Source organism: Tachypleus tridentatus, chromosome 9 (assembly GCF_004210375.1).
Source record: "Tachypleus tridentatus isolate NWPU-2018 chromosome 9, ASM421037v1, whole genome shotgun sequence".
NCBI classification, from domain to species: domain Eukaryota; kingdom Metazoa; phylum Arthropoda; class Merostomata; order Xiphosura; family Limulidae; genus Tachypleus; species Tachypleus tridentatus.
In genome coordinates, this window is record NC_134833.1 from 81,786,793 (window position 1) to 81,903,667 (window position 116,875).

General features: G+C 33.5%; 3 protein-coding genes across 6 annotated transcripts; all 3 read left to right on the forward strand.

Annotated features, from left to right (window-relative positions):
- The first annotated feature begins 20,284 nt into the window (after window positions 1-20,284).
- Window positions 20,285-52,187, forward strand: LOC143227408 (uncharacterized). The gene is made up of 3 exons (XM_076458861.1): window positions 20,285-20,402; window positions 32,124-33,758; window positions 50,673-52,187. The coding sequence occupies exons 2-3, from the start codon at window positions 32,544-32,546 to the stop codon at window positions 51,498-51,500; spliced, it is 2,043 nt and encodes a 680-aa protein (XP_076314976.1). The 5' UTR covers window positions 20,285-20,402; window positions 32,124-32,543; the 3' UTR covers window positions 51,501-52,187.
- Window positions 40,699-52,187, forward strand: LOC143225614 (general transcription factor II-I repeat domain-containing protein 2B-like). Of its 2 annotated transcripts, none has more exons than XM_076455368.1 (3): window positions 40,699-42,703; window positions 43,782-43,997; window positions 50,134-52,187. In XM_076455368.1, exon 1 carries the CDS (start codon window positions 40,879-40,881, stop codon window positions 42,274-42,276), a length of 1,398 nt encoding a protein of 465 aa, XP_076311483.1. In that variant the 5' UTR covers window positions 40,699-40,878; the 3' UTR covers window positions 42,277-42,703; window positions 43,782-43,997; window positions 50,134-52,187. The 2 variants fall into 2 exon arrangements, with proteins under 2 accessions (XP_076311483.1, XP_076311484.1); XM_076455369.1 differs by lacking the exon at window positions 50,134-52,187 and adding an exon at window positions 47,459-50,079.
- A 22,876-nt stretch (window positions 52,188-75,063) lies between these two features.
- Window positions 75,064-110,605, forward strand: LOC143225615 (mitochondrial 2-oxodicarboxylate carrier). 3 transcript variants are annotated; one of them, XM_076455371.1, is made up of 10 exons: window positions 75,107-75,218; window positions 76,912-77,020; window positions 79,408-79,540; window positions 80,712-80,778; window positions 88,451-88,513; window positions 94,307-94,414; window positions 97,538-97,702; window positions 106,036-106,217; window positions 107,311-107,363; window positions 109,685-110,605. In XM_076455371.1, the coding sequence occupies exons 3-10, from the start codon at window positions 79,425-79,427 to the stop codon at window positions 109,750-109,752; spliced, it is 822 nt and encodes a 273-aa protein (XP_076311486.1). In that variant the 5' UTR covers window positions 75,107-75,218; window positions 76,912-77,020; window positions 79,408-79,424; the 3' UTR covers window positions 109,753-110,605. The 3 variants fall into 3 exon arrangements, with proteins under 3 accessions (XP_076311485.1, XP_076311486.1, XP_076311487.1); XM_076455370.1 differs by lacking the exon at window positions 76,912-77,020 and having other exon boundaries at window positions 75,064-75,218; XM_076455372.1 differs by lacking the exons at window positions 75,107-75,218; window positions 76,912-77,020 and adding an exon at window positions 75,230-75,320.
- The last annotated feature ends 6,270 nt before the right edge of the window (window positions 110,606-116,875 follow it).

Below are 116,875 nucleotides of genomic sequence, written 5' to 3' on the forward strand. Positions count from 1 at the left end.
TTTAGAATTTAAAAAACAGAGTAATCCCTTGTATTTAATGGCACCAGAAAACAAAGGAATATGGAACACCAGGTTTATTAAGAAAAAGGCCAGATACAAATTGTACCCTAGCCATTGTAATCAAACAGTGGCGTTTCGTAACAGGTGAGAATCAACGACTACAAAAACCAGTGATAAAAACCATTCGCCCTAGATAACAGCAAACGACATAATCAAAACGGATCTCTCAGTATACACATTCGACAAATCATGCATACACGAGTTGCTTCCATGACATCGCTGTTCAATCATTGCATACCTCAAGTAGCTTTAGAATGAAATTAATATTCATGCTATTCCATGTAGTGACAACAGCCAAGATGCCAGAGGCAACACCTATGATTTACATGCAATCAGACTTTTGAAATGAGTAGTAAAAACCATCGTTCTGATAACGAAAATTAGGCAGAGAGAGAGAGGTATGATTTGTGTATGACAACGTTATAACAAAATTACTTGCAATAGAAACTACGATGTGGTAATATTGTCAAGATACACAGTCATCATATAAAGTACTGTCAGAAGCGAATGCTTGTATTGTAATGAGACTGTGAGGCTCCAAAATTATTTTTATATAACGTGTTTAATCTCTGCAACACGACACAATCCCCAACCTAAAAATGTCTGTAAGGAAACCATGGGTTTTTATATTGTAATTTAATCTGCTAATATTTTTTTTTTTCCGTGCCAAGCTGGTACAGAGGCAAGTCTATCGATTTACAACGCTACATTCAGGGGTTCGATTTCTCTCGGTGGATTCAGCAGATAGTACAATGTGGCTTTGCTGTGAGAAAAACACTTTTTCTTAAGCTATACTTACTTAGTGATAATACGAAAGACAGAATGACTATCATGCAAATATTTGCAGTTGATCTGGCTAAGTGGTATAAAATGAAGGTGATAGATGGCGCGTTTACTGCATGAAACCATTCTTCTGTACCAGTTTGTTTTTTGTTTTTTAATTTCGCACAATGCTACTCGAGGGCTATCTGTACTCGCCGTCCCTAATTTAGAAATGTAAGACTGGAGGGAAGGCAGCTAATCATCACGACTCATTTAAGCTAGAAATTACATTTATAGTAACAATTGGTGCAAAATTAAAGTGATAATCTTACTACATCTTTCCCTACATGCTTGTTTATTTTGGATTAGTAATGGAATTTTGTATATATTGTTTGAGAAATACGCACCACTTGTAATCAAAAGAACGTGTTCGTTATTACGTGTAACCGTAGCATATTTTATTTCAGAATTTCATTAGTGTATATTTGAATCATGAGACTTACAGCGCGACACTGAATATTAAAATATTACATTTTGTATGTGTTCTCCTTACAACAACGTCTCATCGGGCTATTTGCTGTGTCTAACAAGGGGAATCGAACCCCTGATTTTAATACTGTAAATCCGTAGACCTACCGCTGTCCCCGAGGTGGGCTTACAATTTGTAAATAGAAGTCGTATATGTATTTATTGTAAAAATTATATGTAGTAAAGGTTAAAAACAAAATTCCTGATAACCATTCTAACCTACGTAATAATACTTACAAAACAGTGTTTTCATAATTCGGTTTCTTTAATGGTTTTTCTTTGAATACACAGCAATTCTGTTAAAATTTTAAAAGTCTTCGGTTGAGGATAACATGATAAGTTCGCAACAACATACATGAGCACACAAACACGAAAAACAGAATTCTTTTGAAATGTCGTCCTATTTACCTAAGCGTTTGCTGGCTATTTCATTTTTGTTTGTTCATGATAAATACTGTGTCTGAATCGTCTATAAAAGAATGAAAAACGTTTATTAAAAAATAATATTCTTATAATTACCAATAGATGCCGCTATTTTGCAAATTTGTTTGCAGCCAAAGATCGTTTGTTTCAGAAAGATATTTATTATATTATTTTTAAGTATTGTTGTAGAAAGAAACTTTTACCAAAATATTGTAACTCCATATCTGAAAACGTGTAATAAATGATTTTGTTCCGTTACTAAAATTAATGAAATTAGATTCATGAAAACATTGCTGCTTTATAATATAAAATAGTGTTTGCAATTCTTAGTTCAGCAAATACCGATGAAACATTTTATATACAGCTAATTCTAGAAAATAAATAAGTTAATTAAACTATTTCAAACACCAACGTATGAAACATATAAAATCATGCTGGAAAGTAGGTTGAAAGCACGATATGAATAACAATAGTTTCGTAATTTAATAACCAGTAAAATTATTTTTTTTCTTTGTGTTTAGATACATGTGAATATCATAGTTACAAGTTACAATGAAATCCAACTACAACACTAGTAAGTGTTTGTAATGGTAGTGGATATATTATCCATCAGGTAGTGCATTAAGATTCTGTTCTGATACACTGTCACTGATCTACCTTGAGAATACTAATAACGATATATTGAAACACTACCTCTAGATATTTGCGATAGGCAGTAATTTGACAGAAAATTGCAATTCATGCTTCTCAACAGTTCACGACCTGCATTTCACAGGTTAAGAAGGAACATTAATGTACGTGTCCAATCTTGTTAACTTCTGTTTAACTGATGAAAGCATGTGTTATGCCCTCCCTTTGGACGCTTATGTACAGTAAACTTGATTTGTGATTAACGGCTGGAAGCCTTGAACGTTACGTCCGCTAAAGTATTTGTTAATTATCTTAATCTGCAGTTAACTGGTACAGACTACATCCTCTTCTTGGATGCTTATGTACAGAAATCATGATTTAATGATCAAAATCCTTCCAGATGACGTCCACAGGAGGTATGTTTGAGTCACCTCAATCTGTGGTTAAATGATGGCAGTATGTCATTATTATACTTCTGATAAAAAGAAAGCTAACGTTATGAGTTGACAGTTCATTTTGTTTTAAAAGAACCTGTATAACAATGTTGACAGATAAAATTATAAACACAATTTGATGATTTAACTAAAAGAATCTGAAAAAATATGTAAGTGATAATTAATTTAAAAAATACACCTCAACTGTATTTCAGAATGTATCCTGCAAAGTATTATGCATAATAGATGTTCTGATATTCATAATATATTTATCAATCAAATTAGATATAAAGTATTCGATCAATGCCATGTATTGGAAAAACGTTCTGCATCAGAATTTTTATATTGTTACATTATTTGTCCCTCGTTAGGACAGTGGTAAGTCTTCATATTTACAACGCTAAAATCAAGGGTTCTATTCCCCGCGGGGGGACACAGCAGATAACCCGATGTGGCTTTGCTATAAGAAAAAACACACACGTTAAATTATTTATACAATAATTCATAGGTACCTGAAATTTTATACGCACAATGAGATAAGATTTTAGTCAAATATATATGTAAAAACGGCTGGTGTGAGTTGAGAAAAATTTTATGTAGAGGAGCGAACAACCTTCTTCGATCATCGTCAGGTTAACAAAGAAAGAAAGAAGTAACTGACACGTGAATCAGAAAAAAAATCGTTTCTTTGGTGGGCAGTTTACTTGAATGGAAAACAAATGTTTCGGGGTTGGGTAATCCAATTTACTTGCTTGAGAAACAAGTTCATTCAGAGGGTGGGTAATCTACTTGCATCAGATTCGTTCCAAGAATGAGTGGTCTACAAGGTTACTTCAAATACAGTTGGTATAGAGCTTGTATAAACTAAGCCAGTAAACTTTTTTCTCTTTTATGGTATAGTTTACATTTGGAAGTAGCATTACTGCTATGAATCAGTGTATCCAAAAGTGAGGCCTTTTTTTTAGTTGATTAGTGTTCAGTAATGAATTTGATACTCTTACGCTTATTGTTTAAGTACTAGAGAAAATACTAAACACGATCAAAGTTTATAAAAATGAAGCTTTTATCTTTTTACCTACTTTAGTATAGCAGAATAAAGGAGCTTTCTAACTTTTATTTTTCATGATAACATAGAAAAAAGATGGGCCAAAGAGAGAGTTAGTCTAGGATACATAGCTATCTGTTCACTTTGTAATTAAACACAAAACTACACATTGGGCTATCTGTGCTTTGCTCACCAGGGATATCGAAGCCCATTTTCTAGCATTATAAGTCCGCAAACAAACCGCTGTTTCACTGGATGGGGTTGCCTATTTAGTCTAATCAAAGATAGTCATAAAGCAGAAAATATAATTCCTTGATTGCAAACTTCATCAGTGTTTAAAATATAGATTTAGAAATTCTCAGAACATCAAAGTTATCGCTAAAATTGAAATTCAGCGTTTAACTGTATAGAGTCTTCTGAAGGTATATATTCGTATACAAATACTCAGTGTTACCTGTGAAACCGATTATACAAAAATAATTCTATTCAATATCAATGTTGGGCAGAGTCTATTGTGAGATCCTGGGTTCAAGGTACTGCTAAACCCACTACGTACTTTCAAGTGTGAGGGCAGTATAATAGTGATAATATATTTGTTTCGTTATTCGGTCCAAATAACCGAGAAAATTTCAAATATTGTAGCAGCACATAACGTGCTGCTCAAGTTGAAAATTCCACTTCACTGTTTGGACCAAAACAAAAATATCGAAGTATCAGGTCATCCCATAAGTAATGTCGTTTTTTTTGTAATAGAATAAGTTTAAATGCATATTTCTTGGGTAAATGATGTTATTTTCAAAGTCATATGGGATGACTTGATAGCATCAAGTGTAAACCAGTTCTTTTCTTCATTAGTTTTTGTTTTATTTATTTTAGCCCCAATTATAACGAAGGTGCCAGAGAAGCACGTAAGGCATTTAATGTTTAACGAGTTCAAAAGAGGTAAAAATGCTGCCGAAGCTATTTGAAGCATTCAAGAGCTGTACGGCAATGACATTCTGAATGTAAAGAAATCTCAAAGATGGTTCAATAGGTTTAGAACTGGTGACTGCAGTCTGACGGATGCAGCTCACACTGGACGCCCTGTTGAGTTTGATAATGACCTGCTTTTAGCAACACTTGAAGAGGATTGTGCTGTAACTGTTGAAAAATTAACCCAGAAATTCAGTTCATCTCTTTCCACTGTCCATCGATATTTACAAGAACTTGGTAGTTTTAAAGTTGGGAAAATGAGCAACATCTGAGTTGTTAGCTGATAATCTGAGAAAACGAGTAGACATCTGCATACTTTTCACTCTCGTGAACTTCAAGTTTCCTTTTTGAATCGCCTAGTGATTGGAGATGAGAAATAGATACTCTATTAAAATATTAAGCGCCGTCGACAGTGGGTTAGTGCAGGAGAACCAGCTACACCACAGCCAAAAGCGAACCTGCACCCTAGGAAGGTTTTGTTTAGTGGCTGGTGAGATAAAGGTGGGGTAATACATTTTGAGTTGTTACAACCAAACCAGACAACCACTGCTGAGAGATACTGTCAACAACTGGATCGACTAAACACTGCACTAAACAAAAAAAAAAAAAAAAAGAGACCTACTTTAGTGAATCGGAAAGAAGTTGTTTTCCACCATGACAATGCACGTCCTCAGGTTGCTAGGATCACTTCCAGAAAAACTGAAGAGCTTGACTGGTAGAAACTTCTCCATCTCTCTTATTTTCCTGATCTTCCTCCTTCAGATTACAATATTTTCAGAAGCTTGGAGTATCATCTGAATGAAAACCAGTTTACTTCTATAGATGAGTTAAAAAATAACATTTATACCATTTTTGTCTCACAACCATCTGATTTGTATAAGCGTGATATTGAAAACCTTTTAAGATGTTGCCAGACTGCTATTGAAAGTGATATAAAATGCATAAGTGATTAAGGTTGTTATTTGAATTCTTTTTTCTCCTTTTAAATCTTAGTGTTACAAACAACATTACTTATTGGATGACCTGTTATTTTATGAGGTATCTATTATTATAAAAGGAAGTGTTAAAATTACGCTTAACTACAAGCGTTTTTTTTTTCTTTCTTTCTTAGCTAATTAGTTAGTTCTTATAAATAGATAAATTCTACAATATTTAGACAATGATTTTACATATTTATTATGGTTTCTCTGAATGTAATTAACCTTTCCTCAGCCTATGTAAACAATCGAGTTCATAATTGACAATGTTTATGAATATTTAAATTAGAAACGAAATAAATTTCATAAACTTTAGTTGAAGATCAAGAAACATGAAGCTGATTTAATTCAACAGATTCAACTTGTTTAATTTAATCCAGATTTTAAGCCATTTTACAGAAGCTTATGATACTTTGTAGTAAAGAATATTCTACTATGCACAATCAATCTATGATATTGTTTTTATATGCTTTCGTTTTATTTCTGACATGTACAGAAGGTAGAGATTACCTTATTAATTTGTAGGAGCTATGGCGTGTCTAGATCCTTTATATAAGTTCTTCTCAGCTCTTCAGCCATCCTTAGCCTAAGCAACATTTCTTATTTAAATCACAGCTGCTGACGCATTTCCTCTCTCTATCTCTGACATTGCAAAAGCTGAGTTGTCACAAGAGTCATTTTTGGCCTTCAGATTCATTGAACAATGAAACACTGAGAAAGGAAACAATAAGCGGTACCTTTGGTAATACCTCTCAACAAGTCAATATAAAGGCTCGTGTAATGTGCCTGTCGCAGATTATTAGTATTGTAACGATCTCCCCCCCCTCAAATAAAATTAGTAATTTACACACAAACCTACCTAGCATCAACACCTAGCACGTGCATGTATTGCATGATATCCGCACTATATATTAATCCAAGTATCAAATCAATATAGCTGTCATCCTTAGATGATTCTATGTCGTCTAAACGATCTAGTCAAGTACGAATAGTTTGTTCATTGAAATAAGATAAACAAGTCTAAATCTATAAACTATTTATAGAAGATAGAGCATCACATTGCTGAAAAGGCATCACTGCGAAACTAAAAAAACCATCAGTGGTTAAGACAGTCTCGATTAATTCAATTCAATTTTATTAATGTATAACAGAAGGCTAATTAAAAATTTCTCCTCTTGACAGATATTTATTGATAAAATTCACCCAAGATCTTATAGTTTCCTCTTTCTTGCTTTTAAAGATGCAAATTACAAATATTTACGAACCAGCATGTGTTAATGTAGCATGGTTCCTTCACAGAGTAGTTTCTAAATATTATTCTTAATTGACATGCTTTTGAGAAATATGCTTGATTAGACAAATATCTTCTGCGTCAGTGAGATGCTCAGGATCAAATGTTCTATCTTAACTACTGTATGTTGTTGCAAACTTGTCCATCTTCCTATTTAATATTACCATCAGATCATTTCTCTTACATTAGGATAATTCTGCTTCACTATCTGTATGATTAGACAGTTCTTTCATCGCTAATAATTACAAGTATTGCAGTACTATCAAGTCTTTGCTCATATATACTCTTTATATCTACAGCTCTCTCTTCTGAGAATAAAGTGACCATAACTTAAGGTTCACAAACCGTTGCTATTGCCCCTGATAATAAACCTTTATCAAGAAAGACGATCCATTCGTCTTCTCATCCCATTCAATGCCTAAGATGCCCCCTGTAGTTCTCAAGACGTCTAAGATTATTTTTCCTTTACTGATAAATAATATTATTATTGTATTTTAGAATGATGATTGACTGAAAAGTGTGTAGTGTATGACATGATCCAGTATTAATCCCAATTATTATTGTATTTTAGAATGATGATTGACTGAAAAGTGTGTAGTGTATGACATGATCCAGTATTAATCCCAATTCCCTAGTGTGAAGTAAAATATAAACATACTTCAACGAATTTTTTCTCGTGTTCGTTTTCCTGGATCAGTAACGTCAACACAAGCGTCATTATAAATGCTGGTCCTGCTTTGATAATGATCACACTTAGTTTGAATACGAGAAGTTTATTACAACAGGTATCAGTATTGTCTTCTCACTATTACATTTTTTAAACTATTCCACTGAAAACATAAAATTTCATGTTAATCCGGTTCTACTTTTTCATTACATCATAAACTGCAGATAAAAAAGTCACCAAACCTTAACTGTCATTTTCCGTTACAAAGGTGACCCGAGTGATGTCCTTCTTTAGTCACAATCACAGCTCTTCTGACGAGATCCAGTTCGTTGAATTTAATCTCTACTTCTGTTATCACTAATCACCTTCTAATGAAACCTTTTAACTAATTTGTTCTTTTCTTATGACGAACTGGCGACACATGCCACGGCTCTCGAATATATTTTGTCTCATTAGTTCTCTCTTACCTAAACTATCTTCATCATCTTGCTCTCGTTTTATATCTATAACTTACTTTTTATATGGTTCCGCTAAGCCTACTTATTTCAGCTATTACTTCAATCACGTTATTAAGTAATCCAGAGTAACAACTTTTACAATTTGATTGCAACTTTTTTTATTATTTCTCATAATTCTTCATATCCCTGAACCGCAACATTCTTTGATAAATGAATTACACCCCCTGAAAGTAAAATAGCGCTACTTGCTACTGAGCTAATTCTGGGTTACTGCACATTATATGTGTAATTCTCTATACGTGCGTTACCTTATCTCATATAGTTATGGTCATGCAACCAATAATTGAAATTTTCTGAAAATAAGTATTAATCTCAGCCTCACTTCTTAGTCAAACAGTCAAAAATATTTTTATCTTGCATGTGATATAATTTTAACGCATCTCAAATTCGTGGTTGTACCACTAAATATGTGTATATATGATGTTCTGAAGGTGTTCCTTGTTTTACTACAGACCAGATTTGTGGTTATGCCTCCAACTCATGATTACTAACCTAAATAGGGGCTTACTTTACCTAACCCATATTAGCGGTAAAGAATCAAAATGTATGGTATTCTGAATGGGATTCATTTTATCTCAGCTCAGAGATAAATTTATAAACTACAGTGATATTTCAATTTCATGGCATTAAATAACTTCTTCTATTAACAATAAACATCTGAACTTAATCAACATTTGATTGTACACATTTGTAGTTTAGCTGAAAATAAACTCTTAATATTTCCTCTAAAGCATATTATTACATTTTATTGTGAATTAAAAAAATTCATGTTACAACATTGAACACCGAAAGTTGGTGAAGAAATAGAAAGTCATGCTTTTAATGTATAAATAGCTTTTCACGACTGAGATTTGATTATCATTGTCTCATCCAACTGATGACTCCTGGTTCTGGATAAAATGATTTACGAAGAGTGGCTTATGAAAAACAAAAAATCCTAAATCCTATTGTTACACACTTTTACTTTATAATCCGTAATGGTGAAATCACTAGGAATGAATTCCTGGCGAGGCGTGATTTTATCACAAATATCTTATTGGTTCTCTGTTACCACTCTAACATTACTATTGTTGAATCACAGGTGCTATGTTCTCATGTTAATGTACATGTTTTTATCCTTTTAAACCTTAACATAAATAAGCCAAATAGTTTATCCCTACATTAATGCCCTTTATTAAATTTACTATTTTCTAACCTTGTACACATGTTTGTTTTATTAAAAGATACATTACCAGTAAATGTTAGGTTTCATTTCATGTTCATGCAGTTTGTCAAAATGAAAATTATAAACTAATGAAACTATATCCTATTTTGAATAAATCATTACAATGTATTGTACTATAAGACTTTGTTTTAGACAAAGAGGCCCCGGCGTGGCCATGTGGGTTAAGGCGTTCGGCTTGTAATTTAAGGGTCGGGGGTTTGAATCCTTGTCGCACCAAACATGTTTGCCTTTTCAGCCGTGGGAGCATTATTATTCGTTGGTAAAAAAGAGTTGGCGGTGGGTGGTGATGACTAGCTGCCTTCTCTCTTGTCTTACATTGTTAAATTAGGGATGGCTAGCGCAGATAGCCCTCGTGTAGCTTTGCGCAAAATTAAAAAAACTAGTGGCTTTATTAGAAAAAATATTCCAACTTATTACAATTTTTGCAAAATCTACGTAACTCTGATATCATACTATTTTACAATTAATACAAAGGCAAGCTACTATTGGAGGAGAAAAGATATTACGTTATTTTTGAAGGAAAACTTAGTATCTATAAAATATTTATATCAAATGAACATATAGAAACGTTGATTTATTGCACTGTTTTTCTTATAAAATATTTCGATTTTACGAAAACATGACTGTGGTGTTATCTTTATACACATATAGGCATTTACAGAAACTGAATAAAATAGAAACTGTTTTCAAACTGTAGTTAAAACGATTTAGGATCTCCATGAGCACAGAGAACTACATCTATTAAATGTGGCAACGCACCTCTGAAGTTTTGAATAATTTATTTCTTAAAATGTTTTTAAATATTTTATGATACTGATTCAGTAGTACCGTTGTAGCAGCCTTCTTTCGTTAGCGGGTTTTTTGAACTCATTTGATGAAAATAAGTAAATGTACAGTCCACATATCAATCTTGTATTAGTTCAGTCCTTCCTTAACATTTCTATAAGCTTGGATAGTCGTACACCGCTATAAACTTTTAAGATTATGTTACAAAAGCATTCGCAACAATACTAGAATTAAAGTAAAATCAATTTATTTGTACAAAGTATCTCAATACGTATGCTAGCAAACTCGCTCCATGTACTTTCATGGCCAGGTAGTTAGGATGTTCGACTCCAAGTCTGCATTTCGAGGGTTCGAATCCTCATTCCACAGCCGTGGGGGTGTTATAATATGTCAGTCAATCCCGTTATTCATTGATGAAAGAGTAGCCCAAGAGATGGCAGTGACGACTAGCTGCCTTCCCTCTAGTCTTACACTGTTAAATTAGGGACAGCTAACTCAGATAGTTCTCGTGTAGCTTTGCGTGAAATTCCAAACAAACCAAACCAACACAAGTAAAACACCTGTTATAATCTACCTGGAATATACAGCGCAAACTCGCGTCTTACAAGAACAGAAACACATATAACTGATAGATATCTTTGGAAAAACAGTGTTTAGTAAGCACTTCATTCAGATTTTTAATATAAATAAAGACAGTATACAGAAGGTTGGAAGAATATCATTAATAAATCACAGAAACGTAAGTTTTGTTTCCTATTTTTATTAATTTTATGAAAAGTAAGTTATCAGAAACGTGGGGAAACTGTGTCTCGATGGTCAAGTAAATGTTCGTAATGGCTTCAGAGATTCATAGTTTGTGTGAGTTCTGTCATTGGAAACTCATGTTAAAAGAAAAGACTACTACAGTGCAATTAAACATGTTTTACGTATACAATTCAACGTTTAATTATCATCACTTTCAACATAGAATTCTTTATGTAAGAGCTAGAAAGAATATACCTCTATATACATGTGTATATAAACTACTGTCTTCTGATATTTTATGCTTCGAGGAGTAATACAACGTTAATTACTTTCCCCTTATTTTCTGTGTTTTATTGAAAATTTAAACAATTAAATGTTTCGTATTTTCAACCTTAACAACTCTATGTTATATATGAAAAAACACGGCTGGTATGGGTGGAGAAAGCACTATGTAGCAGAGCGAACAAAGTTTCGACCTTCTTTGGTTCCCGACATCAGCAGAAAAATAACCAGCATTTGGCAAAAACTAGTAACAAAATATGGCATTCCAGTTAATATCAAATTTATTCAAAAACCAGGCACAGAACTAAGGTCTATACTATTTAAAAACTAAACTGACAAACACAACACCAACATTATTTATAAAATACAATGTGATAACTGCCACGACTTCTGTATTGGAGAAACAAGTAGAAAAATGGAAACCAGATTTAAAAACATAAGTTACCTTTACACGTTTTCGAACACTGCAAGTCAAATAAACACAACATAACTACAGAAAACACTCAAATACTAAATAAAGAAACAAACATAAACAAACGCAAAATTAAAGAAGCCTTACTTATACAACAACTCAATCTCAAAATAAGCCCATACAAAGGAACACCTTTATACCTATATCAATAAATATGATCTAACATCTAAACACGCCCTCTACATTCCTACGCTCAATTACACAACCGCCTTCAAACATGTGGTCAGCTATCGGTCAGTTATCTCTTTCTTCCTTTGTGAACCTGACGATAACCGAAGAAGGTAGAAACGTTGTTCGCTCCTCTACATAGTGCTTTCTCTAACCATACCAGCTGTTTTTTTACATACATAATTTGCTATACAAGTGGGTTTTCTCATCATCACGGATTAACTCTGTATGTATGTGTTACGTGGACCAAACAACCAAATCAAATATCACTAATGTTTGGACTTACCCGTCTTTAATTTAGAATTACTAACCAGAGTGAGATGGAGACAGGAACGCTAATGAGTAGCATCCACTCTGTAGTGCCTAGTCGAACAAATAGGATTTTTACAATAAAAAAACAGCTCTCATATGAGTCCAGTTTTAACCAGATTTTACATTGAATATACTACATCTTCAAAAGAACAGTGTACATTATACGAATTGTTTTCAATCCTAAAGGCTTAGGTATTACGTGCACTTTTCTTTGATTTGATAACAAAATATCACTTAATTATTAAGAGGTACGTGTATTTTACTCATCAATGGAAGATTATTCTCGTGTATCTCGAATTTCAGAGAATGTTTTTTTAATTTTAAAAAACGGAAATGTTGCTTCTGTGCTAACCACAGTTTCGCACATTATTTTTCTGTAATTTTCTGAAAACAACATTTCTCTGTAAATCATAATGAAACATTATTTCATTGTATAGCACAACTTTACACGTTAGTTGTTCTTAAAACACAACATAGTGCCAGATGGTTAAGGCACTCGACTCTTAAATAGGAGTCGTGGGTTCGAATTCCCGTCACACCAAACACGCTCGCCCTTTCAGCCGTAGGAACGTTATGAAATGACGGCCAATCCCACAATTCGTTGGTAGAAAGGCAGAATAGTGCCCTCTGCAAAACTAGGTATGGCTAGCGCAGATGGCTCTCATGTAGCTTTCCGCAAAATTCAAAAACAAACACAACATAGTAAATTATTTCTCCGTAAACCACAACAAAGCTTTTTTTTTTCTCTGTAATCTCCAACATGAAATATTGTTTCTTTTCAAAATCAGTTATTTGGAAATGTTATTTCACTAAAAGAAATTAAAGAATTAAGAACGAGTATATTTTCTAACATAAAAAATGAATAAAAACGAAGACAAACGTCGCGGAAATATTAAACTTATTATGCTTACAAAAATTATTCTTGAATTATTTTAAAGTAATGGGACACAGTCACAACTGGTACATAAGAATAATTTTATAATTTTAAAATGTGTTTTGAAATAAGATCTAATTTACGAAATAACAAATACTTAAAGTTTGTTTGAATTTTGCGCAAAACTACTCGAGGACTAACTGCGCTAGCCGTCCCTAATTTAGCAGTGTAAGACTAGAGTGAAGGCAGCTAATCTTCACCACTCACCGCCAACTCTTGGGCTACTCTTTTACTAACGAATAGTGGGATTGACTGTCACAGTATAACGCCCCCACGGCTTAAAAGGCGAGCATGTTTGGTACGACGGGGATTCTAACTCACGACCCTCATATTACGAGTCGAATGCCTTTACCCACCTGGCCATTCCGGGCCAGTATTTAAAGAAACAGAAGCAATTTGAAGTTGAGTATTATTCTACTCTACATTCGGAGGGTCTGTATGCATATATAATGCAAATTACGCAAAAAAATATATAATAGATAAAAACACAAGCCCAGTACTAAAGACATGAATGATGTAGTTGTTAAACTAGTCAGTTCTTTTTCTTCTTGTTTTCGAACATCTCAGTTTTTCTAAATATACAGGTTATGAAATACTACAAGTATTATGAACAAAATACTGCTCCATTATCTAGTCTTAGTCGTTTCTTGTTTTTGGTATCTAATGTATTACGCATGTGTTTAATTATCATGTTCATGACATTTATTAATAATAAGTGAGCAGAGCACAAATAACTCAATGTGTACTTTTGTGCTTAACTACAAACCAAACACTATCTTCCATATGCTTACAGCTACAGTAAACGTGTACACTTATGTATGAGACAACGTTCATCAGATAAGTCAATAATTATTTTCCAGCAATATTTCGTATACTTCAGGGACGTAAGTTTCAGAACATCACAGAAATGTGATTAAAACATTGCAAAAGGTAAACTTGAGGTTCGTTATTATGCAAGGCATTAGAACTTGAAACAACTACTATCAATAACTCGAATTAAAGTATTCCATAACTTATATTTACCGCGTAGACTATTTACATTAAAATTTGTTTTATTTTTTTATAATTTCGCGCAAAGCTACACGAGCAACATTATCAGTAATGTACGTGAGTTTGGGGAAGCAGATAACCAGAGTTAAGGTACAGTATTGCAATACGACAACAATTATGGCTGAGAGGTATATGTTTCATATTATAACCAAGAATGTTAAAATTAGTTTTTTCCTTCAGTAATGTTTCATTTAAATGGGCCCGGTCTGGCCAAGCATGTTAAGGCTTCGACTCGTAATCCGAGGGTCGCGGGTTCGAATCCCAGTAGCGCCAAACATGCTCGCCCTTTCAGCCATGGGGGCGTTATAATGTTAAGGTCAATCCCACTATTCGTTGGTAAAAGAGAAGTCCAAGAGTTGGCGGTGGGTGGTCATGACTAGCTGCCTTCCCTCTAAAGTATAGCTTTATCTATTCTGTATAGACTAGCTAGCTACAGCTGTCGAGTTATAATTTTTATTCCTTGTTTTTTGAATTTCGCACAAAGCTACTCGAGGGCTATCTGTGCTAGCCGTCCCTAATTTAATAGTGTAAGACTAGAGGGAAGGCAGCTAATCATTACGACCCACCGCCAACTCTTGGGCTATTCTTTTTACCAACGAATAGTGGGATTGACCGTCGTATTATAATGCCCCCAAGGCTGAAAGGTCGAGCATGTTTGGCGCGACGGGGATGCGAACCTGTGACCCTCAGATTACGAGTCGCATGCTTTAACACGTTTGGCCATGCCGGACCCAACGCGAACATTAATATGTGTTATGATCACCATTACTATAATTTAAAGAGAAAAAAAAAAAGAAGAGAAATACAAAGGGAAGAAGAAGAAATAAACAAAAACAAAAGAGGGAAACTTACAGGTCGTCCAGGAAGGATTTTTTTCGATGTCTTCGACACCTCTTTTTCTGTTCCAGTTGGATGTCAAGACATACAGGATTTAGAACTGAATCGGTGCCTAAGTGATCGTTGGCGCTCTTGCATACTAAATGAGCGATTTGGCCTGTTTTAAAGTCCTTGTCACATAGTTTGGATAGGACGTCAGAAAGAATTATCACAGTTACACGGATAACATCTTTAAACACTCTTTCAGTAAAGCTTTCAAAAATGTCAAGGTCAACTGGAGCAGCTGCCTCAGTATAAGTTTTCTTGGCTGTGAGGTTGGGTAATCTTGACGGACGTGGGACTTCTCTGGCGGGTAGCTTCTCGGTGGATTCAGAAACTAGTGGTGTAGCGAACTGGATAGATTTGTGAACATTGTTGGTAGTTTGTGTATTGGGAAGTGAAGTCTGCTGTGCACGAAGGGCTGCTTGAAATGTGGGGCAGCCACGGTAGGAAGAGGCGTGGGGCCCGTTGCAATTAGCACGCCAGGTGACCTCAATCTCGTTAGGGCGGATTGAAAGTTCATTAGGGCCGCTGCACCTGACACATCGAACGGATAATCTACAGGCCGTCGCGGTGTGCCCAAAGCGTTGACATTTGTAGCACTGGGTGATCCTGGGGGCAGACTTCTTGAGTTCTTCTTCCTGATGGTGAGAATAGAAGAGAATTACACCTTATAATATTTTTCCGCATCCTTGACATTGGGGATACTAATTTTCACCAGTGGAGTGGGTAGGCCAGTTCTGGGGTATTTGATACGGTCAATTTTATTAATATGAATGTCCTGGGCAGCGAGTTCGTCCTTAACTTCGTCCATAGTAATACCGAAGGGAACACTTCGGCTTACAACTTCTTTACCAGGGAGCTGGTTTCCTACAACACGAACCGAGACGTCAGCGCCCTTAAAGGCAGTATTTGACCAGGGATGAAGTATCGTCACGTAGCTATGTGGATCAGCGCATTTGATAATAACTCCTCTCCTCTGGGAGTCGCCTGAGGTAGTTAAAAGCTACTCGTGGGAATAAGTTTTTAAGTTCATTGGCGATTTCAGGAATCTTGGTAGTGGCTGGAATGCACTTGACAATGACTGCTGGCGGCATCTTAGGGTAGGATTGTTGAGTAATAGAAGGTACAGGATCAGTAGAAGTCTTGGGAGGGGACAAGGTTTGGTCAGGTTTTGACTTGCTTGGCCGGTCGGTGAGTTCAGTTGTTACGGGAACGGTATTACAATCATTGGGGGAATTGCATGGACTATTATCGCTGTCGTCAGTTGAAAGCTGGATGTTGTCTGATTCGGGTTCACTGAATGAACAATATTCTGCGGCTTCTTGAAGTAGATTAATCTGATCTGAGGTCGTTATTGGTTCGCATGTAGTTCGAGTATTTCTATTTCTGGTTCTCATGGTTTGATCTGAAGTGATTTTCAGACTTATGGCTTAGAAATATCAGATGCATGGGCCTGGGTAACTGTTAAACGTTCACGAGGGCGAACACGTACACCCTATGAATACAGGTCTCAATAGAATTAAGGGAGATTACGATAAACCGATTTTCGTACTATCACACAGGTATAAAACACGTCTGCACAACACGTAAACTAAGAAACCCTCTCTAAGAACCCTGGGTAGTGATGCCAACTGTATTTTAAAAGCCAGATCTGGATTAGCGGCTAAATCTCGAACGAAATGAAACATGACGTCATAGCTAAAACTTGTCCAAATTTGAAACATTGTGATGCAATTAGATACAGTATCAATTTCAAAGTATATTTATATGAAGTATAATTATATTTATGATAATTATAATTGTTAATTGTTAAGTTAGATTCTTTATAGTTTAATGAGACAAACTTGGTATTAATGAGTTCTACGATGTCATACGCCCGCATGACGTCATGTTTCATTTTAGTGATATTGAGAAAACCCACTTGTAGAGAAATATATATGCAAAAACGGCTCGTTTGGGTTGAGAAAATATTTTACGTAGAAGAGCGAACAACGTTTCGACCTTCTTCGGTTATCGTCAGGTTCACAAAGAAAGGAAGAGGCAACTGACCAATAGCTGATCACATGTTTGAAGGCGATTGTGTAATTGAGTGTAGGAATGAAGAAAGCGTGCTTAGATATTTGATTGGCTCCGGCATGGCCAAGCGTGTTAAGGCGTGCGACTCGTAATCCGAAAGTCGCGGGTTCGCATCCCAGTCGCGCCAAACATGCTCGCCCTTTCAGCCGTGGGGGCATTATAAGGTGACGGTCAATCCCACTATTCGTTGGTAAAAGAGTAACCCAAGAGTTGGCGGTGGGTGGTGATGACTAGCTGCCTTCCCTCTAGTCTTACACTACTAAATTAGGGACGGCTAGCACAGCTAGCCCTCGAGTAACTTTGTGCGAAATTCAAAAACAAACAGATATTTGATTATATTTATTAATATAGGTATAAAGGTGTTCCTTTGTATTGTTTCATTTTGGGCTTGAGTTATTGCATAAGTATTGTTTGTTTGTTTGTTTGTTTGTTTGTTTGTTTTTGAATTTCGCACAAAGCTACTCGAGGGCTATCTGTGCTAGCCGTCCCTAATTTAGCAGTGTAAGACTAGAGGGAAGGCAGCTAGTCATCACCACCCACCGCCAACTCTTGGGCTACTATTTTACCAACGAATAGTGGGATTGACCGTCACATTATAACGCTCCCACGGCTGAAAGAGCGAGCATGTTTGGCGCGACGGGGATGCGAACCCGCGACCCTCGGATTACGAGTCGCATGCCTTAACGCGCTTGGCCATGCCGGGCCATTGCATAAGTAAGGCTTCTTTAATTTTGCGTTTGTTTATGTTTGTTTTTTTATGGTTATGTTGTGTTTATTTGACTTGCGGTGTTCGAAAACGTGTGAAGGTGCCTTGTTGTGTTCTTTGTGAACCTTACAATGACCGAAGAAGGTCGGAACGTTGTTCACTCCTCTACATAAAAATTTTTCTCAACCCACACCAGCCGTTTTGACATATATATGTCAGGAAATTGCTTAACGGAGTTAATAAGGCAAATGAAAGCGAGTCCAACTTTTTCGCTTCAGATGGATGAATCAACAGGTGTCGCAGGTTATGCGTTGTTGCTTGTGTGTTTATTCGCTATGTTCACGAAGCTCGTTTTGAAGAAGACATGCTAATATGCAATCCTTTGCCTACTCAAACAACAGGCGAAGAAATATTGAAACTGATCGATTTATTTATGGAAGAACATAAGGTCCAATGGCAGCTTTGCTCAAGTATTTGCACTAATGGGGTTGCAGCTATAACTGGAAATTTTTCAGGTGTAGTAGCACGCATAAAAAAGAATAACCAGGACATGGAGAGTATCCACTACTGTTTTTATCGTTATGCACTTGCAATGAAACGAATGTCAGAAAATTTAAAAGAGTTATTGGATGATGTCATAAAAACTGTTAATTTTATAAAATCAAGACCACTAAGTGCGAGGATCTTCAGTTTACTCTGTGAGGATATAAGAAGTTTGCCTAAAATGGTGCTGCTTCATACTGAAGTCCGATAGCTTCCTCGGAAAAAAGTGCTTGCTTGATTTTGCGAACTGTGTAAGGAGATAGTTTCTTTTATCTGAATACCATTTTGAACTTGCATACAAATTAAGGGACACATGCTAGATACAGAAAGTGGCTTACCTTTCGGACGTATTTGCCTATTTAAATAAAGTTAATGCTATAATGCAGGGTACCAGGGTAACGTACTTCAAAGCTCAGAGTAAAATGGAAGCGCTTCAACGTAAGCTAAAACTTTGAGGTGAATTTATACTTATGGAAGAAGTTGATTGCTTCGAAAATTCAGTGTTTTTTTTTTGTATTTATGAATGAAATTTCCTTAAGTGAAGACGCAAAAGTTTCAGTCTTGCTGCATATATCTGATTTGTGTACAACAATTGGAAAGTACTTTCCTCCTCATTTTGAAAAATTACTGTGAATTCAAAATCCCTTTATTGACTCTGCAACACCAACGATTTGCCTTTGAAAGAGAAAGGACAACTTATAGAAATTTCAACTGATTACACTCTAAAAACAAAATTTCAGCAGGAAAAAATTACACAATTTTGAATCTAAATAGCCATGGAATATTTTGAAATAAGTAACAGAGCTTTAAGTATTTTGGTGCATTTTCCAACAACATATCTTTGTGAGCAAACATTTTCACTGTATACAACTACGAAAACCACATTTAGAAACAGGCTAAATATTGAAGATGATTTGCGCTTACAAGTAATAACCATAACTCTAAATATTGAACTACTTTGTGAAAAAGCATACCCATCCGAACCACTAATAAATAAATAAGTACACTGTACTTTTGCTGATATAAATTTTCCAAGCAGAAATTATTGAACAAGTAAGTAAAAGTAAACATTTTTCTTTAAATATTGATATTTTTGATAAATTTATATTCTAAAAGCATGTAGTAAACTTTATCTGGTGCTAGTGGGCGATTGTTTCTATTTTTAGTGTATTTGTTTTATTAAGGCTCTGGAATGTTTTTTTCTTTCTGATGTGAAGCTCAGCAGGTCTATAAAGTTTGGGAACCCTAGCTCTATATTACCAGCCTTATGTACTGTTTATATTTTTTCAGCATGTGTTTGGGCGATGTGCTTGTATTGTTGCCAAACGTACTTCTAATATGATTAACTCGCCTCTAGATCTTGTTATTTCCTTAATGTTTTTTTTTTTGCCATGTTAATTTTGAGCCATAGGTAAGACCTAGTAATTTTGCTGATCTAATGGTCTGGAAGAGAGTTCCATGGAGATAGATTTGTGGAATATTTTTGAGAAGTTTATTTAAATTTACAAAAATGAGTATTTGTGTTTTTGGTATATTATTTTTTCATTATCTTTTTTTTTTTACTGTATCTGCTATTTCGCATTAGAAGGCGATTGTAAGTTCTCACTTCTATGAAGGGTATATTGGAACTCTTCCAATGTATTCTCAAGAGGGCTCGTATGGATATTAGAACTTTATTTAAAATAAAGTACAGAACAACAATATTTTGTTTTTATTTATATGTGTTTTCTGTTCATATTTCTTATTTTAATATTTCCATTTCTGTACTTTGTTTCATTTTTTGCAATCTTTGCGTACATCGTTACCGTAGAGGGCGTGATGATGTTTGAGTTTATTGTTCTGGCGTGAATTTTGGTTGTTTCTTGGCTCCCAAGATTTTAATTACTAATAATAACAAGATATAAATTCATATTTTTGTGTAAGTATCAATAATTTTGCTAAGATGCTTGTCTGTTCGTATCATAAAAGTTACACTCGGTGTCTCATGTATACAACTTGAATATGACGAGAATTTGACACAATTGGCTAAAAATGTAAAGCAACACAAGTGAACACAAAAAGATTAATAAATAACTTACTAATATTACAAAATAAGAGGGAATCTTCAATGTCTGCAAAACTTGAAATTCTTTTAGGTAGAATTAGATTAAGTAAATCTATGAAACTTTCTTTTTTTTTTTGAAATTTATAAATTATATTTTTGAGCGCCAACTGTACGAGGCGTGAGGTCGCATATACCTGATTAGATTTATTACTAATCGGGATATCTACGAACCTACCCTCCAATTGAAATCCTTCTAGATATGATTAAAGTAAATTAATCGATGAGACCGTGTACGTGACCAAATATATAAATCGAAAGGGTTTGACCTTTCCCGTCGAAAACTGTTATAGATCTCGAAGAGGTTAAGAGATGCCGAATTTTTTGGCATAAAGCTTGTATTTGGGAACATCTCAAAGCTACTGTTTAACATTAAACCGCCATAAAATTTAAAAGAAAACATTTTATTTCCACCTATATTGGGGCTTTATCATAGTTGTAACAAAAATTCTTTAAAGATACGTCAATGTATTTTTTTTTTTTTTTAGTTTTGAAGTAATTGTTACAATTTATAAGTTGCAGTACCATAAGTTGTGTGCTTTCAAATGTTAACGTTGCTCAGAATATGCATTTTTTTAAATTTTATTGTCAAAGATGTATTTAGCTTTAAGGTTATTTTCCTGCAAATTATATTTATAATTCAAGTTATAATTAACCACATACATTACCTTGTATTTTTTATAATTAAAACTCATTTGTCCAACTTCCTAAATCAACTAAGTCTTTTTGTAAATCAACAGCATCCTTCTCACAACTAGTAACATCCTAGACCTTGATATTATCAGTAAATTTAAGTAATTTATTGATCATTCCTTCATCTATATCTTTTAATGTAAATGAAAAAAGATAAAAGATCCTGAGACTGAGCTTTGAGGTTCCCCATTTGTAACATTAATGCAGTTTGACTGAAGTCCATTTATAACAACCCCTGCTTCCTTCCATTTAGCCACTGTTCTACCCAGTTTGCTAATTTATCCACCACACCTGCCTAAATAATTTATTTAATAATTCTTTTATGTGACACCTTATCAAATGCTCTATGAAAGTCCAGATGCACCAAATCTATACTCTAACACATACCTACACAAGCATTAACCTTTTCAAAGCATGTCAAAAGATTTGTAAGCAAGATTTTTCATTCATGAAACTATTTTGGTTATGCAATAAATTTCTAAACTTTGTGAAATGGCTTTGTAAAGCATCTTTTTATCAGACTTTCTGAAACTTTTCCCCATAAGTGATGTAAAACTAAAGGGCCTATAATTACTGAGACAATTTTTATCTCCCTTGAAAAGAGGAGTTATTTTAATTAACTTCTAATCCTATGACACTTTCATACTATTCAAGAAGTAACAAATATGTAGTATTCTTGTTCACTATTATTTCCATATCAACTGTTCAGTATGAAGAATATTGCTTAATAGTAAAAACTAAAGAAAAAGCAGAATTTAATAACCCAGCCATCTCATAATAATCAAATATTATCTTTCCTTTATTATCCTACCCCCATCCTAACATTTTATTTACTTTTAATGTATTAAAAGAAATCCTTACTGCTAATTTTTACATTTTCAGCCAGTTTTCTTATACACATCTTTTTTGATGTTCTAAATTCCTGTTTCTCCAAATTTCTTGACCTAAATCTCCTGTCTTACCAGTTAATTTAAATTTTTTGAAGCTGTGATTTTTCTTTAATTTTATATCTTGTACTCTTTGTGAGTAAACCTGGCTTTAACTTAAAGCTTCCATTTTCTTTAAAGAATATGTTTGCACTGAATATTTAAAAAGGTACCTTTAATAATTTTCCACATCTGGTCAATGTCTCCAAATAACTTGGCTGCCCAATTCACAATAGATAATTCTTGTTGCATCACTTCCAAATATTCTTTTTTGAAACTTGTAACCAAAATATCATTATTCCTTATCCATTGAATCTAATGGAGAAATGATCACTTGCACCAAGATATTCCCCAATTTCTACCCTCACAATCATTTCTATATTTGAAGTTAACAGTAAATCTAAAGTAACATTGTTTCTGATAGATTGCTTGACTAATTAGTGATAAAACCAACTTGAACAGTATCCAAAAACCTTTTTTTCCTCATGATTTGACTCTAGCATTTCCCAACCTACATGCGTGAAATTTAAATAACTCATAATTATGACTTCATTAACAACTGAAATCTTAATCTCATTGGCCAGTTTTTCGTTAATTTTCTCAAATTATTATCACTAATAGAAACCCAAATGGATTCAGTCTCCTTGCTGCTGTTATTGATCAGTATATACCTTGCATTTTCTCTATAAAGTAACTACTACTCTCTCTTTTGTACCTTATCCATATTAAATGGCCTGTAACCTTGTATTTCAAAGAAATTTCTGTCATCAAAATCATTTTCATTTAACCATGTTCCAATCATTTCCATTATACTAAAATCCTCCATTTCTGCCAATGTACCAGTGTTCTGTACATTGAAATTTAAATAACTCATAATTATGACTTCATTAACAACTGAAATCTTAATCTCATTGGCCAGTTTTTCGTTAATTTTCTCAAATTATTATCACTAATAGAAACCCAAATGGATTCAGTCTCCTTGCTGCTGTTATTGATCAGTATATACCTTGCATTTTCTCTATAAAGTAACTACTACTCTCTCTTTTGTACCTTATCCATATTAAATGGCCTGTAACCTTGTATTTCAAAGAAATTTCTGTCATCAAAATCATTTTCATTTAACCATGTTCCAATCATTTCCATTATACTAAAATCCTCCATTTCTGCCAATGTACCAGTGTTCTAAGTTTGTGTTTTATTTCTTATACTTCTAGCATTACAGTAGTAACAATTATGCCTTCTCTTATAACTATTTATTCATTTCCTATACTAAACTTTTCTCTGCCTCACATAGTTTATCTTGGCCCTAATCACCATCTAGTCTTAGTTTAAAACTTCCCTTACAACTGACCTGATAACCATAGTAAACAAGCCAGTTCCTATTTTATTTCACCTTCTGGTCAAAATTTTAGAAATTTTCTACTCGTTAGCCTCGGAAAATTTCAGAAACAAAAATGAAGTAAGAAGTTTCACTCAATCTTGCCAAGCTAAGATTAGATCTGCTATATTTGTTCTCTATGCATGACTTTTATATTTTCTTACTCTTTAGTTAAAGATGCAACCTAAGCTACAGGTTATTGTAGTGTTTAAAAATCTGATTATAAATAAGAACAATTACAGTAGCTGACCTAATATTTATCTCATACCAATAAAAATATCAATATTTGCAGTGGATTATAATATATATTTTATGTGTGGACTACTAGATAAGAAACTTGAAGAAAACAAGTCTCATATGGAATGTTTACTTTTTAATGGTTGATCCATAAATTTACTTGATAATTGTCATTAAGATGAAGTAAGTTTCTGTTAAGTGTTTTTTTTATAAATTTTTTTGAAACAAATACGTATACATTATTTTTTAACAAAAATTGGTGTTTTATTTAATTTTAGATTAGTTTTATTTGTCAAGGCATGATTTTAGTTGTCACTGTTTTCCTTTGTAAGTTATAAGTTGTAAAAATATGTTGAGTTTTTAATTATTTTATCAGTACTAAATGTAATCAAAAAATATCTTCATTACAGCTGTTTAACAAATGTGCATCATCTGTGTTAGTAATAATTTAGTGAAAAAAATGTTTTTAAATAAGTTGGTAAGTGCCTTATTTTTAACACCTGAATCAAACTTTTTAACATTTAAAAAAATATCAATATAATATTGAATTAGAATTGGTAGCATCACCAAACTTTTTATTGAAGTGTAAAATGTTACATACATGCATACGTGTGTGTATAAGAAGTGGAGAAAAAGAAACTGTTTTTGGCTTTCCAGACTGTCTTTTCACACTCATCACCATGAAAGTACAAATTAAAATCATCCTTTATTTATCACTAAATTATTGGTTTTGCATATTTCTAATGTTTTAACTCACATTACCATTTATATAATGTTGGTTGTTATAATGTGCTTTTAAATTTTAACATTACTAAATCTCTCCAGTAGGAGCCAAATAATAAAAATAATAATAAAGTACAAGTTTTGAAAAATAACAATTGGTAATAATAGTTTTTGTGCAAATGTTAGAGGAAGCTAGTCATAATGTCATGATGACACAGGATATAGAAATTTCGTTCAGGATAAGACCTTAGTAGAATCTTAAAAAACCTTTTGTACTATAATTTTGGAGTACATTATTTTAGGTTGAAATGTTACTTATGAAGTTAGTTCTACCAGTGACCAATTGGTGTGGATTGCTGTACGTGGTGAGGGGACCTCCCAGGGAGGGTTCTGTTCTTCCAGTTTACCTCCTCTGGGACTAAACATCCACCCACGTGTTTGCCATGCGTGGTAACCCGTGAAGGGGAGGAGAGGATCCTGGTGGTTGAGGGGTCCAACCCTAACACTACACTTTGGCCTTGAATTCCTGTACACGGGTGGCCTTTGGGTGGCTCCCCTTGGGTCAGTTGGCTGGTCCACTTGGGCTAGAGTCAACCAAGTACCAGTGTTGGAAGTTCTCAACAGGTGTTGTAGACATTGTGTCTGATGCTGGTGTTTGGATATAGTGCTCACGAAACCCTGGCGTTGTTGCAGTGTCCTTGCTGACATTGTAGTGCATCCCCTCGTAGGGCTCTGTGGTGGGTGGGGTCAGTGGGCACCAAAATTTTCTTTTTTCCTATGGATCCTCCTAATAAAAGTTTCAATAAAATAGTGAAAAAACAGTCATCAGCAATCTTCAACGTCTGTACCACCAGTTGTACCTCATTTTCTCATCCTACATTCTCTTTCAGAAAAACCTTTAGGGCAAATGTCACCCTTTTTTATTCAGAAGGGATTGGACGAACTTGCTGGTTCTCCAAAGTCAGTAAAGAAGCTTTGATCTGGAGACATATTGGTTGAAACATCCACATCCCAACACAGTGAACTTCTCTTGAATTCAAAGGCAGTTGGGGATGTACCTATTGAGGTCACCCCTCATGCTACCTTGAATTCATCACAAGGAGTTATCGTTGAGAGGGATTTGAAGAACGTCCCCAATTCAGAGATTCTCGCTGGTATCTCCACTCAAGGAGTTTCTGCAGTGTGGCGCATCTCCACTCGCAAAGATGGAGTTACACTGCCGACAAATATCCTCGTTTTGACATTTACATCACAACATACACCTGCCACCATCAAGGCAGGTTATCTAAATTGCAGGGTACGACCATACATTCCAAACCCTCTTCAATGTTTCCAGTGTCAAAGGTTTGATCATCTAAGACGTCATTTCATGATTCCCTGATACGTGCTCATTGTGGTGGCAAGGACCACGATGCCAATGAATGTGAAATGGACCCACATTATGTCAACTGCAATGGTTCTCACCCTTCCTACTTTCGTTCTTGCCCTAAATGGTTGGAGGAAAAAGAGGTGCAGCATTTGAAAACGAATCATAACATTACCTATCCCGAGGCTCAGAAATTGATGTCCACTACTTCATCTCAGACATATGATGCTGCACTTCGTTCCACAACTACAGTGGGAGTGCAGACAGATCTCTCTGTGCCTCCCAGAGAATCGTTCTCCAAACAAATGAAAAGCCTTTTGACCTCCATGGTTAAAAAAGGTTGATGAATCAACTTCTACATTCATCTCTGTTCCTCCCATACATTCCAACAAACCCCAAGATCCACATCCTTTGGTTCCAGGTACAGGCATTTCTTCAGATACATCTTTTTCTCCCACCCCAAGATGCAAAACAATCAATCGTTCACGTCCTCAGTCATTGGAATCCCCTTCCACCAATAAAGACATGCCCATTCGACCCAGGGCAGGATCCATGGAGGTCTATCGACCTCCATTGAATAAGGACACTAACGAGAAAAGACATGGTCATAAACAGAAGGGTTCTCCAGCCACTTCACCTATGCATCATTAAAAATGGCCACCTTCATACAATGGAACTGTCGAGGTTTATGTTCTAATCTGGATGGCATCAAAACACTGATTGCTCCTACCATCCTGTATGTCTTTCCTTACAAGAAACATTTCTGAAACCTGCCAATACAGTCACCTTTCTGCAGTTTTCTCTGTACAGAAATAACAGGCTGTGTGATGGACAAGTACATGGAGGGGTGGCACTGTTGGTTGATCAGCATGTGCCCACCCTGTCTTTGTCACTCAACACACCCTTGGAGGCTGTAGCCATCTGTGTTTCCTTGGGCCATACCATTACTGTTTGTTCTTTCTACTGTCACCTGGAGAGACATATGATCAATCATACCTTGATGCTCTTGTTGAACAGTTGCCATCTCCCTTTCTAATCCTGGGGGACTTTAAAGGACATCATCCCCTTTGGGGAAGTGCTGTTATTGATAGGAGGGGTCACTCTGTAGAGGGTATGCTGTCTGATCACAACCTCTCTCTTTTCAATACTGGTTCTTCCACTTATTTTCATGCACCTGGTCAGTCCTTTACTGCTATAGATCTCTCAGTCTGCTCTCCTTCATTACTCTCCCATTTTTCATGGAGAGTTGACAGTAATCCACTAGGCAGTGATTTTTTTTCCTATACTTTTGAGAGAGACTGGCCGTGGTCGATGCCACCCTACCTGTGTACCCCAGTGGAAGCTGGATCAAGCAGACTGATCCACTTTCACTGCTCTCGCAGAACTTGGTCTTGCCATCGTCAGTCAGCCATCAATAGACGACTGTGTGGCAGCAGTAACTGACTGTATTATACAAGCAGCTGCTCAGTGTATTCCTAAAACCTCGACATGTTTTCCACTATATCCTCATCCATGGTGGAATCCTGCCTGCCACATGGCACAGAAGGCTCAAAAACGGGCCTGGGATACTTTCTGTAGATATCCCACACTTTTAAACCACATCGCTTTCTAGCGGGCCTGTGCACATGCTAGGTGGGTAAGACGTCAAAACCAAAAGGAATCTTGGATTAAGTTCACAACTAGCATATCTTCTACCACCAGTTCAAAGGTCATATGAGACAGGGTTTGAAAGTTCAGTGGGAAGTAAATTCTGTCCCCTCTCGATCTTACTCTCTGATGGCCAAGAGGTAGCTGATGTCCGATACTCTAGGTGAAAGCTTTTGCCAGGTATCTAGCACTTCTGCTTGTTCCTCTACCTTCTTGGCCATCAAGACTCAGGCGGAGCATTCACCTCTTTCCTTTCGAACTGACTGTCTCTTTGACTATAATCATCCCTTTACACTGGTGGAACTGAAAATGGCCCTTCATCGGTCTGGCAGTACGTCTGTTGTATTAGATGATGTACATTATGACATGCTGTACCGTCTATCTCCTGCTTCTCTTGATATTCTTCTAATTGTTTTTAACCAGGAGAATGTTTTTCCTAATGCCTGGTGCCAAGCTTTTTTCTTACCTTTCTCTTAGCCTGGGAAAGATCCCAAGATACCTTCAAACTGCCGTCTGATTGCTTTGACGAGCTGTCTCTGTAAGACCTTAGAGAAGATTGTTAATGCCTGTCTTGTTTGGTTCCTTGAATCAAACAACCTCCTCTCACCCACCTAGTGTGGGTTCCAACAACAGCACTCCACCAATGGACCACCTGATTTGACTTGAAACATCAATCAGAGAAGCCTTTCACAAACGACATCTTGTTTCAATATTCTTCAACATTGAGTAGGCTTATGACTCAACATGCAGGTATGGCATTTTGCGAGACCTCCATATATGTAGGTTACATGGCCATTTACCCATGTTTATTAAAAAAAAATTTTAACGGGCAGGAGATTCCAAGTTCGTCTGGATTTCACACTTTCCCGTTCTTTTCTACTGGAATTTGGGGTCCCTCAGGGATGTGTTTTGAGTGTCACACTTTTCAGTATAAAGATTAATGCCATCACTGAACAACTCCCTCTTACTGTTGCAAATTGGCTCTATGTTGATGACTTTCACATCTCGTGTCAGTCATCGAATATGAGATATATTGAGTGGCAATTACAAACTGCCCTCGAACGTATACTGAAGTGGATCACAGCTAACGGTTTTAATTTCTCTCTCTCGATAACCAGTTGCATGCATTTTTGCTGCCAACGGGTATTCACCCTGATCTTGAACTCAGTATTGGTGTAGTTTCGCTGCCTGTGGTCCCTGAGACCAAGTTCTTGGGGCTTATCTTTGACTATAAGCTGACCATTATACCACACTTAAAGCAGCTATGGGTCAAATGCACAAGAGCACTGAACATCCTCCGTGTTCTCTCTACCACCACTTGGGGAGTGGATCGATGTTCTATGTTAAAGACATATCGTGCTCTTATTTGATCGAAACTCGACTATGGATCAATGGTCTATGGCTCTACCAGACCCTTGACCTTAAAGATGCTGGACCCCATTCATCATCAAGGACTTCGACTCTGCACTGGGGCTTTCCGTACCTCCCCAGTTCAGAGCTTATACGTAGAATCTCATGAACCTTCTTTGCACCTTCTCTGTTTGCAACTGTCTTTATGTCTTTACTATATTCTTTGAAACTTTGTTCCTTACCAAAACATCCCACCTGGGGTTGTGTTTTCCTTTCTCGGTGGGCCATACTTTTTCAGAACAGACAGTCTGCCATTGCTCCTTCTGGCCTTCGCATCCAGGTGCAATTGAATGAATTGGGTCTGTCCTTGGATAACATTGCAGAATCCACTGGTCAGCCCATCCCACTATGGCTTATTACAGTCCCCAAATGTGACCTTTCTTTAAGTCATCTGAGAAAAGCAGATACTCCCGATTGGAAGTACCGTTTTTTATTTACTGAACATCTTTTGAACAATCTTTCCATTCCAATTTATACGGGTGGTTCCATATCAGGTGACTCTGTGGGCTGTGCCATGGTTTGTTGCTGTTTGGTGGTTGCGTGCAGAATCTCCTCTACAGCTTCTTTTCTGAAGTTCACTGCTGAACTGTATGCCATTTCTCTTGCCCTGGATCATATTGAAGCTAAGCAGTACTCCAATTGCACTATTTATACTGATTCGCTTAGTTCTTTACTGGCCCTGGAATCACTTCACGTTGGTTCACACCCTGTTCTCACTGATATTCAAAACTGACTGGCCCATTTCTCATTAACATCTACTTCTATCCAGTTTTTCTGGATACCAGGCCACGTTGGTATTTGCAGGAATGAGCTTGCAAACACAGCAGATAAATCTGTCTGCTCTGGCACTATCACCACTGTGCCTATTCCATACATGGACTATGGTCCTTTATTCAAGGCTCAGCTCCATGCCAGCTGGCAGTTGACTTGGAGTGAGCAACGTGAAAACAAGCTTTTCCAAATAAAATCCTATATTGGACTTTGGCTGTCTTGCTTCCATAAGGATCAGAAAGAGGAAGTTGTTCTGACTAGACTACTCATTGGTCAGTGTTTTAACTCATTGTTTTTTTTATCTGGATCTGATGCACCAATGTGTAGTTTGTGTAACACTCAGATCACTATAAGCACATTTTACTTTCTTGCCATTGTTACAACTCTCAATGATGGCACTATTTTAAATATGTTCTGTCCCCAAGGTTTGTCCATAACATTAGACAGTGTTATTGGTGATGGTGACACTGTCCACCTTGATAACGTTTTTAGTTTTTTAATGGCCATTAATCTTTTTAATGTCATTTAGGTGTTTTATATTTCTTCATTAAACCTTTTTAATTGTGGTTCCCTTTTTAGAATCACAATCTCTCTAGTTCGATTTGAAATTAGAAAATGGTGGTATCATTAAATAACTCGACACCAGGACTGGAAAGGCCAACTTCAAATGACTAATGCTGCTGTTTGAACTATTTGTTAGTTGTCCTGGCGAGTTATTATTACAGTTTTGCTACATGTCTTTTAATACTTTTATTACTTTACTTTTTGATAATGGCTGTAATGACACCTAATCCAGAACCAGGAATGGAAAGGCCAACTTCAGGTTACTGACGGTGGTTCTTGGACTTACCTGTTAGTCTTTCTGGCTGGTTATGATAATTACCATTATGCTACAAAAAGTCTTTTACAACTTCTTTAACTCTGGTTTCTCTCTTAACATTGTTGACTAGATGTCAACATTGGTTTTATGCTATTTATATTTTTCAATGCTATTTTGTTTTACCTTCATTTCCTTTTATGACTTTTACTACATTTATTTTTAACGGATATTTGGCGCAGATAGCCTCGCTGCTTTGTTCCGTAAAACACTAAATCAACCAACTAACCTACCAGTGAAAGTACAATATAATATTTTGAAGATGGTTAGCTACTCTTAGTTACACTTGGCATTGTTTTTACTTAGTAAACCAAAATAACTCACAACAAAAGAATAGGTTTTAACAGTAGTGTCAGAAGTGGGGTTATTTTAATTGAAATAAAACTTTAGACTGAACTTCAAGATGGTAACAAGATCAAGGAGTAAAATTGAAACTTTTTGGGGATAAAGTCTATTATGAAATGGTGGGAAAAAAGAACAAACAGAGAGAAAACTAAAAGAATGTCTTGAAGAAAGAGACAAAGAAAATGAGAGAGAACATAAGAAGACCAGTAAGTAGATGTGATGCAAACAATAGGTGTGCATAAATTCTAGTAAATGGGAAGTTGGAAATTATCCTTACTACAGAAGATTACTTCACACCTCATGATATTTTGGTAATTGACATCAGAGAAGAGTATGTATTGAAAAGTGACTTCCTGCTGAGACATTAATGCAAGGTTAAGATACCTGTAACTAGCTACACAATCTATGACAATTACTACACCAGAAGATGGACTTCTAGTGATAACTCAAAACTGAGATGTATATGTAATTACATCTCACTGTAACAGTTGGGGTAATAAAACAGTGATAATAAGGTAAAAAATCAGTAAAACTATGCTTGTATTCAAGTTGCTAGAACAAATTAGCACTATTTTACTCAAAAATATTATACCTAATGTTCTGTTATTGTTGTATTATGGTCACACAAATTTACAAACACTAATAATTTTTTTGTTAGAAGCATGCTGTAATCAACTCAAAATCAAAATTAGTGACTTAAGAAATATTTTTGTATAAATAAACATTTTTTATCAAGAGGATATCAGTTTGGAGATATTTCTGAAAAAGAAGAACAAGTTTATTTTTAGTTTGTTTTTTTACTTCAGTGGTGTAATTTTGCCCTTGAGGTGGACTGCTGGACTCATATGTGCATGAAATAACTCAGTGTTTTCTGTTGCATATTCATGTGACTGAGGTTTGAGATTTAAAGAGATGTGTATATTTCTATATGTAGATTTTAATGTTTGAGGTATGTTTTCAAATGTGTATACGAATGATAAACCTCTGTAATTTACTGTTTTCAGGAACTTTATGGTTCCATAAAAAGCTACTGGTAGGGTTTATCTCACAGTAGAATAAACAACAACAAAAATTATTTGTCAAGCTGCAATTGAGAATATGTATATATATATGAATTTATAACAGCTGTGGTAAAATTATTTTTCTATCTGTTTATTCATTATAGATCCAAAGACGTATATAAGGAGCTACTAGAAAAAGAAGGTTTTTGTACAAAATCCAGATTTGTTCTTTAGGCTGAAAATTAGTCTTGATAACTGTAGGTAAAGATAGTGTCACTGAAGAATAATTAATTCAAAACAGAGTTGCTTGTAGCCATGAGATGACCTGCAATTTAAATTTTGGTCTAATTAGATAATTCTCAAAGTTTTGAATATGCAAATTTTAATATGCCATATTTTTCAGAAGGAAAAACTTGAAAAGTGTAAAAAAAAAGGATTGAAGAGATACAGTTAACTAGAAATTATATAGCTGTAATCCTTGCAATAAACAAAAATTCTCTAAAGGAATACTGTGGCATTTGCACTTAGGAAATGCCATAAGTTTTATTCTTTATAGCAAAGAATTTGTACTGAATTATATAAAAATGTCTCAATCTACTGAAAATACAGATATACAACGCTCTTGTGATGAATGTGGCAAAATAGTTTTATGGAAGCTAAGAAAGCATCCTGTGATTCATACTGGAGAGAATATATTCAGTTGTGATAGATGTGAAAAAAAAACCAAAAAAATTTCACATCAAAAATCTCATTCAATTGTTAACAGTACAGAGAAGCAATACAGTTGTGAGCTTTGTGATAAACACTTTGTACGCAGAGAAACCTTAAGATTCCATCAGAACATCCATTCAGGAGAAAGACCATATGGGTGTAATTTATGTGGTAAAACATTTTCAACATCATCAAACTTAATAAGGCATAGGATGATTCACACTGAAAGAAAACAATACAGCTGTAATATTTGTGGCAAAACATTTTTAAGGGAGGATAACTTGAAACATCATCAGATGATTCACACTGGGGACAGGCCATACAGATGTGACGTTTGTGACAAAACATATGCAAGAGAGGATCGCTTAAAACGACATAAAATGATTCATACTGGGGAGAGAATCCACTCCAAGGAGAATTCATGTCTGTGTGATGTGTGTGGTAAGAAATATTCAAACACTAGTTCTTTAAATAAGCATAAGATTACCCATACTGGGCAACGATCATATCTGTGTGATGTTTGTGGCAAAAAATTTACAAGAAATTCATTCCTAAAAAGTCATTATGTCATTCATACTGGAGATAGACCATTTAGTTGTGATGTATGTAATAAAACATTTAGGCGTAAAGATACTTTAAAAGAGCATCAGAGGATTCACTCAGGGGTTAGACCATATAGTTGTAGTTTCTGTGACAATAAATTTAAACAGAAGGGACATTTAAAATTGCATGAGAAGACTCACACTGGGGAAAGACCATACAGTTGCAATTTATGTGGTCTTGGATTTACTCTGAATTCAAATCTAAAATCTCATATGGTAGTTCACACTGGACAAAATCCATATAGTTGTGATCTTTGTGGTAAGAAGTTTTCTCAGAAATCAACTCTGAAATTACATCAGGAAAACCATACTGGGCAGAACCCATATACTTGTGATGTGTGTGGCAAGAAGTATGCTCAGAAATCAACTCTGAAATTGCACAAGGAGATTCACACTGGGCAGACGTACAGTTGTGATTTGTGCAGAAAGGAATTAAAAACTAAGAAAAGTTTAAAAAAGCATAGGAAAATTCATGCTAGATCAGAAGTATAGATGTATATACATTTAATTACCAATTAATTATGTGAAAAGTAAAAAAGGAGTATTTGTGATTTTAAAAGAAGATCAAGGTATGAGTGTATGCCTGTAGCAGTAATTGTAATAAAGACTGAAAATATTGTGCAAACATGTTTGTCCATGTGTGAATCATGAAGAATATGAAGAGGTTTCAGTGTGTGTTAACATTTCAAATTGAAAAATGTACCTGTAAATTAACTCCAAATCTTAATGCTTCATTCTTATTCATACTGACTTGTACAAGATTTTAGCAGCTAAGGTACTTACGTATGTGTTAATAATTAGGAACAGAACAGAACTTCACACTTTGTAGTTCCTTGTTATGATGTCTGTACTATCCACTTTCATCAAATTTTAAACCAAGAAACAGGGCAGAATAATCTTTTACAGTATTTTAGTAATTTAACGTAAGCAAATTACTTTTATCATAAAAATGTGATCTTATGCTCAATAACCAGTCTTCAACTTTGTTAACATGTTATAGATAAAAACTTGTGTGTAGTTAATAGTGATGGATACTAAATAAAGTATCCAGAATGCATTATATTGTACAATATATGTTTATAGTCATATATTTGTTTATTATATCTTGAAGTTTTACTAAACAGCTTGGCTTAAAACATAAGGAAATATGCCAAGTTTTATATATATCTTGCTACATGAAGTAATCCAGAACAAATCTGGTTCTTTGTAAGAAAGAGAAATGTACATGTACCTAAATCTACTGTAGTTTTCTTCCTTTCATAGCTTACAATAAGCTTTATTTCAGTATATTCATAGAGCTCATCAGAACTCTAGTGTTCTTTCTTTCTTTACTTGTGTCGTTTTAAACAGGGTGTAGTTTTGCTTAACTAGCCATGATCTTCTTGTTGAGGTTACACACAACAGAGGTTTACAAAGTGGATTGCATTTTCTCCTGTAACATTTTCTTTTGCATTATACTAAAAAACTGGTTGTTATGTCCATTTTTAGTGACCAGAATTATATCTGCAACAAAGTTATTCAAGCATGTTGCAGTTGATTAAGAATAATATAACATATGGTATAAGGCTATGTGATTTATCATATTCACCTGGTCTATGTAGTTTAATTTTGTGGAAAAGTGTAAATGTTCCTCTTTTTGATAAAACACTTGTTTTTATACAGTTAGAAACTATAAGACAGCATTAAAAAAAAAGGAAATCAGAATTAAGTTGGTGACAGAAGTTGGATGTGTCATTTAGGGCCATCAAAATCAGTTCATTTATTTTACAGGCTTCATAAAATATATAAGCTGGTAAAATTATGATTTTAGGCAAAGCTCAGTTCAAGATTGAAATTCATACTATTACTACTGTTTTCAAACACAGAGAGAAAGTAGGACTAATATTGCATGTAAATTTATGATTATCAAATTTCATGCTTTGCAGAATTCTCTACATAATTATTTCATTTGGAATGTCAGGTAACATTTTGCATCGAAAACTTTTTCTGTAATGGGGAAAGCAACTGCTGCAATGTTGTTATAGTATCTGATGTTTCAATCTCATGTTTATCTTAACATTTGATGATTAAGTGACAATACTATAGCATAGTATATAAAGTGCTTCAAAAAAGTAAACAACATTAAACAAATTGCAACACTAAACAGTGGCTGCATAATTAAGCTTTGAAGAAAAACTTGGAATAACAAGTAAAGTGAAACCAAATTCATAAACAAGAATCAAATTTAAAATGGTATTATTCAGAAATACAAATAAAACTTCAAGCAAAAAATGAGTTAGGCATGTAAGTTGAATAGAAGGATGAGATAGAAAATGAAACATACAGGACATGAAAGCAAAATGAAAACTCATAATGCATAAAATTTACAATGTGTCTATTGGATGATCATGGAAGACTACCAGAATCTTTCGATAATGACTTTCCAGTGGAGTCTCCTTAGTCTTCCCAGTATCATTTTTCATGTGTACTACCACCCACTTCTTTGCATGGTAATTCTTTTCAGCCAACTATCATTCCTTCCCTGCCCCTCTACCCTGCTATCGATCTAAGCTGAGGCTTTCATATATTACTCTGTTTAGGTTTGACAGTTCTGCCATCATGCATTGTTCTTTTATGGTCAGATGCACCATAATTGTCTTTGGAGTACCTACATTTAAGAAGATGTGATGATTGTGGTCCCTGTTCAACAGTAATCACTCCAGTTAAGGGTCTCATAAGCAATGCTGGGAAAGATGATAAAATATGTCTCTTCCTCTTAGCTATGATGAGGTCATGATGTAATATTTTCTGAGAAATGTGTCAGACACAGCATTTATCACATCTTATAGTAGGAATGTAGAATGCATCAATTTGGCTACTAAAATGTATTCAGAATGTGTCTACTAGCAATTATTTACTTATAGAGATGTTAGTGCAGGTGAAGGAATCAGAATATACTTATCAAGATGTAAGCCTTTCATTAGGCAGGTTGGATCAAATTGGTAGAATACTTGTGGAATCAATGTCTATTCACAAATGTAAGACTTATTTGAAAAGAGAGGAGTCAAGCCCTAATTAATTTCTAATTGTGGTGAAGTTAGCCATTTGTTATGGTCATCCCACTATTCGTTGGTAAAAGAGTAGCCCAAGAATTGGCAGTGGGTGGTGATGACTAGCTGCCTTCCCTCTGGTCTTACACTGTTAAATTAGGGACGGATAGCACAGACAGCCCTTGTGTAGCTTTATGCGAAATTCAAAAACAAAACAAACAAATTGTAACCCTAACTTGTGTACCTCAGTAGTCTTAATAGAATCTTATTTACGATGAATTCAATGCATTTCTTTCATGCATTTTTACTGTTTGTTATTTTTTATGGAACATCAGGTGTGTTGGTATATGTTATATATATTTATGATTAGTTGGAGGATTATACAGTTGATTATTAGGAATGGGAGGAGGCTTATATAATTATTGAGTGCGATATTATTGGAAATACAAGCGAGAGTAGAAACACGGAGGCACTGCGGTAAAATTATTTATAGAATATTAAACTTACGTAGGAAAGGAGGGTTAAGCGCTTAAAATAAACAAATGCTTCACGACTATACTTTCACATGGACTAACGAGAGGCTTATGGCTATGTTGAGAAATGTTAAATAAATGTTTTAACTAATCTCTCTTACGAGCTAAATTGTCACTTTAAAATAAATATATGCTTCGACTAGATTCAGCTAAGCTATAGATTCGCGAATGTGTTGCAAAATATTAGTTGTGAAATGCCATTGAAAGACGAATGTTTAACACACCCGTCAAAAACAACTCGCTTTATGTTCAACATCGTCTGCATATCAGTTAGTGAGAGGACTCTCGCGTAAGGTGATTCTAAGTGTAAATCTAAACAAATGTATTGACGGACGTGAAAGTATCCACAACGTAGCAACAAATGTCATCTGGTTGGAAATATGTTCATACAAAACAGATTAGTTAGGATGAAAAATTATGTACACAGATAACCTTTCCCGTAACTTTTTATGTCATTTGAAGTCCAATCCAGGATTATTGGGTACCAATCACTGAAAAGAGACGAGTACAATCTAATTGCTAGACCAATTACCTCATAGTTTACCCCCATGAGTTTATGCTGCAACATTATATAAAAATTGATATTTCTGGACTATAAATAGTTGGATGTCCATGAAATAAGAGTGTCTCAGCCTCAAGGGTGCTCCAGAAGGCTTCAGATTTTCCTGTTGTTCGGATTCTTCAACTATGTTTCCGATGTTTACAAAAACAAAACAGCAGCAATTTATATATACGTAGAAAACTTGCACTACATTAACTCCATGTAAGTTTTATTGCTACTTTCCCTTAGCTGATATTATTGCCAGGAATAACCATGAAGTGTAATGCAAAAGTCATTAAAGCTAACTAAGCAATGTAAATAACGTGTTATGGTTAAAAACATTACGGAACTAAGAAATGTTACTGTTAATGTTACCTCTATGCTAATTATTGTTGCCGAAATTATAATCCTTTATGTTAATAAACATTAAAATTGTACAAAACTTCATGTGTATATCATCTTATATAAAACAGGACTGAGTGCCATACATTCCTTGATTTACTTGTAAATTTCCTCGAGTTGGTTGACTTGTGTACTCACTCACGACTGCATAGTGGCGTTTTCAAATAAATCTTTTGTGATTGGTGTCTTTCGTCCGTCCCAAACGATGCTCTCTCATTCCCACGATAGAGCAGTTTGTTACATCACTCCAGCTAGCAAACAGTAAACATCTTTCTAGCATAAAATTATTTAAAAACTACTAGTGTTATCTAATAGTTTGTCCAGTCTATAGTGTTACCTCGTGTCTTTATCTCTCTACAGCACTGATTTTCTGTGGTATTCATCATGGAAACACTGCTGGCCAAAATCTTAAGGCCAATGAACATAAAAAAAAATATGCATTTTGCTTTGTTAGACTCAACCACTTATTTGAGTGGAGCTTCGAAAGATAAAAGTAAGAAAAGGGAAAATAAAAAACTTTTTTAGCATTTAATAGGGAAAATATGAACGCTATGAAATTAGCTTAAATACTAGCTTCAGGTTATACATGTGCGTCAAACAGCAACTTATTACATTGGCATGTTGGAGAGAGCATCCTTATTGACTGGAGGCCCTCGTTTGTGTGGAAATGATTGGATCTTTTAGCAGGACAATGCTGCAATCCACAATGCCCGCAGGACAAAGGACTTTTTCATGGCGAATAACGTGGTTCTTTTGGACCATCCAACGTGTTCGCCCGAACTGAACTCCATTGAAAATGTTTGGGGGTGGATGGCAAGGAAAGTCAAAAGAAATGGACGTCAATTCCTAACAGTGCATGATCTTTGTGAAGCCATCTTCACCACTTGGAATAACATTCCAGCCAGCCTTCTGCAAATGACCATGCCAAAGCGAATGTTTGCAGCTATTTGCAATGACGAACCGTGCAACTTACTACTGATACCTCTTGTTGGGCACTTCCTATCCTATTTAAGACTTCTTTTTTGTATGGTCTTAAACTTTTGACCAGCTAGTATTTAGGCTAATTTCATAGTGTTCACATTTTCCCTATTAAATGCTAAAAAAGTTCTTTTATATTTTCTCTTTTCTTATTTACATCTTTCGAAGCTCTACTCAAATAAGAGGTTGAGTCTAACAACGCAAAATGCATATTTTTTCTTTATGTTTATTATTCTTAAGATTTTGGCCATCAGTGTATCTTGAGTTATAATGTTTTGCTGTTTTCGCCTGGTGGCTCGGAGATAAACTTGAAGGGTCATAACTCGGTAGACACAGCACAAATTGCAACTGTGTATGTATTAGCACATAAACATACAAGCAAATCCCCTTTGTCTTCTTTCACTTACTCATTGGTTTTTGCTAGCTTTATAATGTATTTTATTTTTATAATTTTGTTCTGCCTTATTTTGCTTCACGTTAAAGCTTTTATAATGAGAAAGAGTATTTTTGAAACAGTTACGACGTATCGATCAGTGATGTAACGATTCTCAGTACGCAAGTTTTAATAAATAAGGTTTATATATTTTGTTAAATTGTTGAATGTTAATTTACGTACAACACACTTTAATTCAGGGGTGTGCAACAGGCGGCCCGCGGGCCACAACCCGGCCCGCCAAGCCATTTAGTGTGGCCCTAGTTGTTGTAATCTAACCATGTGGCCTGATCTGTAATCCAACGCAAATGGAATATTTTTAAAAGCATCGATCCTACGGGATTCCCAGGCTTCGACTCGACAAACTTCTAAAATTATCTTTGCTAGAGAGGAGCAGGCCGAATTCGATTGGTCGGCCTCCTTAGGGCATGAATAGGTGACGTGCACTAGCACTATTGTCTACGACTCAACGTCATGTCCTGAACCTCGCCTTCGCCCGCTCGCGACAATTTTCCCTAACCTCTGCTGTCCGTCATTTATTATTGGTGAAAATTTTATTACCTTTTACAGTTACTACAAGAGATTGAAGGTAAATTGATTATTATTTAGCTTATTGTTGTGACTTTACTGAATTTATTAAAATTTTTGCTTTCAGATGCATCTGATTCTATGTACAGTGTGACCTCGTTATTCGCGGGGTTACGTTCTTTACCCTCCCGCGAATAGCGAAAACCGCGAATATTGGATGCAGTTTTAAAACGTATATGTATGCGATTATATACTATATGAAATGCTTCCCAAACACTAATGATACTTATACTCATTGATGCAGTAATAATGTAGCAATATTGCATACTGTTATGTATTTCACTAAATTGTACCGTGCGTTACCGGGCTGTGCTTTGCCGTTTGCGTTGTTGGGGAAGCTGAGGCAGTCAGCCAATAGCAGTCCAATCTTGTTTGGTGAAGACGACAATTGATAAAACGGCTTGATTGAGTAAATACAACAGAAATCTCCTCGAAAAGCCCTTTCAGTCTCTGTGACCTACAAAAACGCAGTTCGCGCATAACCCGCGAATATGCAGGGCCGCGAATGGCGAACCGCGAATAGGCGAGGTCACACTGTACTTTGCTATTCTCAATTAATTTAAGTACCGGAAGGCTATGATCGGGATGCCAATTTAGAAACATGTGTTTCTGTCCATAAGAGGTTCCATGTGTAAATAAATTCTATGTTTTTTTCTACTTTGCTATTTTCGTGAGAATAATTTTTGTTTTGATTTCAGGGCTAGTAAAATGTCAGCAGTTAAGAAACGAAAAATTGATGATGAAGGAAGGTTATTCAACAGTGAATGGTGCACAAAATATCTTGTTGTCCCACATAATCAAGGTGTTGTCTGCCTCGTCTGTCAAACTACAATTGCAGTCATGAAAGAGTACAATATTAAGCGACATTACGCAACTAAGCACTCCTCCCAGTTTGATGAAATTGTTGGTCAGGCACGAAAGGACAAAATTGAACATTTAAAAACATCCATTGAAAAGCAACAAGGTGTTTTTACCACTTTCAAGAAAAATTCAGAACTGGTGACAAAACTGAGTTTTAAGCTTTGTGAATGTATGGCAGAAAAGGAAAAGCCTTTCAGTGATGGAGAATTTATTAAAAATTGTTTAACAATATTCACAGAATATGCATGTCCAGAGAAAAAATATTTGGTGGAGCAAACTAGCCTTTCCCTTTACTGTCTCACGCAGGACAAAAGATCTTTCAGAGGACATCAAAGAAACTTTGAAAGAGAGATTGAATTCGTGTGAAGCTTTCAGTCTGGCTTTGGATGAAAGCACTGATATCAATGACACATCCCAACTTGTCATTTTCATCAGAGCTGTGACTGCAGGCTTTGATGTTTTCGAAGAGTTTTTAGATATGGCAAGCCTTTCCTCCATAACCACAGGACAGGATATTTGTGAACAAGTGCTTAAGGTTGTAGAAAAGTTTGAACTGAATCCTTATAAATTATGTGGTGTTACAACAGATGGTGCTCCTTCCATGACAGGTAGGACAAATGGATTCACCAAGAAATTTCTAACTGCAATTGGAGCACAAGACGTAGTTGTAAGCCATTGCATTATTCACCAAGAGAGCTTGTGCACCAAAGTTCTGGATTTTGCAGAAGTCATGAAAAATGTCGTCCAATGCGTAAATTATATTCGAACACGAGGATTAAATCATCGACAATTTAAAACTTTTTTAGATGAGCTGGACAGTGAGTATTCAGATGTTTTGTACTTCTCTGCTGTACGTTGGCTTAGTAGAGCTGCTACTTTGAAGAGATTCTGGAATCTGCGAGAGAAGATTAAGTTCTTCATGGAGAGCAAACGTCAGAATGTGGACTTCTTGAGCAATGAGAACTGGCTGAATGACTTAGCATTCCTCACAGACATTACACAGCATCTGTCTGATTTAAACTTAAAACTACAAGGGAAAAGTCAACTTATGAATAAGTTGTTTGAGCATATTTGTGCTTTTGAGAAGAAATTGGAACTTTTCCAGGTTCAGTTGAGAAGAGCCATATTGACCCATTTTACATGTCTTGCAACCAGGAAACTGGAATTCCCTAATCTGGATTGCACCAAATATGGAACCAGTGTACAAAAGCTGCGTGATGAGTTTGCAAACAGATTTCCAGATTTCAGACAAACTGAAATTAGATTGAAATTGTTCGCTCAACCTTTTGATTTGGCAGTGGAAGACAGTCCTGATGATTGCCAAATGGAACTCATTGAACTGCAGGCTGACATGGACACTAAAAGGAAATTCTCTGAAAACAGTTTGCTAGACTTTTACAAACTCTGTGTACGTGAAAAGTTTCCCAATTTGTCCCGTCATGCACAAAGAATTGCCTCCCTTTTTGGTAGCACCTACTGCTGTGAGCAATTTTTCTCCAAAATGAAGCTCATCAAAACCAAATGTAGAAGTCAGCTGATTGATGAACATTTGACCAGTCAGTTAAGAGTGGCAACCACTTCTGTCAAAGCTGATATTGACAAGCTCTGCAAGGACTCTAAATTTCAAGTGTCGCACTAAAATGATCACTCATGCAAAAATATAAAATATTATTGCTTGCATTTTGAGAATTTTTTTTTAATTTATTGTGCATGTACACGAATAAGCTTGTTTTTTAAGTGGCCCCGCTTGATTGATGAAGTTGGTTATATGGCCCACCGACGAAAAATGTTGCACACCCCTGCTTTAATTACTATTAAAACATGTGTACTTTAGAATGACCGTACTATTAATCGAAACGTCGTACATCGTACCTGTTTTAAAAATATTTTTCATTACTGTAAAAGCTGTAACTTCTAATAAATTAATATTTATACTTATTAAGTGAACAGAACCAAAGTCAGAAGGCTGACAATGCCCCCGCGATTGGAAAAACACAGATAGTCTGTTGTATAGTTTTGCGTTTAACAACAAACAAACAAACGATTTCTCATTGTGGTTTCTTGAAGTAAGATGGTGTCGTGATAATTTTTCTATTCATTATTTTATTAATTCTTGTTTTCACAGAGTGCGTTTGGATTTTTGAGTTTGATATTTTCTAACGTGAAATATGTTTTATTCAGAAGTCGATGGTAGAAATGGTGTTATAAGTTAGGTCGATCTATGAGAGGTATTTAATAGTAGGTTAAAGTTAGATGTAGGGTGTGAATAATCGGTTTGTCTATTACTCTGCTTCTGGTATTGCTACACCATGTATCAGCTGACTTGGGTATAGTTCTTTCATAAGTGTAACCTCAATTAACGTATCCGTTTTCTTTAAGAATAGCGTGCTTTTATCTCCATCACAATCCACACAGTATATTATAATAATACATTAATTTCATTGTATGTTAGACTTACGCCTGTAGATATTCTTTTATTAGTGTTATTAAATATTATTATTTTATCTTTTAACATCACAATACTGAGGTTAATTGACAATTGGAGACAGCTGTTGTTTTGTGTTACAGTAACTTGTACCTCTATTTTTGTATATGGCGTAATGCTACACCTAAGTCTTATGAATATTAAGTATTAAACTATTGTATTAAGAGGTTTCTTTGTACTCTTATCTCCAGTTAGTGTTACACAGTCGATATATTGCAGTATGTTTCATTATATTTTTACTGCTTTCAGTTTTAAGTTGTTTATGTTAACAAAAATTGGCATAGATGTATTGTGCTGTTTGTTCTAATTCTAATCAAAGCAGTAAAATTAATTCTCATATTTCCCACAAAAAATAAGCAGATACATAAAACTTGGATTGATATATGCAGAAGAAAAGACAAATTTGATCTGTTTAATAGGAAAAGTTGTGTATTTGGACTACTTTAGTAATGATTTTGAGATTCTGAAAAGCTGAGCTGTTTGGTATTAAAAACAAACCATTATTTACGTGAGATGCCTTTCCTTCTTTCCGATTACTGCTGTTATCAAGTCCATGAGAGTCAAGTGTTGAGAAAGTATTGCTAAGTGATCGTGAGGCTAGAGAACAAAAAATTACAGAAAAAAAAGTTTATAAATGATATTTTGTTTATCTTTTTCAGGTTTTCAAAATGGAGTTGACATTAAGACATGGAACTTGAAGCTACCATTGAAAATCAGAGAAAAGTGATGAATGGAAATAAGAAGGAATATGACTGGTTTAAGAGTAAGAATATCATTGTTACAGAATGAAATAAAGAAGGATATAAATTTTGAACTCTGCAGAAAAGAGAACCAAAGTATCAAAGATTCAGAAAAAAAACAACTGATAAACTAAGGTAAAAAATATCCTATATGATTTAATTATATTTCAATTGAAGTACTAGTCTAAAAAGCAAGTAGTTTTATGTAAATTAAAACTGTATGATTGATGTGATGTGTAAAAGATACATGGTTGAAATTTTAAGATACGAGACATAAAATTGAATGCACAGTTTATTTGTAAAATGATCGTTCTAGTGGTATTTGTCACTATTCGTGATGAGGAACACATTCTTTAAAAATAAAAGTTTGGAGACAATTTGACTGGATAATGAATAACTTTATTCTAAAGGTATGACTTTCAACAGTATTTTATTGTGACAAAATGTTGTTGAAATATTGTACATTCATGAAGTTATTTCATGGTTCAATCAAGCTTCTCCAAACTTCTATCATTGTGTGTGTAACACTGCATAGCATTTTCTTGAAGTTAAATATGTTTCATCTACCTGTTCTTTTATTTATATGAAAAAATTCCTAGTATGTGATTTATTTGAATATTCTGGCCAGCATAATGATCATTAAAACTGAAATTATAATATGTATTTATTTTTTATAGTGCAAGCATTGTATTTGATCATAATTTTGACTGTTGAAAACTTTAAAATAGTGCCATCAAGAGTGACATGCATCTGTACATAATTGTACTTCATACATGCAAATTGGCCATGAAGTTTTGTGTTGCACCTAACAGTAGGTGGTTTCTAGTGATATCTCTTCACTATGTGAAAATAAAAACCTGATATAGTGAGGGTGATATATATATATTTAACGTATGGCATACATTTTTCATTTTACCTTTGAAAACAGTAAAATGTAAACTTGTTATAAAAGTTAAAATGTCACTTTATTATTTGGGCTATGTTACAGTAAGTGTGAAATTATGAAGAGTGCCTAGTTATAGCTTGAAATATAGGCTACATTTAATTTTAACTAGCTTTTGAAACCAAGACTTTATCCTCATACTCTCCTTCAGTAGTCCCTAACGTATCAAACAACTGTATTAGTGTTGTTTCTAACCCTATCAGGCTAAGAAGAAAGAATAATGAAGTTTATAGTGGTTTGTAAAACAAATTGCAGAAATCACAAACTAATGAACCTGGCCAAATTTTGATAAACTAAAATATCTTGAACTTAAACACATTTATATAATAGAATCTTTGTCAATGTGAAATTGCACAGTATAATTATGATAATGAATTAAAGAAAAAAATAAAAAAATTAAACAAAAAAGCCTAATTAATGATGCTGTTAAACACTTGAGGAAGAAAAAAGTTAAATCACAATAATCAAGCAGGTACGATGAAGACATTTAAATAAATACTTTTTTTTCTTTTACTACAGTCTAACCGGTTTCACCAGCCTTGTTTAATTAACTTCAGGATTACATACCACATTAATAACAATTAGTATTTGTTTTATGTAATCATATGTGAAGTTGGAGTTTGTAAATTATTGTTTCTTATAAATATTTTATACATATATATGTGCTAGGTGGCAGGTACGATAGTGTCTTTTAAGACAACTAAAAATACAGCTACTGAACAACAGGAGGAAATAATATGTAAACATAAGCAAATCCAGAGCTAAAAATAGCTTAGAAATTGATATCTCAACTCTACTTGAATGGTTAATTAGCCTGGTCCAGGATTGGATGTCACTCTCACTTAAATAATTCACCACTTCTTGGTATGTTAAAATCTCCTTCTTGTCAGTTATAAAGATTATAAATATAAGTAGATAAGTAACCAGTTGTTTTGGTTTGTGATGTCTTAATATGTACCTGAATAATCCAGTTGTCAAATCAGATATACTAGATGTCACTGGATTGTTAGTAGAATTTGCTGAAAAACAAGGAGCTGCATTCAAGCTTAGACATTTTTCATATAACCTGTAATTTCTGACAGTTTGTCATAATCAGTAAGTAACAGTTGTGCCCTATTTATCTCCAGTTAAATGTGTAGCCTTCTGTGCTGTGGTTTAAACTGGATTGCATTTAGTTTTTTATTATTAATTTTGTTATAAATTTTACTACATCAGCAGTGCATTTCTCCATTTTTAAAATATTTTCAAAAGAAAGGTCTGCAGATTTAATTATGACTACAGTTTTGATTGAATGGTGTAACTTGTAGTGTAAAAGTAGAAGTGTATTGTAAAGTTCAGGCTTCTTAGTTACTCATTTGGATAATGGGTTAAATTAAGTAATGTGATATGCTTTGTTTTAAAAATGTAAGTAGATGAACTAAATATGATTATATAACTGAATAGGCCATGTGGTTAAGACTGTTTCCAGACCCAGAATATTTCATTTCAAAGTGACATATTCATTACGTATTTCTGAAAATACCAAAATATATTATGAATAAAATTCATTTGTGATATCTATTTACATAAATATGTGAATTGATTCTGAAGTGTTTTCAAGACCGTTTTGGCAAAATTTTATTTTCAGAATAAACGTGCTAGGACTATAAATTTCCATTAATCATGGTTTATTCTGACAGTTGTAAATATAAGGCCAAGGCTCTGGAATGGCCAGTTGTTATAAGTGAGAGAAATGAATGATATACACCATCTAGGCTATCACATGAGAGATACTTTTTATGTATACAACTGCAGCAGTGCAAGCTATAATCTAAGTGAAAAATAAATGCTATACATGCCACCTGGCTGCTTTGTAATAGAAAGGAAGTACACAGAACAGTAGTTAGTAGGCCTATATCATTGAATCATTGTCAGATTCTACTCTTATTTTTGGATTTAGTAATACTAGGTAATTAGATTAAAGAAAATGATAATGATGTAATAGAAGGCACCTTTAATGTGGTGTGTTCTTTTGCTTGTCATACAAGTCTCCCAGAAATGTTTGAATGCAAATTACATACTGCACGGAGTTTTACCAGATGGAAAAAACCTGTTTTTGGCTTGTGTGGCACTGTCTTCGAGCTTAAAAATTACAGAAAATGTCTCTTAACTTCTTTATTGCTGATTTAGGTTTTATAAAATTGTTAACTTTCCTGGCTTAGCTCAATGCTTTTTCAAAGGCGTTATCTTCACCTGTTTAGTTTTTTAGAGAATTTCACTAAATTGTATGTTTCACAGACTTAAAGTAGGATGTATCAACTATTATGATAGCTCAGTACTAGCTATATAAGAGAAATAACTCAATGCAATGGCTGTCATGTTGTAAATACAAGTAGAGAATTGTTAAGTAATCAACCATGTATGCTAAATGACATTTTAATTAATGTAACATAGTTTGTTTCGTGCGTATCCTAATAGTAATGTACTATACAAAATATCGTTAAAAAGTTCTGTAACGAAATTCATCATGTTGTAATAGAAATTTTTAATTTCAAAGTAAAACATTATTTCAAAACATGCTTTTATTATTAAAACACACACCTTATTGAAGAATGTAAGTATACAGTTAAAAACAGTGAAATACAAAATATATATATTGTTTAAAATATTTCAGGATTCATTGAAATATGTTATCAGGAATTGGCTAAGTAGTAATGTGAATGGTATGTGTCAAGATGCGAGTCTCTGTAGACCTGCTTTTGTAACATTTACTTCTTCAGTAACTTCAACAGTATATAGAACCTCAATTCAACCAAAATACAAAGGAAGAAACATATCTAATACCACTAGAGCAATTGTGGTATCTTATACCTCCTAGTCAAGGAAACTTGTTCTGTTGATCCAGTTCTTCTGTTGCAATGAGTTAAAAGTGAATCTCAGTGAATGTAACCAGTTAGTATTAGCTTGTAATTTGAATCTTATTCTTTCAATTTACAAAATTGTTATACTGTAAAAACTTAAGATTTGCTGATGAAGACATTATGGTACAAAATAAACTTTTTATTATGCCAACTCACCTGTGTTGATTGATGTTCACTTCTGATCAGAGCAAGCTGAGTACATAAAGTGAAACTAAAACTCCAAGTAGCAATTAGCATGTCTAATTATATATAGTTTTCTTATGTTTCTACATATAAAGATTAAAATGCATTGTCTTATTAGTGTAGTAGCTTCACTGTTCACAGTATTTTAGGTGTAATCTCAGTAATAACTAAGGTTTAGCTGTTACCTTACCAAATTGAGAGTTGACCTAATTATTTGTATATCAAGCTAACATCACAAAAGAATGTCTAAGAAATGTATAATAAAAATTCAAATATAATATTTGATATATTAAATCTAACCAATACTGTTCGCAAAAGTAACGTTAAATAAGTAACACATACAAGAAAATACAAACACTATCTGTTGTTGAACTACTGTCATAATGTGTTTTTTTGTTGAAAAATTTAAAACCAGAATATCATAGTTGATTCGTTTTTCAAGTTCTTCTTAATATGCTATTTAACCTGTGGAAATGTATTAAGCCATGCTACTGTAATTTAAAGGAGAGTGTATCTGTGACAAATTTACAATGTTACTATTTTAATTTTATTGAGTTAGTAGCAGTAACTAATCTATAATATAACCAAAAACTAATGCTTATGAAGATGCAAAGTAAGAAATTTCTTCTATTTGTATCAATATTTCTGTTTATTATATCTAGCAATTACTATTTTATACCAGAAATGGATGCTACATCGACAATGTAAAGTGAATAACTGGTAAATTACATCATGTACATAATACCTTGTTAAAGATTATCACACATATTTTAAAAACTCCCATTCACACAGGGTTAACCTGCACATATTGCCCTTTTGTAGACAATTTGTAGTACCACTTTTTGTTCTGATCACTGTTTCTATGGTTTGAAGAATAGTGTAAGTCATGTTGTATCTTTACATCTAAGATCTGTATTAGTCAGTTTATATTTCCCTTGATTTTATTTGAAGCAATTTAGTTCAGTTAACTGCATCATTCATCATTAAAAAAAGTACAGAAAATTAAATCAGTCATTCATTGCATACATACTGTTAGAAACACTTCAGTATTGAAATTTATCCAGTCAATTTTCATTTAATTTTATACATAAGATATAATATAAAGGGTTTGAAAAATCTAATATTTTGACTTTGGTTTAATTTTTCTGATAGTTTTGAACAAAATAGCACTATCTTCACCTTGTAACTTCAATACAAGTGTAGATGCATTGATGTTTTCCAGCAAGTTATTGTTTCTCAATCTTGGTTATGGTGGGATGTAACTGTTTATAATTCAGTTTTGAGTAATATTAGTTTAGTAATTTAACCATGTAATGAAAGCTGTCTTTTTTTTTCTTCTTTTTGAACTATATAATAAAATCTGACTTCCAGAGTACCATAAATTTACTTGGAGGTCGATTAAAAGTTTAGCTTACTGATATATTACTAGAAAGAAAGATGCATGCATACAATTGCCACAGAGAGTCAGTTTTTTCAAAAGCTTGCCATGAAAGCCATGATTCATTGTATTCTTTATGTAAATTTATGATGTTGCATCATGACAGAACAAAAGGATGGCTTAGTTAAGTCTTTTTGCATTCTTCTGTATGTAGTTTTATTTTGTTAACACTGTTAATGTGTTAGTAGGCCTTACAATGCCAAAATCACTGGTCTTTTATATTCTCACAGTAAAAATCTTAAATCAGATTTCATGAAACTGAAAACAAATGTTTTAAATGGTTCAACATCAGAAATCTTCTTTGAAGTTATTTAATTGCATTTAATATAATATTCAAAAAAGTATTTTAGTTGTTGTAGCATTTGTCATCCATCTCTAAGCTATACAAACACAAGAATGACAAAAATTTATTTGTGACTAGTAACTTCAGCTTTCAAGTTGGCAGTTTTTGCTACTGGAAGTAGATCCTTTATATTTAGTTACAATCTACTTTAAATCAGTTGAATTGAAAGATATCTTTTAATTATTTGTTACCACCCACTTTAACAGACAATCTCCTGCTGTGTTGGTAGTGCAGCTAAAGAATATGATGTTTTATTGATTATACAAGTTCTTTTAAATTTATTAACATGTTATAAATACTATCTTTCTTTGAGATAATGTCTCTTGCATTTATTACTTTATCCTGTTGTACTTGAATATATTAATTACTTCTTTTAATTTGTAACAAAATAATGTCATGGAAAATTTGTAAATATAAAGTTACAAAAGTGAGATGTGGTTTAATTTGTTATTCATTTATTATAGATCCCAAGATTGGAATAAGGAGCTATTAAATTATCAAGAAGAAACTCAAGTCTTTTCATCAGGCTGAGAATTTTGTAACTTTGATAAATATAGGTGTAGATATGATGGAAGTGGAGAATGTTTAATTCAAGGGAAAATGTTTTTATTTATTAAAGAAAGCTTTTTCTACAAGAAAAAATTATATGCAGTTGTAATGTTTGGTTAACAAAAAAACTTAAATATCATATTACTTACATTTGGAAGAAGCCATATGTATTTACTTTTGTGGAAAGGATGCAATTACAGTTTTAAAACATTTACCAAGCTATTGAAAGTACAGCAACATTGTGATGTATGTGGCAAAAGGTTTTGTGAAGTGATTCATGTTGGAGCATCATACAGTTGTGAAAAATATGTAGACAAATACATAAAACTTTTGCACCCTAAAACTTGCCTCACTCTTTATAGTGCAGAGAAACAATATAGTTGATATTTTGGTGCTGAGTTCTTTATCAGAACAACCACCCAAGAGAGAGTAAGAAAATTTGTGCTAAAACATTTTAAACATCTCACTTAAGAGGAATCAGATGAATCATACAGAAGGGGAACAATACATCTGCAGTGTTTGTGGCAAAATGTATGCCAGGAAAGATGGCTTAAAACAACATCAGATTATTCACACTGGGAAGATTCCGTACAGATGTGACATTTGTGACAAGACATATGCAAGAAAGGACCGCTTAAAACGACATAAAATGATTCATACTGGGGAGAGAATCCACTCCAAGGAGAATTCATGTCTATGTGATGTGTGTGGTAAGAAATATTCAACCACTAGTTCTTTAAATAAACATAAGTTTATCCACTTGGGGCATAGATCATATCTATGTGATGTTTGTGGCAAAAAATTTACTAGAAATTCTTTTCTCAAAAATCATTATGTTACTCACACTGGAGCTAGACCTTTTAGTTGTGATGTATGTAATAAAACATTTAGGCGTAAAGATACTTTAAAAGAGCATCAGAGGATTCATTCAGGAATTAGACCATATAGTTGTAATATTTGTGCAAAAAAATTTACACAGAAGGGACATTTGAAATTACACGAGAAGACTCACACAGGAGAGAAACCATACAGCTGTAATATATGCGGCCTTGAGTTTACTCTGAGTTCAAACCTGAAATCTCATAAGGTAGCTCACTCTGGACAGAAACCATATACTTGTGATTTGTGTGGCAAGAAGTATGCTCAAAAATCAACTCTGAAATTACATAAGGAGATTCACACTGGGCAGAAATACAGTTGTGATGTATGTAGCAAAAATTTAAAAACCAAGAAAAGTTTTAGAAAACATAAGATGATCCATGCTAGAACAATTAAAGAGTAATTGAGAATTTCATACATATATATACACACAAGTATCTCCAGTTTCATTGCATTTCAGTAAATTTAATTTTTTAAACAAAATAAGTGGATGTACATAATATAATGTTACTATTTATTATCAAGTGATTGTATAGAGGCAAGTAAAAAGTGATATTTAAAATAATGATGAGATTATATGCACATCTGTGGTAAAACCTGAAAAAAATGGAGAAGTATACTTGCACTTTGGTGAAGAATAGACAGGAATTTCATTATGATGTGTTACAAATTCAAGCTAATTTCAGTTGTAGTACTCTAATGCCAGCTTCAAAGACATAAAATCTTTGATTCTTTCATTTGCTGAGTTGTTTGAATTTTACAGCAGTTAAACTGTTTCAGTATGTGTTAAAATAGCAAATACCTTTTGGGACTTAGATCCCTATTGTGAAATCTTAACTGGTAGTTTTCAAACTTTTAATTGAATTTTGGGTAGAATATTTGTGAGTTAGAAGAAAGTTCTTTTATCACCAAAGTATGTAAATTTGTTGCTCAATGATTAATATAAGACCAATGTTAGGAACTTAACATTACATAGAAAATAAGAGGGTTAAATAATTTTCTGTCTTACCTTAATTGTGATTGTGTCTGCTAAAAGATACTAAAACTGTTGTTATGCAAAATCTAAGTCAATAAAATTGTGTATTTTAAAGTGCCAGTTATTTATTTATTACATCTTAAGCTCTCAAAAACATTTTTTTTCAAGATAAAATAGAGGTATGAAGTATCCAGCTCTAAATAAAATGTTACAAGGGGACTGCATTCGTGGTAACTAAAACTACAATTATTTTTAATTTTTCATGACATAGAATATGTTTTATCTATATTTAGATACATTCTCATTGAAATAAATACAAAATTTTAGCAAATTTTATTGTTCACTTATATTTTAATACCCATGCTGGGCAGAGCATGTGTAGCCCAATGTGTGGCTTTGTGCTTAACTTCAAACAGACAAACTTCTATCACTGGAAGAAAAGTATTCAACATTATCTAGCTTTAATACTGTCATTGAACTGCAGGGGCCATTCTGGTGGCTTTTACATTCTTTTATGCCCAGTTGTTTTTGTCATTCACCAGTGAACAAAACTATTTAAATGTGCTTCAGTTGATTAAAAATGATATATTTGGTTCCTGAATTCACTTACCAAATGGTGATTGAGCTTCTACTTATCAGATATTGACAGAAGGATATTGTTTTTAGAGTTTAGTAGTTCTGAATATCAAGCTTTAATATAACTACTAGAAGATGCCAGTTGACACAATTCAATGGTATTTTTCCTGAAAAAAGTGATGAATAAATATAAAATTTGTAGTCAACCATGATTTACAGCATATATGAAATGTGATTGTCTAGTAGATCATATACAACCTTATTTTGTCATTCCATGCATTATTTTAGTAATGAAAATTGCATTGTATTTGTTTGTAAGCAAAGGAGACTGACTGTGGTGCATTATTGGCAAAAATGTTTGGGTTTTGATGAAATATGATGCATGCATATAGGACAATAGTACTCAGTTTTGCTAAGTAGCTGTAGGAAGTTTTTCTGTTGGTTACCATCATTCATTGTTGTTTTCCTGAGTGAAAGGAAAGACTGTTACTGAAGTGAGCTCTTTTTGACAGTACTTAATTCTATAAGAAGTATCAAAGGGAAAATATTCAAATCAATTTATTCAACATGGCACAATAAAATATTGTATACACCATATATGAAAAGAAAGAAATAGTGAAGTACATATATATATTCAAATATACTTCTCTCTTTCTATACTTTTACGATTCATGTTCCTGTCTTTGGAATATTTTTTTCCATCAGTCAGTGGAGGAAATCCTTTTTTGTGTGTTTGTAAATTCCTTGCAGAAAACGTATGTTCTCAAGTTCTTATCAGATTGACCATTTAGCACATAAAAGACTGAGGGATCAATGTTGAATTTATGGGAATTGGAAAAAAATTATTTTTATGTAACGACTCTTGAAAATAACCTTTTGATATATATATTTTTGTGATTAATTGTTCAGGAGATATAGACAAATATTTGTCTATTATATACACAAATAGATGTCCTTCAAAATTCATGTAATATATTTATTTAATTGTTACAGTAGCTTATCTTTGGCTACTGTTATGTTTGAAACTTGAGATTATGGTATTTTTCTAAAAGTATGCTCAATTTGCCTGTCTGGGATATATGTCCTGCAGTTCTATAGTGGATGAATTATGTGATTTGGAATAGGAAATTTGTACTTCCAATATGGTGGAGGTTGAATCTATTCTTTTTACTTGATATGGAGTTTGATAAAATAGTTCAAAGATAATCCCTTGTTTTGATAAGTGACTAGAACAATCATTGTGTGCTCAATGCTGTCACAGAGAAAAGCAGAAAAAAGTTGTTTTCAAAACATATTCTGCATTATGTCAAAATAAGCACAAACTGAATTGGTGCACTTCATCTGCCATCTCAGTAATGTCAATGTTCCATTTATCATTGTTGAGAACAATCAGAAGTTGAGAACACCATTCCCAGTCACATTATTGCTGTGCAGAACATTTTGCTTGTTTGTGACAATTAATTTAGAATACACTAAAGGTTACTGACTTTGAATTATTTGCCTTGCTATTATGTTATTTGACTAAAAATTTGTGGAATTGAACCTTTACTGTTTTTATTCCAACATTCTCATGAAAGTACAGAATATTCTTTTTTACAGTCTAGTGTGATTTATTAAAAGTGAGATTGGCAACTTTTTTTTTTACAACTTTAGTGTGTGAATTTGTGGCTGTATTTTATTCTTTGTATTTCTTTTGAGTAGCATGAAATTCTGCATTGATAAAAAGCAGTTTTGTCCTCATCATTGGGCTTGCATGTCCAGTTTCATATGCTGTTAATTTTGTCTTATAAAGTTAAATTGATACAAAGAGATTACCAAACTTCTTTAAATATAAATTCATCTTTGTTGGTGTGTACAAGGACTTTTTTTAGTTCATTCCAACACTCAGCATGATTCCTTGCATCTAAATTTTATCATCATAACCTGTTTATTCTTAAATTAAATGATTTGTTTTTCAATTTTCAGTTGACTCGCCACAAGCTAGATCTTTACACTGATTATTGTATCCACGACTTATCTACATGCACATAGAAATGTTACAGTATCTCACACAAGTTTGACAACACTTCCTTATATTTATGTGAGTCAGATGAGTGATGGTCATCAAGAGCAGTTGATCTGGTGGAAAAAGAAACCAGACATCAGAGATGGAGGATCGCTGATCAACAGAAGGAACTAACGTCTGGATATAAAATGTTTTCTCATGATGCAGTGAGTGTTTTGGGAGTTTAATGCTTATCAACTAGTTGAAAATGCCATAAATTAGATGTGTCGCTGTTGGTGAAATGATGGCTGGATATTAACCAAGGATGTCTGAGTCAACTGGTAAATTGAGTAAGTCTGTTTGTGAACCACATGTAAGGTGACCAGACATTTGGTTGTGCCAAGACAGTCCAATTTTTTGGTAGTTTGTCCCCGTGTCACAAAATATTATCAGAACACACAAAATATTCTGGTTTTATGAAAAAGACATCACATTGAATTACAAATCTTATAGGAATATTTGACTTGCTCATTGTTCTTATAACACTCTCCTGATACAAATCTTTCTCAAATGTTCCATCTGTGCATGCAGAGTAAACCAGGTCTGCACAGGCTTTTTAGTTAGTTCTATTGTAGTACTCCTGTTGCAGTTGGTGAATGTGTCTTTAACAAAAGTGATTGAAATTATTTTACAGACAAATATATTAATATATTTGGAAATAGAGTAGAATAGTTCAATAAATTTAGTATAAATTACATATTTGTAATTTATAACAACCATTTTGAAAAATGATGCACAAGAGCTGGGTTGTCAGTTTTTTTTTGGTTTGGAATGGGAATCTTGTCTCTCTAACCAGGTAACCTCATTTATAATGTATCTATTTGAGAAACATTTTTACCACCCCATGGTTTTATGTACTTAGAAAGCTAGGCACACTCAGAGGACAAACTTTAATATTTAATATTCAGAATTGTGGTAAGACTGCACAATCATTGTGTCTGGGCTTATAAAGTTTGAGAAGAACAATTATTTCTGGTAATTCCATATTGAAGATGACATTGTTTTTATGTGGCTGGTAATTGTATCATCCATCAAGTTTAAAGTAAGACTAAAATACAGTGGGTAACTACCTTTATTTAACATATTCAAGTACAGTCTTCCAATTTAACATTTTGTTTGGTGGAGAGATGGTGCTTATTATTGCAAAATGCTGGTATCCAGACTATAAGAAGGGAGTTCATCACATGAGTTAGACTGCCGGATTTGCTATATGAATGCTCTCAGTGTTAGGTAACTTCTATACTGTATTGAATTTTATTCACTACATATTCCTGCTTATGTATATCACCTCCTAACTAGCACTTAAACTTTAATAAAATAACAATTATTGTGGTTTCCTACATTTTTATCTACCTCAAAAAATAGACTCTTATATTAATCAGATCTAAGTTAAACTACTTGTTTAAAGTTTACTGAAAATTATCCATTAACCTGTGTTTTTATGCTTGTCTCACACTGCATTTAATGATTGATAACTTATTTTTCCCTGGGTACATTTTAAACAGAATTTAAAGTTTGCCCATGTGCATTTGTGATGTAATTATAGCAATTATAAAATACAATATTTTTATATTTTTACCAACAGTGTTTAGAAACTTGGGCAGTAGCTGTACTAGTTTTTGTTGCTTTAGTACATAACACATTTTTCAAGTATCCTATTCAATTACTTTACCATTTGTTTGCACAAAGTGAGTGGAAGCTTGATGTTTTATCAAGATAAACACTGTTTATCGTGTGAGTGTTACTATTCATAACTATGGCTGGAATTTGGTAACTGGCAAAATTAGGTTGTTCTGAACTATATAATGGTCATGATTTATGTTTTGTAGAACTTGTTATGAAACTGATGTAAAAACGAATCATAGGACCTAATTACAAAATAAGCAGTGCTGTACCATTTTAATTTTGTTTTTCATTTATATTTAATTGAAAATTGATTTAGTGAACAAAAAGCAAAAATGTTAACACTACCATAATGGAAAATAAATTCATCATTATTATTCATTGGAAAGGATAGTTGCATCAAAAGAAGGAATTGCTTATCATACCATTATATATGGCCAAACTATATCAGCCTAAAATACATAATATAAACATATATTATTCATAAATTATGGTACTTGGTTATTAATAAATTCTAAAATACAAAATAAAGTTAAGTTTGATTGGCTGTTGTTTTAAGTATAAAATACTGAAGGCCTAAATATTTGACTTAGGCTTACTTTATTAATTGCATTTTGAATGTTAAGTCAGACAATATGGCAATAACCACTCGTTTTGTTGAAATTTAAAAATTTAACAGTACTAAAACTTGGTCCCAGATGAAATTATATTTATGTATATTTAAAAGTTTGAACTCTTATCTGTCTACAGTTGTGAATATTTTGATTGCATTTCTGTTTTCCAAATATTCAACATTGAGTTCTTGCATTGAAAGAATGACAAGTTTTCAATGACATATTCTTGGTCTGAAAAGAGTTCAGATGCATTTTACTGTGTAATTGTATATTTTATTTTTCCATTTTCAAGCATTCTGTGAATGCAGAATGAACCATCTCCCTTGTTCAGTTGATTTATTTTGCATTAATGTGAACAGTCATGTGGTGTTTGACTTATAATTTTTGAACTTATTATTTGACATCTGCATGATTACTGTAGTTCCCCAAAAGTAAAGTGGTAAATATATCTATGTGAAGAATTTCCAATATTTTAAGAAATGTATGTGATGTTAAATTCTAAATGATGCAAGGTAATTCCTAGGTACACCTGGTCCCAGTATGTATAATCTAAATACTTAGTTTTACCTCTACAAAACAATTGAAAGTTTGTTCCAGTTTAAAATCTATGAATAGCAACCATGTTCTTTCATTGAAGTAGACAGTTTAAATTTTCATTTGATTTCATAAATAATATGCTTAGGTTTATTATATTTAATACCCATAGTTTAAGTATCCAAAGTTTGAAGTTAGTCAGACTTTTAGGTTTCTCTAACTAAAGTGTGGAAGCGTGCTTTTTAGTTTGTAAACATAATTTTATATTCACGTCTGTTGGTCAGTAGAAATAAATTACTAAGTTTATGATAAAGAGATTAGTCTCTTATTATGGTTTTAATTAAAGATTGATTAATACATTTATTGCCACTGGATGCATATGTGATCCCAAGGTATGCTAGCCAGTGTTACCAATGCATATGTGCAGCAACAAAAACGTTGAGGCAAATGCTTTTATTGGAGTTAGCACGTGCTATAAGTTATTTTTGCTTTGATGACACTTGCATGAGAATCTTGTTGAATTTTTTTTTTAAGCATTTTATCTGGTTGGCTTTTATAAAGTGGGTTAAAGAAGTGCTTCCTTCAAAGGCCAGGCTCAAAAAGAAGAATTTAAAACCCCTTTGAAATTTTCATGTGGTATTTCTATGTCTATAATTTATTCTTTTTAAACATTCAAAACATGCTCTAAACCATGACATGAATTAAAAAAATAGATGAAGCTCATGCATTGTGGTACAAATTTTTCTTAAATAATATGTGTGTAATTATTCTACATGAATAAAACAAAAAAACATTGGCAACTGCCATGGACATCAATCTCTGAGATGGCATTGACTCTTTTAAACATCAGTGGTCACAGGTCTTTGTAACTTGTTACCATATCAGTCAGCAACAAAGATAAGTACTGCTAAAGAGCTGCATGTAACATGAGAACTAGTGACTTAAGATGAGTTCAAATATTTTTTACGTGGAGTGAAAGGAAGATTCACCAGAACTATGTTGTTCCTTTAAGGTTAGAGCAGTGGTTTGTTGTGTTGCTAATACATCAAGCACATTTACATTACAGTTATCTTTGTATCATCATGTCAAATGTTGTAAGAACATGCTGGAAGCACCCACCTTTAGGGAATCTATTCTGCAGTGGATAGTTGTAAGTGGGCTTGAAAAATTAACAGGCTAGTAAGACAGCCAAGTTGAAGCAGTGAACAACTAAGAAATTATGTGTTGTTGGCATTTACTCTTATATTCAGGATAACCTATTCTATCTGAAATCCTGGACTAACTCTGAGACTGGTCATAGAAGGCAATAGACCTGTGTTGTCACAATATGTGCAGCAACAGCAGTGAGCATTTATTTGTAACACCTTAAAGTGTTGCATGTAACATGGAGTTCCAGACTGAACTTTTGACTCAAATCTGAAAGTAAGTGACTGATCAAAGCATGTGTAAACATCCATATCATAGTTATGATATTTATTACTTCCAGTATTGGAGAACTGAGATACAAATATTTTTCTAGAAAGAGAGATGAAGTTTGACATAAATGCCATCACATACCATGACTTCCTGCTACTAAGTATCATGTTTATTAATTTTACCTATATTTTAAGACTCTCCAACTGAAGTTATTTCTCAGTTGTGTTGTATTTTAATTCCTTTAATTAGCTGCCATAAAAGCTACTTGTTTCCTTTTCTTCCAGTTCATTAGAAAATATTAACGTGATATAACCAATTTGTTATTCTACTTTCTTTGCATCACATTAAGATGTATGTTTACTCATTTTTACATGTTAGTAGTTTCTCTAAATTGGATTTGTTTAACTTTACTGGATGTTTTTGTTGTTTTTTTTGTAATTTATAACTGATTTTATTTCTGTTTATTATATTCAATGAAGCTGCTTTGTTTTTCTAATTTTAATTGTTTCTCATTGATGCAAATTTCTTTTTATTCAGTAGTTTCTTCTTAACTGATAAATTTCAATCCCTTTGTATATTACTACTTGGTCCTATAATGCATTTTGATTTAATTATAACTTTTTGCTTAGAATTTTGACATGTTTTGTTGATACTTTGAATTCTGTTCTTTATGCTTTGAATTTATGGTATGGTTATATTATGGAATGATGTTTTGTATTTATATTAAACAACAGTGGATCTTTATGATGGAATTATTGTGTTTATTATGATTTGTAATATTTGTAATGTGACTTGGGTTAAGGTTTAGTTAGCAAGAAGGGTTTGCTTTTGTGTCAGTCATGATTACAATTTAGACTGTTGTATCACATGATAAGAATTGTAAGAGTTTTATCTTTGTAAACTTGCCTTATATGTTTCTTGTAAGTAATTTTGTATATTTTCATTGTGTTAGAGTAATTGCGTTATGGGCTTCAAACATTTGTACGGTAAGCATCATGATTTGTTTTACTTTGATTATTCCATATATTTTGCTTGCCAGTGTAATATTATCTGCTTTTTATTATTATTATATATTTTTGATCAAAGAAGCTTTGTTTTATTGTACTATATAAATAAATACCTATGTAGTTTTTCATTAACAGTTTTATTTGTGATCTGACATTTATTTTACTGTATAATTAAAAAATTTGTATAAATCTTTTTGTTAGTATTCTTATAATATAAAACATTTATTAGGAAAGATTTTGTGTTTGTATTCTTTTTACTTCTTTCTCCAACTATCTGAATATTTCTTTCAATCATCGTATTTCCCTGTATTGTTTTGGTTGTCATACATTTGATAGCAATCACTCTGTTTTTCATGCAGTAAAGTCCAGACTCATCAATTGTTAATTGTTTAATTTATGAAGTTCACTAATATAGTGAGATAGTCAAATAAATATTTTTATTAAAATTTAACAATGTTGGTACATGCAACTTTTTCTTCCTTGATTTCACACATGTTAAATTTGACAATTCTGATGAATACAACTGTTTCACCATTTTCCTCTTTTAATGTGGTTATTACCATTGTAATCTTTTGTTTGTCTTTGAAAAAAATTTTTCATTCAGAAATTTCAGTGTAGGACTAAACCAAAGATATTATTTATTGATACAAATCAACAGAGAATATGCTATTTTTCTCTCGTAATTGCGTTCAGGCTATACCAAAAATATACACATTTAAACCAAATTCTGTATTTGAAATAATGTTATGGTTATTGTATATCATACAATTGTGCATGTACCTAAATATATACAAGTTTGTAAGTATATGTGTGTATATATAATGAAAATAAGCATACACTAATGCACACACAAAGTTGCATATTAACCAACATATACAGAAACAATTTCTATAGCTAGCATGTATACTGTGTTAAGATGCTACCTAAAGAGACCATTCCAACACCAGTGATATCATAAAAATATAAATCACAGAAATAAATGAGTAAGTAGGAGGAGCCACTTTGCTGTTATGAGAATTTAGATTGCATTTCATGTTAACTATTCATGTAGTAGATATATCAGGAATGATAAAATTGTTTTCATGGTCATAGTTATTAACCAGCTTGAAGTGTAATACCTTCCACCCTAATATGGCCATTTAGAGTTGAACTTTCAGTCACATTAGATAAACATGAAAATTAATTCATCTTTTATAAAGTTAGGGTCACCTTCTCTTTCTTTGGTATAGTAAAATCCCTGTAGAACACTTTGTTGTATACCAAAATCAACAGGTGTGACTTTGCATGGTGACATACACAGTTAGGTTAGGCACAAAAATACTCAGGAAGTTTGTACTGTAAATGTTTGCAAATATGCACAACAAAACTTAACCTTGAAAAGCAAGAATTGCAGCTTATTATCAGTTTATTAATGGGTTACTAGTAGTGAAAATCAAAATATCATTTTACAAGTATCTTATCTGAAAATCTTGTGTCCTAGCTGTGGTCTGCATCACAGAAATGGTGCTGGAAAGCATTAGTTAGATAAAGCAATCATCACAAAACATCGGAATAATGTCTTTTTACTAAACATTATTTGTTAACTCATAAAATTAGGGTTGTAAATGTCATTTTCATTTTTAATGTATTAACCAGTCAAGCATCCTAACTGTAGTGTAATCATAGAGCTATTACATGATGTTTTGGGCACTACCACCTGATAACTCAAAAGCAAGAAATGCTACTTTTGTTACTAGTTGTCTTGAGATCAGTTGAACATTCTAACTGGTAATCAGTCAGCTAATCCAAGCCATATTGACAAGGAGACTGACAATGAATGGTGTATAAGCCAACCATCAGTACAGTAAAATTTCAATCATACTTCTCTTTAGAGACTATTAGTACATCATCATCTGAGCCAAGATTATACAACACATTGTTTTTGTCATTAGAACCAGCTTGCTCATTATTCATGGAGTAATCACATCTGAAGAGAGTTGACTATTCAATGGTATAAAGGTTTAACCTGTTGAGATTTGATGCAACTGTGTACATCACACAACTACTCTGTTTAGTAGTTCACTTCATGCTGACGGCATAGTGTATGCACCAGAGATTTTCTTGGGTTTTAAATTTTAGTAGCCATTAGAGACAAATCATTTTCATAAACATTAGTCACTGGAGGAATTCATGATCATTATTGTTACACAGCTCAAATCTTCAAGAAGTGTTTTTGTTCTACCTGTACCTTAAATTATTTTACTGAACTAAGCTATTTTAACCTTGTCTGGACCAACAGGCAACTTTTAAGGTGTAAAGAGGACATGTGCACAACACATTTCAGGTGAAAGTAATAATTTATTATTTTGTTTCCAAAACTTTTTATATTTAAAATAATTTATATTTGAATTTTGTCAAACTGCAACATTTATTTTGAATAATTCGTGAAGAAAAATGGAAAAAAAGTCATTTTTATTTCTGCAAAGCCCTAATGAGTCTCACCTGTAAATAACCCTTGTCAATTTAAAAATATTCTGCCCATCCCAAGTAATAGCTTTAAGTTTGCTGAGCAGCTGTCATTCCTTTATAATATATTAATTAGCTTTGTCTTGATTCTTACATGTTTACCTTGCCTTTTACAAAGCACTTTTGTACATGACTTGGTTAACATCCTTTCATGATGTTCCATCAAATTATTCATGAGCTATTACTAATGAAACACAGCCTTGAAAATAGATATAAAGAAAGTTTAGATATGACTACATCAGGGAAGATTAGACTTGAAGTACATCTCATAGTAGAGAAAGTGGTGTGAATAGTGGTTTTGTGGGATATTCAGAGGTATTTAATGGGAAGTTTTGAAGACAGAAAATAGCACAGATATATTTTTAATAGTTTCTTTACTTGACTATATGGTCAGGCCAGGTGGGTTAAGGCATTCAACTCACAATCTGAGGGTTGTAGGTTCGAAGCAGTTTGGCATGGCCAGGTGGTTCGAATCCCCGTTGCACCAAACATGCTCACACTTTCAACCGTGAGAAAATTGAGTGACGGTCAATCCCACTATTCATTGGTAAAAGTGTAGCCCAAGAGTTTGCAGTGGGTGGTGATGACTAGCTGCCTTCCCTCTAGTCTTACACTAGTAAATTAGGGACGGGTAGCACATAGCCCTCAAGTAGCTTTGCGCAAAATTCAAAACGAACAAACTATATGTTCATGTTAGTTTGTGATTGTTAAATTATGTATGTTTGAAAGCTAGAGAAATTGTCTTTGATGAAAAGACATCAAATAAGTTAAGTTTAGTGAATGAAATGGGCAATAGCAAAACATTGTTACATAAATCCTTATTTACTGAATACTGTTTTTAAGTTTACCATATACAGACAATGTACAGAAATATATGACCATATAATTAATTAAATCTCTATGTTTGTTAGATATAAATGATCATCAAAGCATTAGTAGAAAAACAAGTGTTACCTAGTATGACAAAGGTAATAACATTATTTTGAATGGCATAAATATTTATGGTCTTTTGCCTGAAGCAGTGGCTGTTATAATTGACAAAATGAAGTACAAAAAATATGTTAATATGGAAAACCAAATTAAAGTTGGCTGGATATTATATATTAATAGAACTTTCTGATCAACAATAAAAAAGTTGAAATTATAGTATTTTATATGTGTTTTTTGAACAATGTCTTGCAACAAAATCTTGGAAAATTAACAGTCCAAAATTGATATAAACATTACATCAAATCATATATATTTTCTTAAAATTGGGTGGAAGGTAATAGGTTTCTTGTGAAATTTCACATGATTTGTTTCAGTATTCCAACTGTGATAAGAAAAACATTAATGGTTAATCAATGACACCATTCTAGTTCATACAGTTTTAAATTGTATTTTAGAGGTAAGTTGGGTGCAGTCTTCTACTTTATATGCCTAACCACTAAATGATATGATCATTTAAATTGTAAATAAGTAATGACTATTTAAAATGAAACAAGCTAGTATAAGAATCAAGCTAATTATTGGTAATGACTATTGAAGTTTTTTATCACTTTCAAAAATTATTTTTATTTCATGAGTGACGTACAATAGTGAAACATCTGGTGGATGCTAGTCCAGCCAAAAGCACAGTCTGCAGGTGCAGCTCGGTGTACACTAATTATGAAGAATGCAACATCTTCCATATTGTTACCATGGGTACTGCAATGCACCTATACTGAACAAAGGGTCACATAAAAGATAAGGTGAATGGGAAAACAGGTGTACACGACTGCCATCATCATGTAAGAAAGATATACGAGGTTTACAAACTGAATTGCTAAAGTGCTGCAGGCAAACATCGAAGTTACATGTAAGCACAAGGTTTTAACTTTTTTCTGTTTTATCATTTCAGCATGATCATAAAAATTCACATTAATTCTTAAAGAATGCAGCCGCTTCATAAATTACTGTGGACTTCAGTGCATTTGCATGGGGAAAGAGTGCTGTTTTCTCATGGAGAATTGGAGAACAAACTGGCTGCATAGATGTGGGTATATAATAATTACATACACCTATGCTCATCCTGTAGACTATTCAGGGTTACTAAACCTAGAAAGTATCTTCTTGATATTCTCACAATTATTTAGGTAATCTGTTGGAATAAGCATGATAAAGTAGTTCAGAATTTTCACCACATTTAGATACATCCATGGAAATTTCTGACTTTTAAAGTTGCCTCCCTCCCCCCGTTACCCAATTCAAAATTAATTACTGCTATGCAGAGTTAATATTTATATAGGTTTTAATTAATATTCTTAAACAATCAGTCTTTACGTCATGTCTATTTATGACATGAAAAAATGTTTATTTCTAGCCAACTTGGCCTAAATAAAGCCAATATGGGCTCTCTTTAAACATATATACTGAAAATTTTCAAGAGCAAAGGTGAAGCTGTTTGATTATCCTTTAAATTTATGACATATCTTGTCAATCCACTCTCTTTCTTTCGCGCGTAGCATCCCTTTGCTACAAGCACTCCCCAAGATGTTGGAATGTGTAGAAACGACGTTTACGTCATAATGTTGTAGACAGCAGCGAAGAATTGGTGACAGTACTTACATGCCCGAAGTTTAACTTTGGCTACGTGGACTCAACAATATGTTGATTGAAATCGCATGTTATGGAGCATACGCAAAATACTGTATATAATCAGTCATCCATTCTTTGCCACAGGTGTGCGACGTAAATGTTTCAACATATTTTAAAATCTTGGGGTAAATGTGTAGCAAAGAGATGCAACGCGCGAAAGAAAGTTTTTGTTTTTTTCTTATAGCAAAACCACATCAGAGTATTTGCTGAGTCCAAGAAAGTTTGTGAATTACAAGATATGTCCTAATTAAATGTTAATCAAACATTAAAAGGTTTTTGAAAATGTATCACAAACATATTTCATTTTGTTTTCCCCTCGAGATTTGATTTTATTTGATATTTAAATAGCATTTTTTCCTAATCAACGATGTAATATTTGAATTGTAGTGTACGTCAAGGCAACGGATGAAGACTTGAGAGACTGCCAGAAGACTATATAGTAATTAAAATAAGTCGGACGAAATTTATGAATATTATGTTAACTCTTTCAGTGTGGGTTCGGTCTAAAAGATCTACCCACACAAGCCTCTTGAGAACACATAATGATTTGTTTACTAAACGTTTGCCGAACTTAAGTCATGGTATTAAAACTATATAATGTACAATATGGTCACATGGTAGATCCTTTGGGACAAATCTTTAATAAAAATACTTCATGAAAATAAACTGTTTTCTTGTGTACAAATGACTTGTAATTCGTGATGTCGATGACCTGAGAAGGTCGAAACATTGTTCTGTACTTCATTTTAATTAAAGTATGTTTACTAAAGATTTGTCTTTGGACATGTATATATATATATATATATATATATATATATTTTTTTTACTGATCCGAGTGCAAAGGCTCAAATTTCAATTGTCTAATATTTAACACCTCCGACATAAAAATTAATTCTAAACATTTTTTAATAAACATATTTTATTCTCATCCCTTCTACCATAACTCTATACAGGGCTGGTTAATTTGACAGACTTCCTAACCACACACATAAAAAAGAACAACAAAGTTATTCTAAATTACTCTCTATTTTCGCTCTAGAATGACTTCAAATTTTAACATGATGTTGTTGTTTTGAATTACGCAGAAGCTACGTGTAAGTTCGCAGACATACCGCTGAGCCACTGGGGGGCCTGTAACATGAAACTAAATTTGTTTATTTTAAATAGTTATGAACACGTAACAGTGTACAACTATTTATACTGATATGTTATTGTTTTATTGCCCTTTGAACCGTGTCTAACCACTACTGAAGCCAGTAACAGTAAAAGTCATAAATCACAGGCGAATGTGCAGCTCACAAATGACATAAGAAAAAGTTAAAATATATTATTGTTATTATTTATTTTACCTAATCTGACAATAGGCCTGGTGCTCGACTCACAATATGATGGTCGCAGATTTGATTCCATGTTCCACCAATCATGTTCGACCCTTCAACCGTTGAGACGTTATAATGTTGTGGTCAATTCTCTATTCGTTGATAAAAAAGTTGGCGGTGAGTGATGACTAACTATCTGTCCTCTAATCTTTCACTGCTAAATTAAGGACAGCTACTGCAAATAGCCATCGTGTAGATTTGCGCGAAATTTAAAACAAACGTAATCAAACCTTACATAATTTGAATAGTCAAAGATCGGAGGACTATATTTGACGAATTCTAAGGCCTGGATACTTAACTATATAGTCATGGTGAGTATATTCCACTTCAGAAGTACAACTCTCTGCGTAATCTTTGTTATGATGGTGGAGATGCAGAGGATTCTATACTGCAGTATTTTTCGTTGTGGACGACCAACTTGTCACTAAATTGAGTAACCATATAAATTTATATAAGGATGATGTTACCAAATTTGAATGCCCTTTCAATTTGCCATATGTGTCATATCAAGAAATTAGACAAACTGCAAAACATTTTGTCTGTTCTTTTCCAAGTGATGTTGAAACTGACATAGAAAATGAAATGATCCAATTTTCTTCATTGACAATTTCAAAGCTTTGGCATTCATTCACACAATCAGAACCAAAAGAATCAGTTGAACTAAGAATGCTCCTCTTTCCCCATATACACACTCTTATCCAAGTATTTCCTAAAGTTGAGATAGTACTGAAAATATGTTTATTCATGATGGTATCAAACTGCAGCGATGAGTGATCGTTTTAGACATTGAAATGAACAGAAAGTGAGTTCAGGAACAGACTAGCATGTAAGTGATGAAAAAGGCTGTCAATAATGAACATGAAATGTGACATACTTCGAAAGCTAGACTTTTCGAAATTCAGTTATAACAAACAGAAAAAGGTAATTCTAGTTTTATACAGGTTATAATCAAGTTGTCTTTATGATCATACATGAGTGAAACGTGGTTGCACACATTTGTGGTTTTTCTATATTGTTTCCTCTGTTACAAGGTATATGTGACAGTAAAATGTTTATATGCTTAATATTATGATTTTGACAGTGAAGTTGATTCGGTCCCATAGTGATCAGTATACCTATGATGGGAAGTAGGAAGCTTTTTTTATTTTATTGCCCGAGGCCCAAACCGCTCTTACTTTTTCCTGGGTTTGTCAGCGTTGTGAAAATTTTGCTTCCATTCTACGTGAACTTTTAATGTTTACTCCTGTAACATATTAAATATATGTTTCAAAATATAAACTGATACCGCTAATATTATCATTATGTGCACCTTTAACACATTGCTTCACAGTTGAATCAGACATCTTTGTTCAAAAAGTGCTTTGTAAATGCCTTGTAAGCCATTGTTGCGTTAAACACTTGGAAACTTATGGCTACTATGTACCTAAACTCATACTGAAATAGATTTTTATTGTAATGCTCATATTTTGTGTCAGCAATCAATATAGTAAGCCTATTCTAGAAAGGTTTACTAAACTCACTTTGTTATTTTGATTGGTACCATAGTACAGATTCTAAAGCAAACTAAATTGGAGACAATTTTAATTACTCTATCAGGTAGGCATTAAGAAGAAAGTAAAATTATTTTTACAGAGAATGCTGCAAGGGAATTAATTATAATTCAGAAAACAAAAGTTCCTAGAATAATTTCTTTGTAGCTCCTATTAATTCAAAATGAAAATTAATCATCTATTAAATTGGTAAGGTTCAATGATTTAAAGCACAGATCAAAGATAAAAGTTATCATAGTCTTTCAAAACCAGTAAACGATAAAAAGATTTGTGTGAAACAACCTACTGACCTCTCTACATTGTAGCTATTTTTTCTTTTGAAAATCTGTGCGTACCACTGTTCTTAAGCTATCTATGATAACTTAAGATATGTATTTAACGTGAGAGTGTCTCATTCTCCATGCACAATAAAGCTCCATAAACATTTATGCTTGAACATAATTTCATCATTTTCTCCCCTTGGCACCGTTTATCAGAGTTTAAACTTTATCCAATTTAATAAGCTTTGTGCTACCTTTGTCACATTGTTCACCTTCGTTCAATTAATTTTACTTAGTTTTAAATTCCGTTTTCAACGACATTAGGCCTGGCATGGCCAAGCGCGTAGGCGTGCGACTCGTAATCCGAGGGTCGCGGGTTCGCGCCCGCGTCGCGCTAAACATGCTCGCCCTCCCAGCCGTGGGGGTGTATAATGTGACGGTCAATCCCACTATTCGTTGGTAAAAGAGTAGCCCAAGAGTTGGCGGTGGGTGGTGATGACTAGCTGCCTTCCCTCTAGTCTTACACTGCTAAATTAGGGACGGCTAGCACAGATAGCCCTCGAGTAGCTTTATGCGAAATTCCAAAACGAACAAACAAACAATCAACGACATTACTTTTTAATTATTATGATAAGAATTATATATGCATTAATACTTTAATAACTGCATTTTAAAGTGAATGTGACCATTAAATTCTATCGATGTGTCTAACACTGTCTCTCCTTCATCTGTGATCCCTAGAAGCTCATTGACTGTGGAGGAGGTTACTGCCACTTTCCAAGGTCTTTTGGATATGTTTATATATTAATCACCTCATCTCACTGTCCCAACATTGGAAGTGCATTTGCCCCCTTTCCAAACCTCAAGGACACGAGTTTGATCAGCTCTTTCCACCTATTGTATTCTTCCAGTTTGTGGTCTTTTATTTCAATATCAGGGAATGTATTTACTCTCCTTTCGAGACTGGGAAAGTGACTGAAGTTTCTTAACAATATGTCTCTTTGAAAAAGTCTTATCTTATTCTGAAAGCTACAAATTGTCTGAATAAGATCAGAAACAATATTATTCTTTACCTGGAGTGCCAAGTTGAGAGTTTGTTGATGATTCATTATATCAATAAGGAACAATAGATCTTGCGTCCATTCATCATGACCCTGCATGGCCAGGTGGGTTAAGGCGTTCGATTCGTAATCTGAGGGTCGTGGGTTCCAATTCCCGTCGCACCAAACATGCTCGCCCTTTCAGCCGTGAGGGCAGTGTAAGACTAGTCATCACCACCCACTGCCAACTCTTGGGCTACTCTTTTATCAACGAATAGTGGGATTGACCATCAGTTTATAACGCATTATAACCAGCAATGTCTTAAATAGTTTTGTGGGTCTGTTGGAGCTTATTATTCCTGTTCTTCAAAAAAAGAAAATGTTCTATCCTCAACTGATTGATAGCACCTTACAATGCAATAGAAAGATACATTGCTGGGTTTATCTTCAAACTCCAGTTCTTCAATAAAATTTTAGAACTGTTGGTGAAACTTCCAATTTAAGCATATGAAATTGACAGTTTCAAGAACAAATTCCGTAACATCTTCACACTTGTAGTACCTGGCTACCAGGTGCTTACAATGGATAATGCAATGAACAGGGCGAAACTCTGGAAAGCTGGGATCACCTTTCATAAGTACAATTAATCCTGCATTTTCCCCACCATTGCAGGTGCTCGTTCTATTGCAACACTGACGACTTTATCTAGTGGAATATCAGCGTTTGTTAAAGCTCTGTTAAGTACATTTTTAATGCCAACACCATGAGTTGTTTCTTTTAGTGCCACTTGGTCCAACATCTCTTCTTTCACAGTTACATCAGAGGAAACATAACGAACAACTACCGCTAGTCGTGGGTTGTCTTGTATGTCTGTAGATTTATCAAGGGCTAAACTGAATGCAAAGGAATTCTTTAAATCATTTTGCGTTTTGCCTGCAACATCAGCACTGATATGGAAGACACGTCTCTCTGTAGTGTGGCGTAAAGCTGGTGTTTGTGCTATTAGTCGCTGAGATTTTGTGTTATTTGGATCTAACACTGCAATAACTTCAGATATATTCTTTTTAACAAATTCACCATCAGAACATGGGCGTTCAGCACGAGCAATATTCCATGATATAACAAATTAGCTTCAATCGTTGTATCAACTTCCTTACTGAACGTTGTGAACAGTATCTGCTAGCTATTTAGTGATGATTTTAACACAATTAGCTTGTTTTTCCGTAATTGTGATTTAGGTGGATAATCATACGAAAGGTTTTTGTGACTTGTTTCCCAGTGGCGTGTCAAGTGACTGGCTTTGTAATGACAGAGTAACACATTGCAGATAAGACACAAAGGTTTACCACCTTTAACGGTGAATGCAATATCTTCCTACCACTGTGGCTTAAAATTTCTGTTTTCATCTACATACTTTCGCTTCTTACAATTTCATGACGCCATCTTCCTTCACAAAAATTCCACAGACACTTCTAAAAAATTAAAATGAAAAGAAACAGTGAGCTCCAACACGCGTAACACAACCAAACTCTACAGCGCTCAGTATCACACTAACACTCCGCTAATTTCACTGCCCGCAACACAGCCACAAAAAACTACATTCACGCGATCGCAAGCCACGCCCACTAAAACTAACATCGTCAGCACTGATTACTGATTCTCCAGCACAATTCCTCTGTAAGCTTTGCTGATCCGAAATTTCTTTAATCTCTGCCTCAAATCTAGCATTAAAATTAGGATTTAAATTTTTAAATATATTTACTCACCACGAACATTAAGCTTACGTTTTAATCCAGTGGACTCTCAGTTAATACCCGGTAATTAATTATAAGGCTTGAAAATTTTTATTTATCTTTTGTATTAATTGTGATGCAAAAAGGAGCTCAGCCAAGATATTTCCGCGAGGCGCACATTATATGTCAAAGAGCCGAGGGTTGGCCACCCCTGCTCTAATGCTTCCACTTGCCAATCAGAGTTAAGTAATAAAGATAAATTAGAAATCCAATTTAAACTCAAACAAATCGAGGTTGAAAAAACCCGCATCGAAGCCCGTAAAGAGAAAGCTGGTATGGAAGTTGAAAGAGAGAGTAAACGTCTCGAGGCCGAACTTTCCCTCGTATCGAAATCAAAAAAGAAATCAGGCTTAAAAAAATGGAAATTAGATTCAACTCCAATCGACCAAGGCAAAATATCAACTTTGAACTCAATCGATACTTTAAAGTATTACTATTTAACAAAAACGAAGTTGATAAATACTTCTAACATTTTGAGAGAATTGCCCAAACCATGAAATTGCCTACCGAAAAATCGAAAAATAGTCATTATTATTAGAAAGTGTTTTGAGTGGTAAAGCACTAAAAGCTTATGCTGATTTCTCTCTAGAAGATTCCACCAATTATAATAAGGTTAGAGCAGCTACTCTCAAAGCATATGAGTTAATACCTGAGGCTAATCACTAAAAGTTTCGTGGTTATCGCAAGCAAAATAATCAAATTTACATGGAATTCGCTCACGAAAAAGAATTTCACTTTGATCGATGGTGTAATTCTAAGTATAATGGCAACAATTTTGACAAACTAAGACAATTATGTCTTATTGAGGAATTTAAACACAAGTGACAGCCTAAACATTTACTTGGATAAAAAGAAAGTTGAAACACTACAGGAAGCAGCTACTCTTTCCGATAATTACACTTTAACACATAAAATTGCTTTTCACAAAAAGAAATTCCACTATCTAAACAAAAACCTGTTCAATCCTCTAAAGTTAACGATTCTTATAAAAATTCAGCTCCTCTAGTTTGAAATCTTCTGATAGTCAGGATAAATCTTCATGAAAATCATTAAGGCCTATATGCTATTTCTGTAAAAAATCTGGTTGTGTTATATCCTATTGTTGGAGTTTGAAAAAAAAATGAAAAGAAAACAACACTCAGTGCATTTGTGTACACGTATGAACGTACTTTCACCAGATCAGTCGATGTTGTTAATTTGCCCACTGATAAAAAGACTGACTTATGTAGGAAGAAATTTATACCTTTTGTTTTGCTGATTTTGTAACTTGGACAAATAACATTGCCAATCCCATACCAGTTCGTGTTTTACTGGATAGTGAAGTGATTCAATCGTTGCTATTAGAAGATGTATTGGCTTTAGATTCAAGTTCTGCCACTCGTGATTCTGTTATTGCTCAAGGTATTGAGGGTGGCTTTGTTAATGTTTCTCTTCATAACTTTTGTTAAGTATCAGACCTAATTTCATGACCAGTTGTAGTTGGAGTAAGACCTCCTATGCCAATTAAGGATGTATTATTGTTGTTGAGGAGCGATTTCGTTCAGGAGAAAGTTGCTGTAGAATCCAAAATGGTTAGCGAGGCGATCACTATTTCATTTAAGGACGATGTTGTTAGTGAAGGGAATCCAGACGCGTTTCCCTCGTATGCTGTGGTTCGAGCTCAGGCAAAAAATTAAGCGAAAAAGAAATGATAAGCACGTACTCAGAGGACAATATTATAAATTTGTATCAGACATCTTTTGGAGCAACAGGGATCTTTTGAATAATTGTCCAATTCATTAGTGAGTGATAATGATGGTGAGAGATCTGATTTACCTGCTGAAGTTTTGTTTGCTAGAAATAAACTGATCAATGAGCAAGAAAAGCGGTTAAAGATATCACCACTACTTAAATATGCACTCCCAAAGAACGAACTGAAAAAAGTTTAAAGTTGTTACTTTTTTCAAAAATGGTGTGCTCATGAGAAAACATAGATCACCAAATGTGCCATCTTCATAAGACAAGGCTGTACTTTATCAAATTGTTATTTGTAAAAATTGTGTTATATATTGTTATGAGTTTTGAAAATGTATAGTTTTTTGGAATTGCATTGTATTTAATTTATCATTATCAATCTATGTGTATGTGTGTATGTCTCTCTCTATATATAATATTTCAGTTAGAAATTGCCTAACGCCAATTTTTAATTCTCTAAGGAGGGAGATGTAACTGATTTATCGTTTTATTTATTTTTTAATGTTCATATATCTAATGCAACTCAACATTTAGAACATTTCAATAAAAAAGAAATACTAAAGTGTATTACTTATTGAAAACTCAAAAGCTTAATTCTTCGATACTTCACCTTTTTGTTCATGCGAGTCACAAGGTTGTATATCTGTATGTATTGATAAAAGTTAAGGGAAAATGCACTGCTGGCCAAAATCTTAAGGCCAATGAACATAAAAAAAATATGCATTTTGCCTTGTTAGACTCAAACACTTATTTGAGCAGAGCTTCGAAAGATGCAAATAAGGAAAGGGAAAATAACAATAATTTTTTTTTAGCAATTAATAGGGAAAATGTGAACACTATGAAATTAGCCTGAATAGTAGCTGGTCAAAAGTTGAAGACCACATTGAAATGAATCGTTAATCCGTAAACACGTAACGTAATTTAGTCATTTGTGTTCAAGCATTGTCGTTGTTAACATCTCCAACTGACATCTCCTGTGTTACATTGGGCAAAAACATGGCAAAGGATAAAAAGTTGACAAAGTTTGAACGTAGCAGAATTGTCGAGCTGCAAAAGGAAGACTCTCTCAATGTGCCATCGCTGGTGAGATTGGGCGTAGTAAAACTGCTGTTGCAAATTCCTTAAAAGACCCTGAGGGATACGAAACGAGAATTTCAAGTGGTCGGCCCAAGAAAATTTCGCTGGCGTTGAGCAGGAGGATTCGACGGGTTGTCTGACAAGAACCAACCGATCTTCAAACCAGATTAAGGCCTTTACGGACGCAGAATACAGCTCAAGAACAATAAGATGGCATCTACGAGAGAAAGGCTTTAAAAACCGTAAACGTCTTCAAGGCCACGCCTCCTTCCACACCACGAAACAGCTCAGTTAAACTTTGCTGAGAAGCATTAAACATGGGATGTAGAAAGGTGGAAGAAGGTTTTGTTCTCTGATGAGAAATAAATTAACCTGGATGGTCCAGATGGCTTTCAACGTTACTGGCACGATAAGGATATCCCACCAGAGATGTATTCTACACGACATAGCAGAGGAGGTTCCATCATGATCTGGGGTGCTTTCTCCTTCCATGGAACAATGAAGCTTCAGGTTATACATTGCGTCAAACAGCAGCTTATTACATTGGCATGTTGGAGAGAGCATCCTTATTGACTGAAGGCCCTCGTTTGTGTGGAAATGATTGGATCTTTAAGGAGGACAATGCTGCAATCCACAATGCCCGCAGGACAAAGGACTTTTTCATAGCGAATAACGTGATTCTTTTGGACCATTCAGCATGTTCGCCCAAACTGAACCCTATTGAAAATGTCTGGGGGTGGATGGCAAGGGAAGTATATAAAAATGGACGTCAATTCCAAACAGTGCATGACCTTTGTGAAGCCGTCTTCACAACTTGGAATAACATTGAAGCCAGTCTTCTTGCAAACGTTTATATTGACCATGCTAATGCGAATATTTGAAGTTATTCACAATGACGGTCGTACAACTCATTACTGAGACCTCTTGTTGGGCATTTTCTACCCTGTTTAGGACTTCTTTTTGGTGTGGTATTAAACTTTTGATCAACTAGTATTTAGCCTAATTTCATAGTGTTCACATTTTCCCTATTAAATGCTAAAAAAGTTTTTATTTGTATTTTCCCTTTTCTTATTTTCATCTTTCGAAGCTCTACTCAAATAAGTGGTTGAGTCTAAGAACACAAAATGCATATTTTTTCTTTATGTTTATTGGCCTTAAGATTTTGGCCAACAGTGTATACTTCACATTCCAGATAAATATAAGTAGGAATATTGTCCCAGATTTTTCATGTAGTAGGTGGCATCACTTGAAATTAAAATTTAAAAGTAATTTCTGAATCATTTCATTTATCCGAAAAAATGGTAGATTCAAAACAACATAACAAACCAAGTATACTTAAACACGCTGCTATGCAAATTACGTCCGGTGGCTCTGCAGGTAGATACTTTATCTGTAGAAAAGATGTATCCCAATTTATATTACTCTTTTAATATAAAGGCACAAATGCTTCACGTGTTGGTGATTTGCCACGTGATTTTGGTGTAGTAATAATTTAATGCTTTATATTTAATTTAGGTCTCGTGGCCAATGCAAATTAAATTTCTAGTATTGTAGATGAAACTAACTTTTCATTATCAGATAATAATACTACATTATTATTTCGGATTTGTAAATAAATATACAAGCATTACAGTTTTTAAATATGTATAAAAATTACTTGAAAAAGTTGAAACTGCAATTTACCGTAAACTACAAGTAAAAAGAAGATTGGAAGTTATATTCGTTCTTTTACAGACTTTGAAAATAATCTAATTATATAAGAAAAAAACACATCTTAAATGCTAAACAAGTGTTTTACTAGTTACATGTTATTGAAGGTAGTGAATAGATTTTTAAACTAACCACCTTCTTTAAACATGAGAAAGAATTTTCTTAAAATTCTGTTCATGCTAAGGAAATAGTTATAGTTATAAATAGAGATTTGCATTAAATCTTTGAGAACCATAGATGAGAGATAAAGGGGTCCATAACTATTATTTTTAGAAGCCTTTTGACCTTGGGGATGTTCCTGATTATTGGTATAATTCCTATATTTACAATTAAAGGGTTTAGGGAAAAGTCAGGAAACTAGCAGGTTCATGTCTCAAACTGTATTATATAATGGAATTAAGAAGTTGTTGGATAAAATTGTTTTCATATTAAAAATATTCTAGTCTGTCTGATATTCATATTATAACCAATTAAATATGTAAGCAATAATGGCGTGTATAGGTTTTATGATATCTAAACCATTATCCATGAATTTCATGTACTACTGTCAGATTTGCTAACTTTTAAATATTTCAACTGAATCAAATTAGAATATCCCTGAGAAACACCAGTTAAAACTGCTTCAGAAGCACAAATCTAATTGTGTTTTCTAAAACCCAAATTAAACTGCTTTCCCTCTTTTGTATAGCATGAATCCTTTCTTGTCTTTTCCATGAAAAATCCACAATCTTGCCAAACTTCTCAATGTCAAAATTTAGACATTCTCTTGACATTAACAAAAAATCACAAATACACTGTGGTGTATTTTCCAGTAATACCTTCCAGGCTATTCTATCACAATTCATTTTGTATTTACTAATTCTAAACATTAAATCACATTCATTGACTTTGAGCTCTATTTCAGATTTCTTTATATTTCATTCATTTCATTATTTGTTACTATTCTCTGTGTTTGGATGATAATTTTATTTTAGTTTATTTAAACATTTACGAAGGACTTCAAGTAATCCTTCCAAGATGCACATGCTACCATGTACGTGTTTATTTACATAACCTTATATACACACATATATGTATCAATCTCCCATCATTACACTTTAGAATAATCTACCAATTTATATAGCTCACCCGTGGTTACCAAATGAACAGTTTTAGTAATGTTTGTCTACTGGAACTATGTTCTGTTGCAATGATAGTGTTATCTAGGGACACCTAAATTCAACTCATTCTTATTTTGAACATCATAATCACTGGTAAAATTTTGACAAACTAAGACTTTTGGACTAAATGTTAATTGGAAAAAACTCATTGAGTACATGGTTGCAAACTGACTGATTTTTTTTTTTCTTTTCCCTCACAGCATTAATGAAAGTCCTGTATCTAAACTCAACACTTTTCCTGCTCAACCATTTCTCTTTCCAGGAATGGACTCTCTGTGTTGTCAACAAGTAATTCCAGACTGTGAAAAGGTCCATTCTTTCCACAGAAGTTTTACTTTAAATTGAACTTGCAAGAGATTGAAATGGGTTCCATATATGTCTTATCTTGGCACAGAAAAAAGCTCACAATAAATCCTTCTAACTTGAAACAAATTTTCATTTCAATTTTCTGGCTGCATGGGCACCACAGATGGGACTGATTTTCCAACAAACATAAGATAGATTATTCTGTGCTAATGGCATAATTTTTTATTGTGAATGTGTAAACAACCCTCTCTTCCTTAATTGATGTTTAGACTTGAGACTGCATGCTTCAAACCTAAAATGATGAATATCCAAAGAGAAAGAAGGCCCTTCCTGTAGGTTGATTAACAGAGAGCTGAATCAAAGAAAGAATGCACCATCTTGAATGTTAATATGCTTTATTTGTCCAGTGGGTTCTGTCATGATATGAACTCTATTTCCTGGCAGTAGTAGTCAGCTACTGCTTTAAGTCAATATCATAGTTAGATAACCAAGGATATCCCATTTCTAACCTGTTCAACCAGAAATTTTAACCTTATGTTTAGATATCCTTGCAAGTGAGGAATGAAGTAACTAAAAAAAATGCTAAATGATAGCTACACCCTTGTGCAAATTAATTGAAACAAATGGCCATATTACAATATTTTCAGCATGGAGGCTCGTGTAGGCTCACTGGACCCGCTGATTTCCTTTAATAGCCATTTTTTTATACAGACAGCATCATTAGCTGTGTTTTGCAGTACATTTGATCTATTTTTGGGATATATGACAAAAGTTTGAGGAATATTATGTTATTCGAAATTGCGTTAGAAGAGTAAGGAGACCAGTCAAAAAAACAACTTCTTACCAACTCAATGAAGAAAAACCAGTGTCAATAGGGTCTGAAATACAAGAACTGAATGCAAGAACAATGGAGGAAGGTGTTATTCAGTGACAAGACTCATTTCTTTGTACAGGGTCAAAGAAGTCGCAGATCTCCAGGTGAGAAACTTCGAGAATCTCACATCAGTCAGTTCGTAAAACATCCCTTGAAGAAGATGTTTTGGGGCTTTTTCAGCTATTATGGCATTATAGAACATATGATGCGAGGACCACAGTACATTGAAGTTTCGCAGAGAACAGTCGTTCTAGAATTGAAAATGATTTCCAGATCTGGCATTTTTCAGCAAGATCTGGCTCCGTGCCACACATCAAATCTTGTGAAGAATTTTATGACTACAATGCAAATAAAGGTGCTGGACTGGCCTGGAACTCTCTGGACTTAAATTCTATTGAAAATCTTTGGACAATTTGTAAAGAAAGACTTCGGGGAAAAGACTGTACTACGAAAGATAAGCTAATTGAGGCCATAATTGAGGTGTGGTACCGCGATCCAAAAATTAGTAAAGATTGCAGTCAACTCGTGGACTCGATGCCTAAGCGGATTAATGATCTTCCGAAAAATAAAAGCGGTCATATCATGTATTAATTTGTGAGTAATTTTTGGATTCTCAGAAATAAAATGCAAAAAATTGAAAAAAATTGTAATTTTTTGTCTTGTTTCAATTAATTTGCACAAGGGTGTAATGTTCAAATGTTTGAATATTTCTGTATCACTAAAGAAAATAAAAAATATATGATGTGCCTGTATGTCACATTGTAAGGAAATTTTATAAAGGTTTGGATTTGTTTAACCTGGAGTACATTAGGGTGAGCAAAAGATTAATATTGGAGTAGGACCTGTGACAGATGTAAAAGTAGGCTCATTTTTGATGGGTTGCAAAATTCTACTTTTTTCTACAGTTTTCATTAATGAAGATTTGAATAATATTCCTTATCTTGAACAGTTACAAGATGGAAATGAGATAAAACAGGTGATCAAATTAATTCTGATCTTGCTGAAGAAAAAAAAGGAAATCTTGAAGAATGAGAGGCTTCCTGAAACCATATGTTTTCAAGAAGGTTAAGGATTTGATATGTCAAATATGCACTTTGTAGTTCACATTACCACTTCTTGTCCATCTAATTTATATGAAACCATATTTCTTGCCACAGGTGCAGGCAACCATAGGAGATTTATTGGCTTTTATTTGCAGTGAGATCCTTGTGATAAAAGAAATATTTGTCACACTAAGTTGTGGATGAATGATAAGAGGGGCAATCAATCTCTAAGCACAGATGGTAGGGTACTGCAGACTTGCTATCTTCTCACTAGTTGATTGTTCAAAATTAGAACCAAATGTTTTGCCATAAATATGAAATTTTAAGTGCAAATTCCATAAGCCATCTTTTAAAGCTTATGTGTGTGAAGGAACTAAGAAAATATATGTGAAGTTTTATAAAATTATATTCCATTAATTATAGCTTACTATGTAAGTTTTATAATACTGAGTTTTTTTTATTTATTTTAATAGGCTTTGTGGAAATATGCATGATGCACCCACTAGATGTAATTAAAACAAGATTCCAAATTCAGAGAGGAGCAGATGATCCAAGTCGATATACATCAATATTTGATGCCTTTAAAAAGATGTTTAGAAATGAAGGGTATGAGATATAGTTTTATTTCGTTTTTCTTTTGAGGAGATTGCATCTTTTATTACAAAGTACAGTGTGATATAATAAAAGAGTTAACATAGGCACTTTTTCCATTAACCTTTGTTACTGATTTTGATTTTTGCATACAAAAACAAATCCTTGAGAATAAATAAAAATTGGACTGTAATAAAGTAACTTCTGTTATAATCCTGTACAGTAGTTTCATTGAGCAGAAAAATGTAAGTTTCAGTTTTTTTACAACATGCATTTGCAGTACATGAGAGAACAGTGGCTGGAGTGAAGTAGTCCACTCAGTTAAGCATTACATCCATACATATTTAGATTATTCTGCTTTGTCACCTCATCCCGGTCGCGCCAAACATCCTCGCCCTTTCAGCCGTGGGGGTGTTATAATGTGACAGTCAATCCCACTATTCGTTGGTAAAATAGTAGCCCAAGAGTTGGTGGTGGGTGGTGATGACTAGCTGCCTTCCATCTAGTCTTACATTGCTAAATTAGGGACGGCTAGCACAGATAGCCCTTGAGTAGCTTTGTGCGAAATTCCAAAACAAACAAACAAAGCTTTGTCACCTAGGGACAGTGCAGTGGGGGTGTGGGCTAAATTTGTTTTGTGAACATCATAGTTGACCATGTTCATGTAAAGTTATGCTTCAAGATATATTTAATTAGTTTAATTTCTCAAAACAAATATTGGTGTGAACCTTGGAAGTGTAGCAGTTTTTGTATCTTTTTCAAGACTAAAGGAATTGTTGTATCTGGTTTATGTGCCAAGTTCACACAAAAAAAACAAGGGGGGAAGTGTTCCCAAAGAACAAAAAAAGCTGACGAAACAGACTTATAAACTATGATTATTATATGTCATTATTATATTTTGTCATAAATATACCAAGTAAGTGTATGTGAAGCATGCAGTCATAGCCTAACATATTTACATTTTAAAGATATCAAAGCTGTGTGTACTTTTTTTAGCTATAAATATACTATAATTTTGACTTAAATCCAGGAGTTATGATTTCTGGTACTGTTTCTTGAGAGCCGAGTTATGAGGACATCAGGTTTTAAATACGCGACTTCTGAACTAAAGAATATAATTTTATATTTATAGCAAATATTTTAAGCTTGTATATTTACATATCAGATGTTTTTTTGTTTTTTTTAGACCATTGTCTTTCTACAAAGGAATATTGCCACCCATATTAGCAGAAACTCCTAAACGAGCTGTAAAGGTATGAAGAGAGAACTTTGTTTTACCAATAAATATTTGATTGTATTAACTTGCAAATAGTAACTTACCTATATAATAATATGGTGGATGAAGCTAATGTAAGGGAGTTTTATGGTAAGTTGGAAAAATATGTGAATGATAAGGAATGGCTTTGAAGTTTTTGTTTGTGGGTTTAGCTTAATTTAATGGACAGGAAAGTCTGTATGGGCCAAAAGATCCCTTGTTTTCGTTCAATGTATATTATTCATAGAAATTAGAAAGTATTGTTTTATCAGTTGTGTTCTTGCACTCATAACAGTATTTCAGGTTGCAAACCCAATAATACCTGGTGGTGTCTGGCTAGCCACAGTAGCTCAAGCCAGTCCTAAATCAATATACTAAACTAAAAATACAGAGTAATCATCATAATAAAATACTTAACATAAAATTAAATGATAAAAAATAAGATCAGACATATAAATATTTTCTAAACAACACTGTATGACTGGACTTTGATTAAAGCTATACTTGTTTAGGTCACTGTTGAAATAAGAATGTTATGACGAAACAATTAATCAAAACTTACTTTATGGAGATATTCATCTTGATATCGATTGTAACTGTTGCAATATTCCAAGTCCTATCTCTTGAAACATGGCTGATTACTTGTTTTGGTCACTGTTTAAATAAGTATGTTATGACCAAACAAATAATCAGAACTTACTTTATGGAGATATTCATCTTGATACTGATTGTAACTGTTGTGATGTTCCAAGTTCTACCTCTTAAAACGTGGCTGACACATTCTTACTGCTGAACTGCCCCTGGGGTGGATTCCTGTATGTGGTGAGGGGACCTCCCAGGAAAGGTTCTGTTCTTTCAGTTTACCTCCTCTGGGATCTAAACATCCACCCACACGTTTGCCATGCATGGTGACCTGTGAAGGGGAGGAGAGGATGCTGGTGGTTGAGGGATCCAACCCTTACACACCACTTTTGCCTTGAATTCCTGTAGACTGGCAGCCTTGGGGTGGCCCCCCTTGGGTCAGTCGGCTGGTCCACTTGGGCTAGGATCAACCAAGTACCAGTGTTGGATGTTCTCAATGAGTGTTGTGGATATTGTATCTGATAGTGGTGTTTGAGTATAGTGCTCACAAAACCCTCGAGTTACTACAGTGTCCTTCTTTGGCATTGTAGTGCATCCCCTCGTAGATCGCCATGGTGGGTTGGGTCAGTAGGCACCAAAATATTCCTTTTCTTATTTTGGATTCTGCAAATAAAAACTTAAATAAAATAGTGAAAAAACAGTCCATAGGTAAACGACCAGATCTTGAAGATTCTGAGCAACAATCTTCAGCATCTGTAACACCTGTTGTACCTCATTTTCTTACACTACATTCTCTTTCAGAAAAACCTGTAGGGCGAATGTCTCCCTTTTTCATTCAGAAGGGACTAGAGGAATTTGCTGGCTCTCCAAAGTCAGTAAAGAAGCTTCGATCTGGTGAGATATTAGTGGAAACATCCACATCTCAGCAGTGAAATCCTCTTGCATTCAAAGATGATTGGGGATATACCTATTGAAGTTACACCTCATGCTTCTTTGAATTCATCGTGAGGAGATATTGTTGAGAAGGATTTGAAGAACATCTTTGAGTCAGAGATTCTTACTGGTTTCTCCACCCAAGGAGTTTGTGCAGTGAGGCATATCTCCATTCGCAAAGATGGAATTACAATACCAACCAATGTCCTCATTCTGACATTTACATCACCACATCCACCTGCCACCATCAAGGCAGGTTGTCTTAGATGCAGGGTATAGCCATACATTTCAAACCCTTTCAGATGTTTCCAGTGTCAGTGGTTCAGTCACTCAAAGACGTCATGTCACGGTTCCTTGACGTGTGCTCGTTACGGTGGCAAGGACCACAATGCCTATGAGTGTGAAATGGACCTTCATTGCATCAATTGCAATGGCTCTCACACATTCTACTTTCATGCTTTCCCTAAATGGTTGGAAGAAAAAGAAGTGCAGCATTTGAAAACGATTGATAACATCACTTATCCTGAGGCTCGAAGTTGCTATCTTCCACTTCATCTCAGACGTTTGCTGCTGCACTTCATTCCACTACTGCAGTGGGATTGTAGATGGATCACTCTGTGCCTCCAAAAGAATCTTTCTCAAACCAAATGAAAAGTCTTTTGATCCCCATGGTTAAAAAAATTGATGAGTAAATGTCAATACCCATCTCTGTCCCTAACATACATTCCAGCAAACACCAAGATCCACTTCCTTTGATTCTGGGTATTAGCATTTCCTCGGGTACATCTTCTTCTCCCACCCTAAGATGCAAAACAATCATTCATTCATCTCTTCAGTTTCTGGAATTCTCTTCCAACAACAAAGACCTGCCCAATCAATTCAGGGCAGGGTCCATGGAGATCTACAGACCTCCCTCGAATAAAAGACAATAAAGAAGAAAGGTATGGTCATAAACAAAAGGGCTCTCCACCCAGTTCACCTACACATAAATAAAAATGGATTCTTTGGTATAATAGAACTTTCAAAGTTTATGTTCTGATCTGGATGACATCAAAGCACTGATTGCTTCCTACCATCCTATATGTCTTTCCTTATAGGATACCTTTCTGGAACCTGCCAATACAGTCACCTTTCTGTAGTTTCCTTTGTACAGAAATGAGAGGCTGTGTGGCAGATGAGTGCATGGGGGGGCACTGTTGGTGGTCAGCATGTACCTACCCTGTCTTTGCCACTCCACACACCCTTGGAGTCCGTAGCCATCTGTGTTTACTTGGTTCGTACCATCACTGTTTGTTATCTTTACCTGTTGCCTGGAGAAACCTATGATCAATCAGACTTTGATGCTGTCATTGAACAGATGCCATCTCCCTTTTTTAATCGTGGGGGACTTTAATGTAGAGCGTATGTTTTCTAATCACAACCTTTCTCTTTTCAATAGTTGTTCTTATACTTATTTTCATGCACCTAGTCAGTTGTTTACTGCTATTGATATCTTACTTTTCTCCCGTTCACTATTCTCCCACTTTTCATGGAGTGTTGACAATAACCCATGAAGCAGTGATAATTTTCCAATAATTTTCAGAGCAACTGGCTGTGGTTGATGCCACCCGACCCTCATGCCCTGGTTGAAGCTGGATCAAGCAAACTGGCCCTCTTTAACTGCTCTCGCAGATCTTGATCCTGCCATCATCTGTAAGCCATCAACAGACGACTGTGTGGCAGCAGTAACTGACTGTATTATACAGGCAACTAGCTGCTCAGTGTATTCCTAAAACCTTGACACGTTTTCCACAATATCCAGGGCAGTATTCGTGGAAGTACTGTCTTCTATTTGCCAAACATCTTTCAAACAATTCTTCCATTCACATTCATATGGATGGTTCAAAATTAGGTGATTCTGTGGGCTCTGCCATGGTCTGTTGTGATTCAGTGGTTGCATGCAGGATTCCCTCTACAGTTTCTGTGCAGGTCAGTATAATATGTAGACAAGTTACATTTGTTTTTGTTCTGGGATTTGAATATTATGATCTCAGGGGAGAAATAGTGCTCTTTTGTGAGATGTGGAAGTTTTTGGATATGCCAGATTTAATGTTTTTAAAACTTTTAAGGGCGATACACTGTATACCGTATGAAAAAGCAAATAAGAAAAAGGTAAAATTTAAATATTTAACTCTCACAACAGGCTTGGTATAATATACACAAGTTACTTATTTATGCTGTAACTTTTACTAAATATTATAAGCCTTTTGTACATAAAATTAGCTTTTTAATGAAGTATTTTAACTAAGGGTTGGTTTGTGTAAATATCAAGTCTATTTCATTACACACCTGAGTATGAAGTGATTTTCTTGTTATGATTAAAAAACTATTCTTTGTCTCAAAAATCTCAAATATGTGTAAATATATTTCAAACGTTTGTTTTTAGTAAAACTTTATATTTTTTCTGTTATTTTTGTTACCCTAATTATATGGTTTGCAAGTTGACTCATAACTGTCATAATAAAGTTGGAAATACATGTAAATTATGCTTTTTTCATTCTAGAATGACTACAGATTATAACACAAAAACACAAGTATTTAGTCTAAATGGCTTTAAATCTCATAATGTTACATATTTATATATATTTATTTCTATAATACTGACCTTCCAGCTGTGGATGACTAACATAATAGAAGCTGCATTGATGAGGCACACATGCACTCATTACGGTGTTGGATAATATAAAACTGACCTTTAGTCTTTACGAAGTGACCTGTTTTGGTTGTGCTTTATTTAACAAGTATTTGTAAAATACAGTTACATTTCAATTATTATATATATATATATTGATTATTACTATTTACAAACAAATTCTCATTCTTATTTTTCTTAAAACATAGAACAGTAAGTAAATAAGTATAGCAAACAATTATATCTTCTAGTTATGACCACTGTACTCATTTGCTGTTTGTCATACATGAATAGCTAAGCCTTGTAAAATTTTATATGTGATGGATATGAAACAAAATAATTGTTTCTAGGTTTTATATATGTATTTGAAATAATCATGAATCATAAATAACTATCAATATCATATAACTCCACTATAATTTATCAAGCTCAGTAATTAAGTTGTATTTTGTCTAAAAAATATGTAATTTTGAACAGATTAAAGACACAAACTTCTTGTCTGAAATCTTAGACTGAAAGAATGTGGTGGCTGAGAAAGCTATTAGGGAGACATTCTTAGCTTTTGATTGGTTATTCATATGCCATATATGTTGAATTAAGTATATATAATGGATTGTTTCCAATAAATGGAAAGTGGTGATCACGGCTGTTGTGTTTGATTCAGTTCATAAGCCGTATTACAACAAATAGCAACAATATGATCTTATATTTTTTAGCTTATCAGTATTGGTGATTTGAGTTCCTAATTTGTATGAAACCTTAGACTTTGTATTTGGACATCACAAACATCCAATTTGAACTAATGCTGCATTCAACGTAACCATATGACACACAAAAATGGATATTTAGGTGTGTTGTTTCAATATTTGCTGGTAAATTAATAAATTAATTAATATGTTGAGTTATAAAATTGAATCAAAATCTATAAGTTGGTATCAAACTTATTGATATATATTCATAAAATAGTAGTTCAATAAAAGTTTGAATGCAACTCAACAAAGGTAATGACATGGATTTTGATCTGTGACCTGTCACAATAGGATTAACTGTATAAATCTGATTTGGTAGGTAAATGCTTTAAGGAAATTTAGGGGAGGATAATTTGTTTTAAGATTTTTGTATAGCAACAAGTGTTACACAAAATTAATTTGCATAGCACTTGAAAAAAGTTTTAATAGCAATGCTGTAGCATATTGTTAACATGGTCATGTCTTAAGTATGTGTAATCCATAAAGACAGCAGTGCATCTAATTACTTGACTCTTGGGAAAAAGTATTAAAATTCTATGAAAGATATTTTAATACTATATGTAATGTTAATATAAATGCATAACTTTTTAATATCAAAAGTATATCTTCACCTTCTAAACTAGAAAAGGGTGTAATTTAGGACACATAATTAATTTTTTTCTTAATTTAGAAATGTTATCATCAAAATGAATACAATCAGTTTTCTGATTTTATTCTTTTCTAATATTGAGCAAATTAACTTAATAAAATAATAATTAGTAATGTGTGGTGTTAAAGTAAGTAAACAAATATGTTGAAAATCCTAACCTAAATATTGATTTGTAGTAATGTAAATGACTATTCATATAAATTACACTTCACAAACTTAATTCAGTTCATACCAAAAGATTTACTATCAAAGCAATTTGATAATATTCTGGTCATTCAAAAACCTACCCAAAATTACAGGTTGTTTTTTTGTAAGAAAAAAAATTCAGAATAATTTTTTTATGTGAAAAAATACCATAAAAATTGAATAACATTGCAATGTGTTTGAAATTTAGTTGTTTTGAAATCATATTTCCATTTATGTATGACACAAGTATGACTGAAGTTATGAGAAGGCCAGGACCATGTGAAGAAAATAAATAGAAAGAGAGAGGAAGCTGCAGAAGCTGTGAAATGTGTTGACATTGTGATCATCCAGCTATATTTACAGCAAATTATTGCCCTGCTATCCCCCGAAGTAGATGCAGAGTAGTGCAAAAGATCTAAAAGCCAGTTAAAAGAAGGATAATCAGATGATCAGCAGTTATGAAAGCTAATTGAGAGAGACTGAATCATTCTTCTGGTATTGCATAAACCAGTCTTAACAAATTGAAGGAAGGTTTTGCATTCTTGAACATTGAGCAGATCTCACTTCATAATTTTCTAAATAATGGTATCAAAGGAGAAAAACTAACCAAGTCTGAGGTAACATGACTGAGAGCTTTACAGGTGTGTTGTCTTGTGCATAATGGAATTCTAAACTTAATATGCCCATTTGATTCAGCAATATTGTAGGAAGACCCAAAAAAACAAACGATAGGAATAAAATGGAAAAAACATTATTCAGCTTGGTCTTATAGCTAATACAATGGTTTTACATATATGTCCAGATTGTACTTGCAAAGTTCCATGATCAATTATCACTTCATGATTTATTACAGAAGGTAGATGCTTTGCTTCAGTGGAGAAATATTGAAGAAACAGAGAATTGTGAGCCTAGAAGAGATTTTTAAACTTTAAAATTTGCTATTACCTTCTTTAGACTATTCCACTCCTGTTGCACACTTTCCCCATTTATGTTTGATACTTTTTTTTAAAAAGTGAGCACAGCAGCTGCAAGAATGGGTTTCTTGCCAACTGGAATTGTAATATTATCAGTGTCTCTATCGCTGTTCTATCTGTGGTATCCAAACTTATATGAATAACCCTTGTTTGGGGAAAAAAAACTTCAGAAACTGTATATAACAGGTATAGTGTGGTTAACATACTAGATGCTGTTCTTTACTTTCACACAGAAGTTGTTATTAAAAATTACTTTTGTCATGGACTTTTCAAGAGAATCATATAAATTATGGACATTTTGAAAAAATTCCAATTGAGGATGCATGCTTGCTATAACAAAAATTGCATCACAGTTTGTTCTCTGCTTTGGTGAGATTGAATCACACATATGGCCAATTCAGATTGCAAAATGTGTTATCAGACCAAATTATTCTCTGTAAATTAATATACCATATCTTGTATGTCACATTTACCAGTTTTCATTGATTATTTGGAATGAAATTTGATTAGACTTTTAAGCTGTGGCAGTCAAACTGAAAAGTTTGTATTTCATTTGCTACCTTTTGTTTATTGTTGAAAGTACAAATTTTAAATGTTTTAGTTACAGTACTTTTAAGGGTGCATACTCTTTCAGAAGTTAGAAATGAAAAAAATGGAATCTACCACCGAGTGGGGTTCAAATCTACCCATAGAAACTCAAACAGTATACATAGTGCTATAATGTTCTATACTCAATGTTTAGTTAACAAAAACTATCAGAATTTGTGCTATAAATCAGTTAATGGTCTCTGAAAGATTTTGTTTTTTAATTATGTTTCAGAATACCTGAACTGGTCATTATTTTTAAATGTACAAAACTGCCATATATCAAAATATTGCTATCTTATGATATTTCATACTAATCCTTGATTTGTCTCCTTTTGTAGTTTTTCACATTTGAACAGTACAAAAAAATGTTTTTGTTTGGAGCTACTAGTCCAACTCCTGTGGTAAGTTAACCAAAAGATTAGTACAATAAGTTTTAGTTGTGTCTAAATATATACCTATAGAGTTGAATTTTTATGGGGTTTTTTTGTGAAATGAAAATTTTAAAAATTTAAAGACAATGATCTGCTTTCATCACATTGTGCTTATTTTGATGTTATAAAATGTCTTCAAAATTATTCATTTCACTGTAACACTGTAATGTTGTAAGCCTTCACTCATGAAAACAATAGTAGCTTATTTCATGACGTCTTATTATCAGGGACAATTTGGCAAAATTGTTGACAGTGAGTAAATTGATAGATTTGAAGAAAAAACATTAAGTGTTTTGTTTGAATCTTGTTAAAAGGGGATATATTACTTTACATTATTAACATATCTGTTGTAGATAGTATTTCAAACATGATGAATTATGACTATACCTAAGTGACATGCAGTTTATATGTATGTGGACCATTGATGCTACAATTAAGGGCAATTTTTAACATTCTGGAGAAGATATAAATTTGCTTTATCCTGCTCCTTCTGTTGGCTTTTTGGTCCACCTGTGAAACAGTGGTGAGCTTACAGACGTGTAGTGGTGGAATCTGGAGTTTGATTTCTGATGGTGGACACAGCAGATAGCCAGACATTATTTGTAATCAACATAGTCTTTAAATGAAAAAACAAAGGAGATCACTTTGAGACAAACTGATTTTGATTTGTTTTCTTTTGTTGATTCATTAATGGTGTGGTGTTTCAGGTTTTTCTTTTCTTGGTAGCTGAAAGATCTTGGAACAAATGTTTAGTTTTCTCTTTATCCTAGGACATTGTAGCTCATACATGGAGGTTATTTTTTAGTAATATAAAGGAACAGTTATTTCTTATCTGACATGGTTGTTGGAACTTTGTAATTTAACATACCACCACTAGGTGTATGCATATTCTGACTCTTAAATAATGTACCTGCTTCTTGAATTTAGGGGTTCTAAGGAGGAGTTTGTAATTAATGTGAATATATCAATGCCCCCCTATTGGGACAGGGCAAGTCTACAGACTTACAACTCTGAAATCCAGTATTTTGTTTTTCTAATATTACATTTTGTTAGAAGATTCTCAGGATCACCAACTTCATTGATGACAAACTGGAATTATTGTTAACATGTACATTTGATTATTGGCTTCTACATTTATCTTTGTTGTCATTGGCTCCTATAGGAAGTTATAGTTCTGTCCCTTTTTGAAGCTCCCAACCCATTGTAACATCCTCTTTGTACATTGGTACCTAGTATAAATTCTGTTTATATTCAAGGATTCTGGCAGCAGTGTAGGTGATTACTGTATGCCATCAAGGTTTGGGGGTATGGTTTCAAGAATTTCTGGATGAGTGGTAACCTTAACCACAGCTTCAGGAGCACGACAGGTTCTTGAGTCAGAATTAGTTATTCATTTCACATCTTCACTACCATTATCCACCATACCTGTAGGGTTTACATCTGCAGATCCATAGGAGACTTGGAACTTAGAAACAGATTCATTTGATGGTAATCAAAGTTTAATGATGAACGCTAAAATGATGGCAGCAACAGCAAACATTTGATGTGTGTGTACAGAAACAAACATTTATTTCTTGAATGTTTCAGAATGTACATATTCCATCTTTAACAAGCTATATTGAAGAGGGTAACTTAATAGGTACAAATATTTATAAAGTTTAAGCATTATATAAAAAGGTAGTCAAATAAAAGGATGAAATAAATTAAAAGACAACTAAATAGACAATGGATAAGATAATGCAACAATATGATGTACGTATTTATAACAGACTTAATTGGAGTGAAGCTGTGCTACTATTTAAAGTTGGGCATTCATTTGTAATGGATAAACTTTCTTTAGTTAAAAGTTCAATGTTGGATGATCCATATGAGATCACTTTGAAATTTGTAATCAAGATGGGTTGGGTAGTGTTTTCACTATGTATGTGAATTATGTAGTTTGGTGTATTTGATAGTTTTGTTAAGGTAAGTGGCATTAAGCCACCACATTTATTTATACATGATCCTGGAACACGTAGGAGTAGGTAATAGGTTTTTAGATCTGAGTAGTTTTGGTATTTTACAAGGTGATATAAATATCATATGTAGTTGAACTTGTGGATAAAATGTTTTAATTATTCTTAAAATTTGTGAATTCAATATGAAACTTCGCTTACTTAGGAAAGGAACGACCAGTCTTAATGGACATTTATCAACGTTGTATGGTTTCTTTGGGTTTCAAATTTGTTAGAAAGGAGTTAGCATGTTAGAACTTGAATAAAATGTTCTGTGAAGTAGTGATTTTAGCATGAAGAGAGGTAATTAGAACAGATGTCACATGCTCTTAAAAAGACTGTTTATTTAAAGAAATTTGGATTAGAACTGTGAAATGAAGTATAAGCCTGTATTTTGTTTTTTTACAATAAGCAGGTGTTGTGAAATTGTTATCTGATCTGCTGATTTGGATAGCAAGGAAATACTTTTTTTTTTCAGTTTCACAAATACAATTAATGTTAGAGTTTCAGATTTAAATACTCCAAAAATTGTTTCATGTGAGTAGAGTTTCATAAGAGTAAAAACATATTGTCAATATACCTTCTATATAGGGCTGGTTTATATTCAGATGGACAAGTGTCTAGCCAAGAATACTTAATTGTGATAGTCAGTCCTAAAGGTCATTTGTTCATGCAGGTGACCTTTTAAGACAGTAATTCTTCTTAAAGGCAGGGTTAAATAATTATTTTAACTGTTGGTAATTAAAACTTGTGTATATTTCATTTTTGTGGGGGAAAAGTTTTTTAAGTTTCCTCAAGTAGATTATTTGTGAATAAAGATTCAATGTTGGGACTAGCCAGCATAGGTTGATCAGATTTATTAATTTTGGAAATGTCTTGTGCAAAGAAAAGGGAATCTTTAACTGTAAACTCATTGGATAGGAGCAAAGAGTTTAGTCAATTAATAAGTATGAAAATTGATGCTGGATAAAATTGATCTTAAAGGAATATTACTTTTGTAAACTTTAGGTAACCCAAACAAGGTCTGGGTGGGAGCCTGAGGGATAATTCTCTTCAAGAATGCTTTCTGAAACCTGATTGCAATGTTTATAATTTTTTAAGGTTCTTTATATTTTCTTCATGTTTTATGATGAGCTTTAACCAATCAACTTTGAGAACTTTGAATTTTGCTTTATTTCTGAGAATACATTGCATTTTGTTAAAGTAATTTGGTTAACACCAAGCATAACAACACCTGTACTTTTTTGCAGTTGAGTAATGATATTTTCATTATTAGCTAGTTCCTTTAGAGCAATATATTCTTTGTGAGTAATAGTGGAAACAGATTTATGGGAGTTTTAGTTGTAGAATGAGGATGAAGTAGCATTTTTTAATTGTGTTTTCATAAGTGTTGTTAAAGGGAAATTGGTAATCAGAGTTTATGGATAGGTAAGCAAAATTGTAGGCTCTTAGCTAGTGCACTTTTATAAGATTCACTTACTTCTGGAGATATTAAAGTTTGGTTGGTCTGGGGATTGTAAGAAAGTTGTGCTAGCTATTACAGGATTTTTCTTCCATTGGATGTTGGGCCTAATAAAAGATGAGATTGGTGTTTAGTCATTGATCTTTCTTGTCTATATCAATGCTTAGATTCTTAAAGGTTCACCTTAATCTTAGTTGACATTTTTTCTCTGGGATTGTGGATGTCCAAGTTTATGCAAAAGAGTTGGGTACTGCACTTCAGGGTTTCACCTTCAGGCTAGCATCCACTTCACATGGGTTCTGCCAAATCATAAGAGTTTTTCTCATCACCTTCATTCTATATCACTGTGTATATATACACACACACACTTTCTATAGACAACTTGTTACAGCTGGTATCATCTTGTAAATAGTCAAAACTTTATATCCTGATTCTACTTTCAGAAAAAAAACAAAGCAGGCTTCATTCTCAGAGCTGAGGCATCAACTCTTGTTCCAATTTAATATGTCATCAGTCTGGGTATTTTTTCATTATGCCTCTCAGTTGGGTTTCCATCCAGCTCCACATTATTGAACAGGAAGCCTGACTCTTACCTCTCCTTCTACTGTACAGATGGTTCTTTCTCTTCTGGTAGTGTGGACATCACTCATATTTTTCATGCTTTTGGAATGAGAGCACAAAAGATCCTTTTAATTGTCTTTGTGACCAAGGGATCCTAAACATTGATTTACTATATTTCCCATTTTCATTAGTCAGAATCCTTCTTTGATCTTGAGGAACTGTTAAGTCAGGACACTACTAAGACATGGGTTCCTGTGTTACCATCTCATCCAGAGTTTCATCTACACTCTATAGGGTGCATATACCAATAGTCATGAATTCCAGGTTATATGCATCTCATAGTCTGAACTTGTCAAGGGGACAGTCATTAGGCTTCATTCTGATAATTCCATGGTGGTGTCTTATATTTCTCACTGAGAGCTTATTTTCCAATCTTTGACCTTCTTTCTTGTGACAATTTCTATCATATCACCTTACAAGTTTGCTGTGTTCCATGGGTGATTACTGCAGTTGTAGATCAATTGTCTCAACACAAATAGATTCTCCTAACAGAATATATGTTACCTCACAAGGTTCCATTGAACTGGTTCTCATTTTGGAACTTTGACATGTGGGTTGGCCTCTCGTTGAAACACTCGACTACCTACAATTTGATCTCCAGTACCTCAGTTTCAGGCTTTGGCAGTAGATGGATGGGATAGGTGGGATTACAACTCTAGGCTTTCTCTTCAATTCTCCTAACAGAATATATGTTACCTCACAATGTTCCATTGAACTGGTTCTCATTTTGGAACTTTGACATGTGGGTTGGCCTCTCGTTGAAACATTCTCAGGTCCTCTTGATAACACCAGATTGGCAGCTACACCCTGGTTTTTGCTTTGCAATACATTTACTGTTTAAGCCATCTCTATAGAGATAGCCAAGATCTGATATGGTACACCAGCTAATCAATTCAAGCTTCAAGCATAGAGGTTATGCACTCTTTTGCACAGTGTTGGAGTTTAATTTCTAGACTCACCATGTATTTGTCTCATATTTCTTAGTCTCACATGGACATTTATAAGATGAAATAACACAGGGTTCCTAATTTTATCACACCAGTTCTGCATTAGCAACCACTAAATCAGTATACTTTATCTAACTGCAACATGCTCTGTAGAATTCAGGTAATTCATAAGACTATCTTGAAATTGAACATTAGATGGGTTAAATAAAAACTTGTTTGTAACAAATGATAAGAAATTGTACTTTTATTTTTTTGCTTCACATGGTAAACATTCAAAGTGTAATAAAAATACACAAAGGTACCAATACTGACAAAAAAACACAATAACAAACACCAGCCAAGAAACAAAGTTTTCAAGAACTCTAACAGCAGTGGTTATATAGTTGATTCTAATGCTGAGGGATATACAACAATGATAGGTTTCCAACCATCCTCATGTTATCCTGTATCATTCTGTCAAGTTTGGTGGTGATTTATCAAGAAGTGTGGAAACATATAAGGAACAGACACACACACACATTGATGTTTGTTTATATAGATACAAATGTTTTTATTATGTGTACAATGTTTTAAATTTCCATTTTCAGATATGGTTCATATTTTAACTTCTTTTTTGTTTCTTTAAACTATGAGTTGTTTTTTTCTTTGATAAAAACCAAAAAATAGTAAAACTTAAAGATAATCAATTATCTTTATGTTTGAATTTTATCTTATATATGAATAACTGTTTATCTTACAGACATTTACACTTGCAGGGCTCTGTGCTGGCTTGACAGAAGGCATTGTTATAAATCCTTTTGAGGTAGTGAAAGTGAAACTACAAGCTGACAGACAAAGACTTTCAACAGTGAGAATTTCATGTGTTTTGCACTTGATATCTTGAAATAACCTCTTGTATTTATAATCTTGTTAACTTTCAAGAATGTTATAGTGTTGTTTCTTATGGTAATTAAATCTTGAAAGAATTCATTTGGTTATAGCATGTGGAGGGGTGCAACCATGTGGGTTACATTACTTGTAAAACAGATATTTATAATTGCATAACTGTCTATGTGTGGATAGGAGCAATGCTTATAATAAACGGGAGTTGTTTTTTTTGTTTTATCTTTTATTCCTTATTTTTCTGAAATGGTGAGATTTTACTGAAGTTTCTAAAGATGTGCAATTAAGTTTTACTTTTATAGTAACATAAAATGAGATTTCATATCATATACGTTTCAAAAAAGTTTAATCTGGAATATTTCAATTGTTGTAAGTTTTTAAAAGAAATAAGCAAGACTATGTTACCATAAATAAAAATTGTTTTTAGTTTATTACTAGATATTTGTTGAGAAATAATTATTTTTACTTTGTTAGCTATATATATACAAATAGGAAATGTGTACAATTGTGGAAAGAAAAATGGGTACATATTACGTATGAATGTTAATGATTTAGTCTTAGCTTCTCACACACAAATGTATCTTGATCTTCTTACTGCCCTCTAGGCATTGCTTAAAAACATTTCATGCTCAGCATACCAGTTTATATACTCCATTAATTTTACATTGCTGTTGAACATGTACATATTGTGTGACTACTCTTCACCAGTAGTAGACTTGGCACATCCAGGTAATTAGGGAATTGTTGGTCTAAGTTCAGTATATATGAAACTTTGTTTTCAGTAAGTCCAAAATGAAAAAGATGGATAGTATTGCTTAAATAAAACAAAAGTCCATCATTGTAGAAACCATTGTCTCGCATGGCCAGGTGGGTTAAGGCGTTCAACTCATAATCTGAGAGTCGCGGGTTCAAATCCCGGTTGCACCAAACATGCTTGTCCTTTCAGTCAAGGGGGCATTATAATTTGACGGTCAATCCCACTATTCATTGGTAAAAGAGTATCCCACGAGTTGATGGTGGGTGCTGATGACTATATGCATTTCCTGTAGTCTTTCACCAATAAATTAGGAATGTCTAGCACAGATAGCTCTTATATAGCTTTGCACAAAATTACAAACAAACCATATCACCAGTGGTATTGCACTATCTGTATTGGTACAGCTATCTCCCTCTGCTATTCCTGCTTAGTCCCTTACTCTTTTGATGTGAAAAGTTTTGAGATGTGTGTTTCTGTGCATGTGACTCTAGTTTATGGTTGTGCTTCCTTACCACTTATTTTTTTTCAACAGTTTTTGTGTGTGTGTGTGTGTGTTTATATGTTAATTCTTCACAAATTATAAGAGATCTTAGTATGAATTTGTGATTCAGGGTATCAACTATGAAAATTCCCATTACAGTTGAAAATACTACTGGTATGACTTTCAAGGAATTGAGTTCAGCTTTATCTGAACAGGAGGTCAGACCTTAATTTGCAGAGAGCTAGATTCATATGTTCAGCCACCAGTTTCTTCTTTTCAACTATACAATATCCTTAAGGAATAGTACAATCAAGAAGGAAGATTGTTTGGATACCTTTTCCAGCACCTTTTTATTTTGGTCTTTCACATTCTACACTTTTTCCTGAGTTTTCATCTTCTGTTTTGTTTGTTAATCAGGTCATTGGTTGATGCATATTATAGTTTCTCTGTATAATTCAGACATGGATGATTTTGCTATCTGTGGTATTTTTTGACTTGCACACTTCACACTTGGTGAATATTCCTATGGTAGGCTTGGCTCAGATGCTTTCTATGTGGCTTTGTCATTCTTTACAAGTGGGAGAATGAAGTATTTCATGTCCACAGTTCTCAGACTTTGATAACTTAGATATTTGTGTTTTTTGTCATCTAAGTTAATTTTGATGTATTGGTTATTACTTTTTTTTAGGTAATTTTAGTTTTTTTTGCACATTTGTTAACATTACATACATTTGTTGTAAATTGTTTAAGGTTTTTCAGTTTGATATTACTAAGTACTTCAACTAGGAATGTTTAGGTAGTTTATCTAATTCATTATTGTATCTGACTAACTTTTTCTCATCGTTATTAATTACGTACCTGATAATTCTAATTATCATCAGTGTTGGACTTGTTTATGTGTTCTTTGTTGTCCACATTAATTTAGATAAATTGTCAATTAGGTATTGATTATTACTTTGCATTCTCAGTAATTTTAGATGGTTTTTAAGTTTGATATTCGTAAGTACTTTGTTATCTAGGCATGTTTAGATAGTTTGTACGTTACATATCACATACTACTAGTAACATCTAATTCATTCTTTTGTCTGAATATTTTTTTTGTATTGTTAACTATGTGTTTTATAATCCTATTTTTGGTCAGTGTAGGACTTAATTTTTTTTTTGCTTTGCTTTGCTGTATTGCTAATGTGGTAATTTCTTCTCTGTTCATGGGGCTGAGTTTTGCTTTAGCTTCTTTTCCTACATTACTAATACTAGAAACCAAATTTTTGTACATGAAATCTACAATTCTTTGATCATGCCTGCATCTCAGTAGTTATTTTTACTCAAAGTTGAATATTCTAGTACAGAACCCTACCATTTGGACTAGCCTTGGCCCTTGAAGTGTTCTGTTGGGTGGTATAAATTTTTGCACGACATATATACCTGATGGGTCTTCACACTCATTATTGTGATTAACTTCTACTTGTTTCTTTCCATTCACAGTCCAGAGACCATATGCTTCTGCTCCTATAGGGTGCAACACATTTGGAATTCTTGACGAAAGGGAAAAGTTCCCTCAATTCCTCATTTATTTGAGGAGTTTTCTTCATTCCTACCTTAGTTGGACCTATTCTTCTCCTCTTCATCTTTGGTATGAGGAGCAAACAGTTTAAAATGCCATCACTTCACATTCTCTTATACCTTGAGAGATTCTATCTGTCTAATTGTGGGAGAACGAACAATTTTTTAGCAATGCTTATAGGGCAGAAAGACGATCATGGTAGCCTTGAGTTAGTAGAGGTAAGTACCTATTAAAAGTATATTTTCCAATAAAATGAAAAAAAATGTTTACATGTGTATTACTTTAGCAACCCAGTAGTTTTGCTGTTGCCAGAAGCATTCTACATACAAATGGAATAGGACTTCAAGGGCTGAACAAAGGACTAACTGCTACACTTGGTAGACATGGGGTTTTTAACATGGTGTACTTCAGTTTCTATTTCAACATGAAAGATTTTGTACCTGAAGTACAGGTATGTAACTATGTGTTGAAACTTGTAAATTATGACTAATATTGTTTGTTTGAATTTATGCATTTTGAATGGTCTTTCAAATGAAGGTGAGTGAAATAATTTTATTATATTTAATTCATTAATAATATGATATAATTTCTTATCTGCTTCCATACAGAAAGTTTGAAATCTGAGCTTAAGGTAATTGACCTTTATTGATCAGTATCAGTTTATAGCTTTATTTGAGGTGATGGTTTATAACTGACACATTAGTTCTGTATTAGTGTGGATAGAATTTGAGGTTTCTCAGTTCATGTCTTTTTTTTCTATTAAACTCTTGTTCTTGTGTTTTGTAAATTATATATGGTGATAAATTGAAGAACAATTACAGACAAAACTTGAATGTGGTCTGGCACTGTCATGTGGTTGGGACGCTTGACTTGCAGAATGCAGATCACCGGTTTGAGTCGTTATCCCACCAAACATGCTTGCCTTTACAGCTGTGGGGGTGTCGTAATGTGACAGTCAATCCCACTGTTGTTGGTAAAAGAGTAGCCCAAGAGTTGGCAATAGGTGGTGATGACTATCTGCTTTATTTCTAGTTTCACTGCTAAATTAGAAGCAGCTGTTGCAAATCGCCCTTATGTAACTTTCCACAAAATACAAATCAAACCAAAACTTGAGTTCACTCCACATGGGCAGCCAAAGAATTTAAAATATGGTAGTATCAACATTCTGAGTTATGTGATATTTTTTTAAATTAAAGGAAAGATATCTGTATCTGAAAAAACTTGAATTAACTTCAAAAACAAAAGAAACAGCTATTACATTTTACATTCCAAACAGTTGTTAGAAATTACCAAAATTACCAACATTAACTGAATTTACATGTTGTTTCTTCACAGTTGCCAGTTCTGTTTTTTACCTGAGTCTTGAAGTCTCACAGTGAAAGTATTGAATAAATGTTATAAGATTGCAGTAAGATCAGCTTTTCCAAAAACACTCCTTGGATGATTATAGTGAAAAACAAATCAACATTAATGCAACACTTGGCATACATTAGTGTTCAATTCACTGTACATTTCTGTGAGTAACACTCAATGGTACTGGTAGATAAGAATTGAAATGAGGTAAGAGTTAGGATACTACAAGTACAACATTTTGTGGTTTGGAGACTCTACCCTAATTAATTATTAGTAATTGTTATGGATACCATTTAACATTCAGTATTATGCATTACACACGATAATTCAGTTGTACTTTCAACAATCAAACTCGTCTGTTAGGCATTTATTGTAAAGTTTGCACATATATCCTTATTCACTTAGTCAATGAATTTCCATCTCTATGTGTTTGTTTTTAACATTTTTCCTTTTTGCCATGGAGACAGATTGATACTAAATTTTAAAATTCACTTTTCTATACCTCAAGAGTTACTATTAAGGGGCATTCTTGTGTGCATCTATAGTGTCTTACTTCTTTTGGAGAATTAAATATTATCTACTATCGTAAGTAACACATAGAACTGGAGTTGTTGGTGCAAATTGTGTTTATGAAATTGCTCAACCATTTAATGCTTACATGATTTAGGAGGTATGGAGGAGCACTGTAAACCCCTGCCACAAATCCGATGTTAAGAAATGAATACATTATTAAAATAAGTTGTTATTATTTATAACAATGAGCTTCATTTTAGGAAATTGATTTAAAGATGAAAACAAAACTATTTTTTAAATGCCTGCATAAGCCATGGGATAAAAATTAATTATAAACTGGAGGTATTTATGTGAATTCATGAAAAACACACTGTGTCATCAGCCATCACACTTTTACAAGTGACAACCATTTAAGTTCACTCATCACTCACTAATTTCATTAAAATGCAACAGTTATGTATTGCTGTAATATATATGTCAAATGTAGGTAGGAAATTATTAAAAATTAAAACCTAGTGTTCATTTTAAAACGTAATGGACATTAATGTACAATGTTTTATTGTAAACATTATATGTTAATGTTGTGGCTGAATTTGATTAATTTATGCAACATCATATACAGAACCTCCTGAGGGCAACTTGTTATATTATTTATTACCTTGCAGTCAGTGATGTAACAGTGTAACAAGTATTTAGTGGAAATTGGTTATCATGCAAAATATTTGTATAAAACATAATAGTTGTGTAAAAGGTGTTATACATATGTATATGCCAATATTATTGGCAGTTGGTATAGTCTTTTGTCAAATAATGGTTTGCATAATATCTGTAGTGTAACCAGTCATCAGGAAATAGTGGAATGAAGTCAGTCTAACACATTAGTGTTAATCTAGTGTTGTATTTATTTTCCTGTGTTTTTAATAACAATATTTTTCACTTTATGTCAAACTTACTAATTGATTTTTGTTTTTATTCTGCGGCTTCTGGATGTGAAACTATTTTAAAAGTTAATTAAGTTAATAAGTAGCTCGTATTACAGTTCTAGTCCATATCCACCTGCCAAATATCTAGGTGGACTTACTCATACAGGTTAATTAAGGTAACTGTATTCAAGATGATTAGGCCATTGCAACATATAACTTTGTAACTCTACTTCATGCACAAGTAACCAAGTACAGGGAAACTAGTATGATTCAACACATACAATAATATTATTTACTCATACAGAGTAACAAAATCATCCTCATGTACAGGCAACCAGGATACTTTATACAGGGTAATTAAGATGATTCAACATACAGGATAATATAGTTACTTCCTTGTACAGAGTAACCAGGCACATCTTTGTAGAGTAACTATAACAATTCAACACACAAACTAACATGATTATCTTCTCATACAAAATAACCAGGTTATCTTCATGTACAAATAATAAGGGTACCTTGTACAGGGTAACTAGGATAATTTAACATATAATAACATGGTTACCTATTCATACAGAGCAACTAGGTCATTTTGTGCAGGTAACCATGATACCTTATATAAAGTAGCTAGGATAATTCAACATACTTGATAATATAGTTACTTATTCATGTGGGGTAAACCGGTTATGTTAAGGTACAGGTAACTAAGACAGCTTGTAGGGTAATTAGGACAATTCAGTGTGTAAAATAACCTGGTTAATCTGTTGGAAAGCTAAGTTCTTATAATACTGAGGATTTTTAATGTTATTTGGTTTTATTATTTTAAGAAATTAGAGTTGAATAACAAAAGTAACTAGATTTAGTAAGATTGGGGACTAAAATTGTGGATATAAGCTTTTAATTTAAATTTCAGTAGTGTAGCATGTATAACATCAGGTTAGGTTTAGTACAAATAATGCTTCTTTAGACTTGGTTATAATTCAACTTGCAGCAAGACTGTAAGACAAATTAAACATATTGTATTTTATTTAATATATATAGTTTAAAAATTAGTTAATTGTCATACGTAGGCTTAACACTGTTAACAATAGACACCTGGTATTTAATCACAGTATCAAATTTTTATTTTAATTCTAGAAGTAATACAATGGGTAAGAGTAGTTTGAGGATTAAGCTTTCTTAGTTTTCCAGGTGCAATGAAAGTGTTTTATTGGGGAACTCTGTGTTACTATGCAATTTTAAGTAAGCTAGTAACTGAAGATATTCAAAGTATATGAAGAGTTTGCAGGTTGGAAGAAAATTTGGAGGCTATCCTAACTAAATTTGAGGAAAGAGATAAACTGAAGTATAAACTGTGGAAAGTGACAACAGGACTTCAAGAGGAGCTTAAGCTTTTACATGTAAGGGAGATATAAGCTAAGAGTAACAATGACATTCAGGAAGTTAGAAAGGGTAGTATTAGGGTTAAAAGTAGTGAACTTAATTGTAAAGCTTTTATTCTACTCAGATTTCAGCCTTAGACTTATGTAGATGAGGAAGTTTGTGTGTGTATATATATATATATTTATGAATGGGACTAGCAACGATGCTGTTTTTGTTTTGCACGTAGTGGTTAATGGTATAAGGAAGAGTAAGTCAGAGGAGCTAATTAATGAGCACAGGGGCTTGTTACAAATCGAAAGATAAAGGCCATAAATTAATTGTGTCAGTAATATTGCTAAAATTAATTGTGAGATGAAATTTTGATTAGGTCTCTAGGGCTAAATGCTAGGTTGAAATCAGTATGCAAGGATGAGCAGGCTAGCTGGTTAGACTTGTGGGATCAGTTCAGCAGGAGGAGAAAGTTTTTTGGAATGAATAATTTACATTTAAGTAGGAAAGGGTCTGGCATGTTTGCCAGGTCATCTACCTTAGTTGTAAGGGAAGTTTTAAACTAGGACTAGTTAATGGTGAGGGCAAAAATAAACTAAATGAAACAAACTTGATATGTAGAGGAAGTTTTAGCATCAAAAAATCAGTATAAAAGTAGTTATAATGATAGGAAAAGTAGTTATAATGATAGGCTTAATTGTTATTATTGTTATGCTAGAAGTATAAAAAAATAAAATAACTTTAGGGCACTTGCAGATAATTTTGATGACAGAAATGTCTTTGAAATACATGGTAAAAGGTTGTTTAATATGGACAGAGTAGTAGAGGGTAGGGGAAGGAGTGGCTCTATTTGTAAAGTGTGAGTTACATCCTGTTGAAGTTGAGAATATTAAGGATAATAGCAAGTAGATTGAATTTGTTTTGGTTTCTTTTAGTGGATATCAAGGGAAAAAGCTCTTAGTAGGAACTTGTTATAGGTCACCAGATGAAACTGATGAAATTAGTGAGAAACTTTACAGTGAGATTATAATTTCAGTTGTTAATGAAGTCACAATTATGGATGGTTTTAATTTCAAACATATTAATTAGGAAATGTTAGAGTCAAACCATGAGGGAGAAAGGTTTCTGGAAACTGTTCAAGATGTATTCCTATATTGATTGGTCAAGGAACCTACTAAAAAATTTAGGTTTGTTGTTAACTTCTAATACAGAAATGGTTGAGAGAGTGGAAATTGGGGAACACCTACATACAGCTGATCATTTGATGTTTTGTTATATATGGAAATCAGGAATAATGATATTTTGATTCCAAATTTCAAAAAAAAAAATGTTGGTGGGATGTAACAAAAATTATCTGTTGTGATTTGGACATCTGGGTTACTTGGAGATACTGAGCAAAACAAATGTTCCTTACAGAAAGTAAAAGGGGTAGCTGTAACTAACAAAAACAGATTGGCTCACAAAGAGTATAAATTAATTTTGTATACAGGGAATCTCAGTGTGTGATAACTTGGAAAGTTAAAGTTTTTTTTATAAATGGATCAGTTTTACATTATGATGCCTTGATCATTTTGATACACAAGGTAGCTGAATCACTTTTACACTATGTAACCAGGGTAACTGGAATAGTCTCTTATTCAGAATAGGTTGCTCATCAGTTGCTTTTGTTTTTTAATGCACCATCTCCAACTGTGTAATTGGGTCAGTTTTGTTAAGGTATTTCAATTACATCTATGGATTATTAATTATAATTTATTTGATAGAGTTTTATATGCCAGTGCAGTGATGTTAAGAGTAGTACCATTAACTGCTTGTATTGGACTAATATATTGGGATCACAATGAATTCCCAGCTGTTCAACATTTCAGTGTCATTCATGATGATGAGAAACTCACTTGAAGTAAAAATGAATCTCATTTGTTAACCTGAAGATGGCCCAAGAAGATTGAAATGTTGTTCTCTGCTTTATTTTTGTAAAAGTGTTAATACCCATACATGACATACATTTCAGTATCATTATAAGCAAACTTATGACTGAAGGCTGTAAGAGGTGTTTCCCAAGAAAAATATTATATGGTAAGATTGTTAAATAGTGAAGATTCAAATAAGAAAGTAATTTTCAATAATGTAATCATCAGTATTTTCCAAGGAACAGCATAAACTCTCATGGCAGGGTTCTCGAGACTGTAAAGGATTATGAAAGCACTATAGTTGTGTAAAAGAACCTTATGACCTAAAAAGAGAAGTTGAGCATGTCTCCTGACACTCTTTATGTAGAAGAATGTTTTGAATTTTGTTGTGATATGTGGTGTGATATTAATTTTATTATACTTCACTGAAGTTTGTCATAATAGAAACTACAGCAATGCATAATCATAGCCATTAAATTGAGCATTATGGACAGTGGAAAAGATAGTTCTAAGGGTACTATGAGACCTAATTATTCTTTCATAATTTGGAATTAACCTCATAATATTTGGGTTACTGGATCTTTTCTGCATGTAACTGATCAGGTTACTTTTGTGTGCATGAAACTTATGTGACATTTTGTTCGATATGTGGTGTTATTTTGAAACTGTGTTAAATCATTTAGATAAAATTTTTCTGCTTACATATCCACTATTTTCATGATTACTAAGCATACAATACAGTGCTTTTTTTACTTCAATAACATTTTGTGATGATAATAAGTAGACAAATTAAATGTTCTTTAAATAATATGATTGATTAAAACAAATTTATTGACTAGCTGAGATTGTACTGAGTAAATATTGTTACTTCTTAGGACCTGAGAGTTTACAGTTGTAAATAAAGGTCTAAACTCTTTAAAATAGTGTTTAAACTCGTATAAATTTTTATCTGTATTTATATGATATTACTCTAGTTATATGCCCCTTAAAATACTGTGTTGAAATATTATTGATTTTCTTCCAAAGTTTTAAAGAGGGGCACCTGTAGGTTGTAAAGAAAAGAAAGTCATGGAAAGATTATTTCTAAGGCTGTCAAATAAATAAGCACATGTGATGGGAAGTTAAGTACTTGAAAGCTCACAATAAATTGGAACAAAATTTATTGATTTTTTCCTTAAATGAAGTGTGCTGTATCAAGAAGAGTTTTATGTATTATTCTAGCAGTTACCGTGGATCATTTATTGGAGATGATGAACTAACCTGCCAGAAAATTTTGTCAATTGTTATATAACTAGAATCACATAAATTTTTTTGAATCTTCCAGACATTTTTTACTGATTTGAAGATTGTAAGTGATATATTACTAGATGTATTTCTCAGAGTCTAGAAAATGTTCTGTTTCAAGAGTAAACAGAACCAAAATTAAGAGTAACATATATATATATATATATATATATATATATATATATATTTATGTTTTGCTTTTGAAGGTTGTATGTCATGCTGTGTTATATCCTACAGAGTGCATAATTTTTTTCATGATTCATAGCATATGCTTGTTTAACTGACATCTTGACAAGACAAATTATAATGTTAAGTGTGCTTTATGTAATGTGATTTTAGTGTCTACTGACCAACTGACAGACAACACACTATTGCAAGTGGTTAAAAAGGTGACTCCTCCAGGTGGTCTTTGGCCCTCTTTTGGAAATGTTATTGTTATTACTCTTTTTTTTTACTTTCACTCAGAAGTTCTTATAAATACGTAAAATACAGTTGTTCATATTTCAGATAACATTCTAATCCTTTGTGATTTATTATATAATAGGTTTAATAAGAAACATCCAGTATTTTGTGATATTAATTATACATCTAATTGTAACAGGACTTGACAACAGTATAGCTTAGGTACTGGTGCATGTTACTTTTAATCCTGCCACTATTTTTACTTCATTATTAATGTAGACCCATTTGATTGCTATGGAATATTCAAATGCAGATATATGTGGGAGTATATTATATAAGTTAAAACGGCTGGTATGGGTTGCGAAAATTTTTATGTTTAAACAAACGCAAAATTAAAGAACCCTTACTTATACAACTCAAGCCCAAATTTAAACCAATACAAAGGAACACCTTTATACCTATATTAATAAATATAATCAAATATCTAAGCATACCCTCTACATTTCTACACTTAATTACCCAACCCCCTTCAAACATGTGGTCAGCTATCAGTCAGTTACATCTTTCTTTCTTTGTGAACCTAACGATGAGAGAAGAAGGTCGAAACGTTGTTCGCTCCTCTACATAAAAATTTTCTCAACCCATATCAGCTATTTTTACATATATATTTTTCTCTACAGGTGGGTTTTCTCATCATCAAGGATTATTTGGGAGTATATTGCTTTTTAGGAACTTGAAGCAATGGGGAAAAAAACAACATATAATATAAAATGTGAGAAGGGTTTATACTGAGTTAATGCAGATAATCAGACTATAGTGTCATGATAGTTATGTGTTTCATAAATAGGAATTTTTGTGTTTGGTTTTAATGATGAAAAATAGGATACATGCAATAGATTCCAACAAAAGATCATTTTAATACTTAATTATTGATTAAAATCAACTTCTTTGTCACAGACTGTTTTTTTTTTTTCAGTAATTAAGAACAATTTGTTTTTTAAAATAATTTCATAATATGTTCTATACAGGACCAAACACTAGATGTTTTTAGGTGCTTTGCAATTGGCTTAGTTGCAGGAATATTGGCTTCAACCATTAATATTCCATTTGATGTTGCAAAAAGTCGAATACAGGGACCTCAGCCAGTACCTGGTGAAGTGAAGTACAAAAAATGTTTTGCAACCATTAAAACTGTATATGTAGAAGAAGGGTAAGTACACTTTATAAAAATAATTATTCTTAAAGTTTAAATTGTAATGAAAAGATGAGAGCAAGCTAACTGAACTTTACCAAGTAATGAATAACTTTGAAATAGAAATATTTTTAAAATAATAAGTGGGATTAAGGAGGACAAGTCAAAGCAGTTGCCTCTCACATTTTTTTTTCTTTTTTTCTGTGGAAGACAGTATAGAAGTCATATTCACAATAATTAAACTAATGTTTTCTTCCTCAGCTACATTTTGATTCCATATCTCACCTATGGTAGCTTACTGTTTCAAGTTGAATCAAGTTATCATTGTGTAACTCTGAGCAAAATCTGATGATGATCTACTCCTTTGGTCTGGAACATTGAGTTGTTTATTACTCAGTGTGACCATCACTGTATAGTTATAGTTAACCCAATGTTGTTTAGTTACAAAAAAACTGTTAGTGAAATCAAGTAACACAAATAATGTGTTTTTAAACTGATTTGTCTGAGATATTAGTCTGATCCTTTTGAAACTAGAAGAGTGTATTGCATCCAAGAAAACATTTGCAACATAATGATATTGTGACACATATCCAATTGTGAGGCAAGTCTTTTGGACCCAGTTTGTAATTTAACACAAAGCGCCATCTATAACAGAAACGGCTAGTGAAAATAAACTTTCGAATTTAGCTTTAAAGTTACTAATAGAAAGTCTTAACTTGCTATTGTATTCTTGATAAACATCCTTTTTTTAAATTTATGTTTTATGCAAGCATTAGTTAAAATATTAGTAATCCATGAAATACCTGCATAATATCATTTTGCTTCTTTAGAATAAAAGAAAAAATGTTCAAGATTTTATTTTGATCACTGTTTATTTGACTTTTTGGTTTTAAAATGTTGTAGAAGTTTCTATGCAGAATACACAGTGTTATAAGAAGAGTTTTTTTTTTTTTTGTTTTAAATATATATATGCACATAACATGATTTATAAGTGCCATATATTATACTGCTATGTAGTTCAAATCCATATGTTTACAAGTTATTGTAACTATGGTTCTTTCCATTACCCTATAAGAGCCAAGAAGTTTATTATATAAATTTGTTTTCACAGATTTGTTGCATTATACAAAGGATTGTTACCAAAAGTGTTAAGACTTGGGCCAGGTGAGTTTCAAATATTGTTCCGTATATGTAATTATTTATTAGAAATTTTAAAAGATTGGGAAAAACCTGTGAAATTCAGTTGGTCTGATTTACAGTCAACTGAAGCTGGTATTACTGGGTTTGTTCCAGTAGAATGTAATGAAGTGTTTATACTGTTAGAAATGGTTAAATTTTCATCATAAGTTTCTACTTATGGGAACAATTAAGGAAGATTTCAATTATCAGACTATCTACAGCCATCACTAAACACCAACAATATTTATTAGAACATTTACTAACACTAAAGGATTATAACTACAATAATTATCAGAGTACTTACTGACATCAAAGTATAGCTGCAATACTATGATAGCACAAGCCTGCAATGGTTTTGTTGTCTTGAAATTTTTATCTGTTCAGCAGTAATATATGTATACTAAATCTGAAAACGATATACATTTTTCTCCATCATGTACAAGTTTTTCACAAAACAACATGTTTACTTTTAAATAAGTGAATAATTTTCCATTGAAATTGGGTCACATTTTATGATTAAAACATTGACAACTGCTGGTTGTTGACAAATTGAAACATGAGAGTCTTATCAATCATTCTAAAACCTAATAAAGACACACCTCTAGTACATAACCAGTTAACAGTCTACATGACATGTCATTTATTGATAGTATTTGTTTGTATGTGCACTTTGGCATTATTGTTTTGATATTATTTATTATTTGTCACTATGCAACAAGAGGTTGTGTGTATGATCCAAGCATATTCTGTTATAATTGTGGTAAATTTATTGTAAAGAAAAACGTGTATTTTGGAGTAAAACTCGGAGACCAAGATAAATCATGGGCTGCACACAACATTTGCACCATTTGTGTGGAAGAGTTGAGAGAATGGATTAAGGTAAGAAAAAGTATTTGCCTTTTGGAATTACAGTTGTCTGATGTGAGCCTGGAAACCACAGAGATGACCTCTGTTTTTGTTTCTGTAACATGCAAGGCTACAGTACTCGAAATAAAAAGGAAATTTTGTAACAGATCCTTCAAACTGCTGTAGGACCTGCTGCTCATGGAACTGATGTATCTGACCTTCTCCACTGGAGACTCTTCATAAAGTTTCATCTTTTTCTGAATCTGATGTCAATAGAAATGATGATAAGGATTGTTTTCAATTTGAAGCATTTGGAAAGGTTTCATCAAGACATCAGGGAAATGAAAAGGAGGTATCAGGGAAGGTGGAACATCACAATAATATCTGATTACTGCTGGTTTTAAAACAAGATGTTAATACACAATGCATAAAAGAAAGACCCCAAAACATAATTTTGAGACTAAGAGATGTAGATTTCACAAAACGTGTCAGTATGAATGAGGATACATATTTGTTTGACATCAGTGTTTTTATCGTTTCTTCAGTTTGTTTCTATTTTTGTTAAAAAACATAATAATAATAAATGCTTATTGTAGTAAAGAAAGCAATTGTTAGATCTAAGTTTTTTATTTCTAATATGTAAAAAATTCTTACGGGATAGAAAAAAAGAATATTAATTTCAAAATCTGCATAGCTGAATTATGGAAAATCTGTTATTAAAACCAAAACAAATTTTAAGAAGTTTAGATTTACAGGCTTGTGTGATTTTTAGAGTATTTATTGACATCACTGAGTAATTACAGTAGTCATCAGAATAGCTAGAATATCTACAGTAGTTATCATAATGTTTACCGATATCACAGAATAGCTACAGTGGTTATTATAATATTTACTAACATCACATAATAGCTAGAATAGCTGTAGTGGTTATCAGAATGTTTAGTGACATCACAGAATAGCTACAGTGGTTGTTAGAATGTTTACTGACATTACTGAGTGAGTAAGTTGTTATTAAAACAGCATCTTAGAAGGTAAAGTCACTTTTCTTTAATGGTTAATTAACAAGAGAATGTCTACTGGTTCTGTATTAAGATTTCATTATGGAATGTTTGGTTGAAATTTTTTAAGATGTGTTTGTGAAGCTATCAAGAAGTATCAAAATTAGTTAGGTAGAAAACATATGTGAGAATGATCACTAGTTGCCAGAGTTGATGGTTAGGACAGAAATTCTGTAGGAAAACAAATTCAAACTGTATGTAACATACAACATTTAGAAAAACATTTGTCATGAAGAACATTATTAGAACAAAGTTTTACATTTTGGTTCTTTCTTTTTAAACTTGTATTTAGCAAGCTACTACAAAGCAGTCTTAGTTTAACTTGTAACTAATACAAGTTACAAATTATATTTTGAAATTAATTATGGGAGTTAATAAATTAATTATCTTTACGTCTTCCAGGTGGAGCAGTAATGTTACTTGTGTATGAGCATATGTACCAGTTCCTACAGAAGAAGTTTGGGCTATGACCAGTTTTGGTGCAATGGATAGGATATCTCTCCTTAAGCTAGCTAAATTGGCCTTATTTTTGCTCAACAGTTATGAATATTCACTAGTTATATACCAAAGAAAATTATAATTACTCCCATCCATTTGTCTTTATTTAATTATCAGTTAATTACTGCTCAAATAATTAAATGTTATTTTTACAATGAAATTTATGAGTTTTTGTTATAGTTGAAATTTTGTTGAAAATTGCAAGCTTTATTTAATGTAAAGGTTTTTGTTGATATGGAATAGTTTTATAGTAATCTACATATTACAGCTATTTGTTATTTTAAATGTTTTGTTACAATATATAAAGAGAACGGTATAAAGAGTTACTTGAGTATTAATTGCTTTGTTTGAACTTTTTTTTATTATTATCAGCGATGATTCTCATGTTCTTAAATCGTGAAATCGTTGGTAGTGGTGAAGTTCCATAATAATTATGGAATTGAGGAAAGCAGTGATAGTTATAAATTTCACAACTTTTTCATTATTACAGTAATTACGACCATAGTGTAATTATTACTCTTATATTTTACAGAAAGTACATATGCATTTATAAGGATGAAAAATAGTAATGTTGTAAGTTGAAAAGAAAATCGCACACTGAGACGTACAGTTAATTTACTGTTTTGGAAAATTAGAATCAAATCTAAGAAGTTAATTTTCATTTATTCGTTATAAAGTAATAATTTTATAATTTATAATAATAAATTTATAGTAATAAAAAATTTAACGCTATTTTTGTATTGCAACATAACATTTTCCATTAAGCATGTTTTGTCTTTTATGTAGTTTGTTTTTGGGTATTAAAGATTTCAGATTTTAATTGTATATTGCTTTGCAATTGATTTTATGTATAACACACCACTTATTTATATTTAACAATGCTGTCATGTTAAATTAAGAATTGCTGTAATATTGCTTATGTGTTTGCCTTCTTAAGCTTAGATAAAAATTAGTTATCATACTTATTGTAATAGATTTAATTTTATTTGCATAAAGCAAAAATACAAAAATTAATACAAGTAATAGGATGTCTCATCTATAGCTACAGAGATATTACTAGATGGCGCTATAAACGCTTGGTTCAGCGACTTTAACGTCATTAACTTGGCAGCCCAAGTATTTTTCTTTTTTTCGGAAGGTGTTATTAGTACATGTGGCTGGCACTTGTTAAAAATAGTTCTTTAAATAGCAGCTAGGGGTATTTTAAACGCGTTTACCACTAATTATCTCTGAGAAGAACCTGTTAGGACATTCACATTCCGTTGAAAATAACGGTATTAACAGAAACTACCTAATAAACTTGAACCGTAAAGTTAAGAATAGTAATTGTAAACCAATAAATGACGTTAATTGATTTCACTCTGGACAATATTATCTGTTGTTTTATTTTAACCGCACATTACCTACAAGTAAAGAACATGATTTTTAACTAAATTTAAATTCGAAGAAACGAGACGTATGTATGTGTGTGCTTATAAGTGATGGGTGTAAAAACAGATATGGAAATATTATAATGATTAAAGATTTTCTTATGGGGCCTGGCATGGCCTAGCGCGTAAGGCGTGCGACTCGCAATCCAAGGGTCGCGCCAAACATGTTTGCCCTCCCAGCCGTGGGGGTGTTATAATGTGACGGTCAATCCCACTATTCGTTGGTAAAAGAGTTGGCGGTGGGTGGTGATGACTAGCTGCCTTCTCTCTACACTGCTAAATTAGGGATGGCTAGCACAGATATCCCTCGAGTAGTTTTGTACGGAATTCCAAAACAAAACTGTCCCAAAACAAACTGTTTTCTTATGGTATATAAATATCATGAGCTCAACCATGTTATGACATAGTATATCGCTATATCTAATTGTATAGTTTTTCAGAATTTTAGTACCATTTTTCCACACTAAATTACAAGGTCTATACAAACAGAATATGTCCATTTGAAACTACGTTGATCTTGCGTTTAGGAATTATTCTGCACATTTGAATCCATGGCGCAGGAATTCTCTGTCTTTACAATTACCGGGTTGTGTAGTTCATTGGAATGGTAAAGTAGAATTGTTTCACATGTGAAGAGATAGAAAAGTCGATAACTTTCTGTTAATAGGATTACATGTGTGATATGTGAATCTAGAAAGTTTCATAGAACTTTTCAATTAGATGGTTTTCACACTTCTTTCTTTTCGTCATTTGGTGAATTTATCTGCTCATTTTCTACCGTTAGCTGATGGAGAGATTCAACCTGAACGAAAAAAGAAATCCTTTGTCCAGATGAATTCACGTTCCGTGTTTATATAAAGTCGAATTTTGATACAATATATTTAATAGACGGAAATAGTCTATTATTTCTTGGTCAATCTAGATGTTTGCTTCGCATTCTAAATCTTATCGAACCTCCTGCCGTTATGGTTTTAGTAACTTATTAGGTACTTTCAAAATATACTGTACTTGTTTTACCTAATGAATAGTATCAAAATAACGCATCAGTTTGGCTGTGAGAAGCGTTTAAAATTATCATAAGGGCTAGGACCATGATAAATATATTATGTACCAAAGTGAAGTAAATATATTAAAAACGTGGAAAATAATATCTGGTGTACGAGATATTTAATTAAGTAAAACAGTCAGTTACGTGGATAGAGATACAACTACAGTGCTGTACAAAAGTTTTAAGACGAGACTATTTTGTCATTCTTTCCATTTTATAGGCTAATTCTTCTATGCCATTCAGAATATAAGTTTCAACGCTGGTAATGCTTTACTGATCCCTACTGACAACTGAATGAGGCAGGATGAGAATACTTATCATTCTTTAAAATTCCCATGTACTTGTACCAAGAGCATGTCATATGGGTTCTGCTTGAGTGAATATACTGATCAAATTAAGGGACAGAAGGAAGACTTTCCTGATCTCACGCATGAGCTAAGCGATCATGTACCAAATGACAGCAAAGTGTCCAGATTTGCAGTATTAAAAAGACAACGCGAATGGAATATTTGGTCGTATAGCGGTTTTAAAAAAACTCTGATATCCATATATCGTCAATAGACTAAAATTTTCTAAAAAGTGGATTATTGATTATTGGAAAATGGTGTTATGGACGGATGAGTTCAAGTTTGACATAATTGGTTCAAAGCGTAGGTTGTACATCCAATAGAAAAAAGGTAAAATATATTTACCGCAATGAATAGCACCTACCATGAAACATGATGGATGCAAATTGATGGTTTGGGTGTGTTTTTCTGCTGAGGTAACAGGAGATATTTATAAAACAGCTAGAATAATGGACCAGACCAAGTACCATCAGATACCGATCCGTCTTCGTATAACCAGTGGTTTATGTATTATTGGTAAAGAATTCTACTACCAAGAAGATAATGACCCCAAACACTCATCCAACCGATATAGAAATTATTTAGCTAAAAAAGAAGCTGCTGGAGCCATTCAAATGATACAATATCTTCCATAGAGCCCCGATCACAATGCAGTTGGCCCGGCATGATCAGGTTATTAGAGCACTCGACTTGTAAACTGAGGGTGCGGGCTCGAATCCCCGTTACACCAAACATGCTCGCCCTTTCACCCGTGAGGACATTATACTGTTACGGTAAATCTCACTGTTCGTTAATAAAAGAGTAGTCCAAGAGTTGGTAGTGGGTGGTGATGACTAGCTACCTTCCCTGTCTTACACTACTAAATTAGGGACAGCTAGAGCAGATAGCCTTCGTGTAGCTTTGCGCGAAATTAATAAAACAAATCTGCAGATCTGGGAGTTGATAAATTAAAAACTTGACAAACCAAAAGTTACTTCCAAAGAAACTTTATGGGAGTGTATTAGAGACATTTGGAGTAAAAACCCAAAGGACGCTTTGATTAAATATGTTGTAATGATGTCCGACTGTTATTAAAGCGAAAAGGTGACATGAAATATTAACTGTTTACTGAACTCATGCTGTTATCACTGTTGTTTTGTTATTAAGCACAAAATTACACAATGGGATATCTGTGTTTTGTCTACTACGGGTATCGAAACCCTTTTTTTAGTGTTGTAAGTCCGCAGATATACTACTGTACCACTGGGAGGTCTGAACTCATGTACTTTGAGTTTCTGTTGTATTAAATATGAAAATTATTAAAATGTTGGTGTTTCGCCGATGAATGACCTTCTATTGTTCTTTGAAACTAGTCAGAAATCTAATTTTTGGCTCTGTCCTAAAACGTTTGCAGAGTACTGTATGCCATCAATAAAAATAATTAAAACAACAATATTTGCAGTGCTTCAAAGTAAAATGTTGTCTCTAAATATACATTACTTTTGCAACTAGATATTAACGCTACAGCTGGCACAGTTTATTTAAGTGTTACAGAAATCGAATGGAATAGTCTACCTGTTAGTAACCCGAACAAAACTAATGTTTGTTGTACGACAATCTGAGTGAAGTTAAATATACAGCATTTTAATATGAAGGTGTGATTACAAACCGTTTGTCGACAACGAACATATGACCGCAGTCTAATGCTCGGCGAAATGGGTATAAGACAAGATCTTACGGAAAGTTGAATATTCTGGCGACAAATTAATTAAAGATATGATCAGTTGGCATCATTTTATTTTCACTTACGTATAAGATGGGATGGAGTCCTTGATTTATGGGTAATTTTGAAAGTTTAAAAATCCTCAAATGAGTTTGTTTCTCCACGTGCGGTGCTTTGTTTAACGCAATATCGTATGTAAAGGAACACTATAACCTGTAAGTAAAACCTGTCATCAGTTAAGAAACATTCCTATCATGCACTCCCAACATGAAGATTGTCATCAGATATGGAACATTTTTGTGACGTGTGTACGTAAATGTTATCACACACGCAATCTTTGTGTGGCACGTAATGTTTTCACCGTTTTGAAACAGGCCTTGCATGGCCAGCTTGTTAGGGTGCTCGAATCATGATCTGAGGATCAAGGGTTAGAATCCTCCTTACGCTAAACACGCTTGCTCCTAAACTGTGGAGGCATTATGATGTGATGGTTAATCCAACTATTCGTTCTAGCTGCCTTCCCTCTAGTCTTACGCTGTTAAATTAGGGTCGGATAGCGCAGATAGCCCTCATGTAGCTTTACTAGAAATCCAAAAACAAAAGTATTGACTAGAGAAATACTTTAGCGTAAATAAACAAACGGTTCTGGAACACTTCTGTGGTATATTGGTGCCCAACGTTTTTCATCAGCTCTGAAACATTACTGTGGTATGTTGGTGCTGAACGTTTTTCATCAGCTCTGAAACATTACTGTGGTATGTTGGTGCTGAACGTTTTTCATCAGCTCTGAAAAATTACTGTGGTATGTTGGTGCTGAACGTTTTTCATCAGCTCTGAAATATTACTGTGGTATGTTGGTGCTGAACGTTTTTCATCAGCTCTGAAACATTACTGTGGTATGTCGGTGCTGAACATTTTTCATCAGCTCTGAAACATTACTGTGGTATGTTGGTGTATAAAGGTTTTTCATCAGCTCTGAAACATTACTGTGGTATGTTGGTGCTGAACGTTTTTCATAGTTATGAAACATCCTCTTAGTTACAAGTATTTGAATCATATATTCAATAGCACACGACAGTACATGTCAGTTACAACATTTGTCTTTAAAGAGTGAAATTCCATATGATCAGTAAGTAACCAAACAGATAATTCTTTAAGAACCTATCAACGGCTAAAACTTTCCAAACCTTTCTAGCAAAATATTTCTCTCTCTCGTGTAGAACAAGGGTGACCACAAAGTTGGTCTGGTTTACCATTGTTTCTGTATCGAGATTACACAGTACTGGAGACCTCTAAGTGTATATTTATCAAAAAATGAAATGAAAGTGTAATATCAGCTCCTCAATTTTCAAATGTTTGAAAATTTAAGTGTGCTTAGTGAAGTGTTACTACGTTTACCACACTGTGCTCCTGTGAAGTGTTTTCTGTTACTACTTTTACCACACTGTGCTCCTGTGCTCCTGTGAAGTGTTTTGTGTTACAACTTTTACCACACTTTACTCTATTGTAGCGTTATATGTTACTTTTACCACACTTTACTCTAGTGAAGTGTTTTGTGTTACTACTTTTACCACACTGTGCTCCTGTGAAGTGTTTTGTGTTACTACTTTTAGCACACTACTCCAGTCATGCTCATTCAGAACATTTACTTACGAAAATGAAACTAAACAGTGGTTCCCTAACACGAGGTTAAAGGTGAATGTAGGTGAACATTAGAAGCAAGAGAACCCGTGTAGTGCAAAACGCCATTGGTAGGTGGACGGCAATATCTGAAGATGGATTGTCCGGACATTCCTCTTTTGTCAACCGCGAAGTGAAGGCAGTTTTCAGGTCGAGGTTCCTTACCGCCGACAAAGTACCGTAAACACGTGCGAACCATATGGGAACCGCCGTAACTTTCTCCCTCATCCGGCCTGGCTGGCAGTCGAGCGTCAACTTTTTCTCGTTCGGCCGTAGCGAGCGCATTATATTTGAGAGGCAATGAAAAACTGCGAAAAGAAAACCCGTAAGATACAGAGAATTTCTAAGAATCTTTAGGCTTCAACTGAACCTGCACAAGGTTGAATATCGTTATACATGCTAGTAGTTTACTGGCTGGAAAGTGGGGTCGTGAGGATTAACTCCTTGTAGGTATTTAGTGGAGGGAGGATTAATTGTTCAAAGGAAAAGAGGGTGTTAGAAATCCAGAATAGATGACTGATAATTCTGTTTCACTCTCCTCAGTTGAATCATAACTTTATAGAGGGCTATGGATATTGAAAGGAAAGTACAAATATTCCGTTTTATCTAGAGCGTTGATTGTACTGCTGTGTGATACTATAACGTTTAACGTAATGTGGATACGTTTTAGCATAAAAATAAAGATAGCTATGATTTACAGTCTCTTCATTGTATTTCAACGTATTCCCATAATTCCAAGTGGCGTTGGACATTATGTTCATTTTACCAAACCTTAAGGGAAAATACATCGAGATTTAGGAAAGGGAGAAATTTCCCACAGACTCATGGAATGGAGGAGGGAGTGATTGCCACCTCTAATCAGCTGTCTTCCTTTCCATCAGCCCCCCA

Coding starts and splice junctions, on each gene's coding strand:
- LOC143227408 (XM_076458861.1), top strand. CDS start 32,544: ATGTCTCAATCTACTGAAAATACAGATATACAACGCTCTTGTGATGAA. Junction 33,759..50,672: donor AAATTCATGCTAGATCAGAA/GTATAGATGTAT, acceptor TGCTAAAACATT/TTAAACATCTCACTTAAGAG.
- LOC143225614 (XM_076455368.1), top strand. CDS start 40,879: ATGCATGTCCAGAGAAAAAATATTTGGTGGAGCAAACTAGCCTTTCCC.
- LOC143225615 (XM_076455370.1), top strand. CDS start 75,140: ATGGTAGATTCAAAACAACATAACAAACCAAGTATACTTAAACACGCT. Junction 75,219..79,407: donor TACGTCCGGTGGCTCTGCAG/GTAGATACTTTA, acceptor TTATTTTAATAG/GCTTTGTGGAAATATGCATG. Junction 106,218..107,310: donor ACTGTATATGTAGAAGAAGG/GTAAGTACACTT, acceptor TTGTTTTCACAG/ATTTGTTGCATTATACAAAG.